This window comes from Electrophorus electricus, chromosome 14, assembly GCF_041902795.1.
Source record: "Electrophorus electricus isolate QZ-2024a chromosome 14, ASM4190279v1, whole genome shotgun sequence".
Classification (NCBI taxonomy): Eukaryota; Metazoa; Chordata; class Actinopteri; order Gymnotiformes; family Gymnotidae; genus Electrophorus; species Electrophorus electricus.
In genome coordinates, this window is record NC_137510.1 from 12,093,293 (window position 1) to 12,220,000 (window position 126,708).

The 126,708-nt window shown below is 38.3% G+C and overlaps 3 protein-coding genes and 1 pseudogene across 17 annotated transcripts in view; 1 reads left to right on the top strand and 3 right to left on the bottom strand.

Moving 5' to 3' along the window:
• Positions 1-1,329: 1,329 nt before the first annotated feature.
• On the top strand, positions 1,330-66,509 carry LOC113572988 (uncharacterized). 13 transcript variants are annotated; one of them, XM_081696968.1, is made up of 21 exons: positions 1,330-1,451; positions 1,784-1,961; positions 4,242-4,361; positions 16,041-16,236; positions 18,034-18,090; positions 29,471-29,590; positions 30,109-30,201; positions 31,606-31,764; positions 33,298-34,650; positions 45,225-46,151; positions 50,709-51,544; positions 52,011-52,259; positions 53,639-53,813; positions 54,387-54,440; positions 54,647-54,939; positions 56,153-56,224; positions 60,999-61,091; positions 61,719-61,800; positions 61,946-62,058; positions 64,923-65,094; positions 66,231-66,371. In XM_081696968.1, the coding sequence occupies exons 4-21, from the start codon at positions 16,062-16,064 to the stop codon at positions 66,236-66,238; spliced, it is 5,031 nt and encodes a 1,676-aa protein (XP_081553094.1). In that variant the 5' UTR covers positions 1,330-1,451; positions 1,784-1,961; positions 4,242-4,361; positions 16,041-16,061; the 3' UTR covers positions 66,239-66,371. The 13 variants fall into 13 exon arrangements, with proteins under 13 accessions (XP_081553094.1, XP_081553098.1, XP_081553095.1 ...); XM_081696972.1 differs by lacking the exon at positions 4,242-4,361 and having other exon boundaries at positions 45,225-45,383; positions 45,465-46,151; XM_081696969.1 differs by lacking the exon at positions 4,242-4,361 and having other exon boundaries at positions 66,369-66,509.
• Positions 66,510-75,750: 9,241 nt separating this feature from the next.
• On the bottom strand, positions 75,751-87,309 carry LOC113572973 (myosin-7-like; annotated as a pseudogene). Its single transcript, XR_014116880.1, has 37 exons — positions 87,109-87,309; positions 86,833-86,976; positions 86,589-86,745; positions 86,463-86,490; positions 86,266-86,371; positions 86,081-86,173; positions 85,934-85,997; positions 85,746-85,844; positions 85,419-85,522; positions 85,175-85,313; positions 84,962-85,080; positions 84,726-84,875; positions 84,460-84,630; positions 84,066-84,375; positions 83,884-83,969; positions 83,586-83,791; positions 83,373-83,496; positions 83,147-83,283; positions 82,815-83,070; positions 82,435-82,677; positions 82,154-82,330; positions 81,911-82,056; positions 81,732-81,822; positions 81,258-81,647; positions 81,049-81,175; positions 79,937-80,055; positions 79,633-79,829; positions 79,267-79,450; positions 78,772-78,937; positions 78,564-78,688; positions 78,098-78,406; positions 77,793-77,996; positions 77,405-77,701; positions 77,178-77,282; positions 76,850-76,945; positions 76,618-76,752; positions 75,751-76,492 (listed from the first exon to the last, which is right to left on the bottom strand). The product of XR_014116880.1 is annotated as a myosin-7-like (transcript).
• A 12,476-nt stretch (positions 87,310-99,785) lies between these two features.
• Positions 99,786-111,720, bottom strand: LOC113572964 (myosin-7-like). Its single transcript, XM_081696154.1, has 36 exons — positions 111,520-111,720; positions 111,281-111,424; positions 111,040-111,196; positions 110,485-110,512; positions 110,287-110,389; positions 110,113-110,205; positions 109,274-109,337; positions 109,082-109,180; positions 108,879-108,982; positions 108,500-108,638; positions 108,202-108,320; positions 107,965-108,114; positions 107,691-107,861; positions 107,291-107,604; positions 107,105-107,168; positions 106,659-106,864; positions 105,757-105,880; positions 105,517-105,653; positions 105,181-105,436; positions 104,852-105,094; positions 104,593-104,769; positions 104,363-104,508; positions 104,158-104,248; positions 103,684-104,073; positions 103,282-103,408; positions 103,079-103,197; positions 102,805-103,001; positions 102,502-102,685; positions 101,917-102,082; positions 101,695-101,819; positions 101,262-101,570; positions 100,957-101,160; positions 100,569-100,865; positions 100,346-100,450; positions 100,042-100,137; positions 99,786-99,938 (listed from the first exon to the last, which is right to left on the bottom strand). The coding sequence occupies exons 1-36, from the start codon at positions 111,718-111,720 to the stop codon at positions 99,786-99,788; spliced, it is 5,802 nt and encodes a 1,933-aa protein (XP_081552280.1).
• A 7,560-nt stretch (positions 111,721-119,280) lies between these two features.
• Positions 119,281-126,708, bottom strand: part of LOC113568153 (myosin-7-like) — a 13,576-nt gene continuing 6,148 nt past the window's right edge. Inside the window, exons 18-39 of one of the 2 annotated variants that reach the window (XM_035530602.2) lie at positions 126,600-126,708; positions 126,239-126,362; positions 125,958-126,094; positions 125,622-125,877; positions 125,293-125,535; positions 125,034-125,210; positions 124,804-124,949; positions 124,611-124,701; positions 124,139-124,528; positions 123,755-123,881; positions 123,551-123,669; positions 123,268-123,464; positions 122,966-123,149; positions 122,502-122,667; positions 122,285-122,409; positions 121,565-121,873; positions 121,257-121,460; positions 120,871-121,167; positions 120,642-120,746; positions 120,412-120,507; positions 120,179-120,313; positions 119,281-119,370 (exon numbers count right to left, since the gene is read on the bottom strand). The exon at positions 126,600-126,708 is cut by the window's right edge and continues 97 nt beyond it. In XM_035530602.2, coding sequence (XP_035386495.1) covers positions 119,350-119,370; positions 120,179-120,313; positions 120,412-120,507; positions 120,642-120,746; positions 120,871-121,167; positions 121,257-121,460; positions 121,565-121,873; positions 122,285-122,409; positions 122,502-122,667; positions 122,966-123,149; positions 123,268-123,464; positions 123,551-123,669; positions 123,755-123,881; positions 124,139-124,528; positions 124,611-124,701; positions 124,804-124,949; positions 125,034-125,210; positions 125,293-125,535; positions 125,622-125,877; positions 125,958-126,094; positions 126,239-126,362; positions 126,600-126,708 — 3,758 coding nt within the window. In that variant the 3' untranslated portion in view covers positions 119,281-119,349. Of the gene's footprint in view, positions 119,371-120,160; positions 120,314-120,411; positions 120,508-120,641; positions 120,747-120,870; positions 121,168-121,256; positions 121,461-121,564; positions 121,874-122,284; positions 122,410-122,501; positions 122,668-122,965; positions 123,150-123,267; positions 123,465-123,550; positions 123,670-123,754; positions 123,882-124,138; positions 124,529-124,610; positions 124,702-124,803; positions 124,950-125,033; positions 125,211-125,292; positions 125,536-125,621; positions 125,878-125,957; positions 126,095-126,238; positions 126,363-126,599 lie in introns of those variants that run through there. The other variant, XM_081696153.1, reaches the window with a different exon arrangement.

Consider the following 126,708-nt stretch of genomic DNA (forward strand, 5'->3'; position numbering starts at 1 on the left):
ATGGACCAACATTATATCAAAAACCTAGGCTTAGTATTATTTATTAGCAATGTTTCAAGATGCTTGATCATGCTTGCAATATAGGCAAGGTTATAAATGTATTCACAGCAAAAATGTCTGCATGGACTAAAAATGCATTGCTTACAGGTCTATTTCAAGTCTACAAAGGGTTCAGAATGAGGCGACTAAAGTACTAGCATGCGCTAAGATGAGAGAACATATTGCCCAATCCTCCAAGAGCTGCACTGGCTTTACATGGCCTTTCCTGGCTCTATACTTGTAGCTTTCATGGCTCAGCAGATATGATCAAGAGGCTTGTATCCTCAAGGGCCCTCACATCAGCTCATAAAAACATGCTGGTGGGGCCTACTGCTCAACTAAAATGTTCAGAGGCTGCTTTTTGCTGCCATGGCCCCAAATTCTGGAATTCTCTTCCAGAATAGGCAGGGCTATACAAATAAAGTTTACTGTAGTTTATTAGTAGTTTTTGAAAGAATGCCTTATACAAATATGACATCCATTAGCATGATAATGGATCATGCTAATGGATCAGTAAACCTTGTACCACTATTTAATGATACAGGTTTTTATACTTGTTATCCTCCAATTATTCAAACTAATTATTTAGAAATGATAATATCCGGACACTAATATTATCCTGATTCCCCTCCATCCCTCCCTCATTGACCCCACCCTGCTAGCGTTTAACTCTTAACCATTAGGGACTACACTATGGCCACCAGATGGAGACATTAAACAATAGTTAGTACTTTAAAGTTGGAACAAAAACCACGGTACTTTCCTCCTTCGTGATGGATACGTATTGTAATGGTCATAGATTGTTTTTAATCCTGGAAAAAATATCAAAATATAAGCAATGTAAGCACCCATGATTGAATTATTCTGTCTAAAATTATTATTTAGTCAGAATGAATAAGTCCATGGAGAAAAGCTCCAAATTAATTGAGACGTATGTAAATATAATGCTCACATAAAGCACGAAATTATGCAGTCGTGATGACATCTCGAAATGACTACTTGTTTAGATAGTAATCGTTCGGCGTTATGGGTAAAAAGACCGCAAAGCACCGCTTATCCCCCACCTCAGCACAGGAAAACTTGTTTTAAAGCCAGCCGCCATCGCCACCATTCTGCTGGTCTACTTTCTTTGCCGTCATTCTTTAACGGCCAACGAGATTTCGTAATGTAAGCATATGCCAAAGTGTTGACCATTCAGTGAGCGTCCCCAACAAGGATTGGGTATCAACTCGCCCGTAAAAGGAGCTTTTCTTCTTCATTGTTCGATATAGTTGTATATCACTTGACACTATATAAGTTTAACCGCTCGATCAGCCTATTGAGGCCCAAGCGTTGAAGTTCAGTACGTTAAAGGGTTCAACACCGTCTTTTGAATTATAGGAACATTAGGCAGTGTCACAAAGCCTCTAAAGGTAGTGTGCTTTTTAATCACTGTAGATTTCTGTAGACGGTTACCAATTTTAATTCCTGAGTTAACAGAGAATTGCTCTGAAGTACTTCTAAATCACGGCATTTAGATGAAAATTAAAATTAAGCGACACTGTTTACTCACTAGATCAAATGATTCTAAGACAAAGGCGTAAATTATTAGGCAAATAAGAAAAAAGAGGGAAAGGGAGCAACCCAGACAATATCCATTTAGTACGAGGCATATCGCTTTCCTTTCGAAACGGCCAGAAACAATGCATTTGAACTAGGCAGCATTCAGATAGGAAGTACTAGCTGTCAAACTCACTTCTTCCAGATTGCGAGTGGACGACACGACTGTCAGATGGAGTCTCTGACTCTTCATTGGATGAATGTTTTAGAGGGCGGAAACGTTACGTTTGGGTCCATGACGAGTGCTCAACCGGAGGGCGGATCATCGTCAGGCTAACCATACCACAGACGCCCGAGAAACTGTCAAAAATAGTGTACAAACGGTGAGTGTTACCCACTTATTCTATGTTAGTACAGAGATGAGTTAACATGTGCAGTGCGTGCCCTACGCTGGCAGTTTCGCGGATTACTGACGTTCACATATCTGTGATGGGATGTTGAGTTTGGATGGGACGTGTGTGTGTACAGCTCGCAGTACTGGAGCGTGGCTAGGTTAGCTACCCTGTTAGCTTAATCGCATATTCGCACCGCTCCCAATGAGCCAGTGTGTGACACGGCCCAGAAGATATGGCTGTCTGTGAAGTTATGCAAGCGGGTTTTCACGGCTGTGATTTTAATGACGTTCAGATGGGACAATAACATGGCGACAGTCCTTTCGTAAATTCTTTCCCATTTTCTGATCAGGTGTTTAGAGCTTTGTATCTTTACATATGTTTTTACGACTTAAAGTTGATTAAAGTTAACGCCAACCTGTTTGACTTCTAGTGATAAGGCAGTCAAAGGAATTCTGCTCGGGGGCTCTGTGCATGTAGCATTGCCTGCATGGCTGTCACTCAAAGGGCCACAAATTCATTTTAAAGGCGTACAGGAACATCTGTTTATTTCTAGGTTTCAAAGTGCATGTCATGAGCAGTGTCTTTATCCTTACAGTTTACACGCGCTAGTAACCTTTAAAACACATACAAGCACTTTCTTGCATCAGTCTATTCTCATTTAATCCTAGCTGCTATAGATCTTATAGATCACTGCTTAGTTTGGTTATAAGTTTTGATGGTTTAAAATTTACCATGTCCAGAAATGTAAGCGTGATGTTTGAATTTTAATATGCAAAGATTCATGGCCACAACGGTAAGCAAGCAATATAACTGAAGTGATTAATTACAATGATTCTAAAAGTGAGAATTGTACGTGCTGGACAGTTTGTAGGGAAAAAAAAAAGTAAGTTGCAAAATTCAGAAATTTAGGGCCCAAAGTGCAAGGAGTTAAGCAATTTAACCAAAGTATGAGGTAAATAATGGATTTGTGGAATAGTTTAGTGACCTTGACTGAGTGAAAATGTCTGCCATTTTTAAATACATTTACAAATGCTGGTTAGGTAAGTTTGATTGACTGTTAACCCAAAGTTTCACCTAACCCTTACATCTGCAGTGTTACCTATCTAATCATTTACTCTTTAGAATAAATTCTGAGGATTGAAAATGTATGTGAATGTGTGAGATTTTTTTTCTGCCTCTTTTTTTGGGTCACTGTGTGGCTTAACCTACAGAAGTGGTTCTATGTATGTAGAACCTATACATAGAACAATGTCTAAACAATACATCCATATCCACAATATATCCACTGTGTATTGTCCCAAACTATAGTGTGTGCGCACTCATTCATGTCTACCCCAGCCCTCTCAACTTATGCATTCTTGGTAAAAGATCTTGGTGCAATGAACAGGTCTGTATGATTATGCTCCAATGAGAAACTCAGTCGTGGCAGGGTGTCGGTATAGTAATAAGAGACTGCGTGTGTGTGTATGTGTGTATGCACATGGAAGAGAAGAAGATGCACATAGCAGGTGGAGGAGGGGAACGACACTCCTTTGGCCTGGCTGCTTATATTGCTGACTTACAGTGCAGCCATCTCCCTAAGGCCAAATGGCCACCCGAGAACAGGGTCACAGTAAATTGCTACTGCCTTTATGTAATTGATAGTATTGATTACCTAGTATTACGTTATACAGTACCTGGCCTGCATCAGCTTTTATCTCTCATGAGCCGATGAGCATCAGTGCATAGAACATGTTTTTCTGTCCAGCAGCTGCAAATTTAAAATTTTTAAAATGTTTTGTATGGGGGATTTTTGCACCCAAATTTCATGTGTACCAACCATGCCTTACCAGTCCTGGTAACTAATGTCAGAGAAACCTTGGCTAATGCTAGCTAATGGAAGTAAAGCAATTACATTATTTTCTATCTAATTGTGTGTTTTTTATATCTATGACATTAATGTATTTGATTTCATGAGAAAATTGTAAAACGTAAGTAACTAATGTTGATTTAGTGGGTTTTGGCATTTTAAACATGTCAGGGATATATAATATCGAGATTTTCTTTTTTTTTCTTGGTGTTTATACATAGAGGAAACATCACACATTAGTGAAGACATTCATGTAAGGGCAAACCATGCTGTATCAGATACCAGTCAGCAAAGCATGCAACTCCCAGATGCACTTTACATATATCAGGTGACTCTACAGGAATATATATTATACCTCACTAAACAGCCAAAGTGGATGAAATGGTTGGCTGGTGACATGACTTATTTCTCTCCTTCAGGGATCAAAGAGACAGACTTTCTTTCCATTTGGTCTACTTGACTTTGCATGTCTGTGAGATGTCTTGGAGAACTCTACTGCACCATCACACTGTGTCACCTGGACAACATGCAGTGCCAAGGTGTTTCTGTGCTTGGTCTGCACCTTTACCTTGACAGCAAAACACTACACACCAGAGTTAACTGTCACTGGACACAGTCACAGTAACAAACACCCACACATAGGATCTGATGAATGACCAGCTTGAAGGGTTGAAGGAAATGAAAGCCAACTTTAGAATGGGATCACAGTCTCACAGAAGGCTCAACTGTTATATGCTAAGGTGGTTGCCTCCATGTTTCAGCTCAAGTAACACTGCATAGACTATGACTATCTCTTACAAGAACTACCTCTAAATCATCCATGCTTAAAGGAGTGTTGTTTTAAGCAAAAAACATTTATTATCTGCTTTATCCATAAACTCATGTGGCATTATAGCCTGGAACCTGTAAAATGACAAGTCCCAGAAAGCCTTCACTTGTGGTTTAGAGTGATTTGCCCCCTTAAAGAATGTGGAATTGAAAAAAAAATGAATCTTAGGCCAGGCTCAGTCAGTAGAAGTGTAGCATGCAAAAAAAAAAAAGCACTACTAAACAGCCTACCCCTTATGTGTGAATAGAGTAGCCCCTCAGTCCAGCAGCTTCTATAAAAGAACCATAACTGACTTCACAATCCTTTGAAATATATTTGATGTGTCCTGGTGAGAGACAAAAGTATTGTCACCATCAGTGCTGAGTATAATTTGCAGAAAACCAAAATTTAGGCAGATTTTTTAGAAGGTTTTCTATTGTTTTTGAAGCTAAAGATATGTGTCTTTTTGGACCTTTCTCAGGTACTCATTTGCTGATTAGATCCTTTTTGTTGCCATGGCATCATGAGGATGACTGAGAGTTGGAAAATGAATAATAGATTTGCTCTTATAGCATAATGAAGGGGAGCCAGGAGTCTGCATTAGCAATCTTGACTAATGATACTGAAATATTGAGGATTTGGCCAATATCTAGCCTGTGAATTATTTGGTTTTCTTTTGTTTGCCATGAATCTGCATGGTTCAGGGTTATCTCTAGAAAATTAATTTGGTAAAGTGTTCCTTGCCTTTTTAGTTGAAGTGACCCAGTTTTGCTCAACCTACTGAGCAGTTATATTTAAATACTCTTACTATTTGTAGTGTTGTTCACCAGACACAAGTTATGTGGACAGTGGAAACCATTAGATAAGAGAACCAAGGTCTGTTTTTACTTCATTTAAGAAGTATTCAGTGATGCCACCTCTCACACTTTTTGTTGTTGTTTTTTTACATGTAAAATATGCATATTCATCTTGATCTAAATAGGGATTATTCTAGACCATAGTATTGTACTGAATGACATAGGCCAACAGTGGATGGTAGCCTCATTGTCCAAAATCAAAAGTAGTTTTCTGGTTTCGCTTGAGTACAATGCATGGTTGAAGTAGCTGAATGGCCATCAAAGACTATTACCAGGAGTCCTTTTTACGTAGCAGTATTTCCATTCATTGTTTCATGTGATATAAAAATTGTGAGCTTCAACATACTGTTCTGCATCCCCTGCACAATGGCTAAGACTAATCAAAGTGCTGAGTGGACAGTGGCATGGAAGCTTGGGATGAACAGTACAAAAAAAATGTAATTATCTTATACTGTCACATGTTGCAATTGCGATATGCCTATATTAAAACACATTGATGATCCCTTATGGTGAGATGGGCAAAGAGTAGCCTGTATTATCATGTCAGAAATTACTGACATTTGTTAATTGTGAATGCCATGCTTCATCAAAAAAACAGCAAGTCACTCTTTTTAAAAGAGGTGATGTCATATGCTATGACATGATATCACATACAATTACATATCATAAAAATTAGGTTTGGTCAGAGAGCCTTATATTTCAAAGTGATACCTGTGACCGGATCTTGTGAGATGGTTCAATCAAGTAAATTCTTTGATTCTTCGTGGGCTATTCAGCATGCGTTCCATAGCGATGTGTTAAGCTTTACGCTCCAACAATGGAGCTCAGTTCAGCATGCTGGCAGTCAAACAGGGAGCAAGCTTTATCTCCAAATGTTAACAAAAATGCACTGTGTGCCAGCTAGTAATGGGTGCGTTCGTGGGGATGCTCTTGTTGGTGCCACACATATTGAGATTCTTTGCATGCATGTCTTTGCATGTTTGTCAGATGTAGATGCCAAATACTATGTATATGCAATAAGGAGGTACTTAAATTCAAATTTTGACAATTTTCCCCTTCTCACAGCCATGCCCTGCAAAGACCTGTGAAACCTGCTGAACAAGTGTGATGACTGACAGATGTTTGATATGTTAGTGATATAATCAGTTTTTAAAGCTTAACTGCTATGAGAAAATCAACAAAACTGATCTCAGATCATTATAGAAGAGCACCTAGTGCAGGATGAGTGAGGAGAGGGAGATGTTAGTAAATGCAAAAGGGCCAGTGGTGTCCGTAGAAGCTTGCACACAGTTTAGCCTAATGACCAGCATCAAGGGCTGAATTACTGAGAAACATGTTGCCTAGAAGAGTAATTTGATCACAGTAATAGACACAAACACGCACATAAGTATACACACACACACACACGGTGGCAGTGTCCTGTTAACTAGTAAACATGGAGTCTGAAGTGGATGTAAGAATGAACTGGAACACTCATTAACCTAAGTATTTCTCTGTGAATAGGTACTTTCACATCAAAGACATGTGTCACCCCAGCATGCGGCTGCTTCTTTAAATGGAGACGTGTGCGCAGACTTTGTGTTGCAGTGAACAAATACACACATTTACTAATTAGTGATGACCTGTCATAGTCAGCCATATTGCTACCCTGCAGTCCTGAGGATGCATCTGTTTCTTATACTGGGCTCAGACTACACACAGTCAACTTGATTTGGACGCTCTTTTGCTGTAGCCGCCAAATTTCAAGTGTTGGGCCACTATGTTGTCATTATTCCCCTGCTCTAAACTCAGCATCTTAAAATTTGACTGAAATTTGCTGCTGGAGGACACTTTTTGACCTCGGTGACAAAACCAACAACACTGCACCTACTGTTAAATATTGTGGTGGAGGTGTGATGATCTGAAGCTCTTTTTCTGCCAGTGGAACTAGTGCACTGCAGAAAGTCATTGAAATAATGAAGGAAGAGTAGGCCTATCTTAATTATTCAGCACAACCTCAAACTATTAGCCAGATATTTGTCTCTTACCATTGGGTGTTCCAGCAGGACAATGACCTAAAACAAAACATGTGAAATCTGTTTTTGGTCTGGATAAATTAGGTTAAAATGAAACCTTTAAATTTCCCAAGTCCTGACCTTATCCCTGTTGACAATATGCGAGAAAACCACCAGATTTGGATGAACTCTCATAATTCTACCAAGTATAATGACCAAAGAGTGTAAGAAACTTGGAGATGGCTGTCAAAAGCAGCTGACTGAGGTGAAAAGAGCTAAGGGACATTCATCCATCAAACCTTTATTAGCTTGCTGAACATCACATTCCAAAACCATGGGCATTAATATGGAGTTGACCCACTCTTTGCAACTGTAACAACCATCATTCTTCTAAAAGTAATTTCGATAAAATTCTGAAGTCTCTCTTTGGGAATTTATGTCCTCTCAGTCAAAAAAGAAATTGTGAGGTCAGACACTGATGTTGGATGAAAAGGCCAACAAGCAATGTTCCAATTCATCCTAAAGGTGTTCAGCAATGTTGAGGTCTTTGCAGGTCATTGGAGCTCCTCAATATCAAATTTGCCAAGCCATTGTCTTTATGGCCCTCACTTTGTGAACAAGAACACAGTCATAATGGAACAAGAACTTTTCCACCAAACTTAACTGGCATTGTGCATTCCAGTAGGTATCATTTTCCTGGCCTCCAGCAAATGCAGATTTGGCCATCACATTGTCAGATAGTGAAGTGTGATTCATCACTCAACAGAACACATTTACACTGCTCAAGAGTCTGGTGGCAGTGTGCATTACACCACTGCTGCAGATTCTTACCATTTCAAATAGTGATCTTGTGCGCAGCTGCTCAGCCATAGAAACCCATTTCATCAAGCCCCTGATGCACAGTTCTTCTGTTGATGTTGCTTCTGGAGGCATCATGGAACTCTGTAGTGAGTGATGCAGCAAACAGTAGGCACTTTTTGCACTCTATGGCCTTGATCCCTCAGCTGCTCCGCCTTGTAAGTTTGTGTGGTGTGTATCGCTTTGTGGCTGAGCTGTTGTTGCTCCAAGAGACTTTCCTTTCACACTAAGAGCACAGTTGACTGAGTCACATCTAGCACAGCAAAAAACTTCATGAATTGATTTGTAGCAAAGGAGTAATTACAGTAATTGATCTCTTTATTGTAAACCATTTACTACCTCTTTTTGTCTATGGAGAATATTTGGCTATATACTCAATTTTACACCTGTTAGCATTGCTGAAACACCTGAACTGAATAGTTATGGGGGTGTCCATATACTTTTGTCCAATTATATGTGATTCAGCATATTTTGTATGGTCAAAAATATTTTCAGAAAACCCACATCATTTTGTTAGCACAGTGTTCTCTCAGGAGATCAACCCCTCAAAAAACCTTACACCCCCCCCATAAGTATGTAACAGATGGTTAATATTACTGGTATCTTAACTGTGCCATGTTTGAAAACATGTCGGGAATGAGCAATAGTCATATAAGGATCACTGTTCTTATACTTGCATCGCTTGTCATTTGGCCATGTCATATTTTGCACTAAGCATTTTCTTTAACAAAATACAGTCACAAAGTGGAAAGAATAAGGGATTAAGACACTGCAGATTACTCAATTGCAATTCGAAAACTGACGTAATGAGTAAAATGTTAAAAATTGTAAAATGTTTAAATTATTCAGGCAAGTCCTACCAAAAACATTTTTTGGGTCGGGTTTGGTCATGTTTTTCTCAATAGGTGCTTCACTGATTAATTACACCACCATATCCATATTGACGACTATAATATAGCATTTTACTTTTGGCTTAATGATTTCACTTCTCACTACAAAAGTCTTTCATTTGCTTTCATCTGTTGTGGTTGAGCCAGCATTCTGTCATTAAATCAACCTTTCTTTCTCATCAAGGAGGCCACGTTTTATGTAACATTTAATTTGAATGCCTCCACTTCATTTACATAATTAATGTTCCCACATTCAGCCTGGTGTACTTGGTTGTCACTTGTGTGCCAATGAAGTGTCTCTTATGGTGTCTGAGCTCTAGTGAATCCTTTCGTTGTGCTGAAAGCTCCCACTGATATTAGGTTAATTTAAAATTTTCATTCTCAGTTGTTGGATTGGGTCTTTCTCACAAACCCTAGCCATGAACCTTTTGCAAACCCTGGTCTTAAAAATGTTACTGGCCATTTCTCCCTTGGCAGTTGTTGCTATTTGTTGTTGCCTTGTCATGTCTGGATAAGTTTATACTAAATTTTACCAAAGTGATCGAAAATATGGTGAAGTGTTGTTGCTTGGCTCCTTGGTAGTAGTGGAACCTGAAGAAGGTGCGTGCGTGTCTGTGTGTGTTGGGGGCGGGGGATTGTATTTTATTTATTTATATTTTAAAATCATTATACCCATACCCAAAACAAATCTAGAGAGGTACCAGCATTTCTGAAACAATATTTTATAAAGGGCTCAGTTAGCTAAAAATGTTTTTAATAAATATCCATACAGTCATTTTGAAATGTAAGATCTTAGAAATAGCAACATATAAACCACAGTTTTCAAGTATCTAACTGTTCAGCATGTAACTAAATGATTTGAGGAAAAAAAAGTACTAGGCCAGTAGTTCTAGTTTCATATAAGTAAGTAAGTTAAAGCTCTTTCCCCACCATATTTGCTATTACCAGAATAGACAAGTCTACAAAGTTCAGCATTAACAGCAGTAACTGGAGGGCTTGTTGTTTGATTGTACAACTGAGTAGTGACTAGTTGTGTCCACTGTATACAAATAAAGAAAACAGTATAATACACCACTTTGACACTCCTGTTGTGATTTAATGAGTGAGGTGAAAAAAAATTGATTTATTCAACATGCCTCAGCTCTCTTGGGCCAGATAGTAGCCTGTTGTGTGAAAGCTCACAAGGAAGGCTCACCAGCCCCTACTGAGGGTAATTACTCTTACTCATTAACCGAAAGCTTGACCAAGTGCCTACTGTGCCCCAGGGCCTGATTGGACACATACCTTACAGCCTTACGTAACAGGGGCCAGAACTTTCTTCTGTCCTTAGTAGTGTTTACCACAGTAAAAATATATATATTTTTTTATAAGGTGTGCATTGTTTCATACTGCAATGCATTTAGCTATAATAGTGTTTCCATTATCTTTGCCACAAAATTCTGAGGTGCAAAATTCTGAGATTTTATTATATAAAATGCTTAATTCTGTAGTTATATAAAAATCAGCAAATATTCTGAGTTCTTTTGAGTTTTATTTAACTTAAGTTCTGTTCTCTATTGAAGCATACATATTATAAAGTGAAAAGAGGGTCCATTGTAGTCACTAATAGGTCTGTAATTAGTATTGACAGTATTGATTCTGCTTCATGAATTGTAGTCTCTAGTCAAAAACCTCAAAGTGGCACTTTTCTTTTAAGCCATGTCAGTTTCATGAAGCTATGAACTGAGAGGACACTGCAGTGTATGCAGTGAGGGAAGAGTGTAGTGGTGTGCTCTTTGTAACAGTGTGACAGTGAGTCATGTCTGAGTCATCACCCCAAAGCTGGGAGTGCAGGGAATCCCAGGCATCTCGGCCATGGGTTCACATGCACACTTCAAAAAGCTTCGAAAACCCCAGCCCTACTCAGTGGACATGAAGTGGCTGGGAAAAACCCAGAATTCAAGTTATCAGAATCTAGATTCTACTGAATCAACTGACTTCGGTGATTTTCTGGAATGTGGCCAATGCAGTAGACTAGCAAGCCATCCACTTATGTTCTTGCATCTTGTGCCTAATTATTTGCTTATGGATAAGCTCCAGTAGGAAGTCATTATTTTCTTTCTGTTTGAGTGGACAAGCCTTTGAAAAGTTTGTTTGTGTGTGTAAGAACAAGTGTTATCAGAGCATTTTGGCATACATGGAAACAGAAGTGAGACAGAGAATAACGACGAAAAGAGGAGAGGATGGCATCAGCATTGTGTCTGTGGTTAGGAAACAGCCGAAATGAGGAAGTTGCTAATTTACTAGTGCGTTTGATAAAATGTTATATTCATTGACCACTGTAAATGGTCACGGTGTAAATTATTAGTTGTTAAACCCCTAGGAATACAGACGTGACTTCATACTGTTGAAGTGTCTTGTGTCTAACTTAGCATTTGAGGTCTCATTTTGCACCCTATTTTTGCCATGTTCATTTCAGATCCTAAACCAGCTAGTGGTGTCACTGGGAACTGTGGGGGGAGTTGCTCAGAGCCTCCAAACACTGAGCTTGCTAAATTATAGGTTACTTATGCTAAAATAAATGCTAGGGAGCTGGCCACCAGCACTTCACTTTTATCGCCACCGTACGGCTGACAGGGCGGCTTTCTCCAAAGTGCAATGCTGAAATCGGCAGCAACAAGAGCAGCTAAGCACTATAAGAGAAAATGGGCCTGGACCTTTTGGATGCGTAGTTTGTCAAGGTGTCATGCTCCAAGTCTGCTCCACAGTTGTCTGGCATTTAAAGATTGTTTATTGGGTGAGCTTTTTTTTTTTTCTTTTTTGAAAGTGGCATTATCTATTAGCATAGTAGATGAAGGAGGAGTGACTTCATGCATCTGACACAGGCCTTGTCTTAAGGCTCCTCTCTGATGCTGTGTTTTAGCCCTGCCTTTAAAGCCCCTCTGCTGCTTTCACTTTGTGAAATGTCAACATTGCTGGGCAAAAAAAAAAAGGAAATAAATATTTTAGACCTGAAAAGTAATCTACAGCAATATCTATTCAGTAAAAGAACTAGCACTCATATTTCACTGCTTTGATGACTGATAAAGGAACTGCCATCAGTATTGCTGAATAAGCAGTAAACCACTTATGAGGGCATTAAGTGCAAGGGCAGAGGCACACACACACACACACACACACACACACACACACACACACACACACACACACGTGGAAACACCAAACCGATGTGAGAGTTTTTAGGGACATCCAAATAAAACAATTATCAACAACATTATCCTGACTGCAACATCACAGTAAATTGAGTAGTACGAGTGTTACTGTAATGATTATTATCATAGATTTGTGCTTAATGTTTTTCGAAAATCAAATAAAAAAATAAATCCAGCAATGTTATTTGCTACATGTTAAGCAGAAATGTATCAGTTTTATATCCTTTCAGGTCTCATAGCTAGCGAATGTTGGCTTTTTTCACCTCTGATCAGCTTCTCCAATCTGTTTATCCTTGTTTTATTTTGGGCTCAGTCTTTGGGGGGTTTTTTTTGTTTGTTTGGGGGTTTTTGTGCTTGGTTTTCTTCATTTGTCATCTTTTGTTTACTTGTCTTTGTCATGTAACTGTTGTTGGTAAAGGAGTTATGGGCAGTTTTTCACCAATGGTTGTTTATCCACCATTGCTTTTGAAAAGGTTCTGAAGCTGCTCACTGATTGCAATTGACTGAACAAGAGCATGGGTGTGCACTAGCAGTGATTGACACTGAGTCAGCCACTCCTCCTGGCTGTGATTGATGGTTTTGATTCAGGAATGGTGTATTCTTGCATTAGAAGAGCTTGATTTAAAAATAAAAGTTTTTTTTTTTTTAAATGTATCCAGATTTTCTCTCACATACTGTCAGGACATAGTGAATGTTTTAGCAAATATGACAGTTATTTTTATTTGAGTTAATTATTGTTTCTTTAAATTTGTTTTCAGATGATGGATGAAATGCTGGGGTAACCAACCTTAACCTGATGACTGTTTTATTTGTCTAACCACTAGTTTAACATCAGAGAGAATTTAAACCATTCTGTTGAACATCTCCTGTCTTATTACAGTACAGGCAAGGCAAAAGGTATGGGAAATGTTCCCTAGAAGAGTCTGAGTGGACTGCCTGTGCCGATGGTGTTAGGAGTAGGGCTTCTTCTGTTTGAAGTGAACACATGCAGGCCTTGGCAGACAAGTCTGCAGCTGTGAGATGCCATGCAGTGCCTGTTTCCTCTCTTCTGACTGATCCATGGGCAGGTCTTAATCTGCAACTCAGGTGCATCATCAGACGAATCGCTAATGAACTGCATTTAGATTGAAAGACAACTCGGAAATACCACTGCTGGCTGTCCTGTCCAAATTTGTACACTAACTACTTAGCTTTTCCTGACACACCCATCAGACTTCAGCTTCCAGTATGTGTGGAAATCAAACACATCTTATGTACAGAAGATTATAGTGAGTGTTACCTAGGTATGTTTGTGGATGGTGTGTGTATGCACACATGCAAGCCTGTTTATAAAAACATTTACTAGGGTTAGCTCCATTAATGGCCTTGTCACTGTCAAAAGACACAATGAATAATGTCTACAGAACTAGCTACAAGTTTTAGTCTATAGTGCTAGCTGTAAGTCATGTCAAATCAAACCATGCTGTGGAAATCCATGATTTTCCCCAGCATCCTTCCTTTGTTAAAACATAATGGCTTCCAGTATACCCCCACCACATTTTATTAGGGTAAAACAGCCATTCAAGATAACTAGGACTGCTCATGGCTTAAAACAGAATCCCTGGAAGGCAGTCCATTAATTAAATGTACTTATTATTTAACTTAACCGCTAGATCCTGAATCTCACCAGTGCAGGTCTTGGATTTGGAACAGGCTAATTATTACCAGAGAAAAGACTAGATCTGTCATCACATACCACACACCTGACTGTTATGGGGCTAGCTACAGATGTTTTTAAAAACTGTGAGCACTTATAACCTCATAAGGGTGGCTCTTTTGGGTATTCATCTCTTGGCATCAGTTGTAGTAAACACCTCACAAGACAGTGACAAAAACAGCTATGCAGTAAGGTTTCAGATGCAGTGGTTATCCGGCCCTTACATCTAGAGACCAGGGCATTTCCTAAGCAAGGCTGGCTATGATGTAGACAAAAAAATATTACTTTTATTGATATTTGCCCATTCAGTGCATCAACTTACTGCTCTTTAGAAATAGTGCCAGGTATTTAATCAAAGATTAACTGGTGAGATTAAATCTTAATTTAGAAGTGGGTATGGCACTAGGTGATATATTGTCACCTGTGGCCTAACTCACTTTATATTGCTTTTCATAACTTTGCCTGCTTGGCGTTTTGTCATAGGCTTTTAGAAGACGATCTGAAACAGTTTTGCTGAATCGCAATAAAAAGTCATAAAGGCTTTTTTTTTTATCTACCACAGAAGATACCCAAAGATTTACTACTTTAGGGTTGAACTAAACACCTGATTAGTGTGCCATGCGGTTTAGTGTTCTGTGTCCTTTCTTCCCTCTGTTCTTATGAAAGGCTGTTTTCTAGAATAGCAACCATTGCCTCTCCTCTGTAGCTTGGTATGAATGGGAAATGCATGTTTTGCTTGCCATGAAAATGGTATAAACCATTTGCCCACTCACATACCAGATCTCAAACCAGCCGAATTTGTCATGGGCGAGCCTCCAATCAGCCAGTTCCCCATCATCAAGAGAGGACTAGATAAGGGAACCTGTCATGGCATACATGCAGCAAGTCTTTACATGTAACTGTACATGTACATGCAACCGACAATTATTGTTTTCTGAATTTTTTTTTTGGTTTTCTGTAACTTTAGATTATTATTTGCCATATATCTGAGGCTTTTTAAAACATGTTATGGTATTTGGCAGACACTCTTATCCAGTCAACTTATATTTTTATTAGTATATGTGCTCCAGGGGAATCAAACACACATTCTTGTTGTTAGGAATCTACTCTACCTGCTCTACCAGGAAAGCTTCAGGAAAACTTTTTTCCAAAGTGATTTATTTTAGCTGAGGTGCATGGAGAGGCTAATGGGTAATAGAGCCTTTCTGACATGAACAATGAGCTAGTCTGCAGAGTAAGACTGCTGAGCTACCCAGTTCTGTGATTCATCAGGTTTTTTTTGTCATGTTGATAAATGTTCAGTTGTAGAACATTTCTGCAGATATAGGACCGAATAGTATCATCTGCCAGTGAGGGTTCAGAAATGGTAGTCTAATTTGCTCTTTGGAGAGAAGAGTGGAACTCTTCAGTAATTAATTCAGTCCTCTGTTTTGTGAAGTCTTAATAATGCATCAGATAAAAATATCAGAATAAAATGTTAGCCTTGTTTCTATTCCTGCTCAGTAGAGAGGAGAGAGTGAGTGAGCGACAGACAGATTCTGGGATGGGCATGATGTGTGAGCTTTATAAAACTGGTTTGTGTGCTCAACTGTGTAAACTTTTACCTCTCTGACTGAGATGGTGAAGAAAAGATATTGACATAAAGATTGAGAATATACATTTTAATAAATTGAAAGACAATGGTGATAAATGGCACAAAAAACTACTATTGATTATTATATTGTATTTTTTTATGGTTGCAGTTAATTTCATCCATTTCAGCCCTCCTACACTGTCCTCTAGTGGTTGTAAGTTCTAGAAGAGTTTTAAAAATCCATAATATAACACAATGCTGTATTGACAGTTCAAGTCATTATACCTATTGCTTCAAGGATTTTAAACTTCCAATTATTCCCTTTTGCTAATGTATTCACTTATATTGTAGCCTGTGTGTGGCAGCGGAGTGATGGCAGACCTGAGGCTGAGTGATGCTCTGAGTGACAGTGTGGCACCGGATGTGAAGGAGAACATGGTGCAGAAGGATTTTATAGCATCGCTGGAGGCCGAGACCTTTGAGGACAAGGTTGGCGAGACAGTGGGCAAGACCGACTACATCCCACTGTTGGACAACGATGACAAGGGTGAGTCCAGATCTTTGTAATATATTGCAAGAAAACAACAAAACAAAGCAGGTGTTTTTGATCACATGGAAATGTTAGATGTTCCTGGACATGTTTTATCATAACATTGTTATGGCAGCATAATCACATCTTGTCCACACTTTGCCAGCCTTGTTAAAATAGTTGATTGGGACTTTAAATATGTCCTACAGAAGACTATTACTCTTTAAAAGAGAATGCTTCAGGTTTTTGTCTGGGTTGACATGAATAAAGGTGCTCTTTCAGGAGTGAGGGAGGGCAGAGTATTCCCCCAACCCTCTGGTTGGAGCTAATGGCAGAACCTTGCTTGAGTATTTTGGAATGCGTGGCAAAGGCATGCTTGGATATGTTGGAGTTGATCTAAATTTTTATTTTTATTTTTTTTTCTTGTACATAGGTCCATGCTGTTGGTAGGTGGGAGCTGGGATGTCTTCACAAAGCTTCCTTTTTAGTGGAGAAAGTGGATAGCAATCTGAGTAAAATAAAGTTGTTTCAATGTAAATTAGGTATACAGTGTTTCTCTTCAGAAACCTTCAGTAAGGATGCAAATGGCAGCTCACTCTTATGTTTCAGAACATATGTGTCCAGAGGGCAAGTCCATACATTACTCACAGTGCTTGGCAGATGTTTTAAAATGAAAATGAATTTACCCATTTAGATCTCTCTCTCACTAGACATGCACTGAACTCTGTTGATAGTCTCACCAAAGAATGAAAATTTTATATGAGGAGAATCACATTTACCACAGAATTCACATTTCTGCCTATCAAAAAGAGTTAAATTAAAGTAATCTTTTCTTCTCAAGGAGACCTGTGTGACCTTGTTACAGATATAATCTCGGCCTGATGCTTGTGGCACTCGCTCGGCGTCTGTGTTCACATGGTGCGTGTGATTCATATGCGGATTTCTCCTTCTGCGTGACTTCTTCATCTCGTTTTAGCATGAGAAGATATGTGTATCTGAGAATACAGTTCTGTCAGACTGGCAGTGAAAAATATGAAGCTGGCATATTTCACCCTTTTCCTGTGTATTTATTGGTTTTGTTTTGTCCTCCTTTATTTGGAAAAATAATATGGCTTTGATGTTGTTAGCAGTAGACGCACCTACAGGGCAATGAGTCGAAACAAGGCCTCTGTGTAACTGAACCGAGGCTTACTTATTCATTTCAAAACTGAGTAGGTATAAATAGGCCTAACTGCTAGTTGTGTACTGAGCCTATATTGTATACTTATTTTCAGCTTTTCCAGTTTTTAGATACGTTGTCTGTTATCAGATTTCATTTTTTTTTATGAAGCATTGAACCAGTAGCTTGAAATGCCAGAGGGATTTACTGGTTTTAAATTAGTTTGTTGTACATCAAAAACAGAGGAGAGGGGTATATCCATCAAAACAATACTGGTCTCTGTCTGAATGAATGCTATCTGGATGGCCCCAGAGTTTGCTCATGTCTGAAAATGAGCCCCATTCACTTTAGCAGTATTGGCATAGCAGTGAGGGGCATAGTAGCAATGGCTTACAACACAGATGTGGTATATCTCTGTGAAACTGCCTAACTTGCTATACCAAAGTGATTCATCTAGCACCATGCTTCTTTGGCTATGTTGCTGTGCATTTTGAATCGGCTGTGGCAGACCTTTTGTGAGTACTGGGCAGGGCATTGGTTTGATGGGAATGTGTTCACTTAGTACATTTAAGGGCATTCCATTCAGTCCTGCAGTGATGTGCGTGTGCGTGCGTGCGTGCGTGTGTGTGTGTGTGTGTGTGTGTGTGTGTGTGCAGAAACAGATGCAGTGTTGGAGAATGGAGATAAGGATGCCCAAGGGGCACAGAAACCTGGTAAGATGTACCGTAATATCCTTGGACTCCTGGTCACACACCATTTTTATTTCTTTTTACCTTGATTCTTTTTTTTTTTTTTTTTTTTATTTTTTTTTTTTTCCCCCATTATCATTTTTCTTCCTTTTGTCATTCCCCCAAGTTTTAGGAGCAAGCATTGCAATCCAGAGTTAAAAATATGATGACAAACAAATAGTGGTGGGATGTGTGCCCAGCTCCACTGGTTTGTGTTTTGTCTCTTTCTGTTGTATTTATGCTAATGTTAGCGTCCGTCATATGTACTTATTGTCGCCTTGGACTTATTCCCATTGTATTTGCAGCAATGTGTAGTCATTGTTGTTCATTTGTTGAAATTTAGTAAACAATATTTTTATTTCTATATATTTATTTATTTATTTATTGAATGTAAGAGATGATCATCATATTGAAAAATAGACTAATTATGATTAGAGATTAAAAATCATGGTCTTGGTTGAGATTATGGTTTTAGAGGAGGTAACTCTGCGCTCAAAACATGTAAACATGTATGATGACCTATCATCCACGTGGCTGGTAATCTGCTAGGATTAAAGGCATCAGAAATAACTTGTATTACCAGTACTGAAAGGGTTTAAATATTTTTCATTTCACTCATCACATTTATTGCTGTGATTGAGGGGGCTACTGTGTCTGATTTCCATTTTAGTATGTCTCTTTGGGTACATCAGTCTTAATTTTCTATGACTAAATAAAATGACCAAATGCTTTAACAGTTATGTGCTGAGCAGTTCTTTGGTCAGGGTGTTGGCCCAGCACTGTCTGTTCCTGCACAGTCACTGAACCCACCACTGAACTGGCATCAGCTGTCTACATTTATGGAAGATACACATAGTTTCAAACAGATTATATTGCTTCTAATAATCCATGCAATCCTCTTGGAGTGTCTTAACAGCTCATATAACCCGAGTAAGTAACTCAGAATATCAACAACGAAGTAAAAGCCCAGTTATTTGTATCACTTGGCACTAATTTCAGTTCATGTGCATTGTTTACAAAATCTTATGAGCTGAAGTGTAGTCTGGCATAGTTTAAGTTTTTCCGTTCCTGCTTACCTTCTGGATGAGGAGATAACCCTCTGTTTTCTCAGTTGTCTGACATGCTTTGTGTTTCATGCTCTGGGCTCCTTCTCACATGGCCCACATTTATTGTGTGATTACTGGTCTAGGTTGTGATGTAGATGAAAATTAGACTGATTCACTTAGATGTGAGCCTCTCACAATACTGCATTAAAAGCATGAGTACTGAGGTGATTTTAAATTTGAAATTTTATCTCCACATCTTTCACTGTGCCTAGATCTTCCATGGGTAATTGCTCCCAGACACTTACTGTTTTCATTTCCGCTACAATAGTGGGTGAGAGAAAAAAAATTGCCCTCATTTCAAGCACTCTAAAGTGGCTTAATATTTTAGACATTTCAAATTAGTCTCATTCCTGTGTATTACTAGTTGACAATAGTTTTTTGGTTTGTTCCAACACCTCATTGGACTCAGCAGTGTAGTTTGTTGCAGGTTTTTTGTTATGCAGGTCAGTCTTTGTGAGAGAGAAGTTTACTTCATCTTAATGAAGTCTAGGGTCAAAATTTTATCCATGTTGACATTCTTATTTGATTTTTTTCCCATTTAGTTTTGTCATGCTGAAACATAAGTTGTTGCATGCTGTGCAGTGTGTAACTATGTGTAATTGTTTGTGAGTTCAGCTTTCAAGCTCTGCCCTTTTAAAGCTTTTTGTTGAAGTCCTTGGATAAGTGTACTCTTTAAGCCCATTATGCATTATAGGCCTACTTTCATTTCTGAGAAAAATTAATAAATAAAGATCTTAAACTTTGTCTGCAATTCAGTGTACAATACAATTAACCATGTATTGAGAATGTTTTTGTTTGTTTGTTTTTCAGTCTATGTATATATATGAGTGTTGTCTGTAATAGTAGTAGTAGTATTAAAGTGGGCTTAAAGGGTACTGTAATACTTCTATTCTCTGACCGATACAACAATAGCTCATGTCCTCTCTAAGCCCAGTCTGATGCTAGCTCAGTGCTTAAGGTACTTGACTTGTAATTGGAAGGTTGCTGGTTCAAGCCCTACCACTGCCAAATTGCCACTGTTGGGCCCCTGAACAAGGCCCTCAACCCTCAATTGCTCAACTTGTACTCAGTCAAAAAAATTGTGAAAAGTCATAATTATAAGTCGCTTTGGATAAGAGTGTCAGCTAAATGCCATAAATGTAAATGTGGTCCAGCTTGACATGCTGGAGCAAAAAGCTTTGCACAGGGTAGGGGGCAGGGTGAATGGAGCATTCTGGGAGTCCCTCTGCCAGCATGCCCTTTCCCTGCTAGTGGCCTATTATGAGGATGATGGTACATGGGATGGCTTGGTGCCAGTCTGCCATTCTCTGGGTTCACCAGGCACGCCGTGTGACCTTGCCCTCTCTGCAGCCTTCAGGCCAGCATCTGCTTCTGGATGTGCAGAAGACAGTCAAGTCAAATCGACCTCAGCGTTGGTCGGCTGTGCTGATGGAGAGGTCACTCTAGGTTTTACACTCTGTGTCCTGGTGGTGCCGCTCTTGCACCATTTCACTTTCACCACACTGACCCCAGATGCGATATCTTATTTTTTGAGTAAAGACTCCATTTATCATTATGAGAACTTGCATTTTGCTAGGCATTCCATATCTAGGACAGGGAATTTAGAGCACTCTATAAGCGACTCCATATTGAACATTTACATTTTCAGTATTTAGCAGACACTCTTATCCAGAGCGACTTATAAAAGTGTTTTGCCATCTACTCATAGAATGTATTCTAGCCAGTACAGTAGGTTAGGGTCAATGATACTGTTGAACTAGAATACTGCTAAATACAGGAGTCAGTGCTGATACCCTGAAGAAATGAGTATAAGTACCATATCAAACAACAATAACAGTTCAATACCAAACATTACCAAACAATAAGTGCTAGAAATGTTTGGTTAATCATTGGTAGCACAACATTTCCTTAGTGCTGGATTAGAGCTTTGCTGTGCATGCCATCACGGGTGGGCTTCTGTGCATGTTATCGTGGGGAGGTTTTCTGTGCATGCGCATGAAAAGCAAATGGAGGGGAAGGGCGAGAGGGACTGATTGGTTGGATTGCTTGACACACCTGATCCTGTTATGATCAAGTACTAACCAGCACTTTTATTCTCTCCCAACTGCCCCCCTCACTGGACCTACTGCCCCACAATGCCATTCTCAAACCTTCCTTCTGTTTTTCATCCTCATTTTGCCAATTTATTTTATTCACTGTTCTCCACACCCATGACCCACACATCACCATCACTCCTCTCCTCTTTTGCTTCATTTTCTGGCTTGTCACTGTCTTCCAACACCACCTCTCCATCCTGCTCCACCCTCCTGCCCTCTTCTGTGCTGCAGAGGTCTAGCTTTGCCGCTGCTGTCCATGGCTTAGACCTGCGTCTGCCTCCCAGCGCCTCCTTCCCTGTCTTCAGCACACACAGCCGTCTCACCAGGCCACCAATCTGCAGCTGCACCATACCAAAGGACTTGTCGGAGCCCTGTGGGGATAAGCACTACCACTCCCCTCTACCCAGCCTTCTGGGCTGGGCAGTGTCTGCCCCAGGGTCTTGCTTGCTGGGGGAAGAGACAAGCAACATGCATATCAAGTTACAACATGGATATCGCAAATCTCAAAGATGCACACACATACACATACACATACTTTGGTCCTCAGAAATGTATAATGCTAACCTCTTCATAGTACTTACCACAGATTAACGAATGAAAAACCCACAAAACCAATTTAAAAAAAAAATAAGCATAGTGACTGCAGATAGAACTATTCGATCAGTTCCTTGCTACCATGTCCCTTTGGGATGGAGCAGTATGTAGGGCACACAGAACACAGGATTCTTCCAGGGTTTCATAGCTCATGGGCAGCTGAGATATGTCTTCTAGTGACATACTAGTGTGACACACGACTGTCCCCGTGTACATCCTCATCACAAACCCACACATACACATGGTGGTGTGTGACTTGAGTATGCTCATGCATCTGCACCACTGCTGCTGCTTCTGTTTTCTCATAACCTCACTCTGGCCACAAATTTAGCTTCTTCACTTCTTCACTTCTCCCATAAGCGCACCCCCCCTCCCCCCCCCACACAGCATCTTAGTTTCTCAAGTAATTGGCAAACCAAGATATAGCACATTATCAGGAGAGGCTTTGCATGTTGGCTTGGAAAATGGTATTTTATTCTATTTAACACAAATGCACAGTGAAAAACCATATAAACAATGGGCTGTTAAATTTAGTTATTGTCCTGCATCCCTCCATTATAATGTCTAACTATGTCAAGACTCACTAGGCTGCAGAGTCTTCGGCTATTCTTATTGGGGACACATACCCGCACCTTAGTAATACTTTCAGCCCTGCTCCTAATCTGCTCCGTCTCAGCTTTTACATAACCACTGCTTTTAGGCTTTTTGTCTAACAAAGTAGATTGATTTTAGATGTACAGCAGTGTTTTCTAGTTATATGCTTTATATGTAGTTTCTATTGTTTCCTATTCCTGTTCACAACTGGTTGTGTGGTTTGAGAAGCTTAACTCCTAATTATTCTCTTGATTGACACATTTTTTTCTGTTACACATATCCTGGTGTTATCCTTGAGAAGACACTGTGTGAAGTAAAGTGTGATTTACTGTTCTCTAAGCAATGCTTGCCATCTAATAGCCTAATTTGTATTTTCACTTTTTGAATTTGTTTGAATTTGTGTTTTGAATTTGATGCATGTGTACTTTTTCTTTTTACTTTTCATCTGTGTTTCCTACCTCTAGTCGAGGTGATCCGTGTGCAGTTTCATGTATTTCCTTCTTGAAAGCTCCTGACACACACATGGCTTAATGAGTAGTTAATAATATGATATGGCTGTTTTAGAATGAGGATAACCCAAAGCTGTGGAGTGCAGAGGGGTTTTCTGGACTGGACTCTGGGAAGCCTGTCTTATACACTCTCTATGTTACATTGGTAGTTGTGGTTCTTGACACTTGGTCCACACACAGAAAATTCCTGCAACCATTTGAGTTACACAGACTTTATTTGTGTTATTGTTGTTATATGCTTAATAATGTTTTTTTATTATTATTAGTGTAATATATATTTAGTAGCATTACATTATTAATTGAAACAAGGCAGCTTTTAACACATTTGAGTACCTTTATTTGGATTTTACAGTGCAACACGCAGATCTGCTGCTGTTTTATAGTAAGACTGCATAGACTACACAATGCTCTTTGTTCTTCTGTTCTGCATATCACCAATAAAGTCTTTGCCTAATTGTAACTGGCTATGTCTAAGACTTGCTATTCTGTTCTTGGCTTCTTTAAATATTTATGTGAAATATTTATTAAATAAATATTGTAGGTTACAAATAAATATTGTATTGGAAATAGGAAACAGGTTACTAGATTGTTCTGGCTTGACTTCTCTTTGAAAACATTTACTCTTTGTGTAATGTTGTAGAGCCATTTTTCTATTTATTTAAAAGCTCTGTGGAAATTTCCATGGTGCTCAGAACCATCTAGGGGATTAACACAGCTGCCATGCCTTTCACCTTGTTGTAAAATGTAGCCCAGATTTTCTGCATGCACACCAGTAGTAGTGGTGGTGTGCCAGAGCCTCAGAGAGATCCCCTTCATGCTGCTGTTCAAGCCCTTATATACTGACACATTTTCAGTTTCAGTGAACTTACAAATTCTGTTATCACTGCAGTATCACAAATTTAGAATCCAGCATTCTCTTATGAAAATGCTTTTCCTGACATCGATTCTGCAGACTTTCATGTTCCACTTGTGACACTTGGCACACCCATCATTACTGCTGCTGCCCTTAACAATGTCTCATTCTCGTCACGGCGATGGGGTGAGCGTGTGCTCCAGTAGGGAAGTGCAGCGCTGGGCGGGGCAGGACCACACTTCTCTGCTGTGCTGTCTCAGGGGATCGAGGGGGAGGGGCGGGGGTGTCAGGCCGGCCTACTTACAACCCCCCTATAATCGTGTGTGTCTGTTTGCCTGCTTCTCCTCCTGCACATACAGTTCCTTTATTGGCAAGGAGCCATGCCAGGCCACGCCCTTTCACTAGGTCCCGCCCTCCCACCAGCTGCATTTGCCACCTGGCCGACGGCTGTCTGTTTCACAAGGAACACACACATAGGAGCTGCGTGCCGTGTGTTGTGCAGAATGGAATGCTGGAGGGCATTTAGGTAAAGTACCCAGTGAATGAGGAACTCATTTCTACACTGTCATTATTTTTTCAAAGCGCTGATTGACATCTATAATCCATTTTCTGACAGTGGGTCGATTGCACAGGTTGATGTTGCTCAGTGAATGTCATTTAGTTCTCAATCAGCTCGATTTGTTCTGTAAACTGTTCACAGTGTAATTCATAATACATATACATAATGCACCTGACCCTTGTCAAAACATAAAAATCTGCAGCAAATCTAGCATTCCTAGAAAAGTAATAGATTTTGATAAAAGTCTTTAAAGACATTCCACAACTCTTAAGACCATGAGGTTTTCCTGAAATTAGACAAAAACAGTTCAAATGCATAAGCTCCTCTTGAAAATGTTTAGAAATGTAGTGCAGGAGCAGTAATAGTCTTGCTTGTTCCTTATATTGACTTGTGTGCATGTTTTTGTGTGTGTGTGTGTGTGTGTGCGCGTGCGTGCGTGCGCACACGCACAGGCACGTGTATGCGTGTGTCCGCTCCTGCTCTGAATCTGGGGTATGAGGCAGCTCAGGCAATGAAGAAGGAGGTTGATATTGGTTCAGCAGCAGGCCAACTGGATTTGTGTAAAGGGCACCGTTGTTGTGTTTGAGAAAATGAGGGGTAATTTTAAAGCATGATGTAAGATCAGAAAGGTATAAAATTCAACTCAAGCTTATACAATAAAAATCTTATTGCTATATATTAGCACAGTTTGGCTATTTAACTTTTTGTGTTAAACAAGCAGCTTTGAAGTTCTTTTGTTTGTTTTTCATTTCACTATATTTAGTGATCTCCTTTTTCCAGTCCTGGAAATTCTCACTAATTTAGGATAACTGCACACTAATCATCTAGCCATCTGGACAAAGACATGACATGGTAACGCTGAATGGGCATATGCATATTTCTGCAGGTTTCTGCAGTATCGGGTTTTAAAAAGTGAATATTGCTATAATGATTAACAAGTAATCTATTGTGCAGACGTAACCTGTAAGAAATGTTTGCGATAATTGTATCTGAGGGGTGCGGGGGGAGTGCTTGTGTCACAAGGGTAACTGGAATATGCAAAAGACGAATTTCCATTTAGTTTTGAACAAATAAAGCTCTGTTCTAGAAGCTGAATCATCTGATGGAAACTGCTGCTCAGTCTCTTTGTGAAGAATAAATATAAATAAAACTAAACATGTTTGTAGTGAAAGGTGTTAATTTATAATTGATTGATTGTTGCAAAATAAGCTTTTTTGTGGTATAACAATATTGCCATTGTAAATTATATAGAGCTCTCACTTCAACAACATGTTTTTTATGTGGAGGAATATGTGCAAATATATGTAATTCCACAGGGGTGGCACAATGTATGAATACTGAATGATATTCATTCATTGCATCTGTCCTTTTCTCTCATCAACTTGTTTAATTTGTTCATAGGTTAACTTTATTTGCCTAGTGTCATCACAGAGCTTTTCAGTCAGGGAAATTTTCTTTGTCTAAAGCGCCAGGGAAATGAGTATGGCCTGTTGGTGGGTAGATGTGAATTATACCCATCAAGTTTTATTTTGATATACATTCTATAATACATTATATTATATATGTTGTAGGGCTCTATTTTTGTATGCTGCACAAGCACAGAAATAAGACATAATACCATGGTGCAGGAGCGTGTGGGTGTGTTTGCTATTTTTATGACTGGTGCAGACAAATCTGGCGCTGTGCGATGCAATTACATAAAGAAGTTGGGTTAAACTGAGCACCTGATCAGCAGGTGTTAACAAAGATTTATGGATGAGTAAACTTGTCAGGGAAGTACATGGTCATCAGTCGCCATACCAAAATATATGCCACTCAAAGCATTATTATTATTATTTTTCCTTCGATGAGAATAAAATTAATATTTACATAACTGTTATGTGACGAATGATTTAATTTATATAATTTTCTATACGTAATGACCTAAAAAAAAAAATTTATATGGTGATAGGTTTTAACGCTCCAGCGCAGTTATAAAATTGGAGACCATATTATTTTATCATGGCAGGCTAACGTTTATGTCCTTATCACATAAACTCTTACTTCTAAAGAGTAATTCAGTCATTACCATTCCATTTTATTTACTTTTAGTGCTGTGAAACCTCTGCTTTGCAAGTTAATACTCTCAGTTCACCTTTTTCATGAAGTGCAATGCATTATAGCTAGATTTCCCCAGTGGCACTTTTGCTGCTAAAACTGGAATAACACAATATAAAAGGTTTTCCTGTCCTGAATTAGCATCCTGTTAAAGTAACAGTTTACTCATGAAGATGATGTTTATCTCATGGTATGTTGAGCCCAAGAGGCTGTTTCACATGTAGCCTTTATTTAAACTCCTAGAACGTTCTGCATGCTGTGTGTTCATGGCCTGATATCGAGCTTGGCCTGCCTATGAGTGTCCAGGGTGGGTATGGGGTCAGACAGAGGACGACTCTTCCTCCTCCTCTCCCTGCGTCCAGCAGTGATTTACTCTCCCTCTCCTCCATTATGATTTGTCCTCAATTATGTTATCGTTCAGTCTAGTAGAGTTCCTTGCGTAACTGTCTGTGTTGCGGAGAAGAGCCATGTGATGGAGTGGTTTCTGCATTAATCTGGTTATGGCATTGTCCTGTTGGTCTTGATTATATAACAAGGCAGTGGAAAAGCAGAGACAGACGGCCAGTCATGTTGGCAGTGTGCCGGCAGCTCACCACCCAAATATGTCAGGCAAGCTTTGCAGTGTGGCGCATGTCCTCAACAACAAAGTGACTGAGGTAAAAATAACTGGAGTTTAGCGGGAAAGGGGGAGAATCACTGTTGGCAAACGTCTAGCAGCAGTACAAAGAAACTAGGTCAGACAAAGCCAATAGGGGGGTGGTATATAGACAAGTAGTGATGAACAGAGGGAGGCTGGGGCAGAAGGGTATTGCTCCGACTCCATGAGAAATCTCCCATCTGCCTCCCGGACACTCAAAGTTCCTGCAAGCAAAGCTCAGCCGAACAGCCAAACTTGAAACCCCCAAAGGGCTTTCCCCAGCACTCCCTGTCCTCACCAACATCACTCCTGGCCCTGCACCACTAGTTGCCCTTCATTCACCCCCAAACCCCCCCAAATGGATTGACAATTTTATGGTTTGACAGTTGATCAACCTTGGGGAGGTTACCCAGGTTTTCTGAGATTTCACTCTTGGAGCCACTACAAATCCTGGCACAGTAGCATAGATTTGTCTATTTTTAATGCTACATATTTTACACATAGTTTACTTATCTGTCCCATGCACTCTCTCTCACTTTGTCTTCGGTTTTTAATAAAACATTCAATTTCTCTATTTACACTGTCTGCAGAGCTCAGAGTCTTATGCCTTTCCACCCCCTTATTAACCATGGATTCTGTTCTTTAGTTCTGTTCCTCTTACAGTTTTTGTGTCTGCCACTTGTTCACTGGGGTGCTGTTTTTCCTCAGGTCCCTTTCACAGGACTTTCACAACTGAAATAACTTACAGTGCCTGTTGAGTTGAATTAACTTCCACTTGCATAACCACTACAGGAGTTACATTTAATGCTGGTGAAATTGTCCTTTATCCTTGATCAGATGAGATAGAATAGGGTTCCAATTCCATAATTTGATAATGTGCCATTTCTCATAAATCTGGATGATTGTGTCTCATGAGATAATGTGATTAACCTTGATTTGACTACACAGTTGTTTGTTCAGTGCACTTTTCAGAAAAACATTTAATTTCCATGCTGTATGAACCTCTGTGAAGCTTCCAAATACTTGCAGAGCATTTCATCTGGTGTACTGCAGGCAGCTTCTCATAGAAGCCCACGAATGTGTTATAGATTATTATCCAGTTAATTGTACAAGGTTAACTAAGGATCAGATATGGAAAATAAATCCGACTGGGCTGCTTGCCTCTACCTGACATCTGTGGAAATTTAGCTCCTCTGTGTTTTTTTTTTCTTTTTTGTTGTTGTTGTTGTTGCTCCCAGACTAGCAGATTACAGCACTCTATTACCAAGGCTGAGTGTAGTTGGTGCTGCAGGTGTCATAATCCTCAGACTGACCTATCTGGTGTCCTTGTCTCTACATGGACCAGCTGTCTCACTTCCTTTTATGTCCAGCCTTGCAGACTTTAATGCACTTGTGTGTATCACCGTAATTCATGTCACCATCACATTACCCCCTGTCATCTTTCTGCCTTCTTCATATGCCTCACACACTGATTGGATTCTCTGTCTAAGACATGAAATTCTGAGATTTTTTTCCTCTTTCGATGTGCCGCACGTGCCAGGTTCTCCTGTTTCATGTTCTTTGTTAAGTAGTGTTGGGACTGCAGCTGTTTTTCTATATACGAGTGTAAAATGAATAGATGTTCTTAAACAACTGACACCCTTAAATAAAAGAGAACTTTACGTTTCTATCAATTTCCAAGACACAGGCCACTCCCGCTAGGTGTGCTGTATATGCAATGACCATCGTACTCAAATTAAAAGCAGATCCATGTGATCACCAGCAGCAAGCCTGAGCAGAGGTCCTGGGAGCACTGTCTGCCTTTTTCAGTTCCCGTGGTGCTCCAGTGATTCTGGATGCCGCCCTGTGAACCCCTCTCAACATCACCCTTATAAGCCCCAAGAACTCGAGGGAGGGGGAGGGCTAGTGTGGGGGATGGTGGTGGTGGTGGTGTTGGGTCAGTGGGTGGGCATGTCTTCTCCCTGCTGGGGCTACAAGAGCCACTCCACATTGGATGGTAGTTCTTTGAGACAGGAGGGCAAGGGTGCACACTGCCAGTCACACACACACACAGGGCCACATCTCAGGCCTTTTCTGCTGCTCAGGCTGTGCATGGGCTCGGGAGTGCTAAACAGAGCTCATCAGACGTCTTATCACCAGAGCTTATCGACCCTCATGAGGTTTTTAAACTGATATGTGCAAGGGATTATACTGCTCTCTGTGACTGGCATGAAGGTGAGTTTGGGGGAATGGCTGTTGCAGTGGAAAATGCAAATACCTGTCTAAATGTGTTTTTGCCTCCTAAGCAGAGATAGGAACTGATCTTTCTTCTTTTTTGCAGGCATTTTAGGTTCGTCAGTAACACCAGGAGGACAGATTTTAGCATCGCCTGCAGAGACACGAGGGGAGGTGCGGCCACATCTAATAGGTCAGCACGCCTTAGCATCGGACATACTACCAGGTGAGAGTTAATCTTTGCTAAAAAGTGTGCTGTGTAATTAAGTCATGCTAACTAATGGCAGGCTGTATGAATTATATAAATGGTACGTTAATCTGTGTTGTTGCTGAGTGATGATGAGTTAAAAATATTTTTAGACATAATGTATCTCACAGGCTGATTAAAATGTATTCTTATGAATCATTATTAATATTAAATATTATTATTAATTATGTTTGAAATCACATTTCACATATCAGTGTCCTCCAAATAATTAAATAAATAAAACTGATTGCTAAATTGTCCTTCATGTTTTGATTTTGGGTGTGGTTGATGCTTGTGGCTGCTTGTGCCATCTCTGTTTCTATCTCTGTTCTTGTCTTTGTCTTTCTCTCTCTCTCTCTCTGTTTTCCAACCCCCCCACCCCCACCCCCACCCCCCGACATCTTTTCCTCAGCATCTCTGAAGTGCAAAAACAATCTTTCTCTTTGTGACACTGTCTCTGTTTTCGCCTGTCTCTCCCTGGCTCTGCCTCCTGCCAGCCCTAGGCTCTGTAGCTGCTTTTTCTGATCAGTGGGTTGCTTCGTCCCACCCCTCCCAGATGATGGACACTGACTTGATGGGACCTTTTTCAGGTTAATGTCTTTACCCAACTAATGGCACGTTCTTGCTATCAGACTTGTTAAACAAACTTTGGTTAGTACTTGTACTACAGTGACCCAAGATATTAGTCTTAAAGTTAGTGTAAGTCAGTCTAACAAAAATGCTGTCATATCCTGAGCACCGTGTGTGACTCCTAACATTTTTAGCATTAGGATGTCTTTAATTGGTTAGTGTGTGTACTGTCTGAATGCTGTTTTTGCTGGGTTAGGTGAATTTGCTGTATCTATATGCTGTATCTATATATTACTCTAGGACAGTACTCTAGACTTCCAGGCTCACTACTAGATATCCCAACACCAGATATGTCCTATCTAACTTGTGTGATCCTCTTAAACAGCACCTTCCCAAAACAGTCACTGGTTGGATCGGGTGTTGGGTACAAGCAGAAACAGTAATTATCTTGTTGCATGAGACCACTGTCATTATCTGTAGATTTACCAATCAGGGGACTAGTCAAGTTTGCCATTTGGATCCACTGAGTGAAAGAAAAGCAAATGTGGAATTTTAAAGACACAAAAATACAAGCCTGCATCTGAATATACCGTTCAACCAGTTTTTGTAGTGTTTCTATAGAGATAAAACAGAATTGATTGGATAGGAAACTGAAATAAACGTCTGAAATCTCACACACGCAATTTTTATTATCATTGTTCTTGTAGATTTAGGCCTACCTGAGATATTCCTTCAGTGATAGAACAGAGAGAGCATGTTGATTTTATCTTGACATTTAGAAAAGCACTTTTCCCTGAAACTAGTTCACTCGCACATTAAGGAAGGCCATTAGTGTGCCTAAGTCTAATGAGTGCACCTTTAAATGACTCTGTATCTCCACATGCTGCTCTGAGAGAGGCTGTCTGTTGCTAAATCTCACCTCAAATGTGACTCCTGATGCATTGGCAAGAATAGAATCCCAATCTGCTATCTGCAAAGTTATCCTCTGCTATTTGAGGCGAGTGCTGGTAATTACTGATTGGCTGGCTGATTGATTGATTGATCAATAATACAATAAAGCATTGTATACTAATGATAAATTCCCAGAATAAATTCTTTGTAATATGATGTGTAATTTACCAGTAGTGTTTTTGTCATAAATGTTAGCATATTCTTGTCCACTAAATTATGTACTTAGAAACATTTATACATTTGTCAGAAATCTGTTCTCATAATTGGATGTCCACACAGTGTGACCTGAAATTAGATTTAAATGTTAAATCTGTGTCAGATGGCAAATTGCATGATTGGTAGCTAGGAACTAAAGTTATCAGCCAAATTCAGAAGAAATCTTGTAAGTAAATTGTTGCTGTTTTCTCAGTGAGTTATAGATGCTCCAAATTACCAATTGTTGGAATAGCACTGAACCTTTTGTGTATCCCCAGGTTTCTCTCAGCCTATGATGGGTTTGGGTATGAATATTGATGTTGGGGTTGTACCACTCCAGACAGAAAAGCCTCCAAGCATTGCAGACACCCAGAAACCAACATTGCTGGCCACAGAGGCACCTACCACCACTAAGAACCTTGGAGACTTGTCTGCAGGTAGAGGATGAAAAATTCAGACACACACACACCCCACAAAACATTGCTTACTTTCATCTGCTGCACAATCACAGCCAAGTCTCTTGTTTTACTGATGCAAAGAATTTCATCCCAATGTTGTTGTGCTAATATGGCAAGTCAATATTATATCCACACCATCTGCCAAATAAGGTTTATGGCAGATTCTCTAGGCCCAATGTTCAGTAATTGCCTTCCAACACTCCCCAGCTGCACTGGTGAGGTTTGGGTTTTACAGAGGATTATGGGATACAGCTGGAGAGCACTGCTGAGACTTATCATTTCAACAAACCCAGCTATATCAAAGTCCACCTAAAGTCCCTCCTTTTGCCACCATGGGGTGTTATAACCAGATACAAAGAGTCAAGCTTCATGCTTCATACATGTATGAATTTTCAATGTCAGAGCTGTTCTAACATATCTTCCATCTTAAACCCCTAAGGGTCATTAATGGCTGCAGGTGTATGGAGTGGTACAATACAGCTTGGACCCAGTGTTCTGCCATGACGGATGGCATGAATAACACAAACTTGGCCTGCCAGCCAGTACAAGTGAACCAACCTACTTGGGATGGTGGGGGTGGGGGTGCTGAGGTCTAAATAGAGATTGTATGCCTGATAAACACAGGTCTACAAATAAGGATTGGTTTATAGATGCTGAAAAGCTCAAAATTACCTCCTGAATTTGCACAGCATAATTCAGTTTGACATAACTGAAACTCTCATTTGGTTTAATAAGACCTAAAGCAGTTTGTTCGGTTTTCAATGATGTTTGTTAACATGCACAGAAGAAGTAAGCACACAAGCCAGTATCAAACAGTTGTAGTGTTTTAGTTACTGTAATTCAGAACCATGATCATTAATTGGTCATGTATCGGTATATCCCACATTGTCATTCCAACAAGCTGATGTCTTCTCTCCCTTATTCACTGGTATTAAAGCAGAAATATAATTTTTCTGAGCATCATTCATCAAAAAGACCTTCCCGCAGGAAAACATGTTCTCTCCACATATGTTTGAATTTTGGAAAGCATTTGACATTTTCAGGATGAAAATAACTAGGTCATTTTAGCATGGCATCCAGTGGCTAGTGTTATTTAGTGCACAGAGCACTGCAAAACCACTGCATTATGTCTGTAATATGGAGTTGCTTCTTCTATGTCTATATTGCAGAATAAAATACTAAAAATACACATTAAAGAGACTGAGTACAAGACAGCTGTCAAAGAGTACTGCACAAATGAGCTATGGTTGAACTTGACTGAGGTGATGTTTTTGTTGAACATTACTATTCTATTACTCTGTCAGTGGGTACCTTTTTTTTGCTATGTTGCAATTAAGTTGTTTGGACATCATTCAGATTTTTTTTCACTTAAAGGTATTTGATCAATATATTTGATCTCACTGACCATATATGACACTTGTGATTACTTTAAAACATAGAGCATTACTCATTAGAGAAAACAGAAAAAGGAGATTATGTGCTGCTAACTTTTGTTCCCTCTTTGCATATGAGGTGTCTTTGCTGACCACTGGCCACATGATGCTGGCCTTCCCTCTGACCTGCCCTTCACGCCCAGTGTTTCCACGGTGGTCAGTCTCCATGGAAGCCATTTGGCAGACAGCCCACAGGAAGCCCCTGACCACCAGTGGGCTGTCAGAGATGATGGCGCAGGGGATAGAGAAGAAAGAGAACATGAGGGTTTTGATCGCAAAAAAGAGAAGAAGAAGAAGAAACGGAGGCCAAGGGAAGAGGTCTGGGACCTGCTGGAGAATAAGAGGCACTTAGAAACTCAGAGCGAGAGCATCTCTCTCCCTGAGAACCAACAACGTCAGGCATCACCACGCAAGGACCGGGACAGAAATGAGAGCTGGGAACGCGAGGATCTCAGCCGGGGTGGTGGAAGGATCAAGAAGGGAAAAAGCCGCAAGAAGATTCCAGAAGAGTGGGCAATCCATGCAGAGCCATTTGTCCCTGCCTCAGTCTCATTGTCTGAGGGCTTTGGGGAAAAGCTAACAACTTCACCACTGGTTGGAGACATACGAGCCTGTAATCAGGGCATGGTCTCACTTGCCAAGGATTATGCTGATGAGGTCCTTATGCCATCGTCGCTCACCCAGGATCTGCTGTCGCTAACAGCAACTTCTCCACCAGTGGAGCATGAGCCTGCAGCTCACACAGCATTGTCTCCTAGTCAGGAATCATGCATTTCACCCACAGGTTCCTTGTCAGTCTCCTCAGGCTTCACAGATGTGTTTATGGAAACAGAAAGTGTTAACAAAGATAAAACCAAAGATGGCTTTAAACTTCCTGCAATGAAAGGTAAAAACGACCCTCTCACTTCCACTTTGAATGATGCCCCAGGCTTTGTGTCTGGGGGGGGACCCATTGAGGAGGCCATGTTTGAGCAACAACCCTCTTTCATTGGCTCTGCTCTTGATGCCCATGTTTTGGCTGATACCCATGTGGTTGACCCTTTGATGTCCACTCCTGGTAGTGGTGCTTTTGGATCCTCTATGGAAGCTTTGATCTCAGCTCCACCATTCTCACCATCTGGAACAGCCTGGTCTCTCAACGACTCACACCTGAACAATAGCAAAGATCCCATTGGCATAACAGGCATGGAGGGTGTTGCCTGTGAGACTTCTGTACCGGCTCCTTTATCGTCACCAAGAGGCAAAAGTCCAAAAGAGTCCAAATCAAAACAGGGCAAGAAATTCTGTTCATCCTCATCAAAGAGCCCCACGTTACCTGAAGAGAAGCTACCTTCTCCTCAAAGTTCTGTGCTGAACCCTGCCGCCCCGCCATTCTTCCCTAGTTTTGCTGAACCCCAGGAGCATGTCGCAGCTCTGCCTGTCATGCGGGAAGGTTTGTTTGTTTGGTTTTTTTTGGGAGTGTGGGATATTGATCCACTCATTGCATGACTGTGTGGATCCCCTGCTAGGGAATTGTTGCACTGGGCTTGGGTGACTAGACTCTTTACCTCCAATCACTAACATGTTTATTCCTCAAATTGATGTCCCATTATCAGGGTCCATTCAAAGCTGGCTGGCTTGGGTGTTTCAAATGGGGCATCACTACCAAACGGAGCACTGTGGCTATGCATAGGGAAGGACTCTCCCCATTAACCATGTGTGATCCAGTGTGTATACTACTAACTCTTGGTTTGCAGTGTTTCAGGGCTGCATCCTTGTTCACTCACCACAATCCACTCTGCTGCTTAATTTTCTTGCTGCCAGGGTGCACTGGACATGCTTAACATGGTTTCCTTTTACTCTGAACTTTGAGTCTTCATAACGTCTGTATTTCTCTTGTAGAACCCATTCGCTGTGCTGCACAGAAAGAATACAGTCTGACCACTTACATGGCCAGCAAAATGTCAGTTTAAGCTCTTTGAACTTTTGATTAGTAAAATGTCATATTCTCTTTCTCTCTCTCTTTTCTCCTTCCATGTCCTGTTCATGTCATCCTTTTTGCTGACTGACGTGTGTCTGTAGGTAAGTTAACATTTGGCTAATTGGATTTTTGTTTGATTTATGTTGCAGTAGTGTTAAAGTTAACTCTGTTGTGATTTAAATGGGACCCATTTAAATGGGCTGAGTGACAAGGTGAAAGGAGCAGTGCTTTTGAAACATACTGATGGGCATATCAAATCATTTCATAAGTTAAAATGTGCCATGACACAAGACAAAGGGCATGAAGGTTTGATTGCTGTCACATATCAACAGCAACATCACATGTGTTATTATACAGGCTAATGATACTAAGAATGCTCTTTTCTATGAAGGTTGAGATTTTTAGTGCGTTTGTTTAATAATTTTGTAGATTTACCTCCAGACACTTTTTTTTCCAGACACCTCCCACATTTTTACTCAGTAAACAATTGTACAAACTGTCATTTTAGACATTTATTACCCATTTCTTTACTATTTTATTAATATATTTCACTCCTTTTGTGAACCAAACACTTTTGGTAAACTTATTTCAATCATTATGTATGCTTTCACATGAAATATGGAAGATTTCTATAATTAGACCTCATATTTTCAGCTGTATAGCCATATTACTACTTTATGCAGTGCTATAGGGCAGAGGGACCAGGTCTTGCATTCAGCAGTGTTATACAATTTCTGGTACAGTTCCAATGAGCAAACAAAATCAAGTCTGATTGAAAATCTATTTGAGACATTTATATAGGAAGCCCTATACAAATGTATGTATAAGTGAATAATTCAACACATGTAACAAGCATGTATATACATAGCATGAATAAGTAACTCATAACTGAAATTAACAACACCTTATATGCTGACATGACAGTGACATTAGGATATGTGGGACATTCGGGTTACATAATATTTCTGAATGATAAGGTACGTTGATGTCCATCTGCTGGTACATGAGGCTGTGAGCTATTGACTGTAATGAGGCGGGGGGAAATTATCCATATTTACATCTAGGCCACATTGGGTGAACAAGTAGCTCCTATAAATAGTACAGTGACACACTCCCACCCAGTAGGCATGGCGTTATGATTAATGAATAGAGAAGAGGAAGACAGTTTATAATCACTCTGAATATCTTCCTACATTTCCTTTCCATTCTGCAAATTTACATCGACATGGGTCATGAACTGTATGGTTCTCTTTAGTAAACAGTAGACTCTTAAACAGGAAACAAGTGACTCTTAATATTTATTGATTTAAGTGGTTTATAGAGGTTTTTTGTTTGTTTGTTTCAGGCTGCTTATGACACACACACATGAAATGGTGTGACTCCTAAAAGGCAATATGTCATAAATTATACAGTCACATATTTTGTAGTCCATGTCATAAAAGAAATAACTACATTACTGGTCTGAAACTATTTGACCAATCTTATTTTATGTATTTATTATTATTATTATTATTATTATTATTATTATTATTATTATTATTATTATTCCTTTATTTTTAAATGTTGAAAATAAAAAAGTGGTGTGTTCTCTTGTTTGTTTAGAGTAGTTAATTATGGGGATTGATATGATGCTGAAAAGGCAGACTGCATGATGAGTGGGTACATGTCTAGTTTACATTTACAGTATTTAGCTGACACTTTTATCCAAAGCGACTTACAATTATGACTGAGTACAGCTTGAGCAATTGAGCGTTAAGGGCCTTGCTCAGGGGCCCAACAGTGGCAGCTTGGCAGTGGTGGGGCTTGAACCAGCAACCTTCTGATTACAAGTCAAATACAAATACAAGAGTAAATGTAAGATGACAACTTTGATATGGTTCATCAACTAATGCTCATTGGTTTGATTATGAAATATGCAGACACATTTATCTGACACTTTTTATACAAACCAGCTTACAATTATGACTAAATACAATATGAGCAATTGGGGGTTAAGGGCCTTGCTTAGGCACTCAACAGTGGCAACAGGTCTTGAACTGGCACTCTTCTGATTACAAGACAAATATTTTAACCACTGAGCTACCACTGCTAGTTACTGATATCAATGAATATTCTAAATTAATTATATCATTGAATTGTTTACACACCCAGAAATCTGACTGTGAAAATATTAAATTGTGGGGGAAAAGCAGCATTACAGTGGCTGTCTGCCTCGCGACTTCTTGTGTAGGCCTCGGCCGCTGCACTGAATGCGCTGCATGACTGACAGGAGTCACACCACTTGCAGTGCTCAGCAGGTAACGCAGAAATTAGCGAATAAATCCACAACAACCATGTGGTAACTGTGGTAGATGTGGTAACCATGTGGTAACTGTGGTAGATAGTTCACAACTCGAAGAGTGATTTGCAATTTGGGTTAGCAGATGGTGAAACTGAAACCTTGCCTACAGTTAGCCTACCATCCACTAGCAATCCGAGGCAGCATCTAAAAAATGACTAATGTTTGTTAGTATGGCCTAATGTTTGTTAGCCTTTTTTATGCTAGCTAGCTTGCTAGGGTTTGGGAAGTTCTAGTGTTAATAATGTAAGTAGCCTACTTTCAGTTTTAATAGTACTTTATTTTAAATTATCCATCGGGGTAAAACATCTTTGTTGTCACATTTCTTGGAATTATGTGCCTTAAATTTATTTAAACAAAAATACAAATGTGTAGGGTACTGTACTGACTCAATAGATATCGAAGCCTAGAGACAGAAGCATCATGCACTGAAAGTCCTCAGTGGTTTTTTATTCCGTTTCCTGACACGTAAGAGATAAACTCATGTTTATGTTGACAAAAATATTTCTACAAGTAGTCTCTTGCTGTACTAGTTTGCACTGTTATGCACATAATTAAAAAGAAATTCAAATGGTTCATTCTTTTTTTTAACGAAATACGACATAATTTTGGCCAATTTTGACAACACTAACGACGAAATTGAGGTTTAGAGTTATTTGGGGTCAGAGTGTGTATATTCCTGTCGGCATCTCGCTCGCTCGCTGCGTGCGTGCGTGTGTGCGCGCGTAAGCGCGCATGCGCATGCGGCAGTATGACACAGCTGTCTCGGGTGGTTCGGTAATTTTCAGTTCTCTTTTCAGTGGGGTGGGTCTCTGTCACTGAGGCTACTATTTAATTCAAAGTGGGAGGGAAGACACCAGGGTGTGGTGTCAGACTTCTCAAACTGACGGTATATATACTTTGTATGGTGTTTTTGTATGCATCTGTGAATAGGTCTGGTCTGTGTTTGCATGTTTGATTATCATCTTTCAATTAATGGACATATTTTAAGTTTAAATTGTGAATGCAATATTGAATAGTGTCAAACTTTCTGGGAAGCCAGTGCATTTATATATCTTGTATGATTATAGATAGAAAGATGTTTTTAAAGACTTGAGCTTATGGCCCCATGCACATGGTGTTTTAATTTATTGCACCATGTCCTTTATTTATATATAGGAGACAGCTTGAAACAGCATGAATAATGTTTGCTGTCATGCGATCCTGTGATTGGCACTTCTAACTGCCTCTCTAGGCAAATTGTAGCTCTTAATTTGCAGTTTACAGCCCATGACAGTTGACACGTTTTTTTTTTTAATTGAAGAAATTAGTTATATTTTTATTCCTTTACCAGGATTAATTCCTCAATTGCATATTTAAATATAATTCATAAAAATGTCTATGTTCAAGTAGAGAACAGAAATTCCCATGCCTAGTAGACTCTCGTCTACTTCTTGTCTTAAGCACAAGCAATTTTTAATTTCAATCCTTTTTCAAAGGTTAAGACAGTAAACAAATTCACTGATGTACATTACTAAGACTAGCCAAAGTACTTGAGCTTTCAGCAGCAAGACAAGAAATGTTGCAGTGCCACTGAGCACAGCTGTTTGGCTAACATGCTGTTATGAGGACAGAGGCTTTAATTTTAGAAGCCATGGGTTTAATGAGGTCATCTGTACAAGGGTTGTTGAGTAGAAGGCCGGCGAGTTACTCTTCCAATCTCAGGAGCCATGTCATACAACTTACGTAATGCCAAGCCAGTAAGGTCACTGGCTGTCAGAGAGGTGGCAGGGAGGAAAGGGCCTGGAGCCCACGAACCTCTCTTTGCAGATTTTCTAAACATTTTCTGATCATGCAGAGCTGTGATGTCAGACTGTCTGGAATGATGGGCACCCCCCCCCCCCCCCAACACTCTTCCAGAGTCCTGGTAGTATAATACCATTTTAGATTTAGTCACAGATTAAGGACTTTTTTTAATAACATTTCAGTTGTAATATTAATTTTTATATAATTTATCCTCCTCTGTATTTCTGAATGAAAATTATTTATCTTTTTCTTTTAACTTTGAAGAATAAAGTACACATTTTCAATTTGGTTCTACTTTTTCAAATGTACTCTCTGGTAATGTGCTTTTATGTCATTGAAAGTTTTTTTTTGTTTTGTTTTTTGTTTTTTTTTTTCTCCCTTTTTGGATGGCTTAGTATCACTTTGACTAATGTAATAAGGTAGGGTTATTGGCTTGAAGAACCTAATTAGGACTGGCTGTGCGAATGTCAGTGAGTTTTTTCAAGCCCCCTGTTGTGCAAAGATTCTCAGGTGTGTCTCAGCAAAGCTATTTTTACCCACATACCGAATAGGTCAGTACAGAAACACCTTCTCCACAGCAGCTATGCTGTACACAAGAGTTTATATCAATTTCATATGCAAATGGTTGTTTTTGTAAGAATGCTTCAACACTTTTGAGCATATTTTTGTATTCATAATAAACTGGGGCATCATTGCAAGATCTGTGAATGTAGGTTATTTAAGTGGTTTGTTATTTATTTAGCTATTGTGAGACATTGAATTGGTGGTGAGTAAGCGAAAAGCTATGTAAATTAGAGGGAAAAAATGCATTTAGAAAAAATAGCCAAAAAGGTCAGCCCATTGACTTTTTCTGTGTTACCCATTGGCAGACAGAAAGGGGTGGGACCAACCAGTTGCTATGGTGACTAAAGGACAGCTGATGTTTCCATGGTAATGGGGACAGATGCTTAAGTAGGCTTAGGGAAAGCTAAGCATGGCTCTAGTTCATCCTTGTGCAGATAACAAATGAAAAGATACAAAATATTTTATGATAAGATGTCATAAAACACACATATCAGTGTACCCTTTTGCCTAGAAATAATAATAATTCTGTTCTGAATTAATCCATTGTATTTTTTAATGTAAAAGAAACATAATAATGCTTTTTTATATACATGTTTTACAAATATACCAGATACTGTAGTTTTACAGCCCTGCCAAAAATATTGATGATGGATACATTAAACAAATGTTTAGCAGCACTTTGTAACAGTATGTTAATTATTGAGATATGGAAATCAGGCAGCCTTAGGCTTGGTTCTATAACAGGCTCTGGAACTCATTGGCTTCCAAAAAAGGTGGGTGGAATAAGCGAGAGAACAGACTGCGTTCAAAGAATAATCACGGGTTGCTTCAAGATGCAGGAAACTGGAATGGGCAGTACTTATATAATGTCTGGCTTTTTTGACACAGGTGGCATAGTCTAGTCTGTATGATGGGATTATTTTTCAGAAACATTCACTCTGTACTGATGCTTAAGATAATTCTCTAAGCAGTGCAGTCAAAAGGCATGTAGTATGGACAATTAAATCACAATGAATTCCACAGTTTATTCAAACTCTTTAACTAAGTTACATTAGTTGAACAATCATCTTTATTCCAGGGAAAGTACAGGTTTTATTCTGGGATTATTTACTCACATTTGATATTCTGCCCAAATAATCCCGTTTAACCTAAATGTCTAACCAAAGAAGCATTCCCCTCAAAATGAATAAATTGAATCCATAATTGTAATAACACAAATCACTGCGTCATATGAATGCTAATCCGAGACACCCAGGATCTCCGACAATGTTGCATAACCTTTGTGAGCAAGCCACTGGCATGAGGAACCTAACTGCACCCGGGAAGGTTCTCATTCTACTATGAAGGCTTAATAGTGTATATACATCAGTCTGCATTTCTGAGTATGCACTTATACATTCAGAAAAATCCACTCAATTTTCCAAGTACAGGATAAGGAAATGCCCATGCTGGGAGCTTTGTTGAATCATACTACTGTGAACTTGATTTTTCCAAATCATCATTTTAGTGAGAAATTAATTTGGATTTGGGACACTGGGTAGAATGTTCCTTTAAAACCATTTTAGGCATTGGGTGCAACAGGCAGGGCTGTTGCACATGGGGTGTGCATGTCCCAAATGGAAATAAATCTTATTTTTAACTGACTGTTCTACACACTTGTAGCTCATACATATTTAATTGCAATTGCTCTAAAATCTGTCAGTACAGCCCTGTCATTGCCAGTTTTTGCCCTGGGTTATGTTGTTGCCAGGTCAGCTGAGGTTGGTGGTTTGCTCCAGGCTATTAAAACATTTCTGTTGATCACCATGTATGACAATAATAATATACTGATGGGGCTCTTTTACTGTTTTAAACATTTCTGTGCCACTTTTAAATCATAATTACAGGAGGTTGACTGTAGAGGTGAATCTCTTGTATTTTAGCACATATATAAAGTATATGAACATTCAAAGGTAGCAATAATCATGACTGTGTCAAGTCACATAGGTCTCTAATTGTAAAGTTTAGAAACAAAATTGATTTCACTGGATGTATGTCCAGTCTGATTTAACAGAAGAGCCCATGGCTCCATATTTCCACTTCAGAAATCTGTTTCTGCCTCAGTTTGCACCTTAAGTGCCCACTGCCAGCACTTGCTTATCTGCGCTCATTCTTTCTCCTTTTAGAATTCACCAGGCATGAGTTTCAGACATTTGGCCGTTCTGTTAAATATAAATGCAAATAAAAAGATTCTAAATGACAGAAGTCTAATTTTATCTGTTCAGTTCAGTTGTTTGCGTCTGTTTCCTGTCTTCTACCACTCCTTCCTCTTGCACAGTCGTCATCCCCTTACTCATCCACCCTGTTCCTGAGATCAATATGTCTGTGAGTGCAAATGGCCCCATGCACCCACTCCCCCACCAGCAGCCGTCACGGTGACAAGGCTCCTGTTGCCATGGTAATGGGAGGCAGTTGCTTTGGAGACTTAAGGAAACGGGGCTACCAAGGAAACAATTGCTGTTCACTAGAGGGCCTGGGGGAGGTGGGTTATTGAGCTAAACATAGAAACGCGGCAGCCAGTTTAAGTCCCTCCTGCCCTCAACTGCTTTGTCTTCTCTGTATTAGCGTTCCAACTCATTTTTCCATGTAGTCACCTGTGCTGCTACCGTCACTATGATTAATGCCGTAGCTATGCCAACGACTCCACACAGCTTTGAGGATCAGGGAATGAGATTTCTTTTGCTCTTCAGTTAAGACATCCTCTCTTCTGAATTCACCTAAATATAGTATATCCTATTAATAGTTTACTGCAGTGAATTGAACCACATACATATAGTAGACATATCCAGGTAAGCTTAGTGTTTTTAATTGCCACTGACTTGTAACTTAATTTTTCAATATGAGCTACAACTTTTCTTTTTTTTTTCTTTTTTTTTTTAATTCTGGACAATCTATAGACTGGCTAGAGTACAGTGTTCCACATTTTGGGCTCACAGACAAAATACAGACACAGGCAGCCATTTTATTTTCCTGTGTGTGTGTTTATTTATTTTTATTTATTTATTGTGCTTATGCAGTAAGCCCTAATAATTTTAATTGCCAGGTGAGTGGGGTCATTGCTGGAGAATGACATTAGATGTCTCTAAGGGCCTAAGGCAGCACTCTTTAGAATAAGCGACACACATCTGATGCCCCTGGAACACTGGCCCTGTGGTGCCAGGCTTAATAGTACTGCAGCCACAAGTATGCCAGCCACTCATTGGCTTGCTGTTCATGTTGTGCAAATGCTGAAGGTAATGTAGACATGTGCATGAAGAAGTCAGATTTAATGCAGTAATAATTTTATAATACTCATCATGAATGGAAAAATGAATGATTTTTTTTTAATAGTTTCAACTTGCTAAATAAAAAAAATGGTGAGGAAAAAGTGGATTTGGGGGGAAAAAACAACCACAAGTTGTGAATGTGACTGTCAACCTTTTGTGAGCTAGATTAAGAGGATATGCTAGCTGAATGCCTACAGACAGTGGGTGTTTGCTCTTGAATTGACCTTGAGACAGCAAGTAAAATCTCATCTTTTTGATTTGCTTTCATTCTTTGTGCTGCTCTGTGTCTTTGTCAGTCTGTCAGCATGCAGGTGATTGGTACTTGGTGCCAAAGGTGTCTTCATGAATGAGAGTCTTGAAATGTTTTTTTTTACAGTCAGCCTCAGTCTCTTGTCAGAATGTGTTTTTACAATATAGGATTTATGTGTCTTTTTTTTCTGTTGTTTTGGTTACTTTGTTCTGAAAACACATTTTACATGAATACTTATATATTATCATGTTAAACATAAACATAAAATACAAGGATTGGGTTAGACTTAAAAAAAAAAGAAAGATTTTTTTGGTCCCAATGTTCCCATTTTTTGAGAATGTAGTACACACGGGGTAAAGTTCTTGTTGTTTTTCAAGATTATTTCACTGTTGTGTTTTGTCAGAGTTTATGGTGGTTAGGCATCTGCTGTGCTGTCCACCAAGTTACCCACTGTGAGTTTAGACACAGGCCACCTATGTGTTGAGATCATAGACTATAGGCTACAGTTCAGCTTTGTCAAGGGGCACCATTTTCCACCAAATCTGGCATGCTTCCAGTTTTGTTTTTCTCCCTCCCTGTTCATCTTCTAGTTTTCCCCCTGTCTAGCATGACAGTAGTGTGCCATTCCACTGAGAGTTGCTTTAGCTTAGGCATGCTTGCTTACACACACACACACACACACATACACACACACACACATCACTGTTAAGGGAGCAATATATAGCATTAAAATAGCATTATCATATTTAGGGTTGTGGTGGGACTTCAGGGTAGTGATGGAGGGAGCCCCCAGCAGGTAGCCTGAGAACGTGTAGTGGATAGATGAAGGTGGAACAGAATGAGAGTGAAAATATACTGGATGTCTAAAGTAGGACATTACAATGCGTTGAAACAGAGAATGATATTACACTGACATGAATGCGAAGCTGTGAATATTTGGTCTAAAATCAGGCAGTGTGAGTAGACTGGTGCAGCAATTTCCATGTTGTGAGCCTGTGAGCACTTGCTCTGGTTATATGTCACGTAAGTCTCCCTTGGGCAAAAGTCATTAGCTACATGTACTCTCTGATTACACCCAAAGCAGGATGCTTAAGGAAAGGTGGTGGTTTTTCAGAATTTGGAGGGAGTGGAAGAGAAGAGGGAAGAAAGATGCGGGGGGTTGGGGAGGGGTGTAAAGTGGACAACGTGGAGGAAACCAGTGAGGCAAAGGGGGCGGGCTCATCTGAACGGGAGGGAGTCATTTTTCTCTAGCAGCAAATAAGCTCTCACAGAAGGACTCACATGGCCTGAGCCAAGGAAATGGCTGTCAGATGAGGAGGCAGGGAGGGAGGGTGAGTGAATGTGTGTCAGAGTGAGGAAGAGAGAGCAGCGCGTTAAGCTCAGTCTCAGTCTCACAGCTTCTTGCTCAATTGTGGAGTGCAGAGACAGGGAGAGCAATAGCGTCACACACTGCCAACCACTGCCGGCCAAATCGCAACCAGAAGAGAGAATTCCACATTTTTTTTTTTTTTTGTAATAAAGAGGAAGAAAAGGAAACAATAAGAGAAGACAAAGAAGATCAGATAAGGAGCAGATAGTGACACTGAGAGGAGGAAAAGAATGTCCTCTCTCTCCAACCAGCAGCCTGCATCTCCATTCCCGGAGTACAGTGAACTGTGCAAGGTTCCTTCCATGTCCACACCCCCTGAACCCCAGGGATGGGATTGGCAGCATGGTGACATGGCAACGCCAAGGAGCTTCGCAGGTGCTCCGAGAGCTCCAGGACTGACAGATGAAGACAAGTTGTGTTTCTTTGACCCTCCAGCAGGGGCAGGCGTGGAGTATGAGCTGAAGGTGCCTGGAAGAGGGGTGATTCCTGGAAGCATGTCACTAGGCAGTGCAGGTGATAGCCCAGACAGCCCTCTGTCTTCATCTCCCTCACCTGCATCCCCTGGGAAATACACAGCACCTTTGGGATGTACAGGTAACAGTGGAATGACTCTTCCTTCAGTAGTGGGAGTAACAGGATCACCTGCCCAGCATACAGATGTCTCTTCTTCTCTAGAGTCTACGAATCCAGACAGTGGAGGAGGATGGACCTCTTCCCTCAGGCCAGAGACTGAACCCAAAGCGAACCCCCCTCAGACACCCCCTAACTACTGTGTCATAGGCATCATTAATGACAGTTACCTCGAGGGCGGAGGTCCTGGCAGCAGACAGAGGGCCGAGGGCTCATCCGAGGACAGCGAGGGAGAAGCGGAGGACCTGGCGCCGTGCTTCATGGGCCGGGCTGAGCAGCAGCGCAAGGCCATGAGGAGAGCCATGTCCGAGTGTTCACACCTCTCTGTGCCAGCCAGTCTAGAGCTCCCGGACAAGTACCCCGGCGGTGGTGTGCTGGACGAGTTCACCTCCTCGGGAGGTGGGCCACGCCGGCCTCACTCTGCTGCCATGAAGCGCTCCCTCACCGTGGCTGACGATCAGCCCCCGACTCCTCCACCAAGCCTATATGGCTACGGGGCCACACGCACTGACCTGCAGCCTGACTCTGATGGCCCCCTTCACCTCTCCCCCTTCCCACCGCTTAAGCGCAATGGAGGCTTCCCACGCTCACCCATGGAGAATGTTCCGGAAGGTTCAATTGTAGACAAGGACCAAGGTGTGCTGTTGCCGGTGCCAGACCTTGCTCTTCGAGCTTTGAATGGCTCCCCTGGTGGTACTGATCGCACCACTGATTCATTCATTGTACCTGAGGGTAGGTGATGTTACCAGTATCACAAGCTTACACCATCTTATTGTTTAGGCTGTAAATGAAATGCACTGCATGAAGGGATAATGATAAACATGTTATCTTTTTTTTACATATTTTTAGGGCATGTATTGATAGTGGATGATGGCATTTTAAGTAGCAATACCTAATCCAGGTTTAGGTAAACATTGAGTTTAACAGCAGCAAACAAAAGGATTGTTGGCTTTTTGAAATGAATATTTAGAATTTTTTCTTATTGCCTAATATATACCTGGCAGTCTGTGAGCGTACCTTGGCGTTTGTATGTGCTTGTGTGTTTGTCTGTGCGCCTGTGTTGGTGTGTGTGTGCACATGTCTGCAGGTGCACATATGTCTGCATGTGTGTGTGTGAATACATGTATCGTTGCATATGAGCAAAAGTTTCATTGCACATTAGCAACTGGTGAATGACACTGGGGTTATAGAACATGAGTCACACTGCTAGATTATGCTAATAGGTTGGCCTAACAGCAGTTTAGAGTCTCGAGCCAGACGGTCTCATGGCGTCTCTCTGCGTGCTTCAGCCGAGCTTACGGCACAGCGGCATCACGCCACTCTGCCAAATCCTTTTCCATCACCCCCCCCCCCATCCCCCCCACCTCCGCCTCTGCACTCTGTCTGCACATTTCTCAGATTCTGTTTGTTTGCCTTATAAATGTCCCCACCTCTTGTCATGATGTGATATCACCATGTTCAGGACAGTCCCTTTGTATCATGTGCAGTGGAATAGTAGCAAATGTACTGGAGAGCTTATTTGCAGCAGCTTGTTTTTTTCCTCCTGTTCTGCAAGGTCAGTGAGTGAGGACTGAGCACTCTAACTGCAGCATGTGTGAATATGAATCATCACTATCGGTGTATACCTGTCAGATTTGGCTCTTCATTCATTGTTGCCAGCTTGGCTGATACTGAAAAGGGGGATTTGTTTTAAAAAAGAAGGAATACACTAAATATTATTTGTAGTATAATACTGAAGTGTTAATTTTATGTTTGCCATTCCTAGCCAGTTTTAGCTCTTATAGAGCATGTCTGAAATACTTGGCTACAAATGGGTGCAGTTGAAAGAGACAGATTATTTTGGAAGAGCCTGCATAATTTTTTTACTTTTTTATACTTTTATATTTTCTTTCAGTGAATCAAGATTTCAGAAAGCAACTCCAACTTACTTTATTGATTTGTGTTTCAAGTCTCAATTTGGACTTGAATCTGGCAGGGTTTTTTTTTTTTTCTCTATTGCAACACAGTCGTTCACATATTAGCAAAAATAACGATGACAACAGCAGGAGTTCTAGAAGAGCATGCAATTACTATTCTCATCATGCCTGCTATTAAAAAATTAAACCAAAACCACAATTCCCAGAGCTTGGCTTGTCTAGAGGCACTGCTTGTCTATGGCACTGCTTCAGTGGTTGCCATTGTGCTATAAGCTAGACTAAATTCTGTGAATGCACATGTACAAAACTCTTTGTTGTCTGGAGTGAAGCCAACATTTGTTCCACAGTTAATCAGTATGTATTTTTCTTTACTATGTAAGCACAACAATGAAACACCCATCATACTCTAGCGACGACACAGTTATATATTGCTATCTCTGCTTAGCTAACACTGAATCTTGCCCTCTAAAAGATGTGGTTTAGCTGATGTTGAATTTACCGAAAACTAATAAAAAATGTGCTGCTTCTTTTGTACTTCTTTTGTACATCATATGCTGTCAATTAAACAGGTGAAGAACAATGGACAGCACAAAAGCACTGAGCTGGGATAGATGGTATAGTAATTATCTGACACCTTATGCGTAAAGCCCCAATCAGAAATTTCTAGAGCAGTGGCACAGATGCTGTTGGACAGGCACTAAGCTGAGGGAGATTTGTAGTTGTACATATATCAGGACATACAGTATTAGTGTTGATATTTGAAAACCTTTATTGTTACCATAGTGAATTCTGGTCAAACAGTTGTCAATTCTTGATTGGTCTTGTTAAGATAGAAAATAGAATCAATCAACTTCAGCTGCCAACTGTCTTCCTTACATGTTTCATTGTTGGGCTGCAATATCTAGGTGAAGACATTGACAACACCAGTAGTAACCAAGTGTTGCCAAATGTTTTCATCAATTAGTTGCTGCATATCTAGCAGTATCAGTTCATTGAATGAGCTAATCATGTGAAAGATAACAGAGGCTACATTTGTGGGAAGCCTTCTAAAATAGGGAAGCACTTTTATTGACATGTACCAGGAAGCAGCCCATTTTAAAAAGCAGTTCTTGTCAGCAAACTATGGGCCTAGAACTTTAACAGTTTAATAGTTCTCAATTTGAATGTTGCATAAAGGTTCTGGGATGAAACATGCATGTGTCTTAAGAAATAAATACATTTTCTTAAAAGAGCTTTTTTCCAGATGGTGAAAGATGATTGATATATATATATATATATATATATATATATATATATATATATTTGCCAGGCCTTTTTGATTTACTCCATCTGGTTTGAGTCACAGCATAATAAGAAAATCTAATGTTCTTTATAAGATTTTAAGATGTATTTCAATTACTGAATCATACCGAGCATAGTCTAGATGTCATGGCTTTGAAGAATTACTTTCTACTAAAGATTTTAACTGAGCATGTAGATGAGTAAAGTGTTAGTATTTTGGACATAAATCCATATCTATACAAACCTTCAAAGAAGTCAGGTTCTCTTTTTTGGAAGAAAAAACGTGTAGTTCATTTTATTCTTTACACGTAAACTAGGCTTTTGATTTAGAGCTGCTTGCTGTTGAGCAAATGTCAGTACCTCAGAAACGTAGCTGAATCTTTTTGGACCTCTTTATTGAATGTCTCATGTGACCATGAACAGCATACCTGTGATTTTTAAATCTAATAACATCTGTGGTTTAACAGTGCAATCCTTATATGCGATTACTAACCACTTTCAGTGTTAAAGGCACCTACATTGCTCTTTCTCACAACAGTTCCATCAGTGTGATCTACTGAGATGGCAGTTACATTCAACGTTTCATGTAGATTCCATTGTTTCCACAACTCCCGTTTTTTGCTTTCATGTTTTAATACTTGTTAACGATACCTTCGAGAAACTGCAACTGTTTCCTGCGCTTTATTTTTAACTGCATTCACATCCCTAATTTGAAAATTATACACAATTATACAGCAGCCTTGTCGTTATTAAACAAAGAAATTAGTCTTTAATTTCTCTGTTCACAAAAAGAGAGTAAAGTACTTTGTTAAGTAAAAGACAGACAGGCAGTGAATCTTGTTTCTAACCAGATTCCCTAAAAAGGATTTGCAAAATGCAGAGTCATTGTTTACCACAATGCCTACTGCATCAGGATTCTGGGCATTATAGGTCAGATCATTTTTGTCTGTATTTTTATTTATATATATATATATATATATATATATATATATATATATATATATTCAGCTTGCATTTTTATTGAATGTTCACTTATCTCAATTATGTAGTATTATCATCAGCAGCATGTGAGCCATAAAGAATGGCTTCATGGAGCTGTCGATTTGTGTTCGTGTGTGTTTCAGGTATTACTGTCGTGGTTTATAGATTAAGCTTTGGGGGTCAGAGCTTGAGACATAACATTAGTGGCTGTATATCATACTTAGAGCAGTCTCTAGCAGTCCTTGTTCATGGCAGTACTTCATATAATATGCTTCATAATATTTTTCTGGCAGGTTAAGTACTGTAGCATATGAAACTGAAACAGTCAGTGATGTTTCCCATTTGTGCTGACTGGAAGTCAGTTTTGGTGTGTTTTGTAAATGAAATTAAAGTCTGATATGAATGAGAACATTTGTCCTGGATCAACACAAAAATGTTGTTCTTCACCGAGACCTTGGCCAAAGACAGCTTGTTTGTTTTTAAGACTTTGACCAAACCATCCTATTCTCTGCAATGTGGCCTAATCTGGCGTAAACTCATTGCTTTTGCACACTGATTGAGCTTTCGTATTATTAAAGGAATCCAGTATTTACTTACTTTAACTTTGTATGTGTTTATTTTAGGTTTTAAACTTTTTTTATCCATCAGCATTTTTCAATTGTTGCTTTGATTTATGAAATACAGCATGTATTGCAACATTATGAAACTTTTTGGCTTCCTGTTACTACTCAATTATATTCATTAGTTAAGCAACAGGCAAAGTGTATGGAGTTGTTCTGACATCAAAGATCATTTACATCATTGGAGATTTTTGTTCATTTAGGAAAGAAAAATCTACTTGTACATGTAGTTGATAAGTGACAAGTGTTTTATAACCTGATTATCTGTTTAATTTTCTTATCTAGTACATCTATTATAAAAGGTTATTCACTCTCAGCAAGGTTTGCTGTATCATTTTGCAAGTTGTTGTACTTGAAGGATATGGAATAAACAGTTTTGGCTTTTATGTTAATATCATTTTAAAAATTGCTAATTGGAAAATTGAATGAGGCAGGAGCTTACTCATATTCTAGAAAATAGAATTTTTAAGTTTGTTCCCTCTTCCACGCAGTTAAAATGGAGCAAAACAAGCCAGAGCTGGAAAAAATTGAGAACATCCAGAAATCTGACGTGTTTGACCAGATAGGTGAAGTACAGAAGATGGACAAGATTGAGAAGACTGAGAAGATTGATCAGACAACCAAACTGGGCAAAGAAGAAAAGACTATCATATTAGACAAAAAAGAAAAAATAGATATTAATGCATTTGACAAGGTGAGCCAATTTGAAAAGACAGACATAGTTCAAAAGTCAGATAAAGCAGCCACAGCTGAGCAACTTGAAAAAATAGAAAGCAAGGATAAACCAGAACAAACAGCTTTCAGTGAAAAGGTTGAAAGATCTGAAAAGGTTGAGAAGATGCCAGAACTAAAGGCTATTGGAGTTGAAATGGATCAGCCTTCAAAGATGGACAAAGAAGAGAAGGTGGAGAAGGTAGAGCAGAAGGCAGAAACCATCAAACCTGAGAAAGAGGAGTTAGATTGCAAACCAGGCAAGGACAAAGGTGAAAAAGAAAAACTTGATCAGGAGGCAGATGACAAAGCAGAGAAAGAAAAACCTGAGAAAGATAAGCTTGATCAGAAACAAGAAACTGGCAAAGTTGAACAAGAGACAGTAGAACAGAACACAGTCAAGAATCAAATGGAGTTAGGCCTAGATGAGACCCTAAAAATGGATGTAAAGACATGCAAGGAACCAGACAAGCAGGAGAAAAAAGACACAACTACCAAAGGGCAGAAGGAGGACAAAACTGAGAAGGCCAAAAAAACAGCAGCTAGGCCTGTGACAACCAATGGTGTCTGCGCTACACCAGGGAAAGACCTGCCCAGTCCAGAGAAGAAAACCAAGGTAAGTTAGATACTTTTATCCTTATTCTCTTTCTCTGCTGGTAATGCCAATGTAGGGGTTTTTTGTATGTTATTACACACACACACACACACACACACACACACACACACACACACACACATACAGAGAGAAGCGCATGAGCATGTATACACACAACTCACACAGAAATCAATAGGAAATGACATCAGCTTTATTATGCATACATTATATATTTCATTTCATGCATCAAGTAAACAGAAGCTCTGTCTGTCTTCTCTTGTCCTATGTCCTTCTTCTTTGCTTACTTGTGTTACAAAACAGCCTGAATATTAAATATTATAGTGCTAGTCAATCTAATGATTGAGTATGTGTTTCATATTTAGTGCTGCTTCTTCTGCTGGTATCCTGCCCTGTTATCATTTGTCCTTTTATTCTTTCGTTACTCGTTTGCTCTCCATTTGTTGGGTCTGTCCATCCATCCATGCAGCCTGTTGCCGGGGCAACCAAACCTAGCTTGGCCAAGCCCCGGCCAAGCACGGTATCTAATGCTGCAGCTGCTCCCAAGCGTCCAACCCCGACCCCAACCCCTACCTCCACAACCACCTCCTCTGCCACACTCAGCAAAAAAGCACCCATGCACAAGGCATCTGCACCCCCGGCTGGCACTAAGCGGCCTGCTTCGGCTGCCAGCCGGCCCTCTACCACAACCTCAGCACCCAACGAGGTTAAGCCTAAGGTGAGTCCCTTTGCCCTGCTATGGGGATGGGAAGCTTCCCACTTCTGAAACCCAGAAACAACCCTGAACTTTTGGTCCAGACATAATGCAAAACCTGCTTACATGGATGCCGTCTCTGTGATCCATCTGTGATGGTGTCAATGCTCGACCACATCGAACGCCTGCTACACCACATTGTATTTATGCTGTGCACTTGGTGTGTGTGTGTGTGTGTGTGTGTGTGTCTGTGTTTTTTTTATTTATATATATATATATATATATATATATATATATATATAAATATAAATAAAAAAGACACACACACACACACACACACACACACACACACACACACACACACACACACACACACACACACACATCCAAGGTCTCCATCAAGAAGTGTGCAGTCATGGAAAGTAGCTAAGATACTATGCAGGACCCTCAAACTCCAAGGCTGCAAGAGTTTTTGTTTGTTTTTATTTAAACAAGAATATTTAGCCACAGGGACTTGCTAAATCGTGACTCTCCTTAGTGTATTATTCTTTCTGAATGGATGGCCTCCATCTCCCATAGGAAGGGTTAGTAAAAGAGTAGATTTAAACAGAGTAACTAGAGATAAAATCTCCAGTTACATTGAGTATTCTCTTGTCAAGTCTGATAGCTGTTTGGGTGTTGTAGTATACTTATTTCTCTGATGGGTCTTCCCATGCAGTTTTGATGGCTGGGAATTAAATCATAGGGTGCAGGCAGAGCATTTACTGAGTGTTGGTGTTGATTTATCTAGAACATATCTAGAAAAAAGCCAAGACTAGGATAAACAAATAAGGCAAGGGGGCCCATTTTCCAACAAGGCAATTTCTGGTCATTATATACCACTGTGGTACACCAGTAATATATAATAAACAGAGTTAATGGAAATAGACTTTTGGCTTAAAGGTGATATGGACACCTTTTCTATCGTTAATAAATACAAAATTATTATTACCTATTATTATACATTTGGTGTAATGAAGCAAATGTCACCTCTAGCAACCTCTATAGTGTCATTGGAACCCTTTTCAAAACTGTGGTCATCATCTATGGAACAACAATTGCTGATGAAAAATTGAGCATTATTGATGTCTGGATTCATAGTTTAGTACACTTATATTTTCAACATTCGGCAGATATTTTAAATCAGAGCAACTTACATATTTATCAGTATGACTGTACGTGTGCTCCCTGGGAATGGAGCCCATGACTCTGGTGGCACTAACACGATGCTGTGCCTGCTCTTACAGATGACATAGAGGAGCACTTGCGGTTCCTCATTGTTGTTTACAATATGGGTTAAATGTGCCTCCTCACTTGTCCTAAGTTCCTCCAGCATAGCTGTGTTGTGTTTACATCTCTTTCAGATGACTGCAGAGAGTCGCCCCCCAGTGCCAAGGGCCACCACTGCTCTGGCCCGGTCCGCGACCCCTAAAAACGGTACGTCTGCTACGTCAAGCAAACCCGCCACAACCAGCCGTACATCACTCACCTCCCGCACCACAGCCAGCGCCCCTGTCCCCAACGCACGCCGCTCTCTTGGTGAGTTTGCCACACACATGCACTCCCTTATCACTCACAGGGAGTGCCTGCCTTCAGATTTTGTCTAGTAAACAGCTAACAGGGTGGACTTGTAAATGTAAATCAGGGAAGTAGTGTTCAGGGCTTGAAGAGCCAGGTAGACTCCACATGGTCCACAAGTAGATTATTTATTAACAGATTGCTCTAATGACTATACAGTGTTTCATAGATTCAGACATTAAAGGTGTAGATATATTCTTGATCTTGGAATCATCCATCTACAAAGATAACAAAAGGTTACATCTCATTCTGATTTGGTATATACTTGTCTGGGGCTGTTGTCTTTCAAAATGAGGACTAAAATAGTGCCAATAAAAGAGGCCATTATAAATAAGATGGATAAACTAGGTGTACCCAAATCAACATTGCTACATTTGGCACATTGATCATGAATATCATGTAGCATATTGATAATTGTTCATGATGCTGGCACTTGTAAATATTGAGTTGTGCATCCTTAAAAACTGACAATAAAACTTGAACTTCATATTATTCAAAGAGTTATAACTGAAATATCTATTTTTCTATATCTAGCAACAACAAAAACTGAGAACAAAGTGGGTGAAGAGAAGAAGCCGAAAACTGCAGGTATGATGTGGCCAAGGTATAGTGGCTCAGGCATTTAGGGAAAAAAAAGGTTGGGGGCTCTGTATTAGATAAATCATAATAAAATATTGATATGCTACTGAACAATAGTATATTCTCCTCAGCCTACACTGCATTATAACTAATGTAAATCTTCACGGTTACTCATCTTCACTTACTTTCTATCTTTTCTTTCACCTCTAATACAGAGTTAACCAGGTCCAAAACTACAACTCCAAAACCCTCCGCCTTTACTGGCAACACCACACCTCGCCCCCGTACCACTAAGTCTGTCACCTCCACTAGCACCTCAACCACCATGGTGCCAGAGAGAAAGCCCCCTGTGCCACGTGCCCCCAGAGCTAGTTCCACCGCTACTACAACCAGCACCACCACCCGGACCAACCCTCGGCCTGCAACTGCCACAGGCCCTGATATTAAAAATGTGCGCTCCAAGATTGGATCCACAGACAACATCAAACACCAGCCTGGAGGAGGCAAGGTAGGAGGATGCAGCTCGTAGATTTGATGTCAGCATCACACATGGTAGTATTCGGCCTGGTTCTTGTCCTTTTAAGAATTACATGCTTTTTATTATATGGAGGCACTTGCTTTTTTATAGTTAGAAAACCAGGTGAGTCAGGCAAAACAAGATAATCACAAATACTAATTGATTTTGAAATGTCAAGTTGTTTCTGTCTGATGCCAGATGATTTATTAAAACCTAAACAGCACCCAGTTTCCTAAAACATTTGAAAAGTTAAGACTGTCTCCAAATTTGAATTTGAGTTCCAAGAGATACTTTTGCTTCCATTTTATAATGATCCATGTTATGATGCTTTTGGCAACAGGATGGCACTGGAACATATTAGCAGACTTATACAAGTAAAAAAATATAAATGTGACAGTACACACCCATAATACATATTCATAAGTGCTGTGATACACAAAATAATTGTTTTCTTACATCAGTCTTTTTTTTTCATATGTTCTGTAGAGTTCCAAAAAATAAACTTCTAGTCATGCAAATCTTTCTTCTCCTAATGACAAATCTTGTTTTTGTAAAAAGCAAAACAGTGATTTGTTGTAATGCATGGCCCAATTGTGGCTGTTCCTCCAACTATCCTTACCTAGTCATTGTAAAACATTAATCTGTACCTTTACTTTCTTGTTGCACTTCTCATTAAGTCTAATAGATTGTTCTCACTATAAGCGCACGTTTAACCTGAAAATAATCAGTGTTTGTACCCTAATATCACCTTTTTCCACCTGGAATGCCATTCTACCATTTCATATTCTTATCTTTCTTCCCATTAATCTTTTTCCTGGCTGAATTTCCTCCTTGGACCTAACTAGACATTGTTTGCCACCTTTACCGTTTGCCAAAGAAATGTCTTCTGTCATTGGTAATACCAACACAGTGTTCTATGAGGGCATGATTCATTTTGATTCATACAGTACAGCTGTATAATTAATCTCTTACTTCACAGCATGTCATATGAAGCAGTAAGGTGCATGGCTTTGTGATTAGGATGGAGGAGAGATCTGCTGAATTCTACTAAGCAACATGAGAGCAAACCACATTTCTCTTACATGCTCTCTATGATGGTTGTTTTATTCTTTTCCCATTTTTACCATTTGGTAGACTAGTGTTAAAGGAATAAATGTTCTGGTGTGGCTGTCTGACCCAGGGGGATTTGGGGTTGTCTCTCTAGGTCACTCTTTCTCAAAGCAGGACAGACACTCTGGCTCAGGGCTCCGTCTCCAAGGAGACCAGCCAGGGCAAAGTGAGTTCATCCCATCACCTACACCCCATTCCAGCTGTCTGCTCTTATCTTCTCCTTAGTCTCTTTGGTCTCTACTTGTTTCTGCCTGTGACTTTTCTTATTTCTCTCTCTCTCTCTCTCTCTCTCTCTCTATCTGTCTTTCAGTCAGTCTACCTCTCTCTCTCTCTCTGTCCTCTCTTCCTTTTCCTCTCCTCCTGCTTTTCTCTGCTCCTGCTTGGTTTCCTTAGTACTGTTTTTCATGCCTTCTGCACACACATACTCTATCCACAGTTAAAATGTGGTACGGAAGTTGTTGGACTCTTTCCTTTGATTTCAAATGATTCAAATAAATTTTTTTAGTCTTTAATACCACCATAAATGAATCATACTTTAGTCTTTTTTTATAAAACAAATCCTTTGCATTCATAAAACATGTAAGACAATGTTCTTTTTGTATTTGTTAACTGGATCTGTCTGTTAATAATCTAATATACAGAAATATAGGATGATTTTAACACTTTTTAGGTTTAACCCCTATCTTTGTTTAGTTATGGCTACGAGAAATTCTCTATATGAGGCCTGTCTGAAAGCTTGTCTGCTAAAGAAACATTGCCCACAAACATGAAAATTTTGTTATGCCTTATGCATTTTCACCCATAAACGCTTTGCAAACGTACACCACCCGGTCATTGTCACTGCAAGACCCAAATAATGTTCAAACAGCATTGATACTGTAGACAAAGACTGACCAATGATGAATGGTGGAGTGATGATGATGATGACGATGGAATGTGGCTGAAACAATAATAATAATAATAAACTTTACAGTACAAAATATAAACAAGCATGAAGAGAAAGGTAATCAAGAAATAAGGAAGACAAATATAAAAAATGTGAATATAATAATAGTTCTAATGTGCAATATACACACACACACACACACACAAATATATATATATATATATATATATAAAACAAAAACATAACAAAAATTAATATCAAAGTAATATAATCTTTTTAGGTGTTTTTTTCTTGATTGATGAATGTTTATTGGTAATGTGTTCCATATCTTTGGTACCTAAAAACAAAATGCAGCCTCCTACTCTTCTTAAGTTTCAAATGTAGATTATCGAGACAGCTAGCACTAGATGACATTGACACTTTAACATTATAATGACATTATAATCTAGGGACTCTGAGATGTATTAATCTTTCAAGAGATTTGAAAACTAAATTTTTAAAAGTTTTGAGACTAGCACAAAATTTGGTTTTCAAAAATTTTGCTGCTTCAGTTTTTATGGGGCCAATTTGCATTAACTCTAGATTGTGCAGAGTGATCAGATGAATTGCAATTAATTGCAAAGTGATTCCTTGCCAAGAAAATTAACTCACTCACAAAAATTACTGCATTCCAGCCACTGCATTCCAGCCCTGCCACAAAATGGCCTGCTAACATCATTTCAGTGATCGTCTCGTTAGCTCATGTTAACGAAGACAAGGCATCTGATATCTCTCTGTCATGCTGATTATAAGAGCAGTCTGGTTGCTTTAAAAGGGTGGTGGTGCTTGAAAGTACCCAAGAAAGTCAAGCACCCAAGAAAGTCAAGCAAGCACCAGGTCCATCTCCTAAAGAGGATGCAGCTATGGGATCAGGACACCACCAGTGCAGAACTTGCTCAGGAATGGCAGAAGGCAGGTGTCAGTGCATCTGTACACACAGTGAGGCAAAGAATTTTACAGGATGACTTGGTGTCAATAAGGGCAGCAAAGAAGCCACTTCTCTCCAAGAAAAACATCAAGGGCAGACTGACATTCTATAGGAAGTATAGGATTGGACTGCAGAGGACTGGGGTAAAGTTATTTACTCTGATGAAGCCCCCTTCAGGCTGTTTGGGACATCTGGACAAATGATTGTCCGGAGAAGAAAAGATGAACACTACCATGAGTCCTGTCATGCCAACAGTGAGGTATCCTGAAACCGTTCATATATAGGGTTGCTTCACATCCAAGGGAGTGGGTTTGCTCAATATTTTGCATAACACTTCCATGAATAAGGAATAGTATCAAAACATCCTCCAAGAGCAACTTCTTCCAACAATCCAGGAGCAATTTGGTGATGAACAATGCTTTTTCTAGCATGACGGAGCACCATGTCACAAGGCAAAAGTGATAACCAAGTGGCTCGGTGAACAAAACATTGAAAGGTTTGGTCCATGGACAGGAAACTTCCCAGATCTCAATCCCACTGAGAACCTGTGGTCAATCCTCAAAAAGAGGGTGGACAAACAAAAACACAGAAACTGTGATCAATTCCAAGCACTGATTAGGCAAGAATGGGTTGCCATCAGTCAAGATTTTGCCCAGAAGCTGATATCCAGCATGCCAAGGCAAATTGCATAAGTCTTAAAAAGAAGGGTCAACACTGCAAATATTAAGGCTTTGCTTAAACTGGAGGTATTTGTCAATAAAAAGGTTTAAAAAAAAAAAACAACTTATAAAATGCTTAGAATTGTACTTCACTATATGCTATTAATATCTGACAAAAGGATCTAAAAAAAATACCGAGGCAGTAAACTTTGTGAAAACCAAAATTTGTCAGTCGCAAAACTTTTGGCTACGAGTATAGTAAAATGTTTATAGTTGATTCTAAAGGAAATGTCACCTATATAGTGAAGTTGTTGCATCTAGTAAAGTGGACACAGATTGTAGCTGCTAGGTAGGTTTTTTTAAAAAGTTGGGAAATGATTGTATACATATTATTGGCTGAGCACAGAATCATTATGCATTATGAATTATTATGACACTGGATGTCGTGGCTAAACTGTAGAATGACAATGCTGAGCTTTGTCCTGGAGCTTACACTAACTGAACTACTGTCTCTGTATGTCCCTGTCATGTTTCACTCTTCTTGCATCTTATTTGCCTATCACTCAAGATAATTTCAATGTTGTAATGATATAATAATCCCACAGAAACTTGGCACTTACACTTGACTGACATGCTGACACTCTAGGCATGTGTGTGCGTGTGTGTTGGGTGGGCATACTTCTGTGAATGTGCATGTTCACAAGTGTATTCTCCCTATTTTATAGTTTAGCCTAGAAACTAAATCAAAATGTCAGTTTGGTAAGCATCTCTCGTATGCTGACGCCCCAGTCAGAATTTTCATGGATCTGAGGAGCTCAAAATCATCTGTAAGTGAATCCTGATGCTTCTTCTGGGCAGGACTGAATTGAAATAATGATGTGTATGAATTCTTGTTTTGTGAATCCTGACCCTTTTTTTCATTTATTTTTGAACCAAACAGCCAAACAGGTGCAATCACATAGGAAGAATATATTATTTTTAAATTCTGACTAATTTATGTAATGTGGGGATTTATTATTTTGACCATAGTTGCAAAACATTACACAACATTACTCATCTTTCTTCCTTATGGTGCTAAAATGTAACATTACCAGATATGGTAAAAACAGCTAGGGTGCTTTTGAAGCTAGTTTATTTGTAGGCATTGCAGCATTTAGTTCTTTTGACAGGTATGAAATGTGTATTGTGCACACCGAAAATGCAGATCATTATGCTAAAAACGTCCATTCAAAACCTTGTGTGATTTAATGTACAGAAACTGCATATATAAATGCAAGTGTCTTGAATTACAGGAAGTAGTTGGCTTGTCATTTGTCTTTAGAATTAACTTGCACAAATATTCAGCTCTAGGGTGAAACTGCATTGCATCGTCATATGCTCTGTTTAGTTGCTTATGCCAAAACAATAAATATGGAGGGAGAAAAAAGGCAGTAGTTGCCAGCTTCTGGGGGTAGCTTTATCTGGACTGGGCACCTGCCCATTCATGAGACTGGCATGTCCCAGGAATTTCTAGTGTTTGGATCATCATTTCTAGAAATATTAAAGATGCATGGCAAGACCTGCTCGGCACCTGCGTGCATTTATTTTTCTTTTGATTACCCTTTCAAGTTTTGCCCAGAAATCAGTATGGCTGAATATATGTGATCACTGTTCAGTAGATATGATTTGTCATCTGAAGGCCATGCTTCACTGCAATCAAAATACTAAAAGAGAACATATCTGGCAATATAATCAGTAATCAAAATACTAAAACGGAACATAGCTGGCAATAAAATCATTCATACACAAAGATTTCCTACAAAACCTTGTACTCTGTGGACCAGGATTTGGCCACATGATCTGTTCCTATATCTCAGTCACTGGGGTGCACTAGTGCTCTTTCAGGAATTAATGATTGGGGCTTTGAACCACAATAGTTTAATCTAACTTTGATGCATGTGAAACCAATTTATTTTGTTCTTTTCAACAATAATGAGTCCAAATGTTCTGTTTTATGTCCAGTGTATGACAATATATCTATTTATGATGTCGTTTATATTGATTTTATATCCTTTGCTTACTGGCAATAAATATATAACTGTGCATTCAGATTCACTTTTCTGGACATACTCGAGCATTTAGCCTCATTTCCCCATGATATTAATACCACAAAGGCTTCTCTTTACAGTGGAAAAGGGCTTTTATTTACTGATGTCATTTTGTTGTTCCTAACTAGAAATGCTATTTTAAACATAGCATGGCACATACATGCCAGTTAACTGTAGTTTCTAGTCCATTAAAGTGCCTAACCAGTTGTAAACAGAGTAGTACCTATCAAGGAGTCTGCTTGAGCTTCTAGATGCTTCAGCTTTCCCTCTTTGTCCTGTCTTCCTCTGACCTGGTGATCCCTGGTGTCCTTCTGCTCTCTGCCTGCCATGCTGTGTTATAGGTTCAGATAGTCTCCAAAAAGGTGGACTACAGCCATGTTACATCTCGCTTGGGTTCTAAGGACAATATGAAGCATGTCCCTGGTGGAGGGAACGTAAGTACTGCATGTGAAAAACCGCTATCAGCAAAATCAGGCCAGAGCAGTCTTTTTATCAAAGACCTCGGTGCTTCTTTTCAGAACAGGGTGAAGCAGCATTAAATTCCAGTTTTATTTGTGAATAAATTCATTTAGAGTGAAGCATAGGGTGTAATAGTGCTATTAGTGGGCGAAGCCTTGCTTTTATTAAACTTCATTTTGCTGAAGATCAAACCTTCTCAGATCAGATTTGCTGAAGATCAAACCTTTACTATTCACTAACAGCAGTTTGAATTTTAATTTCTCTTCATGGCTACCGCTACTACTTTATTCTCTTGAGCCCTCCTTTTTAGACGGTAATTCCCTTCCAGTGTACCAGTGACCACTGTTAAATAGTACTGCCAGTAGTTAACATATTCATACTAAATAATTTGTCTAAGCTATATCAATTATTCAGCTTCCCTTTTGTATCTTTTGAATCTTATGTGTATTCCATTGAGTGGCATGCGTTGAATTTCCTGCACTGCCTGTGGATTTTTTTGGTACAAACAAAGCAACAGATGTTCGATGAGCTCCTGCATCACTAGTATAAAACAGTAAAACACTTTTAACATTTTTATAGGAGCCTATTTGATATGTTCACAGGTCCACATTCACAGTAAGAAGGTTGACGTCAGTAAAGTGACCTCAAAATGTGGCTCAAAGATCAACATTAAGCACAAACCAGGTAAGGCCAAAGATGGCTTAGGTCCTGTACCTCACACCTCAGGTTCTATACCTCACATGCCTTACCAAGTTGCACTTTGGGTTAGATGAAAGCAGAAGAATGCAGGAACTGTTGGATGTTACTGTGGTTTTAATGTTTCTTGTAGGAGGTGGAGATATAAAGATTGAGTCTCATAAGGTGAACTTCAAAGAGAAAGCCCAGCCCAAGGTGGGTTCTTTGGACAACGTCAGCCATGCACCTGGTGGGGGGAATGTTAAGGTGAGTTTGGGGGAAAGAAAACATTGTACTTTTCATAACCATTTTCCCTACAGTTTCATTTACACAATTACTTTTATTAGATTCCTAATCTTTCAGATCCCTTTTTATACTTCATAAGTCTGTGTTATAACTAAATGAAAGTATGTACATTTTGGCTGTTAACTTATTAATAATCCCTGTAACTGTAGCTAGATCTTTTTTTTTAATTGAATATCTTGCTGAAACTATACTATATGCAAATTAAATATGAAGTTTTAAGGTCCTCTACACTCAGAGGGTGCATAAAATAATGATAGCCCCACATCAAAAAGTACTTTGAAGTAACTAATTTACAATTACACTTATACAAATTAATTTAAATGAAAATTAACAGTATATGTCAATTATAAAGGGGGTCAGATAACTCAAATATCAAAGTGACAATTTTTAAAGAAATCTGAAACAGCAAGACGCTAAACAGAACAAAAATCCAGCCTCAAAAAACATAGCACTGAATCAACATTTTGGTGTCAAACTGTATACAAACTGGAATTTACTGGAATTTATTTATTGCTGGGAAATTGCTTGTATCTAGTGCTAGCAACCTGGTGTAAAGAACCTGCAACCTGGACCCCTGCACAATGGAAAAAGTATTAGTCTTATGTGTTGTCTTTTGTGTTTTTCCCTACATCACACTGTGTGGAGAATGCCAAAAGATGTCTTCCCAGTAGTTGAATGTCTGTTGTCATGTTATGTGGATACAGAATATTTGGAATATCCTAAGATGATAAAGATACACATTGCTAAATAAGTTCAAGGATTGTTCCATGAACACCTGGATGAAGTGATAAAAATTCCTTGGGGCCCCAGTCACCAGTTCTAAGCACTGTTGTATTATTATGAGATGTTCTGCAAAACCAAAAATGGAGAAAAAGAAAATTAAAAGAACAGTAACTAGGTAAATAAACTCAGTGGTAATTATGAGGTAAAGTGTTGTATTGTCTTGCAATATTATTGAACAGTGCATCATTTATCACGTCCCTTTCCTGTTAAAAGGCCATACACAATTTCTGTCTGTTCTATGAAGTCATCTTTAAAACATGTGAATATGAAAATTGTATTGTTTCATCATTTATTTCCTGGTTCTGTTTTCATGTTTTGATACCCTTATAATTCAAGATCCACTTTAAGTTCTTCATTCTGGTATTTTTTGTTTGTTTGTTTGCTGCTGTTTTTTTTAAGTTGTCTATTTACTGAATCTGATGACCTTTAATCTCTCTAACTGTCTTTAGGATTTGCCCACAAAGATTGACATGGGCATCTTCCGGGTGGTTGTTGTATAGCAGCTGAGAACCAAAGATAGCTCGTAGTGGTTTTTTGTAGTTTTTGAAAGGAAAAGTCTAGGGTGGAAAATTAAGGGAAACTCTGTTCACTTGAGATCAAAGAAGGAGTGTCTTAAAGCACTCATCTTTCCTTACCATTTCATTTCATTTATCCAGGTGTAGTCCAGCTGGCTCACTATGCTGCACAGGTTAATATATTCGCTGATTCTGATGATAAAAGCCTTAACGTGATTAATCAAGTGTCTTAAAGTAGGGAAAACTCTAAATGTGTGAGGTTGTGGCCTTCCAGGACTGAAATTCAGGAGCAAGACTTTAATCTCTTGGGTGCATTCAGAAAGAACCTGTCAGCCTATTTTATTGGTTGTGATGTCACCTTTCCCCTCAGCCTATAGCCATTCATTTCTGCATGAAAATTTCCATGGCTGTGCTGTCCATCTGCACATATTCATCCACACAATCACCTTTAAACATCATATTGTACTTTCAGTCCTTAAAACAGAACAAAACAGATGCCCATTGACCAGGGCATCATAATGATAAAATCTAATGATTTGTTTCATATGTTACTTGTAGCCTGAGGTGGCAAAATGTTGGAATGTTGCATGAAGCATTATTTATTTATTTTATAATTCCAGGTATTGTATATCATAGTAGAAATGAATAATAACTATTAACAATAGTAATATAATAATAATGGGGATAAGATTAGTGGCATATTTTACATTTGATGTCACTTCCATAATTTACTGTAAAACAAGTTAAACCTTTTTTTTTTCCAAATGTAAGGTATGATATGAGAGTTCTTCTGAAAGATTTAACTGCCCAGTATGTCAGCCTCATTTTGGGTTCTTCACTTCCTCCAGTTCCACAATCACATCAAATCTCAATGGGGTATATCCAGTGTACATCTATCCATATAATAAAAGTACTGAGAATTATTCAAATGGTATCTCCATATTAACCATGTTGTGATTTGCATTCAAGCAGAGCTTAATGTTTGTTTGCTGCTGACCTAAAATTAAAATATGTTTGGTATATCTCTAAGCACATTGTGATTGTATATCAATGAGAGGAATTTTTCCCGCATCGTATCATAACACCATTTAAAAACTCCGGTAAAGTTCAGTTATCGAATTGTTGCATTGCACATTGAGATTGTGTCTCATACCTTTAATTGACGTGGTCTGCACTCACAAATGGAGGGTAATCACAAAAACACTTAATTTCATTCAGAACTGGCTGATTCCATGTGCATGTTAAGTTTTCTCATTTAAATATTGTGGGTTATATTTGGTTTTATTTATATATATATATATATATATATATATATAATATAAATTTTTATTTATTTTGCTTTATTTGTTTTGGGGGTTTTCCTTTTTTTTCTCATGTGCATCATCATTGAGGCATGGCATTAGCCATGAACAGCACTTCAAACATTTATGCTCAACCATTACCTCAACCCATCCCACCACTGCCAGGGCATATCCATTGCCATTTCATCGGCATCTTTTGTATTGACACACTGCTATGTGTTTCTAGGCTGAGGGGGAACAGGAGACAGTTGAGGGGAGTGGGGCTCCCTCTAGTGGTTCCTTGGCAGCCCAGCCGGCAGCTGGCCCTGCCCAGGAGAATGGGCTGAAGGAGGGCACTCCGTGTGGGGGCGAGGCTCTCCGGGACCCCCAGGGTCTGGACTCGCTCATCCCTGAGACAAGTAAGTTTGTGTTGCACCCTGCTCCAGTGCCAAGACCTACTCCAAACCCCTCTCTCGGATTCCCCGTTATGTATTAGATTAGCACAGTTCCCACTGAATCAATTATCTTTAATTAGGAGCTGTGCCCTGTCTCAGGGCTAGATATGATTTTACTTCTGGAGTGTTTGGAGTGTGTGTGTGTGTGTGTGTGTGTGTGTGTGTGTGTGTGTGTGTGTGTGTGTGTATATATATATATATATATATATATATATATATAGATATATATATATATATAGATATATATATATAGATAGATATATAGATATATAGAGTACATATATATATATATATAGAGAGAGAGAGAGAGAGAGAGAGAGAGAGAGAGAGAGAGAGAGAGAGTACATACATATATATATATATATATATATATATATAGAGTACATGTGGTATATTAGAATGGCCATGGTTGAAAAGCAGTTTTATTATTGTATGAAGAACTGGAAGTGGTTCTTGATTGGAACTTCTATATTTGCTTTTGTAGTTTTTAAGTGATCTGATAAAGGGGGCATTTTCTAAAACTTGCTTATTCATGTGAATTATTGTTTTCAGGTAGATTGTTTGTCATTGGTGACCATCCATTCATAGATAGTAAGGACCTTTATTGTCAGTGATTAATAATAGATGAGGATAGCAAAAGTTTTCATTGGACTCATTGCAATGTGTAAGCTTAAATTCTTCACAATGTAAAATAAATTATCTTCATGGATGTTTTGTTAGGAATTAAACTTTCTTCAGTTCAGAACAGAAAAAAAGCTTAGTTTGACTTACTGTGGTGTAAACCAGTCTCACCAAAATTTGGAATAGACGTATTTGTACTGGAGAAGACCATCTGCTATATGCCATAAATATAAATGTAATAAAGAAGAAGAGTACTTCATATCAAAATTCGATCTATAATACTCATAAACATTTTAGTTTTTACTATTATACATGTGTATTCATTTCATAATATCCATGATTATATACATTTTTACAAACATATTTTGTGTTTATTCATTGTAGTTTTTCTGTTCTTTGAAACAACAGCAAAAAAAAAAAAGAAGACTTGATGTTCTTTTCCCTTGATGACCATATCATCTTGACTTCTTATTTTTCAGGCATCTAATTCTTCTTTTTGCTGTCACTTTACCCTTTTCATTTCAATTACCCTTACACCCCCTGTCCTCTCCCTTTTTTCTCCCTCTGTCCTGTTTCCTGTTCTATTTTTTCTGTTTTCCAATACCCTTTCGCTGCAGATTGAGTCTTTCAAGTTAAACTTCCGCGAGAACGCCCGCTCTCGCACGGACCACGGAGCCGACATCATAACCTGGCCCACCCTGGGTGACAGCCCTGCTCACCCACATCCACTCCGCAGCAGCGTCTCATTCAACGACTCCTTGGCGACTGCCGGCTTCCCTCGCTCATCCACAACCCCTGCCCTCTTCTTAGAATCTCAGGGGCAGGGCTGCAACCCTGGCTCACTCACCATGCTCTGGACATGACTTTCTCTACTCATACTCTTGAAACCTTGTTCCCTGGGTATTTACATCTGAGTATTTAATCTGGTGATGAATAGGTGAAATTAATTTAGCAGAATCTCTTCCCCTGCCCTTCCTCAGCTATACAGATCATGTTATTCAGTCAGAGCGCCTTCCCTTAGAGCATGATATAGGCCAGGTTTTCTGGTTGTATTCTGGCAAGTTTCGTCTTATTCAGTACTGCAGTCTTAGAAAATCTGTTATGATTTCTCATGGTGTAATCAACTGGATATGACCTGTACAACATGACCTGTACTCCTGTGTTTGTCAAGTTGACGCAAACGCTCATCATAGGCACGTCAGACCATTGTTTTTTGTTGCACTTCTTTATCAGCATGTGGGGTTGTCATGACACTGCTTCATTGACTGCCCTGCTTCAGTATCCTCCAAGCTCACTCTCATTCCCTTCCTTGGCCTCCATGTGAACCCATAGTTAAAACAAGTAGTCTGTTTCAGCAGTATCTTGAAATTCTGTGTTTTTGTGATGGTGTGTTTGCGTGAACTCTGTGACTATGAGCTGTGTTGCGTTCATTTGACATTTAATTTTCAGTTATGCTCGAATGTTTGATACTTATATTGGTTTCCTTCTTGTAAAGCAATACAGTGGTCTCTGCCTACAGGACATTAAGTACTTAAAACACACAGAAAGTGAAGCTGTCACTCTTGGATACAGTTCCACATTGGTCTCTGAAAGTGTGCATGGTCTTCAGACGGTGGGTGAGATTTGTTAAAGGTTATGCAGACTTGTTAGAACAGTGAACATGGGAAGAAAAGTGTTGGGATGTAATTGAACACTAGATGAAGGATTTTGATTGAAGGTGAGTTGATCCACATCATGAACCTGTTGATGACATGCTGTTCATGCTGTTCACCCCGGTTGGGTGGACTTGGTGTAATGGCTTAAGCATGTTTGACATGGAAGGGAAAATGAAGCCTTGTCATTCAAGTTTTGTGCCTCTTACCATAATTACCTGAAACTGGAAGTAGCATGCATAAGCTTTTGCCTTTGGAAGATTCAGAGACACTGAATGACACCATCTGGGGGGAAAACCTTTACTTTAGCTTGATTGGTTGTTGCATTTCAAAGAATTATTTCGATTGCACATGTACCTATACCTAGATGTGCTTGTTGATCTATTGAAGGTGTTTTTGGAGAGTGAAAGTATAATTGGCATTGCCTTTATTGAAGGATCAGTGATTTGACGGTCATGTATATGTTCCAACAGGATATGAACAGCAGCAGACCATTACATTGTAGCTTATTTCTCTTGTAGCATTTGGTCTTTGTCACATTTAAATAGCCTTCTGCTGTCAATGCATTGTTCAGCAAACTGTGCATGTGACATAGTTCAGCTTCGATTCTACAGTGGAGAAGGGAGATTAACGATGCCAGAAAAGCTAGGGATAACAAGAAAATATAATTTTGCATTAAGACAGCATTAAAAATAAATAGTTCTTTGGTTAGAAATGCTTTTGCAGTCTTGGCTTTTTAAACTCATCTTTTTGCAATAAAGATTAACTTATAAATTAATTGAAATCAAAGAAATCCAATTATTAATCACCTACCCATCTGCTATTAATTATTTTTGAAAGTTTTAAAAATTGATTGAATTTTAAATAAGCATAACAAATTATCATTCAAATCTCTAATCAGCTATATCTCTAATGCTTGTTTAAGGAAACTGGTACTAATGAGAAATAATTTACTCAGTATTGAACTAAGGAGGATACATTTATCCTAAATTTTATTTTGTATCCTGCCTAAATAAATGTTATGTAGGAGTATTTTTGAAAAATGAAAGGTTTGTAGATATTTGATTTTTGAGCTGGGTTGTTCAGCTTTGAAATGCTTTAGGCATATTTTTCTTTGAGGTCTGGCTTTATTTACAAACCTCATGCTTTTGCGAGTGGAGTTGTGGTCATTTTTAAACTCAATTCCCTTTGTCCAACTGCAGCCATATTACTGTCAAATGCAGCATATTCTGCTTTTATCCCCATTTAACAGCTTTTAGTCCTTCTCAGTTACTAGCACTTGGTTTTATGTAAATATATATTTGCGGTTTATACATTCAATATTGCAGCTGAAAGGAAAAAAGATGGAAATAATTAAAAAATAATCATGTTTTAAAAGGGTGTTAAGTGCAGCTTTGATGTACCTTTAAAGGTTTTTAGGGAGTGCGCTTGTCAACATTACTGTTATCAAAATTATTATTATTATTATTATTATTATTATTTGTCTGCCGTTTTTGTCCTGAAATAAGGGCAAGTTGTGAAAAGAATGTTTTTGAAACATAATATACTTAACATGCAAGACACATGTTTCTGTTCTGTATTGCCATTGCTTTGGTGTGCTGGTTGTGGCTGTGGGTAGTAGTGAGGACTCCTGCAAACAAAATGCCATGTGGAGAAAGTCCAGCTTATGCTGAGGGGCTTATAAGCATGCAACTTACATCTACAAAATATGTACAAATCTCAATGAGTCTCCCATAGCTCCTTGCCCATTTTCTACTGCTAGTCTTAAAATCACACTGTCAAGTATGCAGGTAGGATGTCCATAATGAAACTGTCCAGATATTACGGTGAATATCGAATTAAATGTCTTTGATTTGCACTGTTTTTATTCTGCTATGAAGGACCAGGTTGCCTGCTGAGGCAAGGACTGAGAAGAGAGGTCCACTGTGTGCAATTGGTCATGCCACTATGGGACAGTTAAGTGCTTATCACAGAGACAAATATAAAGCTTAACATCCTTAATTGAGTCATATTGAGGCTTAAGAAGATTATTTACACTCATGCACAAAATATATTTTTAGCTTGCCCATATAATACAGTGAGAAGCCCCATGGGCATGCTTCTGCTAATATGAGCATACTAATAAAGCATACTAAAAGCACGCAGAACAAGTAAGATGTGTTTAATAGAGTTGTCATTTGCAGGCATTGTCCTTTGCAAATTTCTTTTCATTCATTTTTAAATTTATTTTCTGGTTTGAAAGAAGTGTTTATTGTGGTCAATTGTTAGTGATGTGATTATTAAACATTAAATAAAATATGTATAAAAGCATTGTGAAATATGTTTTAAGTGTATTTTGACAGATAACTGCAACAGCATAAGACACACTTTTTGATTGTTTTCAGGACTAAAAACCTTTGAACCATTTTGGACATAGGAGAAAGAGCAGAGTAACCCTGCAAATGTTCAGGACTGGCTCAATGTAATCTCAAGTATTTAGTAGGAATGATCAGGGTCTTTATGTAGAATTTTAAGTGAATTTGTCTATACCAACAGCATCCTTGAATCAAAAAAATGATGCAGCAATGAATAAAAATGTAAATGTACTTATAGCTAATTATTACAACCACTCACTGTGAGGAAATGAGAGAGAGCTTGAACACTAAATAACTTAAATATACCTTAGGTTTAAACAATGTACTGGCAATCCAGTACTCTTAAGATATATTCAGTCTTGACCTGATTATAAACCATATTTAGTGGGCTTGAGCCCTTCTGAAACATTAATGCACTATTGTCCAAATCCATATAAATCCCTTGGATTTTGTGATCTATTGACTGTGGGGTACCCCAAGGTTCCATTCTAGGTCTATTTTCCAGAATTCCAAAATCTCCAGACCATTGCTATGATGATAGCATGGCTGCTCTCTGAGGGATGCTTTTTGCAAAACATTTCTTTCAATGAAATAACAAAATTGAGTGTTTGGCCCTCCTGGCTACATAAAAAAATTGGAAAATAAATTACAAACACATAAAAAAAACCTAGGTTTTATCTTTGAGTCCACTTTAAAATTTGACATTGAAAAACTATTGTGACAGCTAGTTACTTCCAACTCCATACTATTACCAAATTAAAACCTGTTATTTCTATTAAGGATTTGATCTTACTAAAAATGGAGTTTATAATTTGTTTTCAAAGCAGGGATCAGCACCTAACCCTATAATGTCATACTGTGTGGTGTTCCTTTTTGGCAGATCTATATATTCCAAAAAGTGATAAAAATGGATGGTTTCCTTCTTGGACACAGAGGGTACCCCTGCCTACTGTCTCTTCTGTCACTGTCCCTGCTACAGTCTGGTCCACTGCAGGCCTGGAGCCAGGATTAAGATAGACACAAAGGTCAGGCCAGTGTTTGAATGGACTACATCATACCTGAGAAGGTTTGAGATGTTATTGTGGCTTGCTTGGTACTACAGACACCCTGCCATACCACACAGTAATGCATATGAAGAAATACAACCATCACAGAGATGGTAAAGATGGTGAAGATGGAATCCTTAAGAGACACCACTAGCATAAAAAGACTTCTCACTAAAACCTCTCCCTCCCACTAGCATAAAAAGACTTCTCACTAAAACCTCTCCCTCTCTCTGCATGTATGTTTCAAAAAGGCAGTAAAAGCTTTACTAAGGTTTTTCAGAGTTGTTTCATTTCATGTGTATATTAAAATGCCATACCAGTTTGCAAAAGGTATAAAAATCTGATCACAATGATGTCATCATGAAACATAATTATGCAACATAGCTGTGGCTCCTTTTTTATACAATAACCTGATGACTTGCATGCACTTACAGATTTAGGCACATTTAGGCACATGTAAAAATGTTATGAAATATTATGCATCTTAAGGAAATGCAAATTTTATTAGGAAATGTATATACTTCCACATTTATTTTTGAAATATTATATATAACATGTTTTTGTTTGTTTGTTTAGGTTTGTAGACCTTTTGAAAACATCTAGCTTTGGCTTGTTCTTTTGAAGATCAATGTGGTTTATCTGGAAATGTGCTTGCCATGCTGATCTTGTAAAACTTTTGCAAATTTCTAGCCTTGTCTTTTTCTTTTAAAGGTAAATTTCTGGCTTTGTCTATTTGTTTATTTATCTATTTATTTATTTGATTAATTGATTTTTTTGTTGTTGAAGATTTACATGGTTTATTTGGAGATTTGCTTGCCAGCCTGATCTTGTAAAGCTTTAAATGCAACTAGGAAGAGATAATGACCATATAGTTCAGCTTGATGTTTTAAGTTCTGTGTTTTATAATTTTGTTTAGAGATATGCTCTTAAGACGACTATGAAGAAATTCTCACTAGATGCACTGGATGCCTCGCATAGAAATAGCGACTCATGCTATTTTAGAGGGCATGTAAAGCAAGTTTTAATGTAAGACCAAATAATTACTGCTTTTCATGCATCCTTTTCATACAAACATGCATGAAAATATCATAAGGATATTGGATATCTAAATATTTTATTTGAGTCTACAGTACATTGGACAACGTTTTTTTCTGGCATGTCTATATATTCCAAAAAGTGATTAAAACAGATGGTTTCCTTCTTGGAGACAGAGGGTACCCCTGCCTACTGTCTCTTATGTTTCTATATCCTGACCCTGCTATAGTCCACTGCAGGCCTGGAGCCAGAATCACAATAGAAACAAAGGTAGGCCAGTGCCTGAATAGACTGTCATACCGGCGAAGGTTTGAGATGTTATTGTGGCTTGTTTGGTACTATAGACACATATGAAAAGCACTAATTATTTGGGCTTACATTAAAACTTGCTTTACATTCCCTCTAAAATAACATGACTCACTATTTCTATAGTTTCATAGTTGTCTTAAGAGCATATATCTAAACAAAATTATAAAACCAATAACTTAGAACTTCAAGCTGAACTATATATATCTTCCTAGTTACATATATAACTATCTTCCTAGTTGCATTTAAAGCTTTACAAGATCAGTATGGCAAGCAAATCTCCAAATAAACCATGTAAATCAGGGGGGAGGGAGGAATAAATAATTAAATAATTAAATAGATAAATAAATAAATAGACAAAGCCAGATATTTGCCAAACAAACAGCATTTTATACATGTAGGTTACCTGGCTATTTATAGTTAATAAAACTATGTTAACCTAGCTAGCTACTTATCCCAACAATTAAATTGGTCTTAGTCTCTTTTACAGTGCCAACGTTTGCTACCTTGCTAGCTATATGTTCAAAGGTTTGACACCTCACATCATGGCAATGTAGCGGGCCAACAAAGAGAATAAACATATTGGAAGGGACCTGAGTTGGTGCCTCAAAATTGCTCATATTTATATGGCATAACATGCTGAAAGTTCTTTACAGGTTACTTGAACATCCATTCCTACCCTTTTAGAGTCTGATTTTGGGAAACTGAGGTACCAAGCTATGTGATTTTGGGAAACTGAGGTACCAAGCTCACAACCTTTCCCCCCCTGTTCCTTATCTGCTTGTCTTTGAAACCAACTTATATAAATTGGTAGAATTAATGCATCAGTATATATGAGGCTCCTATTACATTTGAAAAGATCGGAATATATCCTATTGTACACTTATTTGGTCAAATTTTGGTTTTATTTGGAAAGGTCTGATTTAAATGCTTGACTGGGCTTAATCTATAGAACATACAAACAAAACACACTATTGTTTGCAGGGAATTCTTAAAGAAGAACACTCCTATTTCACTTTTAGGAAATTACTGGTCTGTACTGTAAGCACTGCAACCTGTTCAAAACCCCATATGTTCCAAGTTTTGCAGTGATGACTGGATATGGTGTTTAAAAAAAAAAAAAAGGTTTACTGTGAAACAAAGCAGATTGTCATTAGTCACATGCAAACATGTTAAGGGAGAAGTTGCTAAATCATCATGTCACTCTGAATATTTGATTTTGTTGTTCCCCAAATTCTATTGCAGTATCACTGCCTGCTGAGCTGATGTAGTCACCTGGAAATCCAGACTGAATGCCTCGTACCTCAGCGCTCTGTTGGTTCAATGTAAAGTCCTGATCTGTTCCTAAAATCAAAGAAGGTTTCTGTAGAATCTCTTAGACATGTCACTGATGCTTTGTGTACATACTACTTAGACATACACCTAAATTTTACTAAGGTATCAGCCTTTTCCATTTTCATATTTAAAAAAGGTTTACAGCATTAAAAGCCTTTAGGGTTTTTGTGATGACGACCCTGATCAAGTCGCCATCACCTGCACCTCACCCTAACTTATATAGCGACACGAAACAAAGAAAAGAAAATATACCTACCTCACGATGTCCCGGGACGTGACATAACACGACACCACATATGACAACGACCGACAGAGAAGGGGCTCCAAAACAGTAGCGCGCCCACGTCAGCTCTCTAATCGAACCCTCTCTTACTACAAAGGAGGGGAAGAGGCATTAGACGTGGACACAAAAACACCGAATAGAAAATGAAACTAAAACCGGGAAAACTGTTACGTGCTTAATATTACGCGATTTTATATTGCGGTGTATCACCTATGTTGCAGAATACCGTTTAAATGTATCATTATGACGGAGAGTTTCTAATGTATGTACAATTGTTATTGGTTCAACCAGACAACAATCAACCAGAGAACCAACATATAAAAGCCAGGCAACTAGCCAGCCAGGACAAAACAAAAACAAGGAATACCAACATGACGGTGGTGAGGACAATAAATTCTGCGAGGTGGCTAATTTGAACGGTAGAGATGACCAGCAAGAGAGTGCACGGCGCCGCTTAAAAAGGGTTCGGACTTAGAAAAAGGAAAACGGACACTTTAACACGGATACTGGTGTGAGGAACCAAAACAGAGACTGCAGCGTCAGGTCGTGTTAGAAGTGGAGTAACCCACAGAATTACTCTGGTCTGTCTTGCTGTTTTTGTCTTCTTCTTTTTTAAACGTTTTAAAGACTTTTTCCCCCTTTATATATATATATATATATATATATATATATATATATATATATATATATATATATATATATATATATATATATATATAGCTGGGAGAGCTGTACACGTGGGAATAAAACATTCTTTCTGTTATAAAATAGTTTTCTATTATATTCTGTTATAAAAAACGTTGTGGCTGCCACGCATACACACCATTACAGTTTTGCTCTTTTTTTATTTTAGTTTTTTATTTTCTGTTTGTAAAGTTCTATCTCACCATTACCTATGATGGTCAAATTGAATGTGTGTGTGTGTCCACAAACATAATGCAGTAGATCTAAAGCTAAAGGTGACATATGACATGATCCCCATACACAGTCTTACCAATACGCTCTTTAATTATTCAGCATGTCTAGTGCCAAGCATTGCTCCAATTCAGCTGTTACCTGTTTCTATTGTCTTCTGAGGACAAAATGACTTACTTGCAGTCTGGCTGATTTAAGGCCGTCTCATCTTTTGTCTTCACTGTCAAAATTGGCTCAGGCCTAGATATGCAATGTTGTATAGTGGTAATAGATTTGTTTCCCTCATGTACTAGCTAGTATAGCTAGTATGTTGGTACAAAGAAGAAATACTATGAATACACAACATACTACTCAGATACTTCTGCACCCATACACACAAATTGACAAATACACACAAAATGAACTCTGTGTCCCAATGAATTCTACAGAAAGAAGGAAAAAGAGAAGTTACGTTATAGGCATTGTTTGGAATTGGTGTTAATAACAGCATAACCTATAGTGTAGTTGGGGACAAAATAGAAATGACCATAGAACTGTCCAATTAAATCGGATTAAAACACAATGGTTTGTCATTATGTCTGTTACTGTCCATTATATATTGTGTGATGCAGTAAGGAGGCAGGATGCTGAGGTGAGTCTCAGACTTCTTATAAAACGTGTAACAAAACAAAAACACAAAGAACACCAACAAAACATAATCAGACAAGGCACCAACTGTACTGTAATACCGACAAAGACCAACTACAACACAGGGACTTAAATATACACATTATCAAGGACTGTAACCAGGGACAAGTGACAGACTAACAGAAGAGAGGCACACAGACACGCACACATACACACACGAAAGCCACATGCCAAGAGACTGTGGGCTTGAGGGGAAGAGTTGAGGGGGCCATGACATTCAGGACTTTCTCATAGACAAGCATATTTTCCTAGGTAGTTCAAGATTATCATAGCAGCTTTTATTGTATGTATTTTGGTTGTTTTTTTTGTTTGTTTTTTTAAATCAAATAATTAGTTCTCAAGGTTTCAATTCATATGCTTTTTATTAAATAGTTATCACTCAGAATTTCAATTCACGTACATGTTTAGTAACCCCTTTTTCATCAGTTGATTTTTATTTTACCCCTCATAAGCTGACAGTGAATTTACTGAAACAATGAAAAACTTGGGAAATATAAAATGAATTACTTACAAATATAACAAATGAAATAATTTGGGCAAAATACAGTAACATTCAGTAACATTATTTTTAACCTAATTGCTCTCACATAATAAGGTCAATTTCAAATTATATTAATAGGGTGACATACTCTCTGAACTCATGTACTCTCCTCCTTTTGTTTTTGGAACTTTTTTGAAGTTAACTGTCTTACGCCCCGAGCTCAATGTGATTTTCTCCTGCATCTAATGCCCCTGTGCTGTGGCAGCACGACCACAGGACTCTAATGCCTTGAAATTGGTACTACTGCATTTGACTTGCTAGGGAAATGAAGAGTTGGGCTAGTGTAAACCAGTGTGGTTAAGTGCTCTCAGCATGCTCTCGTGCTTTTTAGCATTAGTAATTTAACAAAGTTGGATAATGTAGATAGAATCTAAATATGTTTACATATATATATATATATATATATGTGTGTGTGTGTGTGTGTGTGTGTGTGTGTGATAGCACGATTGTTATTATATTTAAAGGAATGTGGCTGCATTTTTCACTTTCATATTATTATTTATTTGACTTCAAAGATAGGCAGTAAAAGGTGATCAAGAAGGTTTCAGAGACTTCAGCAGGAAACCTTACTCTTCATCATGTCCTTTCTGTAACAAAGAAGAAAAAATATCCACCTTCATCACAATAGTCAGTAAATGATGGTTAGGAAATCTTTCAGTTTTGCGGAAGCCCATTCTCTTGAACATGAATTTTTGTTGCTTATGATACTCACCTTGGAGCCAGTGTCACGACTCTTGGCCCTCAGTTTGTTGACTTGAGACTCAGCAATATCAGCCCTCTCCTCTGCCTCATCCAGCTCATGCTGCAGCTTGCGGAACTTGCCCAGATTGGCATTGGACTGCTCCTCCTGAAAAATAAAGAATGAATATTTGAGAAAGCAGGAGGACAGCAAAAAATCAAGGAAAAGTCTAACAGGGTTATAGAATGATTAAATTGTTACTTACAGCTTCCTCTGCAGATCTCTTGTAAGATTTGACTTTCAGCTGCAATTTGTCTACCAAGTCTTGCAGACGTGTGAGATTCTTACGGTCCTCCTCAGTCTATGAGAGACAAAATTTAAGTTAACATATAAAGCAATTAACTTTGTTTTTTTTGTTCTTTTATTTATAGTCACTTTTTTTGCTTAGCAATCTAAATTATTTCTGAATTTTTTTTCTCTCTAATAGACACAAACTCAACAATCTGTACATATTTTCAACAAAAATATTTAATTGCAGCTTAGTGGCTTAGTGATTTTATTGTCTGTTTTTAACCATGAAAAGATTGGCCTACCTGGTAAGTGAGTTCCTTGATGCGTCTCTCATATTTACGAATACCCTTCACAGAGTCACTGGCCTTTCTCTGCTCCAGCTCCACCTCATTTTCAAGCTCTCTCACCTGGAAGAAAAAAAAAATTACTATGCTGGACTTACTCAAGTCCAACCTATGATAGCATTTTAGATGATGTATTTCTGAACTATTTTAAAGTGTTATCATATTTGTAAAACTATTGTAGTTACCCTGGCCTCTAGTTTCTGGACCTGCTTCTTGCCACCCTTCATGGCAATTTGCTCAGCCTCATCCAGACGGTGCTGCAGATCCTTTATAGTCTGCTCCATGTTCTTCTTCATGCGTTCCAGGTGAGCACTAGTGTCTTGCTCCTTCTTCAGCTCTTCTGCCATCATAGCAGCATCAGTGATGGCTTTTTTGGCTTTTTCTTCAGCATTTCTGCACTCTTGAAGAGCCTCCTCAACCTCTGTCTGAAGCTGGGAAGTGTCTCCCTCTAGTTTCTTCTTCTGGTTTAACAGGCTGGTGTTCTATAAATAGTGGAGATTTAATATATTATGCCATGTTTATAATAAATTCAGAATTGTTTCATGTTCACAACAGGATACATTTATATATTACCTGAGAGTGCAATAGCTGAACCCTTTCAGTCACATCCAGCAGTTCTTGCTCAGCCAGTTTCCGGCCTCTCTCTGTCTGCTCCACCAGGGACCTCAGTTCATCCAGTTCAGCCTGCAGAAGATTGTTGCGTCTCTCCACAATGGCAATGTTCTCTTTAAGGTCATCATTACCACGGAGAGCATCATCCAGCTGCAGCTGAGAATCCTACAAAGTACAGATTTTACAATTAAATGTTTGTAAAATGGTTTTCCTTAAAAACAGGTACTAAACCTAGATTGCAATGGACAAAGACTTCTTGAGCATACTTTCATATGTCCATGGAGACTCTTGAGTTGCTTCTGGGCCTCTGCAGCCTGCCTGTTAGCCTGGCTGAGTTGGATCTCCATCTCATTTAGGTCTCCTTCCATCTTCTTTTTCAGTCTAAGGGCTTCATTTCTGCTGCGAGTCTCAGACTCTAGAGAGCTTTGCAGGGTGTCCACCACTCTTTGTTGGTTTCTCTTGGCCTGCTCCATTTCCTCATCCTTCTCAGCCAGTTTACGCTCTATATCAGCCTTCACTTGATTGAACTCAAGCTGAGCTCTAAGGATTTTGCCTTCTTCATGCTCAAGAGAACCCTTAAATAATTAAAGATTAAACAAAAATATGTAGTACATACAGATTCATGGGGAGCGATGGTAGTAGTAGTAATATAAAAAATAATTATCACAGACTGGTTATGTTGAAAGCTATGCATTATTTACAAAATCTTTAAACTGTGTTTAAAAGTCTTACCTCAGCTTCCTCTAGAGCAGCTTGGATCTCAGCCTTCTCCTGGTCCAGTTGTTTTCTTGCTTTTTCCAGCTCATGAATGCTCTTCCTACTCTCACCAAGCTGTTCAGTGAGGTCAGAAATTTCCTCTGTTTAATAGAAAGAAAATGTTGAGGAACAAAGGTCACAGAATGTAATTGTATATTCTAATATTATAATGAATTTTAGCAACCTTGGAGGTTTTTGTTCTCCCTTTTCATGGTCTCCAAATGGTCTAGAGATTCTTCATAGGAGTTCTTCAGTTTAAAAAGTTCAGTGCTTTGACATCTTGCTTCTTTCTGGGAGCCTTCTAGCTCAGTTTGGGACTCCTCATACTTTTGTTTCCACTCAGCTAAAACCTGTTGATTTTTTTATAACAAAAGGTTCTTGGTACATTTTTGTAAAGCAACATTTTTTTGGACGAGTAATACTGGTACAATATAAATCTCGCATGCTTTTTGCTAAGTAGACAAAGCTTCATTTACAGTAGAACATGTAGGCTTATTATTTCAGATCCACATGATGTTATATTACATGCAGATATACAGTGTTTACTGCCTTACAGAATATAAAAATGGTCATTTGAATTTGTGGTTGAAAAATGACCTAATTAATTATCTTGCTTTAAAAACAATAAACTAACAATGTAACAAGTGTTTAAATTAGTATGTAGCCCTTTAATATCTACCTTGTCAAAGTTTTTTTGTTTCTTGTCCAGAGCAGCAGCAGCAGCATTGGATCTTTCCACATCAACCATAAGATCTTCAATCTCATTCTGGAGTCTGTGCTTGGTTTTCTCCAGGGAAGAGCATTTGGCATTGACGGCTTCCACAGCTTCCTCTGCATCTTGCAGTCGCTGAGCAAGTTTCTTCCTGCATAGAAGGAAACATACAAGACATATAAAGAATGAATATTACTTTTTATTTATTTATAGACTAGCAATGCATACGTTGGCCTGTAAGAAGAAAGCTTATCTATCAGAACTGTATTTTCTGAAAATGTAAATAACTTTTTCAAGCAGTCATGAAATGTATTTATTATTCATGGTCCTTACTTTGCATCCTCCAGTTCTTCTGTCCTCTGGATGGCATCAGTTTCATACTTGGTCCTCCACTGAGCCACCTCAGAATTCGCCTTGGACAGACTGCGCTGTAGCTCAGCCTTGGCTTCCTGCTCCTCCTCAAACTGCTCTCTTAGCAGGTCAGCATCATGGCGAGCAGACTGCACTGCGTGGGCTAAGGCATTTTTAGCCTGGAAGAAAAGTTGGTTACCTATTAATAAAATAACTGATAAAGTATTTTTAACACATATTTGTCAAATACTTATAAAAGTATTGATGAGTTTGCTTTGAGAAACACCTTGACTTCCTCCTCCAGTTGCCTCTTAAGGTCTTCAATCTGCTGAGTATAGGACTGCTTCCCTCTAGTTAGCTGAGAGACCAATGAATCTTTCTCTTCTAGCTGCCTGGCAAGCTCACCTAAAAGTGTTACGGGGTAATCAACAACTAGCAGAAAAGCTATACTGAACATCAAACATTGTGTATAGTCAAACTGTGGTTGCAGATGGTCGACAACATAAAGTGATCTTATTTATTGTTAATGTGTTTTGGTGAAAAAACATCAGCTTTACTTATATTTCTATAACACTTTTTGAAAATAGGTTTACAAAGTGCTTTTAGAGTAGACATATGAAAAAAATTATGAAATAAATTAAGAAAAAAAGATAATTAAGGTAAAAAATATTTCTGTGCAAAGATGCCCCTGAGACAATCCAACACATAACAGCAGGATGCAAAATGCTAGCAGCCAGCGCATACATGGAATGCTATAACCAGGTGGGTGGCATAGTATACAGAATCATCTGTGCCAAGTATGGGCTGGAAGTTCTAAGGTCAAAGTGAGACACACCCCAGAATGTGGTGAAGAGTGACTGAGCCAAGATCTTATGAGAATTCCAGATCCATACTGATAAGATGGTAACGGCTAACCAATTGGTCATGGTCATGATGGACAAAGAGCAGAAGAGGTCTGTTCCACTTTTTCATATATAAACTGGATACTCCTACTACTAATTCAGAAGCACTTTGATGAAGGACCTCTGTCCGAAACAGCATCATGTTTCTCTGGAAACCTTGTGTACTTCACTACAATTTTAAATATCTACATCTCTTACTACAGTACACTGCAGATATATATATATATATATATATATATATATATATATATATATATATATATATATATATATATATATATATATATATGCGCTATTATAATCACTCCTTTAATTGCCTCAGTTTCTAACTGAATTTCTTCCCCTTCTCCCAGGTACTGTGTGGAGTTGATGTTTTACAAAGTTGTTTGGCAAAAGACAATTGGTAAAGCCAAAGAAAAACACAGACTATGCCAGTCTAGCCAGAAATACCATCATTCAAAGAAATCACATATTTATAGGTTGGCAATAGACTTACCATTTTCAGTCTGAAGCTTGGCTTTCTGCATTGAAAAATCATTGATTGTGCGTTGTCCTTCTTCAGCTTTGGTTCTGAATTCACTCATCTGATCCTCCAGGGTTCTACACATTTTTTCCAAATTTGCCTAAAAGATTTAATGCATCATTACGTATTGGCCTTTAAGATGTGATGTCGAGATCTGTATCCATAGTACATGATTATCCTACCTTGGCCTTGACAATGTGCTCCATGTTGGAGACCACATCATCAAGCTCCAGTCTAAATTCACTTTTCTCTTTTTCAAGCTTTTGCTTCACTCTCTGTAGATTGTCTATCTGCTCTCCAAGGTCAGCCACACTGTCAGCATGTTTCTTCCTCAGAGTTGCAGCAGTAGCCTCATGTTGCAAGGTGGCCTCTTCAAGATCTCTGCGCAGTTTCTGGAATTCAGCTTCTCTCTTCTTGTTCATTTCTATCTGTGCAGAAGTGGCACCACCAGCCTCCTCCAGTCTCTCACTGATCTCTTCCAGTTCTCTGGCCAAATCTGCCCTCTGTTTTTCAACCTTAGCACGTGCAGCTCTCTCAGCCTCCAGTTCTTCCTCAAGCTCCTCAATACGGGCCTAGAATTTAAGGTACTAAATGAAATGTGGAAAGCCTAAATAAGTCATTCAAATGTGTGTAAATCAAATGAGACAGCAAATTACCTGCAACTCCTTTAGTTTCTTCTGAAGTTGGGCTCCCAATGCTTGTTCATCCTCAATCTTGCTATTAAGCTGGCTGATCTCAAAGTCTTTTCTGCAAGTTGAAAAATATAGTCCAGTTACTATTACTATGTTATTGGGAGTGGGGATTATTTAATCATATTCATTATCTGAATTCTCACTTCTTCAGCCTCTCTTCCAGCTGCTGCTTATCATTTTCCAAGTCCATGACATTTTCTTGGGTCAACTTCAAGTCACCCTCAAGCTTTCTCTTAGCTCGCTCAAGATCCATTCGTATTTTTTTCTCTTGTTCAAGGGAGCCCTCAAGCTGAAGCATATAAAAAACCCCCAAAAAAAACCAAAACAATTGAGTAAACTGCTTCATCACCTAAAATTGTTTTAGCTTTACCAATTGAGGTGCCCACATCATCAACTTGCTGCTCCAATTTAGCTTTGGCCTTGGTCAGGGTGTTGACTTTGTCCTCTTCACTCTGGAGGTCATCAAGTGTTTGTTGGTGAGCTTCCTGCAGAGCTTTTTTCTCTTTGGTCAGCTTAGCAATTATTTCATCCAGGGCTGCCATCTCCTCTGTCAGGTTTTTAACCTGGGAATGATACCACTGTTTAGAAACTTTGACAAAATATTTTAGTTAATGAAACAGTTCTAATGTGCTAAGTTAAAACCAAACAAACAAAGCAAAACAAATACCTTGTTCTCAGTAGCATGTTTTTCTTTCTCCACTTTTGCCAGAGTTAGCTCCAGGTCATCAATGTCTTTCTTAAGCTCAGAACATTCATCCTCAAGTTTTCGTTTCTTTGCAACCAACTCAGCATTCATTTCTTCTTCATCATCCAATCTCTCTGTTAGCTCTTTACATTTAGCTTCAAGTTGGATCTTGTTCTTTATTAGACCCTCACATCGCTCTTCAGCATCTGCAAGATTATCTTGCTCCTACAAAGAGTAGTTAAAGCCATGTTTATAAAAACCTGAACACAAAAGAAAATTATTCTTATCAAATACATTAAATTATTCTTATATGGAAAAACTGAAACATCATTGTTGGTGAAGTTTGATTAAAGAGAACTCACAGATTGGACTTGGAGCTGCAAATCATTCTTCTCTTGGAGAAGAGTGACCATTTTCTCTTCTAATTCCTTTTTGCGGGCTTCAGATTTAGCATAGGCCTCCTTTAATTTTGTGAATTCTTCCTTCATGTTGGCCATTTCTTTTTCTGCCTCAGCTGATTTCAGCAGGGGTTTTATCTTGAAATAGAGCTTCATCCAAGGCCAGTTCTTGACACCCATGAAAGCACGTACATTCCATTGGATGACCAACAAGGAATCCCTGTAGAAATTAAAGTAGAATTTAGCACCTTAGCCTGAGAAAAAGAAAAACTGTCTGAACGAGGATTTGAGCCAACCTCCTTTCTACAATCTTCTGAAATTCAATTCTTGAAAGAAGACCACGTGCTCTGGCCTGAATACCAGTTATGATGAGGGCAAGACGATCATCTCGCATTTCCTCAAGCTGACCTAGAAGACCAGCCTTGAAGAACACCTACACAGGGAGGAGTACATAAAGTATGTCAGATTATGAGAGATGATGTGACAGAAAAACATTGAAAGCTGCTTAATGGAGTTTTGGACCTTAGTGTGTCCCAATTTATACTGGCTGTGGTCAATATCGAGAGAGCCAAGTAACTTCTCTGCACCCTTCTTGTTATCAATGAATTGTCCCTCAGGTATAGCAGCAGGATTCAGGATACGGTATCTGAAAATGAACAAATAATAAGGAGCTCAAATAAATGAAAGCTATGTCATTTTGCGGAGAAATCGGATTTAAATGATAGGACATCTCACCGTTGTTTGAAATCTCCATAGAGGACCCTGTTGGGGAAGCCCTTTCTACAGATTCTGATTCCCTCCAGCACACCATTACAGCGCAGCTGATGCATGACAAGAGCATTGTCCATGACCCCAGGAGTCTTGGTTTCATTTGGGATGAGGCAGCGGACAAAGTGTGGGTGTGTGGACTTCAGGTTGGTCATCAGCTTGTTCAGATTCTCCTGTAAATATTATCATGAGGTGAGTTATGTTAAAATGCTACAGTTTCATTAGTAGAGTTAAGATGAATTACTACAGGATGTGAAAGGCTCACCCTGTGGAGTGCAGACACGGTCTGGAATGAAGAACCCTTTTTTTTGCCACCACCTTTGCCACCCTTACCACCTCCAGATTCCATAGCTATATGAAATAATGTGGTTGTAGTGCTTTCACTTGCTTTGAATGCATTCACATTTTCACTATGCTATTAGGGCTGCATTTTGTAAATACTCTCACCTGACTCAGCACCAGCATAGCCAGCAAACAGTTGACCCAGCAGCTTCACTGTGGACTTCTGGAAAAGTCCTACCACAGTTTCATTGAGGGGATCCTTATTCTTCACCAGCCAGTTGTTGATGTTGTAGTCAACTGTGCCAGCATAGTGAACCAGGGCAAAATGAGCCTCTGGTTTACCCTTTACAATCCTGGGTTTTTGGAAGTTAGGATTTTTGCCCAAGTGATTGTCATAAAGCTTAGCTTTAAATGTTGCATCACTGGCCTTGGGGAACATGCACTCCTCTTCAAGGATGGACATAATACCCATGGGCTAAAATGCAATGAACATGTGATTTTAGAGTTTTGTATGAGGAAAATGAATTGTTTAGATTTAAAACAAAATAGCTTGATTTACCTTTTCTATAAGCTCAATGCAAGCCTGCAAGTCCATACCGAAGTCAATGAATTCCCATTCAATACCCTCCTTTTTGTACTCTTCTTGCTCCAAAACAAACATGTGGTGGTTGAAGAACTGCTGCAACTTCTCATTAGTGAAGTTGATGCACAGCTGCTCAAACGTATTGAACTGTTGCAGAAATGCAGAATTATTAATATCAATAATTAATTAATTAATGCTAGCTGTATTAATATAAAATAAAAGAAGTACAAGACAATACATACATCAAAGATTTCAAAGCCAGCAATATCCAGTACTCCAATGAAATACTGCCGAGGCTGCTTGGTGTCCAGAGATTGATTAATTCTTACAACCATCCAAAGGAACATTTTCTCGTATACTGATTTTGACAGAGCACCAATTGCGTAGTATACCTTTAAAAAGAAACAAATGTGTTGAGCATTGTTAAAATCTATTTTAAATAATGTAAAAGAATATATATTGTTGTCAGTTTATTCACCTGCTGAACATTTTGCCCCTTAGTGACCCACTCATTTCCTACTTTGACTCTTGGGTGACACAAACCCTTAATCAGATCAGCAGAGTTTAGGCCCATCAGATATGCAACTTTATCTGCATCTGTTCAGGTCATAAAGAGATGGTAATGTGATAGACAATATAAATATATTTCCTCAAGAGAGTCTGTTAAAGAATCACTCCAATTAACAATGACCTTCAGTGCCATCAGCCTCAGCCTGCTCCTCTCTCTGCTTCTGCTTGAACTTCATGTTCCCAAAGTGCATGATGGCACCAATCAGCTTGTAGATACCATTCTTCTCCTCTTGGGTGAAGCCAAGCACATCAAAGGCTTCCTAGAAAAAAAAATACATTTTTGAGCAAAAAAATATATACTCAGTTATAGCATACATATGATAAACATTTTTTTTAAATGTTTTGAAATAAAGATTTAAACTGACATCAGTAGCTGTTAGCTCATCTGCATCATTAATGGAAGCCACTTGTGTCTCTCCTTGGGAGATGTAGGCGTAGTCGTAGGGGTTGCTAGTGATGAGCAACATTTCTTGGAGACAAAACATTCACATATTTGTCCACATTTACTCTGTGTGCAAGTTTGTAAATACTCAAGATTCAATGAGGTGCAGCATCTTCTAATACCCTTAATTCAACATAAAGTAATTATGAGTTATAGAAACAAATGTTATGCAGAAAGGAAAATGTGGAGGAAGAAAATACTTCCAACACACTGTAATAGCCATTTACTGTTGTGAGAACAGTGCATGTACCCAGCAATTCCGGTTTCCTCTGAGAAAGTATTTGGTAGAAGATGTGGTAGTCCCTCTCAGCTTTCAGCTGAAAGGTGACACGAGACTTTTCCAGGAGATCTGAAAGGAAATTAGTAGGTCAGAAATAGCAAATTTAAAACATGGATTCACTTGTATATTGGATTTGTTCAAGAAATAATTGTACTTACAAGTTTCAATGTCAGCAGAGGCCAGTTTTCCACTGACACCAAAGTGGATGCGAATGAATTTACCCTGTAGTTATAAAGTATGAAAATGTATATCTTGCAAATCACAGCAAGATATATGTACATTACCTAAATGTGAAATAAACTTACAAATCTAGATGAGTTGTCATTTCTGATGGTCTTGGCATTACCAAAAGCCTCCAAGGCAGGGTTACACTGAATGATTTGATCCTCCAGAGTTCCCTACAGTAAAATCCATCATTGTGTTTAAAATACTTACAAAGAGGAAAATGGCTGGTAACATGTTCTTATAAATAGGAGTATTATTAAGTAACCTTTTTCTCCATAGATGGATCTTTCTTGCCAGATGTTGCTGCTATACTGGCAAAGTACTGAATCACTCTTTTGGTGTTCACAGTCTTCCCAGCACCAGATTCTCCACTAGTGATGAGATTTGACTGAGATGTTTATCACAACAAATATGATGTATGTTAATTCAGCATTTTACAAATGTGGCATATTTTATACTTACGTGATAAGGACAGATTGGTTTTCTCTGTCTGTATGATCAAAAAATGCAAAGACATTTCTGGACATGTAATGACATGTACAAGTAGAAAACTGAAATAAAAATTGTATTACAGTACAGAAAGGTTACCTGACAGCATATACTGGTAAGCATTATCAGAGATGGAGAAGATGTGAGGAGGAGCTTCAGTTCTCTTCTTGCCCCTGTAGGCAATGACAACTTCTTTGTTGTACACTGGCAGCCACTTGTAGGGGTTGACAGTTACACAGAAGAGCCCAGAGTAGGTCTACAAACAGAATGAGAAGTGAGAAATGTGTTGAAGTGTCAAATCTTTGCTATTAAGCTCAAAAACCGTCAGATGCTTTATAGTCACATAGATCATCCAGGCTGCATAACGCTCTTTGAGGTTAAACAGCACAGCAGGCTCGTGTAGGAAGGTGAACATTGCCATATCCTCAATTTTATCAAACTTTGGTGGATTTTGAGGATGAACATCAGCCTCCTTTACAGTCACGGTCTGTGGAAGATACGAGCAAAAATATTTCATATTTTGCACAGTATTCCTTGGCAAGACAATTCTGCAGTAATGTGAAATGACTGTACTGAATTATCTAAACATGCCATTACATGTTACCAGTGAGTTCCTTACCTTTCCTTGATCAGTGTCAACAGTAACTTTGTCACCATCTCTGCTGATAACGGAGGCCTTGACATACTCAACTTCAGGGTGAGGGACAAAGCATTCTTTCTTCATGTCAAAGGGACGTGTCTGGGCCTCCAGACGCTCCTTGTCTGACTTCCTAAGATAGGGAGCAGCAGCCCCAAACTCCTCCATTGCAGCATCTCCCATCTTTCAAGAGGACTAAAGACACATTCAGCAGTTGAAATTGGAATATTACCATAGTATTAATAAGAAGATAATTGAAAGTTGATCTCAGTTCAACTTGTTCTCTACTTCTGTTTTATGCTTTGGATAACTAGCATTTGATCATTTACCAAAGAACTTTTGAACTGATATATAGAGATACAGTAAGCCTACATACGTTTCTATGTTGAGCCACCCAGGTGAAATGCAATGTGCTAGACCTAACAAAAATAGAAAAACATTTTCTCCTCCATAGTTTTTCTTCTCCACTGAAATTTAAATTGTTACCCAGATTGCATCCTTTTATCTTTTTATTTTGTATCATTTTAATTTCATAGACCAGGCCCTTGTGTTGTATACATCAGTAGCATTAAAGTTCTAAGAATGGCTCAACAATGACTTACCTTGAGGCAATGAGGTATGTGGTTAGAGCCCAGTAGCCCTTTATATAGAGGCTGAATAGAAGCAGAATCTGAGGAACGTGGGAGGTGGTGACATTGACATGCTGTATTTGGTAAGGTACTGTACTGTACTTGGTACTGTATTTGGTAAGGCCATCCTTGGGTGACTGAAAACATCTACAGCAGTGGCATTAAAACTAAACTCATTAAAGTGTATGTATAGAAAATAAATCTGATTGTTATTCTAAATAAGGTTGTCTTTAGCGCAGAGTTTTTATCCATACCTGTAACTGGATAAAAGTCATTGAGATAAATTTTAACCCTTTATTCAGAGGGCTTCATATATTGCATTCTTTTTTATTTATATTGTTAAGACAAGGAACATTTTTGTCTGTCATCTGTCACATGATTTGGGAGAGGTGCCAGAATGGCTATCTAGATCTGAACGTCCCACACAAGCTGTCCTTCTCAATCAGTGTGAGACACTCACTAAGAATTTCACAGGTTTATCTTTGTGCTCAAGGATAATGGCAAGGAAACAATGCAGTGCGAACAAGATGTAACAGAGAACAACAGAACTCCCTGTAGACAGTTCTGAAGGTGAAATTGGAAAGCCATAACATTGCAGGCTTCTGTTGGGTTTCCAATAAAAGACTGCAACACGTGCTTTGTCAGCTGTGTCTGTTCTTACATATACATATAGATTTTTAAATCTTTTAAGCATGATGGCTTGTGCTTTATTATATCTTATCAATATTTTATTTTGTCCATTCAAACTTAGAGTTATGTTAAAATGTTATTTCTGTTCACCCAGGGGTTTTGTTTAATCATTATAGGCACATTTTCTGTAGTTACACTTGTGATTTTAGTGCCTGTGTAGCTGGAATCCTGAGGTCATTTTTTCAAAAGAATAAAATCTGCATATTTCACTCAGCAGATTTCAGTTACAAATATTTAGTAAAAAAAAAAAAAAAGTAACATTACACTCTTACACTGAAGTTATGGTGTTATGGCAGACACTTGACTTACATACACTACACCTCTGATCTATAGCCCTTGTGGCTGAACAGAGTAGCTGATAACTACTTCTGACTGCTCTTGACTTATGCTATTATGTCAGCCTTTTCATGCACCCATTGGTGGACTTTACCACCATGTAAATACATGAGGCCCCAGAAGTCAGAGGGCCCCCTGCTTGCCACAAGTTGGTTGGTTGAAAAAAAAACAAAAAAAAACAAAAAGAAAACAACCAAACACATTCTTTCTTTAATTGTTTGACACCAAGGAGATATTGTAACACGACTCTTGAAATCAAAGCCACTATGGCTCAATTCTGACAGCAGTAAGAAAATAGCTAAAGATTGTTCAAGGTAGGTGAATATTCTATTTTCCTATTAAAAATAAAAATTTCTTTAAGGCCCCCTGACATAACTTATCTTGGGGCCCCAGAAATGCCAAATACGCCCCTGCATGCACCTGATTAATTAAACTGTTTAAAGTCACCAACTAAGCTTCTGTTTGTATGACTGATGTTGATCATTGAAGTTATGTTGGCTTTCTTTAGTTATTGCTAGTGCAACTGTTTTATTACTTTCATTAAACCTTTCAGTTGGAGACAAGTGTTTGTTCTTTTCTTTTTCCTGCAGATTATTCGCCCAATAATAATCATATAATATTGGTTTGTGAATTAGCTAGTAAGTTATACAAATGTCACAGGAAAAGAAATCATATCAAATTTTCATGACTCTGCTGTAAACTTATTTGAAGATGCATGTTGGTTCAGTAGAGATGTGCTAAAAAAGCCTTTGGTATTCTCTTGAACATATGCATGAGCAGGGTCAAGCTAACTGTCTAAGCTCCAGCTTTGTTTGAGGATATTGTTAGATTATCATTGCTGTAGTAGCATGATTTGCAACCAACCCATCACCTTGTACCTAAGAACCTATGTGCCAGCTCAGGTCTACCTTGACCCCTATGTATCTCAACTGCCTTGCTCTCTCTCTTCAAACAGCTTACTTAGTCTTAGCACTTGGACAGTCTATTCTAGGCTCCCTTGTGCTTTATGGAGTCCCATTCTCAGCTGTCTGATTGACATGGATTATTATCACAATGGAGCAGGGGTCGAAGAAATTGTGGTACCTTACAACTTGCTCCCCTTGTGCTGATAGCTGCAACCTGAGCCTCCTTTTGTCAAATACTGCACTATAATTAGCATATTCTTGCATGTCATGAACAAAAGGTTAGACAGAACCAGTATTGTATTCCTGTCAGTGTTTCTAATACTGCACTGGTACAAGCAGACACATTTTACCATAAACAATGCTGACATGAAGTCTAATAGAAACAGGACTCTTTAAATTAAACAATAAATAAAATATTTCACAAAATTGTATGACAATAATTTTGACTGTAATGCCAATTAGATTTAAAAAGCTCAGTGTCATTTTATAACACTTCGTATTTTGATTGAATTGCAAATAAGATCAAAGATGAAAACAACAGCTAAGGATATATTTCTCATTTAGTAAATTATTTGTTTGACAAAAAAAATTAAAGAAAGTTTAATTTTCCATAACTGGTTTTTGTATTCCTTAGGTTGTTCAAAATTGATAGTTTGCATTTATTACTTAAAGGAAGTTATACACAGGTGCGTTTTAATGGAAATTCAAAGGTAGAGGGTTGTGCTAGCCAACAAACTTTTCTTTTTGTTTTAAATGTATGATTCATGTTAACTGCACCTAAGGCACCTAAGGAATAATAGCATGGAAATTTTGTCATATCCACTTAGTAGTGCTGAGAAACTAAAGATTTTAATAACTGTTATTACTGATATTTTTTAAATGATCATATTCTTGTTTTATATTTAAGTCAGAAAATAGGTCATATGCTGAAATACTTAAAATAAATAAATAAAATTATATAATAGCAGATTTGATGTAATGATATAATTTGCCAAAAATATTGTGTTTATTTTGTGATTCTTGTATTTGTCTTGTTTGTCTTGCAGTCTCTTCTTTAATTCCCTTCACACATTATGAGCTAAAAACATATATTATTTGATTGCACTCTTTCTTTCATATATAGTGCAGTCTATAAGTAATGGGACAGTGATGCAGGTTTTGTTGATTTGGCTCTATACTCCTGTACAATAGATTGGAAATGAAACAAATATTGACTTTGAGGTTAAGGTGCAATTTTGAATTTAGAATACTGAAGGTAAATCAGCTTTAATTTCAATATGTACTGGGTTAGCTGTATAAGAATCACAGGCCTTTTCATTCATTCATTTTTCCCTCTATGTGAGTTTTTACTTGTGCTTTACTTCAGCATTGCAGTGTTTTAAGCATAGCTTATGTGGTACCTTAAAGTAGGTTTTTGATGAAAAACCTGTTTTGATATCTGGGTTAGTCTGACAAGCAACCATCATGTGTGTTTTAAATATACTTAGCTGGCCAGTTATTTACTTATCTAGGTAGCTATAGGACTCTAAGTACTCTAACACTGGCTCTGTCATTGGGTAATTGCTGATTCAATTCCCAGTGATGCCATCCTTGGTTGGGAGTCCAAGAGAGCATAATTGGCCTCTATCTCTGGGTGGGTTTGGATGGCTTCATTGGGAGAAAACTGGGGTAAAAAAATTATTATTAATAATAATAATAATAATAATAATAATAAAAGAATGTGAATGGTAAACATCCTTGATGCGCATATGACAAAATATGAAATGTTTGAATAGGGGAAGATAACCCTGAGACATCATCTACAGTCCACTCTGTATTCCCCCAACTGGTGTATTTGAATGTAACAGAATTCAAAGTGACTTGTTATGGATTCATGACAGTTCACTGTAGTTCAGTGGTTACCAGATGTTTGTAGATGACCTTATGCATGTGCTTGAATACAATAGCTAAGAATAATGTAACAGCAGTGAAAGTTTGTAATACTCTTTGTCATCTACAGAGTGGGACAGCAATTTAGTTTTACTCCTTCATATATTTTGGTTTTTATATTTTGGTTGAGGCATGAAAAATTGAGAACCTGCTCTTTGTTTAGATTAGTAAAATACCTCTAATTGTATGTTTGCTTGTAGTCTTGGAGGTGCCTCGATGAATGCACAGATGAAAGGAAAAGTCATATCTCCTTTTTCTGGGACCACCATGCAAGCCATTAGCAACTGTTACATCATCATGGGAGCAAGCACATTTCCTGCCAAGGAAGGACAAAATCAAACCCAATTAAATGACTTTTATTTCATGTCACTTTAGCACAGATGTGAAGGTTGTAAGTGAAAGGCTTGGGTGCAGAATCCCTTGAATGAAGTACACAATATATACACATTAACATTTACCATATTTCACTGTCTGCTATCAAAAGTGCAAACTATAAATATATAAGCTGTGAAATTTACAGAGTATGATGCTTCCCTGTGGCTGACAGTTAATTTTTAACCAATTCAAAGCTTCTACATGTAGAGATAAAGAGGTTTTCAGAACTAACATTGAAGCTCATCTTTCAAACTGCTAAAAAAGTGACGTTTTACTTTCTCATATTATTTTTATTCTCCACTATTATATAAAAGCATAATATGAAAATGTGATTGCTTTCTCCAGTCCATGTGAAACATGCTACATCATCATTTCAGTCTACCAGCCATGGAATCTAGTGTGTCAACATGCTTGAATACTAAGCCTTCAATTTTTGCAATGCAACCAGTCAAATGGTGAACTGCATATGTTGCTTAGCAGTAGAGTACTGATGGAGCCTACAGACACACCACTGCTCCTTAACCTGCATTTTATACTAAATTTTCTTTCTGTCCGTATTATTTGTCTGAACTTTATCAATACTAGAATACAGTAGCATACTGTCCATGTATAATCTGAATGTCGAATCAAAACTCTATAATGATAAGGCCTGTTAATAGATGTGTGTCCGTTTTGAATCTTTGATTCATGTAGACCTGTATGTCTGCTGTTTTGAAGTGGTGATGTGACATCTATATGGAATTATTTTCTTGATTTTGTCCTTGAGGACGAAGATAACTCTGTGAAATTCCTCATGAGTGCCTCACTGTGATTGAGAAGAGCAGCTTTGCTGGTGTGCAGCTTTTGTAGCAGATGGTCTGTTCATGAAGATCCCATATGAGTCTTTGCACCTTCTCACTTGTGAATTCTGGTACCCTTTTCAGACCTTCAAAGTACTAAAGTTACATGACCAACTGAGGGAAAATAACAATTTGATTCAGTCCAAGAGGTGACCCAGACAGTGGTCAAATCATCAGTGTCTAAATAGCAGAATATACATTACATATGTTTAATTTTAAGGAACAATGTTTATAGGTATTATCTAAACATGTGTATTATATACACATAAAACATTAGCAGCTCTATGTTTTGCATTTGAAAAGGTTGAAGCATTTCACTTAAAATAGGTATATTTAAAACTGTCTCTGCACAAAAAATATGATCATATGTATTGAAACATAAGCATATTGTTATGGTGTCCCAGGTACACTACCTAAGGGACATGCCCAGTGCCACCCACGGACACACACACACATCACACATGGTTACAGTAACTACAGTACAATAAAGTGTACCTGGGGCCCCCAGCAAAGATAGTATGTGCTGTGGCATTCAGTGGAAAATTTATCTTATTGGTGTATTTTCTTAAGTGATCCATTTAATACTCTCTCCATCCCCATACACAGCTGTTCTATGCTGCCTCTTCTTTTAATACATAATAATAATCAACACCACAGAGTTGGCCACCATGTGGCCTCAACACTTGGCACTAGCTGCTTCCCTATGATTGTATGATTATTTCTCTAGCATAATAATTATACATTTATTTCTTATTTCTCAAATCCTCAAATTCACCCAGAGTAATAATGAGACTGGTAAGTATTTGTGTGTACCTAAAGACGGCAGATATTTTTCAATGTTATAGAAAACTTGAAAGTTATTAGTTTTACTTATACTATTATACTGTTATTACTTGATTTTTATGCATCCATTTTTCTTCACAAAGGTCACCAGTTTTTCCATTCATTACAGGTTATTTAAATTCAGCTTTTTAGTCAGTGAAAATCTCATTAAAAGTCAGGGAACTTGATATATGTATTTAATGGCCCCTAATATATACTTAGATGTTAAGGTACCATAAGATACAGTTCTTTCATTGTTATTTCCACAATTTACATAGGAATTCTTGTGCTGATTACCCAACTATAATTTTATAAAAACACACATGCACACACACATATATATATATATATATATATATATATATATATATATATATATATATATATATATATATATATATATATATATATATAATTTTAACAAAGGCATTTTCTTTATGTCTGATTTTTTAATATGGTGGAGAAAAAAGAGACAGTGTTGTGCTTGTTTAATGATGGCAGTGGAGTTTGCGTACCAGTTCAGTTTGAATTGTGTAGACCCAGGAATTTACATTAGAGTAGAGGTGATTTCCCCCTAAAATCCAACATCCACTCTTGTTTTAGTGATGTTTAAATCCAAGTCATTCTCTTCCCCATATGATGTCAGGTTACAGAGAAGTTGCTGATATGAAGACTTGTAATTGTTGTGGATCAAGTCCAGGTAGGTAATGTTGTCTGTGAATTTAATGGCCAGGTTAATATTATGAAGTGATGTACAGTCATGTATATATAGTGAAAATAATTTGTGGATCAGACAGCAAGTCTAAGGAGTACCAGAGGAGTACCAGTGCTGACTGCTAATTGAGCAAGAACTCTACTCCCAAATCTCATCATCTGTTATCTGTTAGAAAGTCCAAGATCCATTTATACGTGGGATTAGGCAGACTGGGGTCAGCTTGTTTCCTTAACAGTTTGTAGGACATAACTGTATTGAAAGATGTAATCCAGAAACAAAAACAAAACATTTGCACATATTTATTTCATATATTTTTTTTATAGCTGCTTACAGGCAGAATTATCCTTCCAGTTTTTCTCCTGTTTTTCTCCTAATTTAATCATTATGCCAATTCCCACCCACCAACTAACAAGCCTCCCCATCATATGACAACTACCAACCATGGAGGTGAGAATGTGGTTCTGTCAAGACACACGACACCAAGGACCACATCTTTTTGTACTGCTGTCCTTGCTGTGACAGAAGGCAGCACAATGCACTCGGAAGACAGTGCTAACTGAATTATGTCAGCAAGCAAGAACACACAGACATCTACAATTGGCTAGTGTCCCACCCACAGAGCAGCAGCAATGTACTCCTTTGGACAGATGGCCCTTGTATCAGTGGGGCTCAAACCAGCAAAATCCTCATGATGGGTGCAAAGACTTGTTGTGCCACTCGGGGGGGGGGGGGCCCAGGTGAGTGATCGTTTGAGTATGTCTGTATGCACTCCTGCTAGCTGTGAAGCACACATTTTAAGTACTTTTAGAAGAGTGCCATCTGGTCCTGCTGCCTTCTGGGGGTTTCTTTCTGCAGAACCTTGCAAACTTCAGAATGTCTTACCTGAAGACTTTATTCACTAGGCTTACTGTAAGTTTAGTGATGGTGTCTCTATTTATAATGTCAAAACTTGAATAGAAAGAATTCTGTTTGTTTGGGAAGGTGTGGTCTATGCCCATAATAGTACATTTGTTGCCTCTGTAGTATGTTATTGTTGCACTGGTAAAGTGCTTTACTTTTCCTTGAATATGCCCTTTTAGTCCCTGTATGACATATTGAGCTGATCTGTAGTATGTCTTATTACCAGTCTTTCGGTCCTTGATTTATTTTTTTATTTGTTCAAATATCAGTGGTGAACCATGACTTTTAATTTGGAAACTCCCAAAATGTATAAGTAGGCACACAAATGGAGATGCACCAGTTTATATAACAGCTTACAGATTCATAGTACTTATGAATGTCTGTGGAGGTCACAGTAAACAAGTCAGTAGCCTCAAAACATCTGCTGGATCTGCTCTTAATTTATTTGTGTAGATTAGCCTTACATAAACCCCAACATTATCTGATTTGCAAGGTTTGGGGTTTTAGGGGTTATCTTTTAAGCATTCTTGATGTTGCTTTAGCAATGATCTAGTTTTTTCTCCCTAGGAAAGGAGATATAATAATGATATTTAGGCAGACATTTTTTTTAAATAATAGCAACATCTAGATATGAATTTTCATGTTTAGTAATACTTCTTCCTCTTTGGCTGTAGATGGGATGCGCACTGTTAACATTATTATGCACCAAAATGATCATGGTAAATATAATGGTCTGCATGTTAAGATATCCGGTTAAGATATGCGTCATCTGCCTCTCACTGTGTGATTCATGTGTTCATGTGTCATTCAGGTCTTATCCATCTAATCACTGTTTCTGATTAATGAATTTGTGTCAATCTGTATGAAACTAACCAATAAACAATCATGAAATCACTAACAGTAGAGTGGCAGACTATACTTTTACTCAGTAAACGATTGCACAAAATGTCATTTTAGACATTTATAACATATTTCTATATGTCATTATTAATATATTTCACTTCCTTTGTGAACCAAACACTCTGGTAAACTTATTTCAAACACCAAAACTGTGACATGAGTCACAAGTAAATATATGTTTTTACATGAAATATGACACATTTCTAAAATTGGACCTCATATTTTCAGCTTTATGGCCATATTAATTCTTTATGCAGTGCTCTAGGTCAAATGGTACCTCATTAGGAAGAGAGCTAAGATTGGACCGAATATTTTGATAAGAAACATGAGTATCATGCTATAAGTTGAATTTAAAGAGAATTTAAAAACTGTGAAAATACCCTGAAATACCCTCAGTGAGTTAACTGATAAAAATTCCACTGTGGAAGTGTAGCTCTGATATTATCTCACTGTCCCTTTACAACTATTGTATTAGCAGGATTGAAGAGAGCACTTCCCCCCTACTCCACCCCCAGCCCCAGTTTTTTTCCCATCTGTTCTATTTTGTCTGAACATGGTAGGATGACAGTGGGATGATAACCTCACTGTGTATTTGTTTTGCAAAAGCGCATAATTTAACAGAAAAACCATTAGCTTTGAAAGGTCTTAAACATGGGATGTACAATGTTAAAAGCACATAACATAACATATATAAAACATACATAAAAACACAGATCTTAGATGAGAGTGCCACGGCGTTGCCCCAGTGTGAGCGCCACTGTGGCTTGAATAACATTTGAACAGTTATAAATGTATTACACTAATTTACATAATTTGAGTTTTAATATTTCAAAATTCAAAATATTTTGCAATGCACACTGCACATTCTAAAAAGTTAACACATTCTTAAGCATTGGAGAGTTCTTAAGCCATTATTGTAGCCAACCCCATGCGATACCAATTTTGAAGGTGTTGTAAATGATTTGTAAAATTTGAAGTGCACAAGCACAGAGTGCTACTTCCGGTGTACAATGAGAGCAAAATGCCTATTTAGTAACTGGAGTGCAAACCATGCAATCAATATTAAAGAAAATCTGAACATCAGTATGGGCAGTGAACAGTCCAATTTATGATGTGGCAGAGCAAGCTTTAGGCCCTAGTCAAGTTTGTGTTGGTTTTATGGTTGTTAAGAAAAATTAAATGGCAGTGTGCATTTATTTGTTGTTAAATGGTATAATTTGCCATTGTCTTGCAGCTGCTTTTCATATTATATTGGAATAGTGCTTGAAAGCTTCTATCCTTTTGTCAAACAACATAGAGTATGCAGTAGTAGATAGCAACAATGCATAGTTAAGTATATTTTTCAGTATTTGTACTTATTTATTTATGCTTTTTGGAGACTGAACTTTTACTCCACTGCAAGTAGAATGAAATAGATGCTGCTTTTGATTCTGTTGTATTTGTGTAACAATGAAGTAATTTGGTAAGCTTATAAAGTATGTATTGTATGTTTAATAAATAGTAAACTGAGAAATTAATGATTACATTTTACTTTTGATAATTAGTTAAAATAAAAGCCAATGCTTTGGATAGAAAAACTAAATAAATTATACCATCTGTCACAAGCATACCCATTTTTAATGAAACATTACATTAATGCTTTTACATAATCCTTTAGCTTCAGTCTTTTTCTATTATTTAAAGTATCTTTTAAATTTGGATAAACAAGCTTTAGTTCACGTACTTGACTTTCACTTTTAGCAGAGGAATATAATTATTTCTGCTTTCATATGAGGATTTCAGTGCTCTGAGCTATGATTTTTCTGTTTCCAAGTTTGTGTAGTTATCAATGTTTTGAACTTCATAGATGTTTCAAATGTTTACATTTCAAATAGAATTACAATTGATGTTGCTCAGTTCCTTCTGCTAAGTGCCCATAAGTGATATTGTTTACAGACATTTATTCTAGTGATTTATTCTAGTGATTATTCATCAGATTCTCAAGACACAAATCACTATTTTAGAACTCATAATTTTGTTCACATTTTAAAAAATCAGTTTCCAAATCTTTTACTGCAATTCCACTAAATGGATAGTCAGGATATTTATGTGAAAATTTGTCTTGGTGCCTAATTAGTCTTTTTAAGACTAGGCATTTTAGGACTATTGATTTATCAGGACCATTATTAATAACGTAAGTTGTAAGGGCATTATCTGCTACACTGTTGCAGCTCTAATAAAGGCCACAATCTATTAAAGCTGTTGTGTAAGGTACAGTGAATAGCTGAAAAATGTTATGCAACTCACTGACAATGCAAACAGCATGGGAGAGAGTTAAGTTGGAGGTTGACTTTATTCTGTTTGCCTACAGGCACACAAATCATAGAGAAGACATATTTTTGATGGAGATTCAAGTTATGGCTTCACTCTTCCTCATGTCCTTTCTGTAAGAAAATGGAAAAAAAAAGCAAAAAGGTAAATATGTCATAGGTAATTATTTAATTTTGTCAAGTAGTTTCTATTAACATTAACTCAGCATGCTATAACTACTTGAATTGGTTTATGTTATTATATATGTTATTATATGTTTTTAAGTATACCAATTTCTATTTCTGTTTTATTACCATTTGAAATATGTTGTGTCAGATGTAGTTGGTTGATGTTGATGGCATTCTACTATCAAACTAATCCCGAGAATACTACTAAGACAAATTAAAGAATTTGTGAAATTTGAGAACATTTTATAAAAAGAATTTGTGCAAAACTACTTTTATTATCTTGTTCCTGCACCCTGCTCCTTGACTGTTACATCCATGCCTGCTGTTTGCATTCAAAACATGCATTAACAATGAATTGGAGTTGCTGCACATTACATGTTGCACAAAACAGTGCCATGATGAATATCATTTTCATTATATTTGTCTCACGGAACGCTCGGCTCCCGCGAGGCATGTGGTTTGGCCAGCTACGTGCATTGGGAGGACCCTCATTTGTGGCCACGCCTGCATACATCTTTGTTTGTCTATGTGTATTTAAACCCACGTCAGGGAGTGCAGCGTTGTTGGTCATTGTTGACGTAGCGTGTGGATGTAACAGGTTGATGTTTCATGGAAATGTTTCATGATAATGTTACATGTTTTCGATATTGTTAACTGTGTTTAACTGTTTGTTTACTGTCAACTGTTTCATGTTCGTCTTAACATTTGTAATGCTTGTGAGTGCTGTTATCGTTCCGTGTGTATCTGTAAATAAATGTACGTCCCAGTCACTGGAGTTTGTGCGTCCTGCCGCTCGCCCTGCGGCACTCGGGCCACCTCGCGTTACAATTTGTCACAGTGTCAGTGCTTTAAATGATTGACAGCAAAGACAGAAATATAGCATTTTAAAAATCCCAGAGAATAATATATGATGTCTCTATCACACATCACATCTGTATTTTAATTTTTATAATCATATGGCATAACATAAAATAATATTGAGCTATTATATTCATAACTAGTTTCATGGTATTGATGATTTAGGTTTAATGCTTTTTTGAACAATTACAGAAATTCCCCTGTGGTGTAATAAATGTTGATTCTAAATACTGTGAATGTAACCAGCAGATAGCAGATGACACTTTGCTCTCCATTGCAGTTACTTAATTCAAGCCACTCACCTTGGAGCCAGTGTCACGACTCTTGGCCCTCAGTTTGTTGACCTGAGACTCAGCAATATCAGCCCTCTCCTCTGCCTCATCCAGCTCATGCTGCAGCTTGCGGAACTTGCCCAGATTGGCATTGGACTGCTCCTCCTGTAAAATAATGAATAGTTGATGTAAGAAAACAGGAGCACAACAATAAAATTACAATTGAAAGAAAAGTCTAACAGGGTTATAAAACGATTAAATTACTTACAGCTTCCTCTGCAGCTCTCTTATAAGATTTAACTTTCAGCTGCAATTTGTCTACCAGGTCTTGCAGACGTGTAAGATTCTTACGGTCCTCCTCAGTCTATGAGTGAGAAAATATAACATGTTTTGGGGTTTTTTTTGGGGGGGGGGGGTTTACCATTTTTTGCTAATTATTTCTACAATAACATTTTCCCATGATATTCAAAAACAAAATAACCTACACCTATTTTGATTATAAATATTTAATTGTAATATAGAAATTTTAGTACTACCTTTTTTACAAAAAAAAAAAAAAGAGCATGGCCTACCTGGTAAGTGAGTTCTTTGATGCGTCTCTCATATTTACGAATACCCTTTACAAAGTCACTGGCCTTTCTCTGCTCCAGCTCCACCTCATTTTCAAGCTCTCTCACCTAGAAGAAATATAACGCTAGACTTATTCAAGTCCAAACTATGATAGCATTTTAGATTATGTATTTCTGAACTATTTTAAAGTGTTATCATATTTGTAAAACTATTGTAGTTACTCACCCGAGCCTCTAGTTTCTGGACCTGTTTCTTGCCACCCTTCATGGCGATTTGCTCAGCTTCATCCAGACGGTGCTGCAGATCCTTTATAGTCTGCTCCATGTTCTTCTTCATGCGTTCCAGGTGAGCACTAGTGTCCTGCTCCTTCTTCAGCTCCTCTGCCATCATGGCAGCATCAGTGATGGCTTTTTTGGCTTTTTCTTCAGCATTCCTGCACTCTTGAACAGCCTCCTCTACCTCAGTCTGAAGCTGGGAAGTGTCTCCCTCTAGCTTCTTCTTCTGGTTTAGCAGGCTGGTGTTCTATAAATAGTGGAGATTTAATATATTATGCCATGTCTATAATAAATTCCGCATTGTTTCATGTTCACAACAGGATACATTTATATATTACCTGAGAGTGCAACAGCTGAACCCTCTCAGTCACATCCAGCAGTTCTTGCTCAGCCAGTTTCCTGCCTCTCTCTGTCTGCTCCACCAAGGACCTCAGCTCATCCAGTTCAGCCTGCAGCAGATTGTTGCGCCTTTCCACAATAGCAATGTTCTCTTTGAGGTCATCATTAGCTCGGAGAGCATCATCTAGATGTAGTTGAGTGTCCTTCAAAGTAAAAGTCCACAATAAAGCAACAATTCATAATTGAATAGAAATGCTGCAACATTTCTACTTTCCAGCATGTCACTTTTTTCAGGCATTTATACCTTCATATGTCCATGGAGACTCTTGAGTTGCTTCTGGGCCTCTGCAGCCTGCCTGTTAGCCTGGCTGAGTTGGATCTCCATCTCATTTAGGTCTCCTTCCATCTTCTTCTTCAGTCTGAGAGCTTCATTTCTGCTGCGAGTCTCAGACTCTAGAGAGCTTTGCAGGGTATCCATCACTCTTTGTTGGTTTCTCTTGGCCTGCTCCATTTCCTCATCCTTTTCAGCCATCTTGCGCTCTATATCAGCCTTCACTTGATTGAACTCCAGCTGAGCCCTTAAGAGCTTTCCTTCTTCATGCTCAAGGGAGGCCTGTGAAATCCAGAACAGCATCCAGAATTTTCAAATCCTTAATTTTATATTCACTTAATGATTCCAAAATGATATTCATGTTTATAACTTAGACGTATGTTGTTGAAGAAAATAAAAACAATACCTCAGCTTCTTCCAATGCAGACTGAATTTCAGTCTTTTCCTGATCTAACTGTTTTCGGATCTTCTCAAGCTCATGTATGCTTTTCCCACTCTCACCAATTTGCTCAGTGAGGTCAGAAATCTCCTCTGTTTAACAAACAAAAGTACAGCTGATCAGTATGTGTTATTTGTAGAACAAGTAATATTCATTAAAATGCCACACAAATATACCAAACATTGCTACCTTGTAGGTTCTTGTTCTCCCTTTTAATGGTCTCCAGGTGATCCAAACATTCCTCATAAGAGTTCTTCAGTTTGAACAGCTCAGTGCTTAGACATCTGGCCTCCTTTTGGGAGCTCTCTAGCTCACTTTGACTCTCTTCATATTTTTGCTTCCATTCAGCAAGAATCTATTTTATACCAACAATGTGAAATTAATTATGGTATTTTGAGTTGGGAAAGGGTGGTAGTACTTGAAGGCACTTGCCAAAGACTAGTTATGTTGGGAAAAAAACATCATGAAGTTGCATTCATTTTAATGTCAGTATTTACATTCATGGATAAGGCTTCATGATTTATGTAATCCTCAGTAAATGGTAGTTTTTGGATTCCTGCATGCTTGGCCATGCATGGGCTTCATGTATGAAAATTATCCACAATGAGAGATGATTTTTCATGTATATACACTGTATAAATTTTTATATTATCAGAAAAATAGTGATATGAAAATTAACTAGGCAGTATGTGGCCTATTTACAAAGAGAGTGTAGTTTTGCAACAAAGTTAAACAAAAAGGAAGTTAAACAAGAAGGAACAAGCATGTTATTACTTTGTCAAAGTTTCTTTGTTTCTTGTCCAAAGCAGCAGCAGCAGCATTGGATCTTTCCACATCAACCATGAGATCTTCAATCTCATTCTGGAGTCTGTGCTTGGTCTTTTCCAGGGAAGAGCATTTGGCATTGACAGCTTCCACAGCTTCCTCTGCATCTTGTAATCGCTGAGCAAGTTTCTTCCTGGATAAAGGAAATTTTAACTTGCACTTTGTCTTGCACAATGCAATTCCAAATTCTTTATGTTGGCTCCTAAAAGCTAAGTACTACTGATTTGAAAATTCAGTGGTTTTATTTCTTACTTTGCATCTTCCAACTCTTCTGTCCTCTGGATGGCGTCAGTTTCATACTTGGTCCTCCACTGAGCCACCTCAGAATTTGCTTTGGACAGACTGCGCTGAAGCTCAGCCTTGGCCTCCTGCTCCTCCTCAAACTGCTCTCGTAGCAGGTCAGCATCATGGCGAGCAGACTGCACTGCATGGGCCAAGGCATTTTTAGCCTGGAAGAAAATGATTAATTAAAAATAAACACTGCTTAGCCAGAATAAAAAATGGAAAGCACACATTGTGCAAATACCTTCACTTCTTCTTCAAGTTGTCTTTTGAGATCCTCAGTCTGTTGGGTATAAGACTGCTTGCCTCTGGTCAGCTGAGATACCAAGGAATCTTTCTCTTCCAACTGTCTTGCAAGTTCACCTTCATTACAAATGTATTTATTAAAATAATAGTACAGCCAAAATGCTACCTGGCACACACCACATGCCTTATCTAAGATCTTACAATTTTCAGTTTGCAGTTTAGATTTTTGCATGCTGAAGTCATTGATGCTACGTTGTCCTTCCTCAAATTTAGTCCTATATTCACTCATCTGGTCCTCCAGAGTCCTGCACATTTTTTCTAGATTTGTCTGGCACAGAAAATAGACATCAGCAATGCAATAGTCAAGACATAAGTAAACATGGCATTGAATGAAGCATAAAAGCAAATAAACAAAATAAGATTTACAAAAAACACCATTTTTATGGAATATGTATTTGAAATGTCCATTTTATATTATCAAGACTGATAGGGAAATTAGCTCTATGCAGTTAGCCTGTTATGCAAGAAGGTGAAGTTCGTGTGGGGTAATAGTATAATTAGTAATGAAGAAGCAAAAAACCAAACAAATAGTAAAGGGTGTACTTTGGCCTTGACAATGTGCTCCATGTTGGAGACAACATCGTCCAGCTCCAGTCTCAGTTCGCTCTTTTCTTTCTCAAGCTTCTGCTTCACTCTTTGTAGGTTGTCTATCTGCTCTCCAAGGTCAGCCACACTGTCAGCATGTTTCTTCCTCAGAGTTGCAGCAGTGGCCTCATGCTGTAAAGTGGCCTCTTCAAGATCTCTGCGCAGTTTTTGGAACTCAGCTTCTCTCTTCTTGTTCATTTCAATCTGTGCAGAAGTGGCACCACCAGCCTCCTCCAGTCTCTCACTGATCTCTTCCAGTTCTCTGGCCAAGTCTGCCCTCTGTTTTTCAACCTTAGCACGTGCAGCTCTCTCAGCCTCCAGTTCTTCCTCAAGTTCCTCAATACGAGCCTAGAGTTGAAGGTATTAAATTAAGTGTGTCACATCCAAACCAGTAATTAAAATGTGTGCAATTCAAATGAGACAGGGGATTACCTGCAGTTCCTTTAGTTTCTTCAGAAGCTGGGCTGCTATTGCTTGCTCATCCTCAATCTTACTATTGATTTGGCTGATCTCAAAATCCTTCCTGAATTTTTAATAAGCAAAAAATAAATAAACATGTGTATATGCTGTATATTAGATGGTGAATTGTGATTTAATGTTACATTTTTGCTTTCTGTTTATTTTATAAGAAGCCTACTTTTTCAGCCTCTCCTCCAACTGTTGCTTGTCATTTTCTAGGTCCATGACATTCTCTTGGGTCAGTTTTAAGTCTCCCTCAAGCTTTCTCTTAGCCCTCTCAAGGTCCATACGGAGTTTCTTTTCCTGTTCTAGGGACCCCTCAAGCTGGATAGGAAATAGTAATATTAATTTATGTGACACGTAATGTTCTTGTAATCATAAATATGTAATTGTTAACTTATCACTGACATCATCGACTTGCTGTTCTAGCTTGGCTTTGGCTTTGGTCAGAGTGTTGACTTTATCCTCTTCACTCTGGAGGTCATCAAGTGTTTGCTGATGGGCCTCTTGAAGAGCTTTCTTCTCCTTGGTCAGCTTAGCAATGATTTCATCCAGGGCTGCCATCTCTTCTGTCAGGTTTTTTACCTAGGGGAAAAGATACAGCATAAGCTAAGCTTTGAAAAAAGTAAATTCAATTAGCATTCCAGTAATGATTATAAGACCAGACCTTGTTCTCTGTGGCATGTTTCTCCTTCTCCACTTTGGCTAAGGTTAGCTCAAGATCATCAATGTCCTTCTTAAGTTCAGAGCATTCATCCTCTAGTTTTCTCTTTTTTGCAACCAACTCTGCATTCATTTCTTCTTCATCCTCCAATCTCTCAGTCAGCTCTTTGCATTTAGCTTCAAGTTGGATCTTGTTCTTAATTAAACCCTCACATCGCTCCTCAGCATCACAAAGGTTGTCTTGCTCCTGGTAAGGTATTTGTGATAAATTAGATCATTCTGAGATATATGTACTTTTAACATGTGAAATAGCTCAACAGTAATTGAACTCACAGCCTGGACTTGGAGTTGCAGGTCATTTTTCTCTTGGAGAAGCGTGACCATTTTCTCTTCAAGCTCCTTCCTGCGGGCTTCGGATTTGGCATAAGCCTCTTTTAACTTTAGGAATTCTTCCTTCATGTTGGCCATCTCCTTTTCAGCTTCAGCAGACCGTAGTAGTGGTTTAATCTTAAAGTACAACTTCATCCAAGGCCAGTTCTTCACTCCCATGAAAGCTCTGACATTCCACTGGATCACAAGCAAGGCATCTCTACAAGGTGACACAACAAATGTTAAGACATTTTTTATGTTTAATACTAAACATTCTTAAGAACTGGAGAACATAATTACCGGCGCTCAACAATTTTCTGGAACTCAATTCTTGAGAGAAGTCCACGTGACCGGGCCTGAATGCCAGTGATGATGAGAGCAAGGCGATCATCTCTCATCTCTTCAAGCAGACCCAGCAGACCAGCCTTGAAGAACACCTTAAAAATAACAGATAATCGTGTTTATGGCCATTTTTTGCTAAATAAATACCTTTAGCTGCTGATGTATGCAAGAAAATCAATATGAATTGTACCACCACACCTTAGTATGTCCAAACTTATATTGGTTATGGTCAATGTCTAAGGAGCCCAACAATTTCTCAGCTCCTTTCCTACTGTCGATGAACTGTCCTTCAGGAATAGCAGCAGGATTCAAAATACGATATCTGAAAATGTACAATATAGACCAAGTAGAATCATTTTACTAGCACTGAGTACATTGTACTCGCACTGGCATTTTAGCATATTATATTGCCTCTGGTTATATGCAAAGTACTTTATAATGAAATAATTTAAATAATAATATTTTAAATAATTTAAATAATAAATATTTTCTAGATTAATGGTATTCTTAAACATGGCGGTTAGGTTGACTGGATAATCTAAATTGTGTTTTATGAATGTGACCTGTGTGTACGCTTGCACAATGGGTGCATGTATGTCCAGTGATGGTTTGTGCTCTATCATGGCCTTAACCTCCTCCTTTTCCCCTGTAACCGGTGCAGTCCACCAATTGGCTGTGGTTTCCAACTGAGATTACACTGTGTGCAAATTGGCTGCTGCTTCTCATCGGTGTGTGAGTGATTGTAAAAGCTTATATCTGTCTGTAAATCGTCCTTGAATTTGAGAAAAGCACTATATAAATGTAACTAATAATAATAAAAGTAACTGTCTATTGCGTATCTACTAACTAAGTTAAATTAATTATTGTATAGTAATTTGCATTCATACTAATTGTTTACACATCTCAAGACAAAAATTAGCTAGGAGCCATCTTTTGATATTTGCAGTGTGAAAAATAGGAAATTCTATTTCCTCAATTATCTTTTTGTATTACAACTTTGTTCAGGTATCTTTTGTGAAACTCTAGTTGTCCATTTGATGTGTCTGGCATTTCTTCAGCATCAACTCAAACATTAATGAGGTGATATGGAAAAATATTACCTCTGTTTGAAATCTCCATACAGGATCCTGTTGGGGAAGCCCTTTCTGCAGATTCTGATGCCCTCCAGCACACCATTACAGCGGAGCTGGTGCATGACCAGAGGATTTTCCATGGCCCCAGGAGTCTTGGTCTCATTGGGGATAATGCAGCGCACAAAGTGGGGATGAGTTGATCTCAGGTTGGTCATCAGCTTATTCAAGTTCTCCTAACAATGGAACATATAGAGCATATTGTACATAAAGAGCATATTTTACATCTCTTACAGTTAACGAAAAACTTTACAAGTGTAAAAAGAGAAACCACATAACCCTTTCTGTAAAATTGAAACTTTATGCAACTTTATTTTGTATGTTCACTGTATTTATTTATTATTTAAATTTGTGTATAGGAAATATATTTTATAGTTCTATATGTATAAAAACTATTTTAAAAAAGGTAATCTTACCCTGTGAAGAGCAGACACAGTCTGGAAAGAAGAACCCTTTTTCTTCTTTTCCTTGCCTTTTCCACTTGCATCTGACATGGCTATAAAGAGAATATACCTGAGTTATGCAAGAGGTAAGAACTTAAGATCGGTATAGTAGATGATTTCTATGATGAATTAAGCCATTCACCATACAGATGAATCCACATACCTGAGTCAGCACCAGCATAATTTGCAAATAGGTAAGATAACAGTTTCATGGTAGACTTCTGGTACAGCCCCACTACAGTCTCATTGAGGGGATCCTTGTTTTTAACCAGCCAGTTGTTAATATTGTAGTCAACAGTACCAGCATAGTGAACCAGGGAGAAGTGAGCCTCTGGTTTACCCTTTACAATCCTGGGCTTTTGAAAATTGCCAGATTTTCCCAAGTGGTTATCATAAAGCTTAGCTTTGAATGTGGAATCACTGGCCTTGGGAAACATACATTCCTCTTCAAGGATGGACATGATACCCATGGGCTACAGATGCAATAATATATGTGGGTTATTTTCAGGTCAAACTGTTATGTCAAATTTCATGTTTCTCAGTTCACATTTGAACCCACCTTTTCAATGAGATCAATACAAGCCTGTAAGTCCATGCCAAAGTCAATGAACTCCCACTCAATACCCTCCTTTTTGTACTCCTCTTGCTCCAAAACAAACATGTGATGGTTGAAGAACTGCTGCAACTTCTCATTAGTGAAGTTGATACACAGTTGCTCAAATGTGTTAAACTGGAACAGTTTGAAATCAATGTCATTAGCACAGCAGAAGTACAAGAAGTACTCTAAGTGAAACACTGGAAGTGGTATACTTGAAGATAGCATAAGAACTTACATCAAAGATCTCAAAGCCAGCAATATCCAACACACCAATGAAATACTGCCGAGGCTGCTTGGTGTCCAAGGATTGGTTGATTCTTATAACCATCCAAAGAAACATCTTCTCATAGACTGCCTTTGACAGCGCACCAATAGCATAATACACCTGACAGAAATCAGAAATGATCTGTTACAGCAGAGACCTGTTTTCATGAACCTTTTTTATTCACTTTATGTAAAAACTATTTTTCACCTGTTGGACATTTTGTCCTTTTGTGACCCACTCATTTCCTACTTTGACTCTGGGGTGACACAGAGCCTTGATGAGATCAGCAGAGTTCAGACCCATCAGATAAGCTGATTTGTCTGCATCTGAAGATATAGACATGCACGTTATTACTGCATGTTCCCAATTAATTTACACCGCAACATCTATGTTCACCTAATAGACAGAATTTCCTTTAATGAAATTCCATAGTGCTTCGTTTACTACCTGGTCACTGAGGCAATTCATCTCTAAATTAATGGTTGATTATTGAGTTTGAACTGACCCTCAGTTCCATCAGCCTCAGCCTGCTCCTCTCTCTGCTTCTGCTTGAACTTCATGTTGCCATAGTGCATGATGGCACCAGTCAGCTTATAGATGCTGTTCTTCTCCTCCTGGGTGAAGCCCAGCACATCAAATGCTTCCTAGAGAAAAAGCACGTTTTTCAAATATAGGTATATTGCATTTCTGCACCTCAAGAATATTTAAGGATAGACAGTACTTTCAATGCAATAAATGTACTTAGTAATTCATGAAGAAATTACTATTAGAATGTATACATTTAGTTATTATAGTTATATTATTGTTGTTGTTGTTAAAGTTAAATTACAAATCCTTTGCCCAAATAAATTTGTGAGAAAATGGACAACTCTTTTGTTACACACATCAGTAGCCATCAGCTCATCTGCATCATTAATAGATGCCACTTGTGTCTCTCCTTGGGAGATGTAGGCGTAATCATAAGGGTTAGCAGTAATAAGCAGCATTTCTGAAAGAAAGAGATTAATTTATTTTTATGGTAATTTTTTGTAGTTATGTATATTTTTAAAAGATATTAAGGAAAATATAAATATTTTTTCTTTCTGACCTAGTAGTTCTGGTTTCTTCTGAGACAGTATCTGATAGAAGATATGGTAATCTCTCTCAGCTTTGAGCTGGAAAGTCACACGGGACTTCTCCAGAAGATCTGTATTAATTTAAAAAAAAAGTAACTGAAGTTCTTACATCTTTCAGAATTGGGAGATTTTCCTATTTTTATTTATTAAAGAAAAGTACTCACAAGTCTCAATATCTGCAGAGGCAAGCTTGCCAGTGGCCCCAAAATGGATTCGAATAAACTTGCCCTGTTAGAAACAAATCAGAAATATTTACATTTTTAGCATGTGGCGAACGACCTTAGCAAAGAGACATACAAACATTTATTAGCAATAACATTGTGTGTGCATACATTTATATGGAAGGATCATATACAGGAACAAATGCATATGCAGACTAATGAGCTTGACAGTCCTGAGTCCAAATGGGAGAAGCCACAGAGAGTGATTCTAGGCTAAGACGTAACTAGACTAAGATCCTATAGGACTTCCAAATTCAGACAAATAAGCAAGTAGTGGTGAACCAACCACATATTATGATAGTAGATAAGATGCAGAAACAGCAATAATAAAAACAGCGGTAACAGATATGGCAGTCCCAAGTGATGGAAACATCCAGTGGAAAAGAAAAGGTTGGAAAAATACCTGGGACTGAAATAAGAAGTAAAGGGAACAAGAAAGATTAATAACAAGGTTGTCCCAGTAGTGATATGGTCACTTGGGCCTTTGACCACTAAGCTATATGAACATAAGCTTACATTATAAGCATTATAATAATTCATTATTGTTCAGCATGCATCAACTTTGCATTATTTAGAAATGTGTGTCAATGATTATGGCCTACTCAGATAAGGATCAGTATTCTCACATCAAATTTGTCATTGCTCAGTGTTATACTGATTTATACTGATTGTTATAAATATCTTTTCATGTATTTTGCAGTACACATTGTTCTTTTGGCCTTTAAAATGCTCATTAATATAAGTATACAGGCAAAAATTTACTTCAGAAGTAAGACACTCACAAAACGAGAGGAATTGTCATTTCTGATGGTCTTGGCATTACCAAAAGCCTCCAGAGCAGGGTTACACTGAATGATTTGATCCTCCAGAGTTCCCTGGAAACAAAGCATGTATGTTAGAATGCTGTGTCCATAGACTGATCAGTAAAGCTGTGTAAAATCTATTAATTTTCCAACCTTTTTGTCATTTGTATCCTTCTTTATACCGCCAGCAGCAATACTGGCAAAGTACTGAATGACTCTCTTGGTGTTCACAGTCTTCCCTGCACCAGATTCTCCACTATATAAAGAGAGATTGTTTAGTAAAACTAAACTGTTCTTTGGAACTATGCAGCAGATATAGCCAATTATAATTCCTATAAAACACAGACTTACGTGATGAGAATAGACTGGTTTTCCCTATCTGAAACAAAGGATGTTTTAAAATCAACTTAAAAATCTCAATGAATGTATAGTTTATGAATAAATAAGCAGTTAAAAACAAAGTTTGTAAAGCAGTTGCATCCTGTCTTTTGGAAAATCCAACAGTTTTAGGGTAGAAATGATAAAGGAATCAGAATAAATAATTGTTGACTAATGTTCTTGTATTTAAGAAGAACAAGCAGTTCAGCTTTAACAAGTAATTAAAAACAATTTGTAAAGCCATTGCATCCTATCTTTTGGAAACAGTTTCAGTTCATGATATATAAAAAGGGTTTTTGTCAAAGACTAGAAATAAAAACAGTATCAGAATGAAACTGATGTGTTAAAGGATTTTTGACTGTTGTTTCTTGTATTTGACACCTGTGTACCTATTAAGGTAGAACAGAATACAATTTTTCCCTAAACACATATTGCCAGTATTTAAGAAAATTATGGGTGTAGGTTCTACTCTTTACCCTTGAGGTCCCAGATTGTGGTTAGTTATGTGCTGAATAGTTTAATGAATACCTGCAAGCATGTACTGATAGGCGTTATCAGAGATGGAGAAGATGTGAGGAGGAGCTTCACTCCTCTTCTTGCCCCTGTAGGCAAGTACAACTTCTTGGTTGTACACTGGCAGCCACTTGTAGGGGTTGACAGTTACACAGAAGAGGCCAGAGTAGGTCTGCATAGAGAGGATCCTAGGGTTACTATTTTCACATCCATACAAAATAAGTGTATAGGTGGAAACTATACATGTCTAACTCACGTAGATCATCCAGGCTGCATAACGCTCTTTGAGGTTAAACAGCACAGCAGGCTCATGGAGGAAGGTGAACATCGCCATGTCCTCAATTTTATCAAACTTTGGTGGGTTCTGAGGGAGAACATCAGCCTCCTTGACAGTCACAGTCTATGTATGATATGGGGAAAAATATCTCACATTTCATATTTCACTGTACTGAATTATGTAAACATTCTATTACATTTTAGCAGTAAGTTCCTTACCTTTCCATGCTCAGTGCCAACAGTAACTTTGTCACCATCTCTGCTGATAATGGAGGCCTTGACATACTCAACTTCAGGGTGAGGGACAAAGCATTCTTTCTTCATGTCAAAGGGGCGTGTTTGGGCCTCCAGACGCTCCTTGTCAGACTTCCGCAGGAAGGAGGCAGCAGCCCCAAACTCCTCCATTGCAGCATCTCCCATCTTTCAAGAGGACTAAAGACACATTCAGCAGTTGAAACCTGAATATTAGCATAGTGATATAATAGTAAGCAAATAACTGAAATTTGATCTCCAAATTTTAAAATAGAAACAGCTACCTAGTCTGATGGGATATATATACTTCTTAGCACTTTTTTGTATAATCAAAAAATATGTACTATCAGCTATATTTTGCCACACTTTTGCGAAACAAATATCCACTAGGGACATATATATTCCATGAGACTAGTTAGCTGTTTCTGCTTTATAAACTGGATAACTGATATATGGTCATTGAGCACTAAAATGTAAAAATCTATTCTGTTCTCCATGGAGAACAGAATCTCTGATAAACATATGAAATTTCATGAACATGGTAACTTGGTAACATGGTAACTATGCTTTTATATAAAGACATGGTAAGCTTACATATGTTTCTGTGTTGAGCACCCAGGTGAAATGTTATGTGCTAGACCTAGCAAAGGTAGAAAACAGATTTCTTCTCATTCATAGACTGATATTGGAGAGAATTTTAAATTGAGCATCTTGTTACATTTTTAATCTTTTTTGCATAATTTTATGTCATATATTAGACTCTTGTCTTGTATACATAGCTGCATCAATAACATTAAAGTTTTAAGCACAATGGCTTACCTTAAGTTGGAATGAGGTATGTGGTTAGAGCATATCCCAGCATCCCTTTATATAGGGACTCAGAAGAATCAGAATCTGAAGAATGTGGGAGGTGGTGATGGTGGTATACTGTATTTGGTTAGCTGTGTGGCCATTTTGGGTGGCCAAAACATCTAAAGCAGTAGAAGAGCAGCTGGGGGTCATTGTTAGAATAAAAACTAAGTCATCAGACCAGAGGGTTTTTTTGTCTACTAAAACTCTTTGCCTTTTTCTCCTTTTGCTCATTCTCATTTTCCCCTTTTCTCTTGTAATAAAAGATTATGGTTCATGAATAAATTCTATGATCTTAAGAGCCTCTTCACACACACACACACACACACACACACACACACACACACACACACACACACACAAATCCATCCCTTTTTAGTGTAAACAATTCGCATACAATGATAGAAGGTCTTTTTTTATTTTTGAAATGTTGTGCATTTGATTGTGCAATTTTAAATGAGCATAAGTTAACCATCATGGTTTTCCTGTGGGTTTACGTTGTATACTTTGGTATCACATAGACTATACTTAGACTATATCTCTGAACTGTATCTCTGTAGTGGCTGAACAGAGTAGCTGGTAACAAGAACATAGGTACTGATGAGAGAGCAGTTGTGGTTATTATTTTATTGATAAATTGACTTAATCTAACTGTTCTTTTATGGCTTCAACTATAAAAAAGTTTTCATGCAAATGATTACAAAACTATAAGACATCTCCAAATAAGCAAGTTAAGCCTTTATAGTCCATTACTAAACTGGTAGAAGCTGGTTTAGTTGATTATTATGTTAGGATGATGATACTGATTTGTTGGTCCTTTACTAATATTTTATTGGTTTGTGAAACTAGCTTGAAGAAATGAGGAAAAAATCCAGTAGGGTAACTGACTAGCTTCTTACTACAGAAAAGACAGCTTATAGACTGTTTTATGAATTATTGTGTTGTATGAAAACAAAAATTCTTGAAGAGGCAGGAAAACCAATCTGATAATCACATTTTCATGGCTTCACTGTAACCTTATTTTCAGTAGAGATAAGCTAAAAAAGGTCCTTTGATGTGTGAACCAAGTCAAGGTAATTAGTTTAACCCAAGATGTGCTTGATACTGTTAGATAATAGTGCATAATATTGTTAGATAATAATCACATAATTTGCCACTAAACTATCATCTTGTACCTAAGAAATTTTGTGCCAACTCAGGACTACCTTGACCCCTATGTATCTCAACTGCCTTCCTCTCTCTTTTCAAACACCTTACTTAGTCTTAGCACTTGGACAGCTTATTCTAGGCTCCCTTGTTCTTTATGGAGTTCCAGTCTCAGCTGTCTAATTTACATGGATTATCATCACACTGGAGCAGGGGTCGAAGAAATAATGGTACCTTACAGCTTGCTCCCCGATGTTTATGCAACTTGAGCCTCCTTTTGTCATATACTGCACTATTATTAGCATATTCTTGCATCTGTCATGAACAAAAGGTTAGAGAGTATGGGCTCATTGTCAACGTTTCTAATACTGCACTGACACAAGCAGGCATATTTGACCATAAACAATGCTGGCCTGAGAAGGTCTGTTTACATTAAATATGAAATAAAACATCACTTATAAGGTTTTCAAAAAATTTTGACTTTATTAGTTTTGTTTGTATAGCAAAATGCAAATAGGCAAAGAAGTTCAAATCGAAATAAGACAACTAGGCATTGTGTTGTCGCATAGTAAATTATTTTCCTGACCTTACTGCAATATAACTGATAAACAAGTGTGTTTTAATTGTTACTTAAAGATAGATAGTTATGCTAGCATACTTTTATTTTTGTTTGAGTAATTCATGTTGACTGCACCCTCTGGAAGTTGCAGAACAGTTTATGGAGAGGAACATGAAAGGAGTGCAGCCATATTTCAGCAGAGATAAATCAAGTTGATTTTTTCGTAAATGAACATGTCCAAAGACCAGCTTTCCAAAGTTCAAAAACAACATTGCTATTTAGCCCCTAGACACATGTGTTGGGGATGAGCACTAATGAGGGAGAGGAACAAGGCTGCTTAACTTTCAGGAAAGCTTGATGTGCCACTCAAATGCACAGGTGCAAACACAATTACTTGAACTGTGACTTCTCAAAAATTGCATAGAATTGTCTACCCTATACTGTTCGTCAGGTTCTGACTTCTTCCATTAGCTGCTACAGATGGAACATTCCATTCTGAACCCCATAGCCACACTTAAGGGCTCCATTCTCAGCTGTGCAGGTCCCTCAATGCCCTCAGCTGTGTGAGGCCACAAACATAACCCTTTGTACATCTTGGACAATGGGTAGGTTATAATTAGTAACATGGTAGGTGTTGCATCTTGTCACTTGATTTGGCTGAACATATGGATTCACCTTGGACTGCTCAGTAATCCTTTGTATGCCTTAGCAAATTAAATCATGTTAGATTCCCTAACTTTCTGGATTTAATTAGAATAGAGAACCACATTCAGATGTGTCTTTTAAGTTCTTTGACTATTTGGCTATTACTGTTGACCTTTTGTCATGCTATTTGCATGAAAATGGGTCAGTAAAAACTTTTCCCATCTATTCAAAAGCTGTTAACATTTTATATATATATATATATATGTATGTGTGTGTGTGTGTGTGTGTGTGTGTGTGTGTGTGTGTGTGTGTGTGTGTGTGTGTCCATACAACAAGCTCAACACCAGAGCTGCTGATCAGAAATTGAAAATCATGGCTAAGATGGACAGACTACCAAGCCATAGCAGACTTCCAAGACCAAGTGAAGTATCTGAAAGGCTGCTGCAAGATGTGAATGTAGCACTACAGACAGTCACTACTGTGACCATCATTGATACCAACCAACTGATAAATGCCACAACAACAGTGATACTTGAGATGCATGGCTACAAAATGAACATCATCAAGGAGCAGTATAGTCCATAGAGAAGGAGATTGGAGGCCAAACAGGCAACACAAAGAAGCCACCCAGCTTTCAGAAATACAGAAATGTGTGATGAAGGTACCTAATAAGTACAACAAATTGTCCATACCTGAGGCCTTGGAGACTGCCAAGTAAAAATAAACAGCTCTGGCTGCTCAACTGGAGAGGTTCAAGTTCAAGTTCAAGTTTGGTACAGTACAAGCCAGGAGAATAAACAGGATCTTCTCCCAGAACAACCTGAGTAAAAAAAGCCTCTGATTCAATGCCCCTCACATGGTTCCTGGAATGCTTGGGGCTGTATAACATCAACAGGACTCTAAGAAACTTTATCAAGAACTCAATGGGGCTGTGGAATACAACTTCAAGCCAATAGCTTGAGTCACCATCAAGCTTTTCCAAGGAGATGCCCTGTGCCTGAACCCCCTAGTGAGATCATTGCCAAGAGTGGCTACGGATACCTGGTACAGAATGGAGCAACCATCAGCTACCTCCTGTACATGGATGACATCATGCTGTAAGCCAGAAGTGAACAAGACATAAATTCACTAATCCATCTCACCCAGATATACAGCAACATCATTTGAATGTAATTTGGACTGGATAAGTGTAGTCGGATGGTTACCAGGAGAGGGAAGGTAACTAGAACAGAGGGGATTATACTACCAGAAAAGGTAACATAATAGATGTTGAAGGCAGCTACAAGTACCTTGGAATCCCACATGAAAATGTGAATCATGAAAAGGCCACAAGGAAAACAGCTACAGCCAATACAGTCAAAAAGGCAAGTCCTAAGAAGTCAGCTGAATGTGAGGAACAGGAACAAGCCCTGAATACAAGATCAATAGAGGCTGGGATCTACCACACCAGACAGGACCCCAGATGCAGGCTGTGCAAAGATGTCTCTGAGAAAATCCAGCACTTAACAGTGGAATGCAAGATGCTAGCAAGAAGAATGTACATGTAAACGCCATAACCAAGTGGCTGGCATAGTATACAGAAACGTGTCGAGTACGGGCTGGAAGTTTCAAGGTCAATGTGGGATACACCCCCAAATGTGGTGGAAAATGACCATGCTAAGATCCTGTGGGACTTCCAGATACCGACAGACAAGATGGAAATGGCTAACTAACCAGACATAATAGTGGTGGATGAACAGCAGAAGAGGGCCATTGTGATAGATGTGGAAATAGCAAGTGATAGCAACATCAGGAACAAAGAACAGGAAAAGCTCGAGAAATACCGAGGGCTGAAAGAAGAGCTAGAAATAATGAAGGTGAAGGTGAATGCAAGAGTGGTATCCATGGTAATCGAAGCACCAGGGGCTGTGTCACCCAAACTTGGAGAATGGCTCTAGCAGATCCCAGGAACAACATGCAAGCAAGCTGTAGCATGCTTCTGAAGCTCTAGGTGATGTTTATTAGATGTTTAAATCATTCGTGACACGACAGTCTAAAGTACTGAGAGTACCTTTCTACATGAACCTTTCTGAGAAATGGTTATATTCTTACCATTCTCCAATATAGGCCAGATCTGTACAATATCTTTGATGTTATGCAATGCACTTTCATCTGTGGACCATAAAACCCAGTAGGCATGTCATGCTATTGGTTTCCTGGTGGCCTCACTGTCCAAGCGTCTTCTCACCCAGCCATCTAGTTTAGATGGAAGCACAGATTTTGTCAGATTGTGTATGGTTCCATAAATGCCCTTCTTCATAAAAAAAAAAAAAAATGGATGTTCAATGCCTTGAAAGTTTTTTATATCCCACAACCGATATAAACCTTTCCACAAGTCTACCCTCAGTGTCTATTGCTATTCTTTCAGCTGGTTAAATGACATGTATATGGCCTTTTGCCCTTGAGGACAAAGATAACTGTGAAATTCCTGCTTAGTGCTCACTGTGATTGAGAAGAACAGCTTTGCTCATGTACAACTTTTGCAGCAGATGGTCAGTTCATGAAGGACCCACAATAGTCTTTTCACCTTCTCACTTTGCCTTTTCAGACCTTCAAACTACTTATGTTACATGGCTTATTCAGGGTCAATACAAAGACCTGCCCCAGATGATGCTAAAATGATTAGTATCTTAATAGCAGATTTGGCAACTATATTTTTGCCTTTAAGTTTTAATTAAAATAGGTATACTTAAAACTGTTTCTTCACAAAAAATATGATCTGATGTCTTGAAATATGAGTGCTGCTGTTCATCATATTAAATACTGTTTACTGTGAAAACAGTAAATAGTAAAACAGTTTTTAATGTAACTTTTTAATATGTCCAATGTGTAGTGGCATCAGCCACTAAACAATATAATGGTTACAGTAACTACTATAGAATATTGCCTGGGATCTCCAACAAGTACAGTATGTACTGTGGCACTCAGTGGAAAACTACGCTTTCTTAATTGCACTTTCTTAAGTGACCCATTTAACACTCCCTCCCCTCACTCGGCTGTTCTATGCTGACTCCTCCTTTAATACGTAATGATAATAAACACCTCAGGGTTGGGTACCATATGGCCTCAACACTTGACATTGTTTCTTTTCATTGCCTAAGATTACTTGTACAGTGTTTTCCTAGCAGACTGATTCTCAAACCCAAATTCATCAGAGGAATAATGAGACTGGTAAGTTGGGTATTTCTGCTGTACAAATATTTGTGTGTGCGTTTCAGAATTTTTTATTGTTTACTTATTGAAGAGCAATGAATATCTGTAATGCTGGGAGTCATGATGTATACACACAGTAAGACATGTATACAATCATATATAATTAATATTTAAATTATAAATACATTTAAATGATAAATTGCACACAATACGAACAATACAATATATATTATGGAAATCTGAAAATTAGTATTTCCACTGGGTAACCAAGTGTAATGACTGGTACATTTTGTCATCTTGCAGTTGCCTCTCATATAGTGTACTGAAATAGTCCTTGGAAACTAATATCACTTTTACCAAACATACCAGATATTATTCAGGGGTAGAGAGCAACAATGCATAGCTAAGTATAATTTTTTTAAATTTGTATTTTATTTAGCTATTTATGATTTTGGAGACTGAACTTTTAATCCGCTGTATCATGGAACGCTCCCCTTGCCACTGGTCACGTGGTGCGGCCCGTCGCATGCAGTGGGATTCACACTGTCTTATTTGTAACCATGCCCTCCTTCATAGCACACACCTGCACATGGTTTAATGTTATGTGTGTCTGTATGTATTTAAACCCGTTGGTGTGTGCGCACATCACTATTGGTCATTGTTCATGTAGCCTTTGTTAACGTTCCCGTTATTCAAATTAGTTATGTGTGTATTCATGATCACCGTTTACGTTATGTGTTAGTGCCTTCGCTGTCTGCATTGTATGTCAATAAACCTCTGTCTATGTCAAGGGAGTCCGTGCACCCTGCAGCAATTGGGCTGTTACACAGTGCACTTAAAAGAGATGGATGCTGCTTTAGACTCTGATATATTGGATTTTTTTTTCTATTTAGAAACTCATGTGCTTGTCGATGTTTACATTTCAGATAGAAATTCAGTTGATGTCACTCAGTTCCTTCTTCCATTTAGAAATATTTATTCTGGTGACTTATTCTAGTAACCATCATTCTACTTAGACTAATAAAATAACTTGGAATATTCATGCTATCAACATATAAATCACTATTTTAGAACTTTTATTTTAATATTTCTTAAAAATATTATATTTTTAAAATAATTTTCCAAACCTTTTAATGCAATTTCAATGTATTGATATTAAGGGAAATTTTGTGAAAATTTAGCTTGGTGTCTTTTTTTAACATTTTAGGACTATTGCTATGTCAGGACCACTGTTAATAATGTAGAGTGTAAGGACATGAACTACTACACTGCTGAAACTCTAATAAAGGCCACAAGCTATTAAAACGCTATGCAGCTCAATGACGATGCAAACAGAGTTAAGTTGCAGGTTGACTTTATTCCATTTGTGTACAGGCAAACAAATCATGGAGATTCAATTGATAGCTTCACTCTTCATCATGTCCTTTCTGTACGAAAAAGGAAAAAAGCAAAAAGGTAAACATTATTAACATTATTAACATTATAATTATTAACATTAGCTCAGCATGCTATAACCACTTGAGCTAGTTTATTTAATAATGAAAATACCAATTTCTATTTCTGTTTTATTACCATTTTTGAATTATGTTTTGTCAGATATAGTTGGTTGATTTGGATGGTTCTACTAGCACACTACTACCAAAAATATTACTAAAACCATTAAAGAATTTGTGAAATATGGGAAACCTTTTGTTCCAAAACTACTTCTATTATCTTGTTCCTGCACCTTGTGTCCTTGATTGTTATACCCATCCATGCTGTTTGCATTCAAAACATGCATTAACAATGAACTGGAGGTGCTGCACAGTACATGTTGCACTACACATAGTGCCATGATGAATATCATTTTCATTATATTTGTCACCATGTCAGTGCTTTAAATGATTGACAGTAAAAGACAGAAATACATAAAAAAAAATTCCAGGCTACAGACTACATGATGCATCTGTCACATATCCCATTAAACAGTGCCGGTATGCCAGTCAAAAGATTTTTCATAATCATATAGCATAATATGGAATAATACTCTGTTATTCCATATTCACAGTTAATATGCCTGTTTTGTCACAAAATCTTTCATGGAAGTTCCGGGTTTAAATAATTTTTAATTGATTACAGAAATTCCCCTATGTTGTAATAGACCCTGATTCCAAATACTGTGAATGTAACCAGCAGATGCCAGATGGCAGATGGCACTTTGCTCTCCATTGCAGTTACTTAATTCAAGCCACTTACCTTGGAGCCAGTGTCACGACTCTTGGCCCTCAGTTTGTTGACCTGAGACTCAGCAATATCAGCCCTCTCCTCTGCCTCATCCAGCTCATGCTGCAGCTTGCGGAACTTGCCCAGATTGGCATTGGCCTGCTCCTCCTGAAAAATAAAGAATGAATATTTGAGAAAGCAGGAGGACAGCAAAAAAATCAAGGAAAAGTCTAACAGGGTTATAGAATGATTAAATTGTTACTTACAGCTTCCTCTGCAGATCTCTTGTAAGATTTGACTTTCAGCTGCAATTTGTCTACCAAGTCTTGCAGACGTGTGAGATTCTTACGGTCCTCCTCAGTCTATGAGAGAGAAAATGACAGAGAAATTGAGAGAGAAAACCTACATAAATTTTCATCATAAATATTTAACTGTAACTTACTGAAAACTGAACTTTTTTGCAAGAAAAAAAAAAAAAAAAAAAGGAGTGGCCTACCTGGTAAGTGAGTTCTTTGATGCGTCTCTCATATTTACGAATACCCTTCACAGAGTCACTGGCCTTTCTCTGCTCCATCTCCACCTCATTTTCAAGCTCTCTCACCTGGAAAAAAACCCAAAAAACCACGTCCGAATTACTCAAGTCAAACCTATGATAACATTATAGATTATGTATTTCTGAACTATTTTAGAGTTATCATATTTGTAAAGCTATTGTAGTTACTCACCCGGGCCTCTAGTTTCTGGACCTGTTTCTTGCCACCCTTCATGGCGATTTGCTCAGCTTCATCCAGACGGTGCTGCAGATCCTTTATAGTCTGCTCCATGTTCTTCTTCATGCGTTCCAGGTGAGCACTAGTGTCCTGCTCCTTCTTCAGCTCCTCTGCCATCATGGCAGCATCAGTGATGGCTTTTTTGGCCTTTTCTTCAGCATTTCTGCACTCTTGAACAGCCTCCTCTACCTCAGTCTGAAGCTGGGAAGTGTCTCCCTCTAGCTTCTTCTTCTGGTTTAGCAGGCTGGTGTTCTATAAATAGTGAAGAAATTTTATATATTATGCCATGTCTATAATTAATTCTGCATCGATGTGCACGCAAGGTGAAATTTATGTACTACCTGAGAGTGCAATAACTGAACCCTCTCAGTCACATCCAGCAGTTCTTGTTCAGCCAGTTTCCGGCCTCTCTCAGTCTGCTCCACCAAGGACCTCAGCTCATCCAGTTCAGCCTGCACCAAATTGTTGCGTCTCTCCACAATGGCAATGTTCTCTTTGAGGTCATCATTAGCTCGGAGAGCATCATCTAGATGTAGTTGAGTGTCCTTCAAAGTAAAAGTCCACAATAAAGCAAAAATTAATAGTTGATAAGAGACAAAAGATCCAGGATTATGACATTCTAGCATATCACTTTTTCATGGATTTATACCTTCATATGTCCATTGAGATTCTTGAGTTGCTTCTGGGCCTCTGCAGCCTGCCTGTTAGCCTGGCTGAGTTGGATCTCCATCTCATTAAGGTCTCCTTCCATCTTCTTCTTCAGTCTGAGAGCTTCATTTCTGCTGCGAGTCTCAGACTCTAGAGAGCTTTGCAGGGTATCCACCACTCTTTGTTGGTTTCTCTTGGCCTGCTCCATTTCTTCATCCTTCTCAGCCATCTTGCGCTCTATATCAGCCTTCACTTGATTGAACTCAAGCTGAGCTCTCAAGATTTTTCCTTCCTCATGCTCAAGAGAAGCCTATTAGATTTCAAGTGAGTCATTTAATAATAATTTACATATCTTATAATTAGTTGACACATTTATCCATAGCTACTCACAATTATGAATGAATACATCTTAAGCAATTGAAGGTTAAGGAAAGCTTAAGGGTCCAACAGCAACTTGATGGTGGTGGGGCTTGAACCAGCATCCTTCTGATTACTAGTCAAGTACCTGAACCACTGAGTTACCACTGCCCTAGCTTGTCCTTCAATAGACACCACTGTAAATGTATACCCTTCTTAAAATTCATATCTATACTTGGAGCATCACTGTGTTTACATGTTTACAAAATACAGCAAAAGAACCTCAGCTTCATAAACTTTAGTATCTAAAGGATTTTTCTGCATTTGCAATAGCAGTATGCTTATATCTGAAAATAGTACAGACCTCAGCCTCTTCAAGTGCAGACTGAATTTCAGCCTTTTCCTGTTCTAGCTGTTTTCGGATCTTCTCAAGTTCATGTATGCTTTTCCCACTCTCACCAATTTGCTCGGTGAGATCAGAAATCTCCTCTGTTTAACAAAGTACTGTTGTTTAGTATGTGATATTTGTAGACCAAGTAATATTTGTTGATGTGCCAGAAAACTGTACCAAACATGGCTACCTTGGAGGTTCTTGTTCTCCCTTTTCATGGTCTCCAGGTGGTCCAAAGACTCCTCATAAGAGTTCTTTAGTTTGAACAGTTCAGTACTTAGAGATCGGGCCTCCTTTTGCGAGCTTTCTAGCTCACTCTGAGACTCTTCATATTTTTGCTTCCACTCGGCAAGGATCTGTTTTACACCAAAATATATTAAATTAGTCATAGTAAGGATAAGAATGGTGATGACACATGCTTGATAAAAATTCCATATACCTTCATTTGATTTAATTTTAAAAATGTTAACAATTATTATTCTTTATGATATTGTCATGTTATCTACAATAAACTATTGTAAACTAGTTTTCATGTCTAAAAACAATATGCTATAACGTATGAAATGTTGAATTATTGTGATAAATGATTACAAAGTCAATGTCATTTATTACTAATTAGGTAGAACTAGCAAGGTGTTAATAGCACATTGTTACCTTGTCAAAGTTTCTTTGTTTCTTGTCCAGAGCAGCAGCAGCAGCATTGGATCTTTCCACATCAACCATGAGATCTTCAATCTCATTCTGGAGTCTGTGCTTGGTTTTTTCGAGGGAAGAGCATTTGGCATTGACAGCTTCTACAGCTTCCTCTGCATCTTGCAGTCGCTGAGCAAGTTTCTTCCTAGATTCAGAAAATTGGAACTTGCACTTTTTCTTGTACAATGAAATTCTAAATTCTTCAAATTTTCATTTAATGCTACTAAATGAAAATAGGAAAATTCAGTGGTTTTATTTCTTACTTTGCATCTTCCAACTCTTCTGTCCTCTGGATGGCATCTGTTTCATACTTGGTCCTCCACTGAGCCACCTCAGAATTCGCCTTGGACAGACTGCGCTGCAGCTCAGCCTTGGCCTCCTGCTCCTCCTCAAACTGCTCTCTTAGCAGGTCAGCATCATGGCGAGCAGACTGCACTGCATGGGCCAAGGCATTTTTAGCCTAAAAGAAAATGATTAAAAATAAATACTGCCTAATAAAAATTAAAAAAAAAATAAAATAATTGAAAGCACAAATTGTGGAAATACCTTCACTTCTTCTTCAAGTTGTCTCTTGAGATCCTCAATTTGTTGTGTATAGGATTGCTTGCCTCTGGTCAGTTGGGAAACCAAGGAATCTTTCTCTTCCAACTGCCTTGCAAGTTCACCTTACAGATTGAGTGATTACAGTGATATTACAGTTGTCAGTATTTTACACCTTGCACATATCGAACACTTTAACCATGTCTTTACCATTTTCAGTTTGCAGTTTAGCTTTTTGCATGCTGAAGTCATTGATGCTGCGTTGTCCTTCCTCAAATTTAGTCCTATATTCACTCACTTGGTCCTCCAGAGTTCTGCACATTTTTTCCAGGTTTGTCTGGAACAGAGAATAGACATCAGCAATGCAATAGTAAAGACATGTAAAATGGGATTGAATGAATAATAAAAGCAAATAAGCAAAGAAAATAAGATTCACAAAAACACCATTTTTGTGGACTATGTATATTATTATATACATTTTATAATATTAAGACTGATAGGGGAACTGACTTATGCAAGAAGGTGAAGTTTGTGTGGGGGAATATATAATATAAATAAAGAAAAGAAAAACCAAACAAACAGTAAAGTGTGTACTTTGGCTTTGACAATGTGCTCCATGTTGGAGACAACATCATCAAGTTCCAGTCTCAGTTCACTCTTCTCTTTCTCAAGCTTCTGTTTCACTCTTTGTAGGTTGTCTATCTGTTCTCCAAGGTCAGCCACACTGTCAGCATGTTTCTTCCTCAGAGTTGCAGCAGTGGCCTCATGCTGTAGAGTGGCCTCTTCAAGATCTCTGCGCAGTTTTTGGAACTCAGCTTCTCTCTTCTTGTTCATTTCAATCTGTGCAGCAGTGGCACCACCAGCCTCCTCCAGTCTCTCACTGATCTCTTCCAGTTCTCTGGCCAAGTCCGCCCTCTGTTTTTCAACCTTAGCACGTGCAGCTCTCTCAGCCTCCAGTTCTTCCTCAAGCTCCTCAATACGGGCCTAGATTTAAAGGTACTAAATTAAGTGTGGAAGACCCAAATAAATAAATCAAACGTGTAAATTAAACAAGACAGCAATTTACCTGCAGTTCCTTTAGTTTCTTTTGAAGCTGGGCTGCCATTGCTTGCTCATCCTCAATCTTGCTGTTGAGTTGGCTCATTTCAAAATCCTTCCTGAATTTTTGATAAGCATAAAGCATTAGATGGTGAATTGTGATTTAATGTTACATTTTTGTAATTTTGTACATCTTTCTGTTTATTTTATAAGAAGCCTACTTTTTCAGCCTCTCCTCCAACTGTTGCTTGTCATTTTCTAGGTCCATGACATTCTCTTGGGTCAGTTTTAAGTCTCCTTCAAGCTTTCTCTTTGCCCTCTCAAGGTCCATACGGAGTTTCTTTTCCTGTTCTAGGGACCCCTCAAGCTGGATAGGAAATAGTAATATTAATTTATGTGACACGTAATGTTCTTGTAATCATAAATATGTAATTGTTAACTTATCACTGACATCATCGACTTGCTGTTCTAGCTTGGCTTTGGCTTTGGTCAGAGTGTTGACTTTATCCTCTTCACTCTGGAGGTCATCAAGTGTTTGCTGATGGGCCTCTTGAAGAGCTTTCTTCTCCTTGGTCAGCTTAGCAATGATTTCATCCAGGGCTGCCATCTCTTCTGTCAGGTTTTTTACCTAGGGGAAAAGATACAGCATAAGCTAAGCTTTGAAAAAAGTAAATTCAATTAGCATTCCAGTAATGATTATAAGACCAGACCTTGTTCTCTGTGGCATGTTTCTCCTTCTCCACTTTGGCTAAGGTTAGCTCAAGATCATCAATGTCCTTCTTAAGTTCAGAGCATTCATCCTCTAGTTTTCTCTTTTTTGCAACCAACTCTGCATTCATTTCTTCTTCATCCTCCAATCTCTCAGTCAGCTCTTTGCATTTAGCTTCAAGTTGGATCTTGTTCTTAATTAAACCCTCACATCGCTCCTCAGCATCACAAAGATTGTCTTGCTCCTGGTAAGGTATTTGTGATAAATTAGATCATTCTGAGATATATGTACTTTTAACATGTGAAATAGCTCAACAGTAATTGAACTCACAGCCTGGACTTGGAGTTGCAGGTCATTTTTCTCTTGGAGAAGCGTGACCATTTTCTCTTCAAGCTCCTTCCTGCGGGCTTCGGATTTGGCATAAGCCTCTTTTAACTTTAGGAATTCTTCCTTCATGTTGGCCATCTCCTTTTCAGCTTCAGCAGACCGTAGTAGTGGTTTAATCTTAAAGTACAACTTCATCCAAGGCCAGTTCTTCACTCCCATGAAAGCTCTGACATTCCACTGGATCACAAGCAAGGCATCTCTACAAGGTGACACAACAAATGTTAAGACATTTTTTATGTTTAATACTAAACATTCTTAAGAACTGGAGAACATAATTACCGGCGCTCAACAATTTTCTGGAACTCAATTCTTGAGAGAAGTCCACGTGACCGGGCCTGAATGCCAGTGATGATGAGAGCAAGGCGATCATCTCGCATCTCCTCTAGAGTACCTAAGAGTCCAGCCTTGAAGAACACCTTTATGATTTAAATAATAATAATAAAAAGATTAATTATATTCATAAGTGATCTAAATGCTTTAGAGAAAATATAATAAATTGGTCATTGTTTGGAAACACATTGGTTTTTGTTTAAGTATCTCTGTTCATGTCAAAGTAGTACCTTAGTATGGCCAAACTTGTACTGGTTGTGGTCAATGTCCAGAGAACCCAGCAGTTTTTCTGCTCCCTTTCTACTGTCAATAAACTGCCCTTCAGGGATAGCAGATGGATTCAAGATGCGGTATCTATGAGAATCAAATATTTACAATAATTTATCAGTAATTGTGAATGCATTTGATGATTTAGTGCTAAAAGAACAGTTCTGGTCAAATTTCTTGTAGTCAGCTGGGACGAAAGTGATGTCTGTAATATACTCATCTTTTAAACTGTATTTCGATTAAGATTGTAGGATTTCAAAATTACTATTCAAGAAAAACTGGTTTTGCATGTTTTAAGTATAAAAAAGGGTAACCTAACCATACCTCTGTTTGAAGTCACCATAGAGGATTCTGTTGGGGAAGCCCTTTCTGCAGATTCTGATACCCTCCAGCACACCATTACAGCGGAGCTGGTGCATAACAAGAGGATTTT

What these genes read in the sequence shown, in the direction of transcription:
- LOC113572988 (XM_081696968.1), top strand. Translation starts at nt 16,062, where the DNA reads ATGGCAGACCTGAGGCTGAGTGATGCTCTGAGTGACAGTGTGGCACCG. An exon ending in CCTTGGAGACTTGTCTGCAG is followed by an intron (nt 31,765 to 33,297) that starts GTAGAGGATGAA and finishes TTTGCATATGAG; the next exon opens with GTGTCTTTGCTGACCACTGG. An exon ending in CCAACGAGGTTAAGCCTAAG is followed by an intron (nt 52,260 to 53,638) that starts GTGAGTCCCTTT and finishes CATCTCTTTCAG; the next exon opens with ATGACTGCAGAGAGTCGCCC.
- LOC113572964 (XM_081696154.1), bottom strand. Translation starts at nt 111,720, where the DNA reads ATGGGAGATGCTGCAATGGAGGAGTTTGGGGCTGCTGCCTCCTTCCTG. An exon ending in GTATTGATCTCATTGAAAAG is followed by an intron (nt 107,605 to 107,690) that starts GTGGGTTCAAAT and finishes TTGCATCTGTAG; the next exon opens with CCCATGGGTATCATGTCCAT. An exon ending in TCAAAGAACTCACTTACCAG is followed by an intron (nt 100,138 to 100,345) that starts GTAGGCCATGCT and finishes TCTCACTCATAG; the next exon opens with ACTGAGGAGGACCGTAAGAA.